The 144179-nt window shown below is 38.6% G+C and overlaps 6 protein-coding genes, 1 long non-coding RNA gene and 1 other non-coding gene across 23 annotated transcripts; 3 read left to right on the top strand and 5 right to left on the bottom strand.

The window, feature by feature from the left end:
* The first annotated feature begins 3197 nt into the window (after window positions 1-3197).
* Window positions 3198-14801, top strand: LOC104604509 (homeobox-leucine zipper protein ATHB-15-like). Of its 2 annotated transcripts, XM_010268882.3 has the most exons (19): window positions 3198-3618; window positions 3826-5176; window positions 5260-5419; window positions 5574-5674; window positions 5776-5866; window positions 6118-6213; window positions 6328-6441; window positions 6547-6630; window positions 6778-6933; window positions 7061-7135; window positions 7415-7521; window positions 7613-7805; window positions 8866-9051; window positions 9320-9400; window positions 9689-9823; window positions 10026-10351; window positions 10490-10595; window positions 12964-13113; window positions 14334-14801. In XM_010268882.3, the coding sequence occupies exons 2-19, from the start codon at window positions 4962-4964 to the stop codon at window positions 14478-14480; spliced, it is 2523 nt and encodes an 840-aa protein (XP_010267184.1). In that variant the 5' UTR covers window positions 3198-3618; window positions 3826-4961; the 3' UTR covers window positions 14481-14801. The 2 variants fall into 2 exon arrangements, with proteins under 2 accessions (XP_010267184.1, XP_010267183.1); XM_010268881.3 differs by having other exon boundaries at window positions 3198-5176.
* Window positions 14802-17701: 2900 nt separating this feature from the next.
* Window positions 17702-21302, bottom strand: LOC148790581 (uncharacterized). Its single transcript, XR_016077738.1, has 2 exons — window positions 19611-21302; window positions 17702-19497 (listed from the first exon to the last, which is right to left on the bottom strand). It is a non-coding gene; the product is annotated as an uncharacterized LOC148790581 (long non-coding RNA).
* Window positions 20072-20180, bottom strand: LOC148790582 (small nucleolar RNA Z247). The gene has a single exon (XR_016078189.1). It is a non-coding gene; the product is annotated as a small nucleolar RNA Z247 (small nucleolar RNA).
* Window positions 21303-30157: 8855 nt separating the features above from the next.
* LOC104604507 (uncharacterized) lies at window positions 30158-34191 on the bottom strand. Of its 2 annotated transcripts, none has more exons than XM_010268880.2 (3): window positions 33807-34191; window positions 30890-33593; window positions 30158-30617 (listed from the first exon to the last, which is right to left on the bottom strand). In XM_010268880.2, the coding sequence occupies exons 2-3, from the start codon at window positions 33444-33446 to the stop codon at window positions 30244-30246; spliced, it is 2931 nt and encodes a 976-aa protein (XP_010267182.1). In that variant the 5' UTR covers window positions 33447-33593; window positions 33807-34191; the 3' UTR covers window positions 30158-30243. The 2 variants fall into 2 exon arrangements, with proteins under 2 accessions (XP_010267182.1, XP_088745512.1); XM_088889386.1 differs by lacking the exon at window positions 33807-34191 and adding an exon at window positions 33672-33716.
* Window positions 34192-48897: 14706 nt separating this feature from the next.
* On the bottom strand, window positions 48898-49461 carry LOC104604505 (uncharacterized). The gene has a single exon (XM_010268878.3). It carries the CDS (start codon window positions 49459-49461, stop codon window positions 48898-48900), a length of 564 nt encoding a protein of 187 aa, XP_010267180.1.
* Window positions 49462-57200: 7739 nt separating this feature from the next.
* Window positions 57201-110066, top strand: LOC104604504 (cell division cycle protein 27 homolog B-like). Of its 12 annotated transcripts, none has more exons than XM_010268870.3 (17): window positions 57201-57361; window positions 58074-58146; window positions 58300-58406; window positions 60063-60109; window positions 79753-79850; window positions 82289-82599; window positions 85556-85702; window positions 93370-93408; window positions 93600-93828; window positions 102140-102369; window positions 102477-102542; window positions 103660-103779; window positions 104887-104963; window positions 106254-106373; window positions 106532-106751; window positions 106901-107182; window positions 109788-110066. In XM_010268870.3, the coding sequence occupies exons 1-17, from the start codon at window positions 57257-57259 to the stop codon at window positions 109836-109838; spliced, it is 2322 nt and encodes a 773-aa protein (XP_010267172.1). In that variant the 5' UTR covers window positions 57201-57256; the 3' UTR covers window positions 109839-110066. The 12 variants fall into 12 exon arrangements, with proteins under 12 accessions (XP_010267172.1, XP_010267174.1, XP_019054510.1 ...); XM_010268872.3 differs by lacking the exon at window positions 60063-60109 and adding an exon at window positions 58996-59036; XM_019198965.2 differs by lacking the exon at window positions 60063-60109 and having other exon boundaries at window positions 58232-58406.
* Window positions 110067-120026: 9960 nt separating this feature from the next.
* LOC104604503 (uncharacterized) lies at window positions 120027-124911 on the top strand. Of its 2 annotated transcripts, XM_010268868.2 has the most exons (7): window positions 120027-120622; window positions 122172-122210; window positions 122389-122459; window positions 122766-122830; window positions 123222-123311; window positions 123398-123490; window positions 123954-124911. In XM_010268868.2, exons 1-7 carry the CDS (start codon window positions 120216-120218, stop codon window positions 124389-124391), a joined length of 1203 nt encoding a protein of 400 aa, XP_010267170.1. In that variant the 5' UTR covers window positions 120027-120215; the 3' UTR covers window positions 124392-124911. The 2 variants fall into 2 exon arrangements, with proteins under 2 accessions (XP_010267170.1, XP_010267171.1); XM_010268869.2 differs by lacking the exons at window positions 123222-123311; window positions 123398-123490 and having other exon boundaries at window positions 120030-120622.
* On the bottom strand, window positions 124196-127885 carry LOC104604630 (uncharacterized). Of its 2 annotated transcripts, none has more exons than XM_088889785.1 (2): window positions 127540-127885; window positions 124196-127149 (listed from the first exon to the last, which is right to left on the bottom strand). In XM_088889785.1, the coding sequence occupies exon 2, from the start codon at window positions 127122-127124 to the stop codon at window positions 126231-126233; it is 894 nt and encodes a 297-aa protein (XP_088745911.1). In that variant the 5' UTR covers window positions 127125-127149; window positions 127540-127885; the 3' UTR covers window positions 124196-126230. The 2 variants fall into 2 exon arrangements, with proteins under 2 accessions (XP_088745911.1, XP_088745912.1); XM_088889786.1 differs by having other exon boundaries at window positions 124196-127146.
* Between the last annotated feature and the right edge of the window lie 16294 nt (window positions 127886-144179).

Raw genomic sequence — 144179 nt, 5'->3', positions numbered from 1 at the left:
AATACAAAATTTTTATTAAATAAACGGCTACGATACCAAACAACCTCTTAGGCGTTGGTAGGGATGTTCGCCGTACACCCTTGGCAACGAAATGAAATTGCAAGCAAAATGGTTAAACGATGTCAAATAATCGTAGCTACTATTTATCCCGATAGCTGACATATGATGGGACTGGACCAGTTTAATTTGCCAGTTGCGACAAAGCTCAACAAAATCGAAAAACCATTAGAGGACTGGAGAGTAAAATTAGAGTACGACCACGACCACAGGCACACTGCACACATGGAGATGGAGATAATGTCATTTCTATGGCAAAAGACATCACTAAACACTGGGCTGGAATCTCCTATCTGCCGTATGAACTATTCTGGACAGAACACAGAACAAATTCAGGCAAGCGTCCACATTTCAGGTCAATTGTTCTTGCCGAAAAATAGGGTCAATGCGGAAAATGTTAAAAGGGAAAGATTACAATCCTGATTCCAGGCTGAATACATGAGTGATTCTTTCTGCCCCATCACATCGCATTTGGAAAACTGAATTCCGGATAATTTGTTGGGTTACAGAGGTGCAGACAGGGATTAAAAGTCCGAATTGATTTGCGTGTCTCACGTTTTGAGCTTCTTACCACTAAAACATTTAAACCAAGTTAATTAAATGGATGGTTGAGAAGTTGAGATTGTTTTAATGGCGGATGTGCAAAGCGCAATCTCAACTCAAGCCACAGAAGCGGCAAGGCAACGAAGCAAGATAGATTCTGTCACAGTCAGAGCTCAGAGCTTTAAGCATCAGATGCAGGGATGGTGTTGCCAAATATAAAAGGTTGGAGTCTTTTCAGAGGGCGTGATGATTAGGGGTGCAAGGACGGATATGCCATTATTAGAAGGATTGCAGGACAGATATGTCTTTCTGACCTCCCTTCCTAACTAGTACTCGCTACTCAGTACTCAAGTCCCTCGTCCCTCGTCCCTCGTCCCTCCCCACCTTCACCCTTGGCTCAACTCGATCGACTCAATGGCTAAATCAGTAAATCCCAAACTGACCTGTTCATGGGCCGGGCTCGGGGCCAAATAGCTAACGGCTTTGGCCCCCCTTTTCTCTCTTTCCTTTACTCCCAACCCAAGAGTCCAAATCGAAAGCAACACCAACACAGTGGCCATGTCGTGTCACAGCAAAGGGGGACGATAGACATAGACCCTGGCTCTCTCTCGTTTGCGATTGCGTTGACGACGGGATCACGACTGCCCAGGAGAATGTCTTTTAGGCCCGAACTCTGACACGCCGAAAGCGACGCGTGGCTATTTTTATGGTGGTCCCCAATCTTTCTCTCTATCTCCCCCTCTTTTTTCTCTACTATCTGCCCTTTTTTTGGCGCAATTTTTTATTTGTTATAAAATTATTAAAAAAAAAAAAGAAAAGGGTGGGGGTGGGGAATGCGGAATGCCGGACTGGGGACAGGAGGAGACTGGGGAGTGGGGAATGGTGAGGCGCATGTTCAAAAGACCTCTGGGGAGTTTTCACGCGTATGGGGCCACACGAGTGGTCCCACTTCTGTGGACCATAACATGTGAAGGCTCCCGTCCCACGGAAGCCAAAGTCTTATTGGACACGTGTTCAGCAACGGTTGATCCAAGGAATAACAAAATTTTCTTTATAGAAGCGCGAATGCCGGAGCTTGTGTTGTGTTGTGCCACCTCTCTTTTTCTCTTTTTCTCTTTACCCTTTTTTGTGTTATCTATCTCTCCTCTGATCCTCTCCTCCGGTGGCCACCCACTATCGCCGTCGTTGACACGAACCCTAATAATTGAAGCATCGGCTGATTTTTGGCTTCAGGACCTTTGTCTTCTCCGTTCCACCTAAAGTTGACAAAGCAATATCTGCATATGGTGCAGGAAACGCGTTTTCCACAGATAAAATCCTGAATTCAGAAATCATTGTTGCCAAAAAAGAAAGAAATGTTACCGGAGAAGGCAACAACTCATCAAAAGTTCCTCCATTTGAAGAACAAAAATTGTTGGTTGATTGATTGTTTCTTTTAGGTTGGTTGCAATCCAACTCCTCCTGAGTCCTGAGTCCTGAGTCCTGATCCCCCCCTGGGTTAATTCGATTAAAGGAAGTAAAGTTGTTTTCAGAACCCGTCCCCCAAGCATAGAAAGAAAAGCAAAATGCGCCTGTGCTGTGCAAATCCCAGTCGCTTTTGTAACGGATCAACCACTGTCTGCCATTCCAACCAAATCCCAGTGCAAATTCTAGACATTGCTTTCTAGGGCTACGACGTGTGAACCGAAACTTGGGGTTACTGACTACAAAATGGTTGCATTATTGGTAGGTGAAGAAGGATTTAATTGGAAGAGCCAAACCAAAGCTGTTTGCTGGAACGTACCATCATCTAAATGTCTATCCCCATTGTAAACGCAGCGACCCTCCCGAGTCCTGCTCGCTCAATGCGCATTACCCATGAGTCCTCGATTCGAATCATGGACAATTTGTTTAATTGTTGTTGTTTACCCAAATCCAAATTGGACGAATCTACCACCACTCACTTTGGTCTGCCATTGCCCACTTTGACTGACGGTGCTGGCTGGCATCCGAGCGACCTGGTTGGTGGTGGTGTACAGTGTACTGTTCCAGGCACAAACCCCAATCGAGCCACTCCCCCCTCACCCCAGCCCCCAGCCCCCCCCCCCCCCCCCCCCCCCTTTTCTCTTTTTTGCTCTGGACGATGCGAGCCCAATCGCAACCTGACGCACCAACTCCTCACTCCTCAAGACTATTCTTGTCAATTGAAGAATATATATATATATTTTTTTTGTAAGCAACGAGTCTATGCAACTCCAAATTGACGAAAAGACCCTTACTCTATTATAGTAGTTGATTTGTTTAGAGTAAAAACAAATAAAAAGTGCAAGCGATAAGCCCCTATCCTGTCCCTCCACCTAAAACTAAAAAAGAAAGCCAGGGCACAAAGATGAAAGACAACCGCTCACACTTCACCATCTCTTTCTCTCTCATCGGTCCTACCCCCTACTCACTCACTTTCCCATCATCATCATCATCTCATCTCATGTATGCATGTAATACATGCAGCATGCATGATGTTTATGTATATGCATGTATGATGATGATGGTATACGGAGATGCGATCATGACGAAGCCGCTGATGTTATAAAGCTTCTGTCTAGAAATAAGGAGAAACCGAGGCGCATGCAAAACCCTCATAATTCTGTCCTCTCTGACCCACGCAACCTATCCCATGCCTGGTGTTTTTTTAAGTTTCGGATTCCAACATTACGCATGAACCCTCTCCCTTCCCCCATGCCTTTACTTTTCTTTTAATTTACCACCTCCGCCATCGCCTTGTCTGGCATTCTGATTGTCTGGTTGATTGGGTATTTTGGGGATGATATTACGAGTAGGCAATTCGGCGATTCGGCTCCACTCGAACTCGATGCATTTAATGCAATTACCTTGATTTCCCGGGGGCAGTTTATTAACGACGAAGGTCATTTTCGTCCAATAATACCGTTTATAAGGTCTGCTCCATTTTTTTTTCTTGCACAGCGGAGAGAGCTAAGCCGAAGTTGTCGAACCACTGTAAGCAAACAGCAAGAGATGAAGGTGAGGGTTTCTGTCTAATATCTTTGGTTCTGTCCATGCTTTTCCTGCTGAAATTCCGAAGGAAAAGGAGAGATAGAGCTTTAGGGAATCGCCATGGCTGAAATCTTTTATTAAGTCATGAATTTTCAGTTCGTTTCAGCAGGGAGGTCCAACACATAAAATCGGTCTTCCTAGTATTTATTCCTTGGCTGTTGTATTATTGTGCAGGGAAAGCCTTCCTTTTCGTATTTTTAGGTCCTAGGAATTTAGGATGTTTCAAAGATTAGGAACCATATACTGAAGTCGACGGAGGAACCCCTCGAAAAGATGAAGATCGCTTCTGCGGGTTCCCTCTCTTAGAAGAGTGTGAACAAGATCGTGAAACCGCTCGTACGAGCAAGGTTCCGTCGTTGATGCTGCTTTCGTGTCTGTTCTTTCTGTTTGCCTGAAGGAACAACGAAAGGAAGCTCGGATCTTGAGAAATCTCTGGTTCCAATTCTTATTTGAAGTTTTAAATGTCAAGAAAGTAGCGTTTCTGAACGCATTCTGCGGGGACAACCAAGTTCAGCTCGGTTCTGGGGTCACGAAGGGAATCGGAGCATCGACGCATTCGAATTGTGTCGACCCGTCGGAAAAGAACTAACTTCGATCTCGAGGAATATCTGGTGTGAAAGTTCCTCCACTTCCCTCTTCCCTCTTGTTTATTTTGATTTTCTCGTTAGCTTCGGAAGACGGGAAGGAAAAAAAAGATATTAGACGGAATGCTTTTTTCGACTTTGTTCTAACGAGGTTTAAAAGAGGAAGAGGATAGCGTATTATACAGTTTCGGGCTTGAGCGGTTGAGCCTGCGAGTCTCAACTTCTTCGGTGGATATAAAAGCCTCAGAGCCTAACACGGTTGTGAGAGGCTGGAGAGGAGTTCGTTTGAGGTGGTTTACCGCTCCGATCTCGAAAGATCTATGTTTTCTTGTGTTCACCGCTGCCTCATAGTGAAGAAAGAAGGACAACGACGTTTTAGTTTGGGGAACACCAACTGTATTTCTTATTTATTTTTGTTTCCCTTCGCCCGAGCGCTTCGAGATTGTTAGAGAAGAAGACTTGGAAGTTAGAGACTCTTTGAAGCATTTCCTTCTTCAATGTTTCCTTTGACTTCTGGAGGAGAGGTAAGTATTAAGCCGAGTGAGAACTTTGTATCAATGCCAGAGGAGCTTAAACTGCCAACCCCACCTCTTGCTTGCTGATTATTTGAATCTTGAGAGCGGTCGAGAATTGCTTCTTGTGATCTCAGAGTCTCAATTCTTGCTAGTCGAGCACCTCAAACTAGTGGTTTGCTTCTGCTATTTTATCATCTTTAATTGTGAAGTTATGATGGCTGTTACGGCGTCCTGCAAGGATGGTAAAGGTGGAATGGAAAATGGAAAGTATGTCCGTTACACACCTGAGCAGGTCGAAGCGCTTGAAAGGCTCTATCATGAATGTCCAAAACCTAGTTCCATTCGTCGGCAACAGCTGATCCGAGAGTGCCCGATTCTCTCCAACATTGAGCCTAAGCAGATAAAAGTCTGGTTCCAGAATCGAAGGTATTATGAATTCTGCTTCTGAATTTTATGTCCATTACCAATTTATTAGTTTACATATAATACAAACTGTTTTTCTTCTTCAGATGTAGAGAGAAGCAAAGAAAGGAGGCTTCGCGCCTCCAAGCTGTAAATAGGAAGCTGACGGCTATGAACAAGCTCTTAATGGAGGAGAACGACAGGTTGCAGAAGCAGGTTTCGCAGCTGGTGTATGAGAATGGTTACTTCCGCCAACAGACTCAGAGTGTAAGGAGTTGTATTGTTATACTTTCTTCTTTGTTTTTTGGTACTTGTTGTTCTTCATTCTATTTTAACGTTTATTAATTTGTAGCTTGTGAGCATGTTAAATTCATCCTTGTTTCCTGAAGTTGGGTTTTGAGTTTGATTTTTTGTCTTGCAGACGGCCCTTGCCACCACGGATACGAGTTGTGAATCAGTGGTGACCAGCGGCCAACACCATTTAACGCCTCAGCATCCGCCAAGGGACGCTAGTCCTGCAGGGTTAGTGAAATACTGTAAATTTTGATAGGTCCTCTATTCTCGTGCTTTGTGACGACCTTGTTGTTGTGTGGCTTCTAAGGTTTTGTTTGTATTTTCCCTAGACTTTTGTCCATTGCGGAGGAGACATTAACAGAGTTTCTTTCGAAGGCCACTGGAACTGCCGTGGAGTGGGTCCAAATGCCTGGGATGAAGGTTGCCTCTCTCTCTCTCTCTCTCTCTCTCTCTCTCTCTTTCTTGTCTATTTGTCAATGTGCCAATACTCAATTCTCCCTATTGGATAACAAACATAGTTTTAAAATGAACGTAGCTTCCCTATGCTTTTTGGTGTTTTACATAATACGTCTTCAAATTTTTGAAAAATCTAGGTGCTCTTAACTTCTTCTGGCATACACGATCACTTAAATATCTTGTTCCTTGCTAATTGTTTTTGTTTTTCTGTGCAGCCTGGTCCGGATTCCATTGGAATCGTTGCTATTTCTCATGGTTGCACTGGTGTGGCAGCACGAGCCTGTGGCCTGGTGGGCCTTGAGCCTACCAGGGTGAGTTCTTTTTTCAACATTGTATTTTTTCATTTATTCCTCAATTGTTGCAATTCTCCTTAATTGTCAGTGGTTTTACTAATGAGAACGGTTTAATTCAATATGCTCCTTCAGGTTGCAGAAATCCTCAAAGATCGGCCTTCATGGTTCCGTGATTGCCGAGCTGTGGATGTCCTCAATGTGCTGCCCACTGGAAATGGTGGAACCATTGAGCTGCTCTATATGCAGGTAGGTGTTAATTGTTGGTGTAATACTCAAACACATGCATATGTTTCTTAGTTATGGTCCGTATCATAAACTTATGTTAACTTATTTGTTTTTCATTTGGTTTAGCTGTATGCACCAACAACTTTGGCTCCTGCTCGTGACTTCTGGTTGTTGCGCTACACTTCTGTTTTGGAGGATGGTAGTCTTGTGGTATGTAGCTCCTGGATGGCCTTCATTGGGATTGCAAAAAAAACCTGCAACCTTATAGCAGCATGTCTTCACTTTCTGTTTTCTCTTTCTGATTCTTTTTTTTTTGGAGCTATTCTGATGATTACATATGTACTATGAAATGGTCAGGTCTGTGAAAGATCACTTAGCAACACTCAGGGTGGTCCAAGCATGCCTACAGTGCAAAATTTTGTGAGGGGAGAAATGCTACCAAGTGGGTATTTGATAAGACCATGTGAAGGGGGTGGATCAATAATACATATTGTTGATCATATGGATTTAGAGGTACATGAATTATCTGCTGTATTTTTGCTACAAGTTTTGTGATTGTGTTTTTCCCTTTTTGGGTTAAGAGATATGTATGTTCTACGAGTTAGCTGTTCATTACTTAGAATTTCATTTTGCGAACCAGCCATGGAGTGTACCTGAAGTGTTGCGCCCACTTTATGAATCATCAACTGTGCTTGCTCAAAAGACAACAATGGCGGTATGCCTATCACTTCCATTGTTTTTTTTTAATCTTTATATAGGTTCAGTAACTGGACTGAAAAAACCAATTACTGGACATGTTGATTTGAAAAATCAAATTTGACCGTCCATTGTAACTTTTTTTTTCTCCTAAAAGGAACAAGTCACATCCTAATAGAGCAAATTTTTTCCGTTATCCAAAATTGCTAGGCAATGTTTGGTTAAGATGGTAGGTAGAGGTGGTAACGACTCAATATTAATATTTTATGTTTCTATTATTTTTTGCTGTTTCTATTAGGCTTTACGCCACCTGAGGCAAATTGCTCAAGAAGTTTCTCAGTCAACTGTCACTGGTTGGGGTAGAAGGCCAGCAGCTCTACGAGCGCTTAGCCAGAGACTTAGCAGGTCTGTATACTTAAATTAACTTTAAGATCAGCTAATTGTACTGGTTTGCAAATGTTTCAATATTATAAACTTGATAAAATTTGTTTTGCAGGGGTTTCAACGAAGCTCTTAATGGTTTTACTGATGAGGGATGGTCCATGATGGGAAATGATGGCATGGATGATGTAACCATCCTTGTAAACTCCTCGCCTAGCAAAGTAATGGGTGTCAACCTTACCTTTGGTAGTGGATTTCCAGCTATGAACAATTCTGTCCTATGTGCAAAGGCATCCATGCTCTTACAGGTCAGAATTGTGGCTATTTACACTTTTGCTGTATTTGTTTGTGAACTTTTTTTGGGGTGATAATAACATTGGGTGGTTTGCATGCATATTTTTGGCAATTCTGCTGGATTAAACATAAATTTTTATTAATTATTAAATTTTGTTTATATGGTATCGACCTAGGAAGTTTGTTATTCTTTATTGGGTGTTAATTCTTGATAGATATTTCTGCTTTTTTCCCCTGGCTTATGGTTTCGTTTTTATTAAAAATACACAACTTAAATTGTATTTCATGATGTTTTAATATTTTACATTTGATTTAAATAAATGCTTAAGTGTACTCTTTATTGTTTTCCTATTTCAATTATATTTACTTTTGGTAGATATTCAATGCATAGTTTGAATCTCTTCCACTTTCAAGATTTTCTTCCCATTGTTACCATTGTTTAAGTGGGTCCCACCTTTGTAAGTAAATCCTGAGCATTCTACTTGAAATGCAGCTACTATTGGATGGAAAACCTTTAGTGAAAAGTTGAATGAAGAAACTTTAGGCTCAGTTTGGGAAGAGTGCAAATACAAGGTTTAAAAATACTGGATACAAGGTTATGCACTCAACATTTTTGTTTTTGCAGTCTGCCCAAATGGAGCCTTTGGTACTGATAAAGCAATTGGAAAACCTCTTCTCCCATTTTTTCTGCTTGAAACCAAAACTGGGTTTGCAATTTTAATATTTAAAGCATAAGCATAACCCATTGGAATATTTGAAAAATACAAGGACAATCCTGGGGAGTTGATATTCCAATGGAAAATGCATAACCCATTGGAATATTTGAAAAATACAAGGACAATCCTGGGGAGTTGATATTCCAATGGAAAATTCATTTGATTTGTTAAGCAATTGGAAAACCTCTTCTCCCATTTTTTCTGCTTGAACCAAAACTGGGTTTGCAATTTTAATATTTAAAGCATAAGCATAACCCATTGGAATATTTGAAAAATATAAGGACAATCCTGGGAAGTTGATATTCCAATGGAAAATTCACTTGATTTGTTCTGCTTGTCCTTCATTGTTTCATTGCAGAATGTGCCTCCCGCGATACTTCTCAGATTCCTGCGAGAGCACCGATCAGAATGGGCTGACAGTAATATTGATGCTTATTCAGCTGCTTCACTGAAAGCTGGCCCTTGTAGCTTACCAGGATCTCGTCTTGGAAGTTTTGGTGGCCAGGTTATTCTTCCATTGGCTCACACAATTGAGCATGAAGAGGCAAGTAATTTGCTTTGTCAGGATACTGTACACTAACACCTGTTTTTTTAATGATTTTGATGTTACCTTGTATTAAATGTTGTTTTCCCAATGCAGTCTCCTGATTATTGTCAGGATTCTGTACACTAACAGCCATTTTCTTTGTCAGGATACTGTACATTAACACCTGTTTTTACTGATTTTGATGTTACCTTGTATTCAATATTGTTTTCCCAATGCAGTCTCTTGATTGTTGTGCATCTGACGTTATTGTTCTTGTTGTGTGCAGTTCTTGGAGGTAATTAAATTGGAAAGTATTGGACATTGTCAGGAGGATCCAATGATGCCGAGAGACATGTTTCTTTTGCAAGTAAGCATTCTTTACTCTCCTTTTAATTCATGTGAATCTCTCATCTAAGAACCACTGGAGAAAAGCAACCAAAAATACTTCGGAAGAAACTGCTCATAGTTTTGCAACCATAAAATATAAAGGAATGTGAAGAACTATGAAACCACAATGTAAAGAAAATCTGAGTTTTATGTGTGTGTTTGAGGGAGAGAAAGCTTCTTTGTTATTTGGCTAATTGCATTAAAGTAACTTTTTTCTTGTTATCAGTTTAAAACTGATTCTTTCATTTTTGCATTATTACTGCTGCAGCTATGCAGTGGTGTTGATGAGAATGCTGTTGGCACTTGCGCTGAACTCATTTTTGCTCCCATTGATGCCTCTTTTGCTGATGATGCGCCCCTTCTACCTTCTGGTTTCCGGATTATTCCTCTTGACACAGGGGTGGTATGTCTTTAAGTAACTGGCTTATGACAGCCTTTTTTTCCCATTTAACTTCTTCAAGCATATATGCAATCAGAACATTTTGATCATTAAAATTAGATGAGTTGTCTCTTGTATGCTTTTATTATGGAATTAGAGACATTATGTCATCTTTCTATGACTGTCCCTTTTTTGAGTTTGAATTGCATTTGTCAACACCATGCAGGATGCTTCAAGTCCAAATCGCACACTAGACCTTGCTTCTGCTCTTGAGGTTGGGACTGCTGGTAATCGAATATCTGGTGATTATTCTGGCAACACTGGAAACATGAGATCTGTGATGACAATAGCATTTCAATTTGCATTTGAGAGTCACTTGCAAGAAAATGTAGCATCCATGGCTCGACAATATGTTCGCAGCATTATATCTTCTGTTCAGAGAGTGGCTCTGGCACTTTCACCTTCTCGTCTAAGTTCTCATTCTGGGCTTCGGCCTCCACCAGGCACTCCTGAAGCACACACCCTTGCTCGTTGGATCTGCCATAGCTATAGGTCTGTTACATGAACTCATCATCATCAAAACATCCATAGTTGCAGTTGTTGGCATGTCTGCATTATGCTCAAATCGGAAATTGCTTTCATTTCTTGTTGTATTCAGTCATGTAAATCGATTGTCTACACTGTTGACAGGAACTTTTTGGGTGTGGAACTACTAAAACCCAGCAGTGAAGGAAGTGAATCCATTCTTAAAACTCTTTGGCATCACCAGGATGCTATCATGTGTTGCTCTTTGAAGGTGAGTGCTTGAATCTCTATTTCTCCACTTCAACATAGTTGTCTAAGAATAATTTCATTTGTTCTGTGACTACAGTAATTTCTTTCTTGTACATCATTGTTTTTGACTATTCAATTTTCATACAAGTTTGGTTGCCTTATAGACATGATCTTGCGTGTATTGAGATTTATTGTCTGCTCTGATTTGAGAGATGGATCTCTTTGCACTCGGTAACAATGATGTGCTTTATTGCATTTCAAAAGACAAGTTTTCACCCTGTCTCCCCCCACCCTGAGAAAAGGTTTTGTGGATGCATTTTGGACTGAAGGTGTAGCATAAAGATTAATGTCATAAGGATGATATAACTACTGATGAGCTTGAAAGATTAGATATATATAGAAAAGATGACCAAATTGAAGATATAAACATGAGCATAGTTTTCAAGGTGCCAAGGTGAGGGTAGGCAACAGGGGGTGCCTTGTCGCCTAGGCGATGAATTTTTTCAAGTAAAACTCATGTATCCTACAGTAGTTTCCTAGGTTCCATAACAAAAGGAATTAGTATATAAACATGAAAAATGGATATTTTAGTTTAGTAATGTCTGTTTTATAATTATAATCTCAAAAAATTAAGAATATAAAAGCATTTTATAACACAATTTACAAAACTACTTAGCGATTAATTTGGCACAGGTTGTCTTATGGCTCAACTCCACTGGAATATGCTACTTAGAATTCTCACACAAATTTTGAAATATGATTGTGGCATTTATAAATATTATAACAAGATGTTACAAATTATAGGACTGCAATTCTCAAACGAAGTCTTCAAATAGAAGAAATTAAATAGGTTCCTAACTGCCAAGTAAAAGGACATTTACAAGCTAGCAGTTTTACTAAATTAGGGCCTTAACATAGAGCACCCCAAATCACTGTTGCATGGACACAGGAATCAGAATCTAATTTGTGATGACTCGAGTCAGCAAGATGAAAAAACAAGGAGTCATAAACATGTCTAGAGACAAGTACAAACTATTGAACACCATATTTTCTTGACTTTTAACATTATAAACCTATAGAATTTTTAAAAGGTTGTCTTTGTCACTTAATACCCTTTCATAGGGAAAATGGCAATCAATTTGTGCAATTACTTTTCATTTATGTCAAATAAGCAAGGGAGAAAAAAAAATCACATAAAAGTGTCACTCAAGAATCTCGGGAAGGTTAGAGTCTAATGTGTTTCTTACGCAGACACTTCATCCATTTGTGACGAGTGATCTATGTTTTCTAACTCTTGTACCCTTTTTAATTTCTACAATCTCATATTACAAATATAGAATTGCAGTATATCAAGCAATCTATTTTAGGAGGAATATGTAATATGTGTAGGAAATATCACACAGCTGGTATCTAATTATTTAGAAGAAATGAAGAATGCATCATGGAAGCAGACTAAAAAATATGGTGTCTCAAGTAGAACATGAAAGAAAATGTGCAATGTGAATTGAGGTGTGACACCTGATATGCGTTCTAGAATGTAAGGTTTACTTGAAAAGTGCCTGGGAGATAGTCAACACGGTAAGGATGTATTGCCACTGTGCTGAGTTGCTGTTGTTAAGTTGTACTGTGGGAAATGTTGGACAAAGGATCAGACACCATAATGCAATAAAGAAATAAAAGCATGAAAACATGGTTTTTGTGGCTCAGCTGTGTGCCTATGTCCATTACTAAATTCTTCAAAATTACAGTTAGGTGTGCGATGTAGATGATCTAGTTCGTAATCCTAAATGTTTGATGAAACTTTTCTCTTACCCTAGGAAATACCTAAAATGAGGTTTCCACTTGAACTGGAAGCCATATGAGATGGCTTTTGAAGTTCTATGTTCAGGAGTCCATGATAGAATTTGATGCACAAGCACGATAAATCAAACATTGTAAACTTACAAAAGTGACAAATGTGCATGCGATTTTCAGCATCTGTCCTCATGAAATCTTCTGGAGCATAAAATGGCTAGACAAAGTCTGGGAAGCTCTGAGATTCCATAATATTGCTTTTGCCAGTAAGGAATTCCACAAATCTGCAATATTAGCATGGATTTAAATGACTATATATGGGAATCGGAAATTTATCAAATATATAAGGGTATATATTGGTAAATAGGAAATCAAGAGTAATGCAAAACATGGATGATCTTGGTCCTCTTTTATTCCATTGCTTCTGCTCTCGAATGTAAAGACAGTATTTTGGTTAGCCATTGTTAGAATGTAAAGATGCATCACTAGATGTTTCAGAGTTTCAAATCTGCCATTGTTTATAACTGTGCTCTTTTTTTCTCTATTACCTTGACATTAAAGTTTATTTTATGATGTAATTTTTGCATTTTTTGTAGGCACTGCCAGTTTTTACCTTTGCAAATCAGGTAGGTCTGGACATGCTCGAGACAACCTTAGTTGCATTGCAAGACATTACTCTGGAGAAGATATTTGATGATCATGGACGAAAGACGCTCTGCTCAGAGTTCCCACAGATAATGCAGCAGGTTTTGTACTGCCCTTTGAACACTAAGCTTATTATTTTTTCTGTTGTTGTTCTTGAAGGGATTGTTTTAGAATTACATGTAGTTAGATGTTTCATTTTTCTTTGGACTTGGTTTGGTAAGAGTACAAATACACATATCTACAGTGCAAATACATACAAAATCGTACAAAATACAAGGTTTTGCAGTCTACATATTTGTATTTATACTCTTTCCAAACTGAGCCTTAATATAGTTTAACAGCATAAGTTCATCATATAAAGGATTCATTGCTGGGATTTTATTAAGAAGCTAAAAAAGACTTTCTTCTTGAAATCCTTAGTCAATCTCACTTTGTTCTTGAGGACCCTATTTTAGAGAAGTGCGTCCAGATGCTGCTGAAAACCAGTATGAAGTGACTTTGAATTCCCTTTACTACCAAGAGGGGATATATTTCATCATCACCAACTTGAACCAAATGGCTTGGTTTTTCTGATGCATTATTTGGTGTTCTTTAATGTTGTGGAATCTTCTTATTTCACTTTATTATCTTTTTTTTTTTTCATCTTCACCAACTTGAACCAAATGCCTTCTTTTTTCTGATGCATTTTTGGCGTTCTTTAATGTTGTGGAATCTTCTTGTTTCACTTTATTATTATTATTATTTTTGCAAACTAGACCTTCCCAATTTCCTACTTTTTTTTCTTACAAAATAGGATATTTCTAATTTTTTAACTTGTCTTTTGTTATTTCCTCGATTGCTCAACATCCTATGCTTCTTCATAGGATGTTTTATTACTTCTTTTGGAAATTCGTCAATAATGTTCATGGTATTGGTTGGTAATTTGAGTCTTACAAGGCACATTTCTCCTTGCATCTCCAATTCTGTGTACCTCCACTTCAATCTCTTTTTGTGGTTATCTCAGATCAACAAGCCATAACAACCAACCATTTGGGGTTTACACATCCTGCCCCACGTGTCATCAGTGCACAAAATCCCAGAGCAATATCTTCTGTCAAATTGTCGCCTTTAGATAATTCTTCAGTCCTTGCTACTTCCATACTGTTCTGTTTGGACTATGGCCCACCAACTGGATAACTTGGGTCAAATATATTATTGCATTTTTCTGTAGTGGTTGACCTTATGTGTGGTAGAGAATAATATATAGAATTCAAGTAAATGTGGGCAATCTATTTTCTCAGCATAGTTGTTCACTGTTCTATTCTATTTCGATTCATTGCAGGGGTTTGCATGCCTCCAAGGTGGTATTTGCCTATCAAGCATGGGCAGGCCAGTCTCCTACGAAAGAGCCGTAGCCTGGAAGGTGTTGAATGAAGAGGAAAACGCTCACTGCATATGCTTTTTGTTTGTTAACTGGTCTTTTGTCTGAGGTTCAACGTCCCAATCAGAGCATCGGACAGGAAGAACGAGTAAAAGAAAACAGAACTTCTTTTACTTTTCCTTTTGTTATCATCTCTCCCGCTTTTCCTTTCTGGAATGGAGACACTGGAATGCCTCGGTAATGTTTAGTGAACCTCGGAGGTTAATTCTGGGCCCTACTTTTGTTATCATAGATTTTGAGATTGTGCTTGAATCTATTGGGTCATGTGCCTCTCTGCTTCGCTGCCTGTTCTGTGACTCGAGGTTCATCTGGGTGAAACCCGGATGGTTAGACATACGTATATGCTCACTCGTTGGCCAAATTCTGTGATGTGGCAATCTCTCTCCTGCTTTGAGTGCGCTATAGTGTTTGCTGATTCCCGGGCCAAACCTCTCCCATATTCCTGTCATCTTTTGTAGCCCAACATTTCATTTGCGAGGTCATATATCTGAGCAGCTACATTAAAAGTTCAATCTGGTTGGATGAATGGAGCTTACGTGAAATGGAGGGATTGGAACAACAATGGGAGATTCCTAGAGGTTGGCTTACTCCAGCAACCCAACGGATTGAACATTCATATTGTACCTTTCTGGTACTTGGGCTGTGCTTTGTTATCTGGGTTGCATAGCCGTAGGGTTCCCGTATACAAGTTGTCCATGCACGATTGTCACAAGTTCTTTGATCAATCCAAACTTGGGTCGATGCTTTTACATTTCAGACGTAATTCCATATTTTCATTTTCAACCGACGTTTACTGGACTAGGAAATATCTAGTGTATTTATAACGTTGAAGATATAGTTTTCAGTTCTCACAAGATTGTGTTAGACACTTGACACCGTTCTTAAATCTTTTCACTTTTTTTCCAACCTTTGAGGCACGGGATCACTTATTTCCCTTAACATTTTGGATATAAATATAATTCCAAGGTTTAATATCACTTGATTTCATCATTAATAAAGTTTCTCCTTTCGCCATAAAAACGTCGCCGACCTCCCCGAGTCTTGAAGAATGTTTTTGACCTCTAGTCCTCTACCATCTTGGTCTGAGGTGAAATCCGTTACGCCTGATGGTATTTGGCTTTTGGGTTAAAACCCAAACCAGGCAGGCCCTTTGCCATGTATTTAGGTTTCCACCTTAACGTTTTTTCGTCCAGTTGAAGGTGGTGTCGCATCGATACATCTAGGGCTGGTGTTTAGCTTTCATTCCATTGTGCAGTGATAAAGCATGAATAACTCGAGGTCGTGGTTCGTTCCAGGCTTCGGATTCCTTGGCTGGAGCCTGGATCCATGGCGCATGATGGGGTCCCTTTCAGTCGAGTGAGAGGTGATCCAAGCCTCACGGGTGCAAAGCTAAAACTTCGTTGAGTATTGCCAAATGCTAACCCCAATCACAGAACGCTTGGCAGGATAGTTATTTTGTCATATTGGGGCAAGGGCCTGGCCAGGCAGGGCCCTGATGGGAACTAAACCAGAGTTGAGATCATTACGTTGCAGAATTCAAAGTTCAGATGGCAGAACAGACCGACACTGTGGAATCTACCCGCTCCAGACCTTGCATTCCGCGCTGGCACGGACGTTAATTGATGGGCATAGTCTTGTAATAGCACCTCCTGGCTCCGGCAGCGTGCTTGGCAGCTGGTGTTTTGTGTTCTAGCTCAGGTGTTCTTTGTTGAGATGCGTGGTAACCAGTGGCAATGGCATTGATGCTTGCCGAGCTGGTTCCCTCGTTTAATCTTAAACAGGAAAAGGAAAATTGCCAATCCCATGGAAGAGAAATTAGGGTTATATAGCAGTCTCTTCTCTCTTGTGTGGTTGTTAATTTTTGCCAAGAGGATCTTGTAACATTCATTTGTAACACTCTGGAATAATATATATCTCAAGTGAAAAGTAGGGGTCAGGATCAGGTTCAGACCAACCAAGAACTAACCGTGCATCGTAATCATCTCATTTTAATGTAAGCGATAAATCTAATTATAGTTCTTAAAAGGGTGTTAACTTGGTAGAATCTCAAACTAGCAACAACAAAGAAAAGTGGGTAGTTGATTTCAGTAATGGCTTAGCATCATTTCTAGTCCTGTGGTAGTATAGAGTTTTGAATGGTTGTTCCGTGGACAGTCTGTCCTAAGCTAGGACTCCTTAGTCCTTACCATGATGCATTTGCATTATAGACCAGTCCCAGAAAGGATACATCCATTGAATGATTCATCAGAGAATTTAATTCCATCACCATTACTCTATATGACTCAAGGCATATTGTACCAGTGCCTTCATATACAGCTCAAAAGCCCATAACACAGTCAGAACGTTTACTTAATTAACATGATTTCTTAGACCTTTAATTAATCTAAGTTCTTCATTGCCCAGATACTCAAAGATACCTGGGGAAATTTAGTTTCAGTGGTGCAAAAGGCAAATGCAAGATACCCGTGAGGTTAGGTGAGGGAAGGGATCTTGAAAGCCGACACCACAAAACCTATAATATATTATTGTGAAAGAGAAAAATCATAGTTCTACTTCTACCAAATTCATGAATAATAGGGAAAAATGTTAAGTTTGACTCTCAGAAGTTGTAGTTATTAACATGCCCGTAGAAAAGAAATGCTTTTGCAGTAATACTCGCATGTTTTATAATTGTCCCTCTATTTCTGTTAGCCTTGTCTTTGTACCATAATTACTTCACTTTGTACCCTTTGCATGAAAATTCAAATTTACGGTCCTTGATTAAGCATTGGAAATATATGGGTAAAATCTTCTCAATTAATTGCTACATCTAGAGTTCCAATTAGTATAATAGTACTGCCTTTTGTTTCCTTCTGTTACAGCAGAAGTTATTGGATCAATCACCCTCTATCAATTTCAATTTAAGCTTGTCCATCCCGATCAGGGAATGTATGTGTAGTCAAATTCAAATATAACTCTATGTGGTTATAGCAATTCAAACATTCACTTTGACCCCCAGCATATGTTGACACTTAAGTCACTTCATGAAGAATAACCAGTAATCCCAAGCTAATATGTTCTTTGTTTTCACTTCAGTGGTAGACACAGCTCACAAGTTGGTGTCTTTGGCAGCCTACCATTGGATAGAATGTTTCTAAATTTGGACCGGAATTTTGTAACTGGCTAACAAATGAACAAAATATATAAAAGTTGTTTAGGCTGAACTAGGAACAGTGCCAAATAGTGAAAGTCACAATAGTAGGTAGTGAGATAATGAACTGGATCGGTGATGAACCAACTGTCCCTAGTATATTTATATTAACGGCGTTGTGTATGTACAAGGAGTTTTCTCCTATCATGGAAACTTCAGGGATAAGAAGATAAGAATTACATGAGAGAGCTACATGATAAGAATTACATGAGAGAGCTATATGATAAAAGCTCCATGTGCATATCGATCAAGCACATGGAGCTTGTTATGTAGAGCTGTAAATTGTTCGCCACCAAGGGGCTTGGTGAGAATGTCAACAATCTGATCGTCGGAGGAGATGAACTGGACCCGAAGACGTCGAGTAAGCATCAAATCACGAAGAAAGTGGAAGTCAAGTTCGACATGGCGAGTATGTGCCTGAAATGCAGGATTGGCCGCGAGATAAGTGGCTTCGATTTTATCACACCAAATGGTGGGGGGTTCAGGGAGGATGATACCGAGATCCCAGAGAAGAGATGCTAGCCAAAGTACTTCGATGGCCACCATGGCACATGCTCAAAACTTAGACTCCGTGTTGGAGAATGTGACAGTGGCCTATTTACGAGAACTCCACGCAACCAAATTGTTCCCCAAGTAGATAGCAAAACCATCGGTGGAACAACGATCATCGGGACAGCCAAGCCATTCAGCATCTGATTACACTTGAAGTGCAGAGACAAAGCCTTGGAATAAACACAAGCCATGAGAGATGGTATGTTTGAGATAGCAGAGTATCCATTTAACTGCAACCCAATGCACCTGTGGGAGATTGTAAGAACTAAGAGACCTCACTGATGGCAAAAGAGATGCCAGGACGGGTGATAGCAACATAATGCAGGGCCCAACAATACTTCTGTATTTAGTAGGGTTAGAGAGAGGTTGGCTGTCAAATTTGGACAGCTTAGTGCTAGAAGCCATTGGAGAAGAAACCGACTTAGAAGTATCCATGTGAGTTCGGTGTAACAGATCACATATGTACCATTGTTGGCTTAGGGTGAGTCCATTAGAATGCCGGAGAAGTTCAATACCTAAAAAATAATTAATAGGACCAAGGTCCTTGAGAGAGAAATGACGTGATAAGTGCATGATGCACTCACAAATAGCCGCATTAGAGGATCCGACCATCAAGACATCATCAACGTAGACCAATAGATAGAGAGTCACGGAGCCAGAGGAATAAACAAAGAGAGTAGTGTCTATATTTGAAGTTCGCAAGCCCATTTTTAAAAGTTGATCCGTAAGGCTTGAATACCAAGCATGGGGAGCTTGTCGATATAAGGCTTTGTGGAGCTTGCATACATGGTTAGGCTTGGAGGGTCCTTGATGCCTTTTGGTTGTCAAACAAAAATATCTTCATGAAGCACACCATTCAGGAAGAGTAGAGTGTGGATCGTGACGGGTTTGACTACCGTGTTGAAGGTGGTGGTGAAGTCAACTCCAGGAACTTGCGTGAAGCCTTGAGCAACAAGGCAAGCCTTGTAACGGTCGATGGTAACATTAGGCCTGCGTTTGATTTATAAATCCATTTGGTGTCGACAACATTCATATCAGCAAAATGAGGTACAAGAGTCCAAGTGCCTTGTGAAATGAGTGCATTGTACCCTTTTGTCTATGGTGTCATGCCAATGAGCAGAGCGAGACGCTTCAGAATAGCAAGTAGGTCCGGTATTGTCATCATTTAATTGAGCAAGCAAGCTCTATGGCAATGGATACTTGGTTATGAGATGCAAGCGGGGGTCTGGGGGCAGTGCTGCATCCATAGAACGGGTCACCGTGGAATGATGTCGAGCAGGATGTTGTACAATTGGTGTGGCATCAAGAATATCTTTGAGATTCCTGGACAAATAATAAATTCTTGGATAGGTTTGGCACATGAAAAATATCATTTAGAGTAAAGTGATGAGAGGCAAAATTATTAGCAGATGAACCAACATGTCTAATCACCAAACCTGAGCCGTTATCAACTTTCACTTGATCGGACCCTCCATATTAAGATCGATTTTGGAGATTCTCAACGTCGGGTGCTATGTGATGAGTGGATCCGTGTACCAAGTTGGGTCAAATGAGGAAGTAGAACCACTGTTGTAGGCTATTGGTTCTGCTTCTTCATCCTTGAAGTTTAAATCATATCGACGGCAACGCTTGACTGTACCATGTTCTGGTTTGTTGCACAACTGATAAACCATTGGATTGTCGTGCCCCCTGCCTCTGTTATTGGTGCGTCTATCAGAGGGATCACACCCCTTGCCTCAGCCACGGTTGTTATTGGGAGTACTATACTGCTGATTATTACTGGAACCTTTCCCTTTGAGATTGGCGTCATTCACTGAGGGAGAATTGGAATCCACTACAGTGGTGTTTTGTTCCAACCAGCTTTCATGACCAAGAAGAATTCCTAACACATCATCAACATCAAGGTTCTCTAGATCGAACCTATTAGTAATAGCGGTAACAACGAATTCATATTCAGATCCAAGACTGGCGAGAATATAGAGAATCAAATCATTGGCATTGATAGGTCCAGCTACTGCAACAAGCTATCAACAATTGACCTAGCTTTTCTAACATACTCAGAAACAATCATACCTCCTTTCTTTAAACTCTGCAACTGTCTCCTATATCAGAGTAGCTTTGAATGAGAATAGTTTGCAAAAGACTTTGTGAGAGCATTCCACACTTTACAAGAGGAGCGATACCCAACAACTTGTGCAAAGGCACCCTCGGTTAGTGACGCAATAATCCATGAGAGCACAGGTTGGTCTTTCTCGAACCAGTCTGAGCATGCCAGATTCAGAATTCTAACCTCGTTCCCATTTGAGTCTGATATTTCTTTTGGAGGAGGGGAAATTGAGCCATCAACATAACCCATCGGCCGATTCTGTAAAGAACTGGGAGTAGCTGAGCTTTACAGAGCAGGTAGTTGTCATTGCTTAGCTTAATCGGGAGATAGTGTGCACCACTGATGTGGGAGGTGTTCGAACCCGAAGTGTGATCAGAGGTTGCCATTAGGGAGGTCATTGCTTTAATACCAATACCAACTGAAGGTCACAACAATAGGTAATGAGATAATGAACTGGATCAGTGATGAACCCACCGTCCCTAGTATATTTACATTAACATAATTGTATGTACAAGTTCTTGTATCATGAGAAATTGAGGGATAAAAAGATAAGAAGAGTTACATGATAAGATTTATATGAGAGAGTAGAGTTCTGGTGGGAAATTAATGTAACTAAGAGACAGGTGGAAGCTACTCTAATAAAAACAATGGTCTGAGCAGCTGAGTTAGGATCTCCAAACCCACTTCCTGTTGGGAATTGGAACAATGGAATCCGTTTATGATTATATACTCCCCTTATAACTGGCTCGTCAATAACAAGTTGTTGGCACGTCTCCATCCATCCTCATCCATGGGTTGCACTTGACGAAATACCCAACGAGACGTCCACCATAAGATGTACCAGAACATCACCATATCCTGAATCTATCATGTCCTACAGCTGCAAGGTCATATTTGATTAAGTTTCACTACAGAATTGAATCACTAACTTCAAGTCTCTTTCAGTCCGAGTCCTGCCAAAAGCTAAACTCTTTATCAAGCTTTGTTTGTTGGACATACAATAGAATTTGAGAGAGATGTTTTAACTGAACTCTCTCCCTATCCGTCAAATCTTCTCTGAACCCCACACTCCAGTTGGTGATGTAGAACCTCCATAGTCCATCCTATTTAAGTGTAAAGTTCAACTTGATCATTCCCACCTATTCCACTGGTGATCCATCTTTCAATTTCAATCAAAGCCCAGGTCGCGCTGTCGTTCATGGTATGAAATCTCATGTCATTCCTGTCCATGAGGTCAGTTTGGAAACAGTACAAATACACACTAAATAATATAAAATACAAGACTTTGCACTACTAAGCCTAAGTGTATAGTACATGCATACAAAAAATGACACTTAGAGTTTTATCTCTCTGCTTGCCTTACAGATGTTTACACATACAAAATGTCTTCATAGGAAAATAGGAATTTTCTTTATCTATCTTCATCTAATCTGATCGTCTTATCGAAGCTATATGGGGTTGGTTACCGCCATTCTGTTTAAGTGTTATATTCATCTTTAAATTGTAGATGCTTAAATCATTTCTAATTACTTCTCTCCAAGTCCTTTTTGGTCTGTTCCTAGCTCTTTTCACCCTTTCAACTATCTAGAACAGATCACTTCTTCCATCATTTTACCACGTTCCGTTCCTATCTTTTATAGTTTTACCACTCATATCCATGTATGCATAGGTATTTCCGCCGCATTCATTTTTTGGACATGTTTAAAAAAATTTAAAATATAAAAAAGTAAAGGAAATTATAATTTTAGGCCACTTATGTTGAAACAGGACTAAATGATGAATTAAGATTTATGTTGCCAAGGTTTTTAAAACTAAACCAGACAATGAATCGGTCAGGGGTCTGATTTTTAGGTCGAATGGTTCGATCATTTGAACTGAATGAACGGTCTGCTCTGACAAAAAAATAAAAAAGGCCAAAAACTGTTGAACGGTTCAAACAGTTTAAATGACTGGATCAGCGATTTACTGACCAAATCAATGTTAACGGTTTTGGGATAAAATGGAACCAATCACCTAACCAATTCCCAGTTTTTCCAATCCAACCATCCGATCCGATCCAGTTTTGAAAACCTTGTATGTTGCCAATCCATATAATTTGATATAAGGGTTAGATGATGATTATGATACAGAGGAATTATTTTGTTGATATATTTATTCATCAAAAGAAAATTATTTTGTTATCACCTGTGTGGCATATGCATTTTAAGTGGATTGAGGCATCTAAGAGACAAATATCAATATAGTGATTATGTACTCAGGGTGCTCAGAGAATGTGCCTACCAGACCCATCTCTGTACTGTACAAGTACACTGAGTAAGCATATATATATATATATATATATAAAATTGTTTTGCTTGTTGACACCTGTCATGAAAAATGTAAGAAAAATCTTTATATAATGCATGTAAACAAGGTTGAGAGGATTTTATGGGACAGGTACCACATTACATATAATGTACTTATTGTTCAGTGTGTGCTCTCCGAGACTGCCTACTAGATTCAAACATTCAGTCTCTCCTACAGAGACAGAGTACATGGGTTCCTCTCAGAGGCCCACTTACAACAAAAAGGCCCTTTGACAATTTGGAAAATTGTCTCAACCAAACTTCCCAACCAGATCCAGAATGCCTTTCTCTTCAATACTTCCCTCTGTTTAATTTTTCTAATGAACAATACCATGAAATTATCGAAGGGATGGATGCACGTGTATCATATCCCAGTCTGAAACAGGCCAAGTGTCCCAAAGTAGAGAAACATACAAGCAAAATGTTTGTTATTAGGTCTACACAGTGGCGTGGAGATGTGTATCTGTTAAGAGCTTTTTACCTGTCAAGTCTTGATCAAAATCTTCTTTCAAAGTGAAGAAAAATGAGCTATAGAATAGAAGAAGGAAGCCAAAGCGCTTTTGCATGGTCTACTATAGTATAATCAATCTCTTTGAAGCTTTAAAGAAGAAAACACCATCAATCAAGTCTCTCTGCCGGCCAAATTGCTTACCTGGGTTTTGCTTCTAACAATGTCAAACTGTTCATATATTCACTTATTTTACAGTAAAGGTATGTATATACTCACTTTAGTCTCCCCTTTGCCAAAGGAATCTTCTATCAACGTACGCTCAAACAGTTCTCAGTGTGCAAAAGAGAAAAGAGTTCTTCTCACTGCCATCATTGCTTAGAAGAAATGGACGAAAAGGAACTAAACATCATCATTAGAACAGAGCAGAGGTGGATCACGAGTTGGGACTTGGGAGGAACCCCATCTCCAAATTCTTCTCCTTTTGCCTTCAGTGGACTGCAATTTCAGCCCTAACCATATAGCCCAATCAAGATAAATGCAAAGACTTGCATGAATTAATTAAACCTTCTTCAAACTCTTCCCCCCTTTTGATTTGGTTTATTAACTTATGCTTTTTTTTTCCTAGAAATTTAATCAAAGAAAAGAAATGCAACCCAAATCCTCCATTAAAGGTTTACTGTCTAACTGGTTATGTGAGAAACCCAGAAAATTCAGCACTATGATTAACAAGTAGTTCTCCACCAGGGAGCTCACCACCGGGCAGTTCGCCATCAAGTAGCTTATCACCAAGGCACGTCACCACCGGGTCAAACAATGAGGTACTTAGCCAAAAAATTTATACATCACAAAAAATGGTACGTGACCAGAAACGGTTACATCAATTGGCACCGTCTGTGGGAACATGCTACAAAAAGCTAAATTCTCATCCTACAAAAGCTAAGTTCTCATCTTACCAAAGCTAAGTCCTCACTTTTTAGAAATTGAAGCTATCGCTTTATAGTTTACATTTTTTATGAACTCAAAGACTATGCAAGGAGCTAACAGACTAAGTAGCTCTACCAACCTTACTTTCAATTCAGATAATGCCTCATCAGTCCTCTCCGCAAGGTCCCCCCTACAAAGATGAGCTCTTCGTGGCTTCCGCGGGAGTTGACGGCCAACAGACTACATAGTCGCCCTTACCGGTCGAGCCTTCCAAGGCTCCCGTGTGAGTTGGCGACCTAAAGTTAGTAGTGCTGCCCCCGAAGGTCAAGCTCCTAGTAGCTTCTTGTAGGAGTGGGCGACCGGCATTACGAAGCTGATGCAGCACAATCAAAAAAGAGTAGACTATGAGTCACTCCCAAAGCCTACGGGCCACATTATTGCTTAAGACCCGGTCGCCTCTCCGGCACGGGCAAAGTCAAAAAAAGAGTAGACTACGAGTCACTCCCAAAGCCTATGGGCCACATTACCGCTTAAGACCCGGTCGCCTCTCCGGCACGGGCAAAATCAAAAAAAGAGTAGACTACAAGTCACTCCCAAATCCTATGGGCCACATTATTGCTCAAGACCCGGTCGCCTCTCCGACACGGGCAAAGTCAAAAAAGAGTAGACTACGAGTCACTCCCAAAGCCTACGGGCCACATTATTGCTCAAGACCCGGTCGCCTCTTCGACATGGGCAAAGTAAAAAAAGAGTAGACTACAAGTCACTCCCAAAGCCTACGGGCCACATTATTGCTCAAGACCCGGTCGTCTCTCCGGCGCAGGCAAAGTCAAAAAAGAGTAGACTATGAGTCACTCCCAAAGCCTACGGGCCACACTATTGCTAAATATCCAGTCGCTTCCTCAGCAGGACCAAAATCAGCAAAAGTGAACTATAAGTTGCCCTAGAGCCTAAGGGTTACACTACTGAACTGGCAGAGACCCCCTCGCCTTAGTGGCAGCTCGCCACATACAGGCAGCTCCCGAAGCCTAAGGAATTGGATCAGCACCTACTAGCTCGTCGACTTACGGGCCAAAAGAAATCTACTCCCTTCGCTGAGTTACTCTCAGCTCGGGAGTGGGGGGCAATTGATGAGGGCAGATTTGGCCCTCCAGTGAAATTTCGACACGTGGCACCTCGTGACAACTAGGCAAACACCCAGGCAAACAACTTACCAAGTTGGTGTCCCACCCGGGCACCGGTCTAGCTGGCCTGGCGCGACCTGCACGCGGCCTACGGGCGGCCTGCGTGCAACCTGGCGCAGCCTGCGCGACCTGGCCGGATCAGCCTGGCACATGATCCGACCTGGTCGACCTAGCAACCTATAGGACGCCCATTGAGAACCATTAACGGCATACCCCGTGAGCTCGGTAGCTCGCCAAGGAGTTCGGTAGCTCACCAAAGAGCTCACCAAGGAGCTAGGCAGCTCTCCAAGGAGCTCGCCACCAAGGAGCCAGGCAGCTCGGCATAGCTCCCCCGGGCTTCTCGCCACTTGTAGGGTAGCTCGGCACATAAGAGTAGTTTGGCGTATCGTAGGAAGATCTCCTGCCTGACAACCTGGCCCAGACACCGACCCACCGACTGACACAGGCGCCGACCTGGCAACCTGACCCGGACACAGACCCGCCGACTAACACAGGCGCCGACCTGACAACCTGGCCCAGACACCGATCCACCGACTCACACAGGCGCCGACCTAACAACCTGGCCCAGGCGCCGACCTGGCCGCCTGACACAAGCGCCAGCCTGACAACCTCGAGGAGTTCATCACCGTACCCCGGTTCTGACGGGATATGACGAGTCTTACCATTTGAAGGCTTTTCACCCACCTAACCCACAAGGACACCACTATATAAGGACTCCGACCCCCAAAGCCAAAGGAGAGGAAAAAGGATGGTAACCCCTGCTCTCTAGCTCTCTCATTTCTCTCCAAGCTCTCTGTAATCAGAATGCTAACTTAGAAATCGGAGAGTCCCTGCCGGGAAAATACCCCCGGGTCCTCTGATTCAGTTCTCGTAGGTCCCTCAGCTCCCGCCGCCTACAAAGGAGAGGAAATCACCTCACGCGGAGGGTAGTCGGGTTGCGCTGCACCAGGGAGCTCCACCATCATCTGAGTTGCAGGCCGCCTAGGAGTAAGTCAAGTGACGAGTCCACCAGGCAGTTCGCCACCAGGGAGTCGCCACCAGGCAGTTCGCCACCAGGCAGTTCGCCACCAGGCAGTTTGCCACCAGGCAGTTCGCCACCAGGGAGTTTACCACCAGGCAGTTCGCCACCAAGCAGCTCGCCACCAGGCAATTCACCACCAGGCAGTTTGTCACCAAGTAGCTCTCCACCAGGGAGCTCGCCATCGGGCAATTTGCCACCAAGTAGCTCATCACCAAGGCACATCACCACCAGGTCAAACAACGAGGTACTTAACCAAAAAATTTATACATCACAAAAAATGGTACGTGACCAGAAACGATTACATCAGGTGTCACATAAGAAAACAAGTAACAAAAATACTCATTTTGCGATGTAAGTACACTCTTGACAATCTTGTAGATTCTAATCCTGTTCCTATTTAATTTTCTTTTTTTTTTTTCTGGAAATATCCAAGTCTCCTTTGAGTGATCACTAAGCTTTTTCTGAGAAAGGCTGCAATAGATGATAACTCTTCAATTTCAAGTTGCATGTAAAAGGCCATTCATTGGCTGTCTAATCTCTCCTTCCAACTTTCGATTTAAGCAGTGGATTTTATCATTCGCAATAAGCAAACAAATATCATTGGACCATCACATCCATGAATAGTACATTAAATGTATCATGTAGAGAGCACTACTGACCCAGCCATCGATCACAACTCTCCTTAGTGGGTAGGCTAACACTGTACACATTGTAAATTCTTTGATCAATGTTAGCTCTCTAAAGAAGATCAGAGGACCTTGTTTGAAATCGATGCCTTCTTTTGTCTAATAGGATGGCAGAAATATAGCTGAAACATTTTTTTTTTCACATTCATTCCTTTCTGTTTATGCATGTTAGACAACTGGTGAAAAAACTTTTGATCATCAACATGGGCTGTTTACTTTGTTGTGATTTAACTTCTAAAAATTGGACCTAATAATTGGTTTAGAAAAACATTTATATTCGAAAAAAAAACTATGGAAGTGTTTTCATGCTACTCAAAAATGAAAACAGAAACATGTTTTTGAACTTCAAGTTTTCAGGAGCATATTTTCCTTTGGTGGTTTGATATTATGATAGAATATACAATATTTAGATAGAGATTCTGACTGAATAATAGGCATTTGTTCATTAGAAGATTGAGACCCTGAATATGGTTCACATCTTTGATTACCCATCTGTGGTTGTGATGCCAAATTCTCTACCTTAATCAACTTAAGATCTCTATATATGCAAAAGAGATCCTCCTCCGTGGGTAACATGTTAAGAAGTACTTTTATCAAAATCCAACTGAGAGCATGAAATATGATTATTCAACAATCTTTATGGTGAACGGTGATGGTAAATTGCTATAATTGGTTCAAAGTGACAATATATAGCAATTTGTCTTGTTGTTGATGAATCAATGTCCAGGTTTCTTGAAATGCCATAACAAGGCTGGCCTACCCCCACTCCCTTATGAAAAATTAATGGAGCGGGCGATATGGCTTTAGTGGCATGCTACAAAGAAGGGGCCTCATCATAATAGCAATGAGATGCCCTCTTAAGTAGCCACGTGTTCAGATTAAGAAGATGGGGAGCCACGATTGGGTGGGTCATAGATATATAGGTCCCATTGTAAACAATAGTTAGACCAAAATTCAGTATATCTAATGATTCCAAGAGTCCTGCTATATATGGTACCTTTGCCTAAAAAATTGATACCCAATTAAATCTGTATCTTCATTCAAATTCACTTGAGAATTTGAGGTTTTGATTGGTCAAAGTGTTCTGGTGAAGGCAGCCTCATTGCAACCTGTCTCAGCTCTGCCTACCAATACTGAGTATATGGGGCAACCATACATGATGTATTTTGTTTGAGACCCACCATCCATGTGGTGAATTCAGGTTGGGTCTTTTATTTGATTCAAGAGGCCAGGTTCGATAATCCAATTGATCCAAATGAATGGGACCCATGCCAACTTAATGTATGCATGCCTTTGTGCTGGCTTTCTTATTTGAGTTAGGATACCAAATCAGATTGATTTGTTACTTGTTAGTAATAGAGATTTATATATATGAGTTAAGTCTGAGCTAAAGAGGAAATAAATGGAGGAGAGAGAGGAAATTAAACATATCTGGTTGTCCGGACGAGAAGCCAAGTATACCGGCTTTATATAGTAATATAATTAAGGATAAGATATTTTCCATTTTTTTCTCTTGGTTTCAATTTGCAGCCATTCCTAGCTTTTGATATGAAAAATAAATTCTAATGTAGATATTTGATTAGGTGAGTTTCAAAGTGAGGCAATTGTATCAGTCTTTTCTCTGCTATTACAAGTTTACAACTTTCAAATAAATGCTCTTAACCTCAATTCAATATTCAGTCATTCAGTGTATGTCAATATCTAATGCAGAGGAATCATCTAGTCCTTCCCAACAATCTCTATCCCACCCCCATATTCTACAATCCAGGAATATAATGGAGTTCACAGTCTTACTAAAGTTGGTTGTAGTCTTTGTAGAGTACATACTTGGTCTTTTAGCCCTTGTTTCATTGAATCTACCATCCATATGAAGATGTAATCATTTTTCTCATTGATGACTGAAATTTTCTTAGGGCGTCAAAAGGGGGTAAGAAGTCTAAAAGAACTTGGAGAAGACTACAAATAGAGATAGATCGAAACAATTAACATAGATGAAATTTGAACCATCAACATTTAAATTCAAGTTGAGTGTTTTCCATTAGATTTATATCATATTTGTATATTGAATACCATTATTAAAATCAAACAAAAAAAAAAAAATCCGCACAACACCTAGATCCCCCCAACATATGGATGAAGGTGGCACTTAATCCCAGGTCTCCACTTCAACCACATAGAAACTTTACCAGCAGGTTAACTGCGAACTGGCACCGTCAGTTTTGATCTTTTCATGCGTATGCATTTAACTCGTTGGTCCCTGGATTCATCTATTGCTCCAGGAGGATTATGATGATTTGTATCCCCACATGATCTTTAATTAATTCCTCATGTTTTTTTTTTTCAAAAGAAAAACTATATGGGATCAGTTATATCAATCCTGTTTCCTCACTCACATTCTGATATATGTCATATCCATTGCATTTAAATAATTTCTTTTTACTTCCACCCAGTTATTTTTAGTTGTCCCAAGCCCCTTCAATTTGTAACAGGTCACTATTTTCTAGCAGGTGGTGGGTGGTCTTTTATCCACATGATCAAACCATATCTAATAACTCTTATGAACAAACAAGTTATGAACCAATTATTAATCGGTTCTGTAAAATAGACCTAGAACCAAACCAATTATTAGTCAGGATAATCAAGTCTAATACAACTATATCACATCTACAATTATTAAATACCAATGATAATAAGAACTTGGAACGCTATTTTTGACTGTTTATATGTTGATATAACAAGTGTTTAACAAAAATTTATATCCTATACACAGTTTATGAAGTTTAGCTTTTAAACATAAAATATGGAAAAAAAAAATAGTACAAGAAAACCAGGTGACCATTATATCAACAAACTGTGCTGTAGAGTTAATTGTTAAGTTTGGGGCTGCATTCCTCTTCCTTGAGGATGTGAAATACCTTGAAAATTTTCCCTTGACTTTATATCTCTCATGGACCAAAGCTTAAAAGGCTTAGTCCAAGATGGAAATGAGCCACACAGAACATCTCCATGCGCGCATCAAAAGAGAAAATCTAATGATAAAAAACGACTCCTGATTAATCAGATCTGCAACCTTTCCCCACTGGTATGGAATAGAATCATATCAATGAAATCATCGAAATGAATATTTTTCCTTTTTGGGATCTGAATATCCCAACAGACTTCGACCTTTTTTTTCCCCTCTCTCTCTCTGTAAGCCAGCCTCCTGCTTCTCTTTTAGAGTTAATTTTCAGAACTTATGGTCATGATAATAAACACAAAGACAGCATTGAGCAACACTCATTTAACATCTTTATATTTATAAAGCACAAGTAAAACCGTAAAAGAACATGAAATTATATGTATCCAAGATTATCACATAGTGGCAGAAAATTTGGGCACTGAAACACAGGAACAGGCTCTGATGGCAGATTCTAGCATTTTCAATCCGTGGCTGGTGCTTGGTCTCGCTAAGGGGTCCCTCGCGGTGCACCGCAGAGCTACGTACATTGTTTCCACGATCTCGTTCCGATGATTCGATGCGTACTCCTTGATTGCAGGATCGACCCACGTGTCCAGATGGCATTCTGAGTAGCAGTAACGGGCCCACTCCACGGTGCCCTCTTGCAGATGCAGACCCACCTCCGCGTCGATCGAGCTCGAGCTCTTTCCTGTCAGGAATTCGATCAAGAGGACTCCAAAGCTGTATACGTCGCTCTTCTCGTTGATATCCATCTTCTCCCGTGTTTCTGCAACAGAGAGTACGTTAATACGTATGGCACACAGGTGCATGGCAATCAACATGAATATCGTAGATACTCTTGTAATTTCCTACAATAAAACTTGTATCGATAAACAGACTAAAATTAGACGGATATTATTAATCTTCGTTCTTTCGCGTGGCAAAGGGAGTATTTTCTAATATTAAATACTTTTTTAATAAAGCACTTTTTGAATTACAGTTGGGTCCCGCCATTTGAAATGAGCACTCGTTAGCACGTGAGTTCGTTTGGACACGTACCTGGTGCTACGTAGCCTGAAGTGAGGAAACCTTTGAGATTGTCACCCACGAGGACGAACCCTGGAAGACTTAGACGGAGACGAGGCTCCTCTTTTCCGTCGATGATCACTTCCTCTGGCGACAGATTTCCTACCAGAACACTCGGAGAGCATCGGTAATGTAGAAACTGAAGAGTCTTCATTATCCGAATGACTATTTTCCGGCGACATTCCCAACTTAAACCACTTAAAATATCTCTCAAGGTTTTCCCTTCAATGAACTCAAAAATGATAAATCCAATTCCACCCTTTTCCGACCTACATATCCCGATCATTTTAATCACGTTTGGATGTCGGAGTCTTCCTAATTCCACATTTTGCATCCATAAATTCGACGAAGGGGAGTGATCGCCATCCATCTCTTTTACGACAAACTGCACATCGTCTGCAGCAGATTTCCCGATATACAGTGTGCCGGTACTCCCCCTCGATATGACGTTCTCTTCTTTTGTCGACGACAAGACATCGTCTATGGTGACTGACCTCGAAGCTCTAGAATCAAATATCTGCAAATCCCAGATACCATTACTGTATTCGCCGTCGACCTTTTCGAGCTGTAGATTTTCATTTCGACGTCGAAGCAAGACCACGACGGACAGCAAAAGAACCAAAACAACTAGGACGACCAGAAGAGTAGTGACGAGGAACCACCAAACATGCCATTTTATGGTTTCGCATGGCGGCAAACCACTTACAATATCACCACCACAAAGATTATTGCCGAGGACGGCGCTCGAGTTGATAGCGAGGAATGCTCCTGTCGAAGGTAAACTACCGTACAAATGGTTGTGAGAGACGTTTACTTGAACAAGTGATTCCACATTTCCCAAATTCTCCGGTATTTTGCCATATAGCTGGTTTTCCGACAAGTTGAGTTCAGCGAGAACCGGCATTTCCGCGAGACTAGCCGGAATACGACCGGTTAGTTGATTTTGGCTGAGGTCCAAATACACCAACTTTTTGCATGCAGACAACTCGTCTGGGATGGAACCGGTAATCTGGTTTTCACTTAGCTTCAACTGCATTAGGTCCGATAGGTTTCCGTAGCTCGGCGGTATTGTACCTAAAAAGCGGTTTTTAGACAGGTCAAGGTTCTCAAGCTTCTCACTACCAAAGGACTGCGGCAAGTTTCCGTCAAATCTGTTTCTCGCTAAATTCAGCATCTGAAGTGAAGGCATATCCCACCTCCTCCCATCGATCCTGCCAGAAAGATTGTTGCCTGATACATCGAGATAGTAAACAAGTGGCAATTTCGTAAACTCTGGCGGCAATTCACCGGAGAATCGGTTGTTCTGCAGACGAACTCGCTGTAAGCTTCTGCAGTAGCTTAAGCTCTTTGGTATTCCGCCTTCAAGGAAGTTGGAGAAGAGGATGAGCTTAAAGAGTCGTCCAGAATTGCATAAACTGTCTGGAATTTTCCCTGTGAGTTTATTCGTCGAAAGATCTACGATAGTCAGATTGTTTTGTTTTCCGAGGTTTTGGGGAATCTTTCCTGATAACCCGTTGGACCAGAGCTGAAGAACTTGGAGACGAGGCAGAGAAGCAATGGCCTCTGGAATTGTTCCAGTAAAATTATTGGCGAAGAGATGAAGAATTTCCAAGTTTTGTAGCTGAATTACAAGTTCAGGAATGGGTCCAGTGAGAGAATTGTCGCTTAAATCGAGAGAAACAAGCTTTCTGAGATTAAATATAGATGGAGGAATCGAGCCGGTAAGATTGTTTTGATAAAGGAAAAGGTACCGAAGATCACTGAGATTCCCTAGTGAAGACGGGATTTTTCCTGTGAGATTATTGTAGACAAGATCAAGATGATTCAAAGAAGTTAAGTCACCAATTTCTTTCGGTATCTCACCCGAAAGATTGTTGTATCCCAAGTAAATCCACTTCAAACTCCTCATTTGGCCCAGTTCCCTCGGAGCTTCACCAACTAACCTGTTTGATGCTAATGTCAAGTACTCTAACTTTTGGAGGTTTGAAATCGAAGTTGGAATTTTTCCTGTTAAGACATTCCCTCCGATATCAACAACTTTAAGGCCGGTAAATAATCCGATGTCAACCGAAATTTCACCAGAGATAATGTTGTTAGATAAATCCAAAGTCTCAAGGCCGGAGGTTGAACCACGAGGCATTGAACCAGTGAAGTTATTGCTGCTGAGATTAAGATAGCGAAGGGACAAACAGGAAAATGTTTCATTAGGAAGTTCTCCGAAGAACTCATTGTTGGAGAGATTGATACTTTCGATAAACGGTAGACGGAAAAGATAGGGAGAGAGTTCGCCGGAGATGTTCTTTCCGGAGAGTTCAATTCCGGAAACGTGAGAGGAGTTTAAGCAGGTAATCCCGTACCAGTCGCATAAAGCAACAGAGGAGTTCCATCTAGAGAGAAACCTAAACGGATCGTTGATACAGCTTTTGAATGATAAAAGGAGTTCAACTTCATCTCCATTTGCTGCTCCTGTAAAGCCGATAAACAATAAGAAAATAACCGAAACACATGCTTCGGCCTCTCCTTTCCCCATCTTTTTTTCTTTGCAAGAGCGTTGTTCTGCACTTGGAGACCTATATGTAATCTATGATTGAATCTCACAAATTTGAGCAGATTACTTTAACTGGGAAAGAAATTGGAAATGCCTGATCCGATTGTTCTGCAGTCCTACCATACAAACCTGAAATCAAAGAAAGAATGCGATTGAGTAGAAGAATCAAATTAAACGTCTATCTTCTACAAAAGTTCAGAAACTTACCGCACTTCAGTAAACAAGAAACACGATAACAGAAAGATAAATTTTTGGCCTGAGAAGATCTTACTTGTCCGCTTATCTTTTTATAGAGAAAATTAAAGAAAAAGAAGAAATTTGGTAAATGATCTGATTACGTACCTAAATCGCATCATTTCTCTCCCAAGAATCGAAAACATTTTAAATTATGTTTACAGAGAATCTTGATGGAAAGAGTGGCTTTAATCAAGCAGGAGTTAGGACGAGAAGAAAAGGCAATAAACTATCACTATGAAAAGAATACAAGGAGAGTTGCAGGGAAGAGGGAGGTGAAGTGTGAGTGAGAAAAGAGTATAAGAGAGGAGATATAAATAGGGAAGAACAGAAAGCTGGAGAAAATGGTCGTGATTTTGAGTGCAATTACGAAAATGCACCTTGACTTTCTTTTGAAGAGTTTGAACGGAAACGATTGAAACTTGAAGAGGAGTAATCGGGATCAGATGTCGCAAAAGCCTCTGATTCTGTCGGTTTTATACGAAATTCTCTTTGACTGAGACGATGGCGACAATTTTTCTTCAAAGAACTGATTTCTTTCGGAAAAGAAAAGGTAATACGATTGCACCAGGGCGGGCCTTGCTGCCTAAATAGCAATGTTTTCAACCCGCCGTTGATCTGGCCGGTCGAACCGTTTGAACTTATCATTCAGTTTGGATTTGGAATCCAGTTCAGTCAAGCAGACAGTAAGAAAGCATTGGAAAGTAGAAATCAAATGCATGCAAACTTTCAGAGCTAGTGTGCAAACCGTTAAAAAGTAGAAACCAAATGTGTTTATTTTTTTTCCTTTCATTGCGTTTTCTTAAAACACGGCATTGTATCTTTTTGCGATTTTTTAGGAGATGTTTATACACGGTGCATTTTAGTTCTATTGTAAAAATAGCGTCACGTAAGAATCACGTCGGTCATCATAGCAGAAAACGCTTTGATTTCAAAGGAAAAAAAAAAAAGGTCAAAATCAAAACGGTATTTATCTGAAATTAGCCATTTTTTTTAAAACGGCTAACCAAACCAGCATATGCTGATGTATTTTCCGTTTTTAGTTTTCTCAAAATCTGATGCAATTCCGATGCGGCGCCGTCTATGAAATCAAACACCACCAAAAACATTGATTAATGTTAGTTCAGTTTCAATTTTTATTTTACAAAATTTTGGTTTTTTTTTTTATTTGGTTTCGTTAAACCTATAAAAAATCAATCGATAATCAGAGCGACATATATGTTAATCGACTTATTCGGTTCAACTTCGATTTAGAAAATTGATAGAATCGGTTTGGTTTCCAAAATGTGCTCAAATATGAAGAGGGATAATAAAATTAAAATTTAAAAAGTACAGAAATTTGGGTGGAGTTTGGAAGGCAGTGTTGCATTTTATTGTATTTGTTTTAATTTTAGTTAGGTATGATGTTGGAGTTTTGACTTAATTTTTCAAAAATCCTAGTTGGTATAATGTTTCTTTTGGTAATATTTGGAATTTTGACTTATTTGCATACAGTTGTTGGAGGAAGCTTCAAAAAGTTTAGTTGGATAGAATTAAATGCAAACATCTCTGGACGTAATGTGCATAGAGGGGTTGAAGGATGTTGTTGTTTTTTTCAATGGAGGTTGTTCCCATTGCAGATATCATTTAAGGCACATACAGTCCTGCAATAAACCTGTAATAAATGTAATTTGGGTAGGCTCAGATTAATTTGAATAGGCTGAACCCGATACCCAATCCAATGTAAAATTTTCAAGGCCTATTTAGAGTTTAAATCGGGTACCTGACTTACACGGTTACGCCCCCTGCCAAATTAACATCTCACTTTTTGAAAATTCAATTCAAAACATTAAGTACGAGCTGAGTAGTGAGACTTAAAACATCATGCATGATTTCAAACACTATAATGATTATTAATTGAAAACCAGAAATTGATTCATGAAATTTGCCACACCAGCTAAGGAAAGTCTAATTTGCAAATTATAAGAAGAATATTGATTCATAGAACTATTTCAATAACTAAACAAACTGATTTGTGATAGTTCACAGTTTTTACACCAAGGCTTCGTTCATTTTTTTTTTGTAAGTTATTTATCTGGGTAAATACATTTATTTAAGTAAGTATTCTACAAAAAAGACTTATTGGATAAGTGCATTATTCATGTTTTTTTATTTTTCATGTAAATAATGCAATAACTATTTAGCCATAAAAACCCAATATTAAAAGGGCCTTTTTGTCCCATTCAAGTATTAACAACTCCCCCACACCCACCCCCCACGTGGAAAATTTATTTACCCACTTAGGAGTGTAAGTGATATTCCAGGAAAATAAATTTTTTCTGGTCCCCACATAAATCTGAAGAAAGAACATGGGATTCTTGGTCAATGGGAATCAAAATCCCATTGACCAATTTTCCCCACTCTCAAAATCCATAAAAAGGATGCCCTCTAAATATGGCATGAATATGATCTCAAGACGCCTCTAGTTGGACTTGAACAACGAGAAATTCAATATGTAATAGGTTTGGATTACGATGCCAAAAAGATATAATACCGAGAAAGTTAACAGCCAATCAAAAGGTATCATTCAAAAGGTGATTAACCAAGTGGTATTCATCAAAATTCACGGGGTGCTTTGATTGGCCTAAATTCCTCTAATACCATGTCTTTCTGGTATCATAGATTTTCCCGCATAACATGGGAAAGGTATATGATTTCAATGCCTTCGCAGCCGATACAAGTAATCTTGCATCTGTTTTGTGTTTGTGCTCCATTTGGCAAAAAAGTTTCCCGGTCCATAAATGATATGCAATTGCATTAATTAATAATGGTTTCAAATATGTGATATTTTAGTTAATTTCATATAATATTGGTTCCAAATATATGTTGTGAAACCAAAGCCTTAGAGGGTTTTTTGCCAATATGTATGATTTTGTTTTCTGACTTGTTTTTGTTTTATAAAACAAAGTCATACATATTGAAGAACGCCCGTGTATTTCTAATGTTTTCTACTACATATTAAATCAAAATTTTAAACAATAACATTAAATACATTGCATGGTTTATTTACTTTCCATTGATTAACAACTAAGGTGTACTTATCATTAATGATTTTAATAATGTTAAAGATTCAATTATAATGTATCACTTGATCATTGGGGTAAGTTTTTGGGAGAATGACCGATCAACCCAGGGTCAGAATTTATAGGCTTAAAGTACTGTTGGGGTAGGTGTCAGCTCGGAATTGATGTCAATTCAAGGGTGGGCGTTGGTGCATAGAGTGTGAATTGTTGATCTTTTGAATATTTATAGCTCTATAATAAAAATCAGAAGTATGCACTGGGCAAATCCATACTTCTCCATAAGTTTTTTGCTTCACCATGCATTTCGTCCACTATAGCTTTTGCCAAGTTAAAAAAGAAAACAAGATTTAGTTATGGGTATTTTATTTTTTCAGTTTTTCTAATACTACAAATTATAAATAAAATTGCTAGGGATATAGAGCTATATAAGGAGCAAACTAGCATTGTAATGATTTGAGTCACATGATAATTGATGGGGGTTTTGATTTGTGGGAATTAATATGAGCATTGTTCATTTGATGATTTTATTTTGAAAAAATATATTAAATCATTCATATTGTAAAACACCCCTAACTGATTAAATGTTCCAATTTGATAGCCATTGGCAATGACGTATAAATTCACCTTTAAACAAAAATGATATTTACAAAACATGCAGTAGTGTAATGAATGGATGAAGTTTTGGAATTAGTGCCATTAATTAATGCTGATCTGAAGCTTGATGTCATATGGGTACATTCTTCAAATAATCACTTCACAGAGATATACACTACCATAATTCTTATCATATTATTATTATGTTGTATCCATGGATATAGACACACCATCTAATATTTATCACTCAAACTGGTCACGGTTCACCTCTTTGTATTTGGACCATAAACCCTAATTTCATCAAAATGCTGATCAGCTTAAGGCCATGTCAATGGCCATGACAGGTTCAGGTGTATTGGCCACTTTAAATCATGAAATGACTAAGAATGATGGAACAAAAAAAAAAAATCAAAGTTAGGAAGAAGGGAGGGGCTTATTGGGAAAGAGACGAGACGGGATGAAACAAGTCTGTTGCATGTAAAAGGAAAAGGCGATGTTCTTGGGGCCTTTTGCTTGCTTGGAGCTTTTAATGATGATCTTTCGGTCACACGGTGGTTGACAGGTGCGGCAAAGAAGAATGAGAAGACAGTGTGGGACTATTCCTGTTAACCAACAAAGAAAAGAAAAAAAGCCGGATGTCTTTACGTTACTGCTCGTGCACCCCTTTACGGAACCCACCCATCTCTTTGTCCAAGGAATATACAGAGTGTGGTCCTTGTCGCATCCAGGGGCCAGGGCTCCCCCAAAGCATTTCCTACGGCCTATTCCTATATATTAACCATACCAAGCAACAACATGTTCTCAGCTGCTGCGTGATTATTCTTCCATTCCATTACATATTCCTCTTGATTTTTATATGAAGAAATCCTAAATTTAAATCCCTTAAATCTGTAAAAAAAAAAAAAAAAAGCATTGAATCAGAGGCATAATGTAGGTTATGCTTCTTCTTAGGTTAGGTGGTCATTGAGAGGCTTGGTCAAAATAGGCACATAAATTAAAACTCTGCTTTTGCACAATTATTACAGGTGGTAGCGGATTTAGCAAGCTTGCTTCTCCATCATGACCTCTAAATGTATGGTCCTATGTCATCTATGCAATTTAGATTTGCCAATTTTAAGACTCCAATGTGTACACATATTTGAGCTTTTATCAGCTGCTATGACGATCATAGTCGTCATCATCACTTAAGACTTGTCCCAATTATATGTGGTTGACTGTATCGATCCTGGTTTTGCCATTCTGTTCTGTTTAGTGCCACTGCCACATCAATTGTGATGATCATCACAGTGAATTCTTGCAAACCACCTTCATTGGGTGTCGGAGGGGTGGGGGGTTTGGGGGAGCCCTACTACGTCCCTTATTCAATTCAATTCTGGAGTAGTTATGTCCTTAGGCAACTGTCCAAAAAGATGGGGCCTACTTTTATCCTTAAACAAAAATTAGATAAGGTATTCTACTAATTAAGCAACTCTACCTGTGTGGTTTTTCTTTTTTATGAAATTGATAAATTCTTCATTTAGGATTTTGTTTTCTTATAAACTGATTTCGCCAAAGCCTACTAAACAAGTCTACAAAATATTGGGTGGAATTCCACATTGCTTTTTGAGATTTTTTTATTTTTTATTTTTTTGTAGATTTAAGAGATCTCCTAATTGGACTGAGATGATGACCAGGGAAAAGGGCTACGCAATGAGAGCAAGCCCAAACCCCATAACCGTAAAACCCAGCCCAAGTAAAGGTGGGATTTGATAAGACGTGGCCGGTAAGCTAGCTAGCATCTTCAGATTTTTGTTTTGGTAAGAAACACCTACAGTCTACAGATCAAAGTTCATCAAAAATCAAATTGCATGACTGAATGATAGCAAGGTTTTGGGGCTGAACTCAAACGATGAATTGAGTTAAGGAATTTTGTAGGAAAATATCCCTTTTTGGATCCCCAATCATACTGCCACTATGGAAGATTGCCATGTCCTTTATACTGCAGACAACCCTTTTCAAGCATCCAGAATAAACCATTTTATATACCCGTACTCTTTAAATTAAAAAAAGAACCCTTTGTTCACTTAATTCTTTTTAGGAATCAAACGCAGCATCACGGAAAGCTACAACAACATAAGGCGGGTTTGAGGTCTAAGGTGAACTACGGGATTGAACAAATCACCTCTTTACATCCCTAACGAATGAAATTTGGTTATCCATCAAGCGATGAAGCCTAATTGTTTAATTAGGCTACTTGTTTTGTTTCATACAAATAACTTCGATTATACAAATTATGTATTTTAATTGATAGACAACCCCAGTTATTTCTGTTCGTTCCTTCCTTGGTTTATCCCATCTTGATTCAGTCCAGCTTAGATTATATAACCAGAAGAGTCTATTACAGATGGATCACGTCCAATCCAATGCGGTGAATATTTTGAACCAGTCCAATTCAATGCCTGAATCATCTAATCTGTTCGAATTGATTTCAACCCAAACTTAATCCATTCACATCTGTATTTTTATCTTCTATCAATGGACTGGATATTGATTCAATTGGATCCAATCCAATATAAATTCATTATGAATGAACTAGGTCCAATCCAATCTAAAAGTATACTTTCGATCATTAAGTCTGGATTAATCCAATTTAATGTCTTATTGATTCGTCTAATCTGTCCAAATTAATTTTCATTTAGATGAATTCATTGGCATTCCCTAGGTATAATAATTGATGGCTGAATGACATTATAATTCATGAAAACAGCCCTTAACACGGTCATAAAGTGCAGATGATCGGACTCCAAATAAGGACCCACACCTTACACCCCCCGAAGTTAAATGAGGAAAAGTTGAATGGGCCAATATTCACTGCAACTAAACGGTTGGGGATTGCCCAGCACTCGCAGCTGGGTGAAACAGGTTGGCTGATCAATGAATGGTACATCAAACTTGAGGGTCCCGGGATTGAAGGAAAATGTTTCACAACAGGCATTATAACGAGGGGCGGGGCGGTCAATCCTCCTTTAGACTCCAGTCTCCATCTGCCTCGTTGCAATCCGAAACTGTACCACATCTGAAGGAAGGCTCGGTTTGGTCGGTCGCAAAGGAATTGGGAGTTGGGACCATTTAACACTCAGTGGACAAGGGAAGGGCCCTTCAGTAGACCGAGAGGGCCACCACCAACTGATGACCAACAGCAACAGGTTGTAGGGTTGTAGCCAAGTCATTCGGTAGAGCAGACAGTCTGGCATTAGCCCAGCCGGCCTATCACCTATGTCCAAGTATGCTAGTAACATGCTGCTCCATGCCCAATCTAACCAGAATTTTCAGCATCACCAGACTTTTTTACTGTGTTTGGTTTGCACAAATGAATCAATTTTATTTCTTTGAAGAATGACGTATAATAGGACAACTAATTATTTATGACCAACCCCTGTTCAAAAAGTTGACTATAGAAGGAACCGTCATTTTCTACAATTATTATTTACTCTTCAGAAAATTCATTTTCCACGTTATGACCAACCTTTGTTTTCTTGCCGTGAGTTCATGAAGCAAAATAATAAAATTAGCTAGTTGGTTTGAAAATAATTTGGTTATATATGTTTGTTTTCAAAACCGAAACCAAACCATGTTTTTGAATTCTTAATTTAAAGAATATATCTTCATCTGATTATTTAATATCATGCTCCATAAATTATATGATTTCTAAACTACAAAATTCATGGGTTAAGTTTTTAATTGTTTATTTGAAGCAAAATCAACTTCCTTTGGGAAACCAAATAAAAAGTTCAACAAGATTTTTTTTTTTTTTTGGCTGATGTAGACTCTAATCAATTGCTCTATTTTGAAACCATGACCATATGCCAGAGTGAAATTGCTCAAGCTTTTGGGGTCGGACAAGTTGGTCATTAAACCTATGGAATGACTGAATGGGCCAAAGCCTCTACTGTTCAATCCTTAGTTCCATCATAACAAATGTTTATATATATATATATATATATATATATATATATATATATATATATTTTTTTTTTTATAGTAAAGAAAAAAATAATAAAATAAAAGGAAAATTCCATCAACTTGAATATTAATTACGGCCCAACAACGTACAGGCATCACGAGAAAACTCGATCTACACCTGACCAAGCCCAATAACAATACCATCATGAGAAAGCTCGATCCACACCTGAGACATCCAGCCCACCCAAAGCCTCAACCAAATAACAATGGAGAACCTAAACATGATTTACAAAACATCCCACCACAAAGTCGACATTTACAACCGGCCGGCCAAAAATAAAATAGTGTGGAAACAAGATTGATAGATTTTTAACGTGTAAATCATAATAAGGTGGTGGTTTTTGGGGTGTTCGGTTTAGTGGCATTGTGTTGATATTGAGTTTTGGTTTGATTGATAGAAATTTGTGAGAAATATGTATTGTCAAATCGTATACGAGTGTTAGCTAAATTAGAAAAATGTCTGTATGTGAGAAATAATAAATTTGAGTTTAAGGCTGCATTTGGAATCGGTATAAATCAAGATCTATGTAATAAGTTTATAACGGTTTGGTTTTGTTGGCATTTGGATGGAGTGGATCAATGTAAAACTCATCTCAAGTATAAAGTTTTATATCGATTTACACTTTTTTATCACGGTTTTCAAAATATAGCGTCACCTATTATATGGTTCAGTGTAAAATATTTACACCGGATCCAAACGAAGCCTTAGGCTCAGTTTGGAGAAAATACAAATACAAATATGTATAGTACAAATACATATAAAATAATACAAAATATAAGATTCTACACTCTACATATCTATATTTATACTCCTTCCAAACTGAGCCTTAGGTAGAAATGGAAATTTGTATTAATAAACTCAAAATGTTTTCAAAACATTTCAAGTGAAAGTTTTTCTCTCTCACAAATCTGTATTAATCAACCTAAACCGCAACCCCACTATAACAAGCAACTCACTTATTGTTAAGGACAAAAGTATCACGGTCTCTAGCTAGCTAGATAGCTAGCTAGCTGGTACAATTAACTTAATCGGGACGGCCATACATGTGTATTAGCTTTTTGTTCAGATCAGGTGGAGTCAAAGATTTAGATGTTTTCGGTTATGCAGAGTTAGGGGTGAAGGTGATTTTTTTTCTCAAGGCCATTAATGGATTGTTTCTGGTGTTAGTAAACAAGTGGAAATAACACTAACAACAATCTTCAAGGTGGTCTAAAAACAAGTCAAGTGGAAATTGTTGTGTTTTATATTGCTTTATAACCTATAATCGCTTACTAGAAAGTAGAAACCATTCATTATACATAAAAGAAGTATTGGTCACCTGTTTCACAAAAAAGGAAATGAAAGAAACTTTTCTATTTAGGTTGGTATTGACTTCAATAGGGTCCACTTTTTTTGTTATAAAGAGAGGTGCCAAACCAACAAAAATGTATGGTTTATAGATTTTTTTTTTCATTTTTTTTGAAGGAAGAAAAGGAGAACAGGATTGAGGATATATGAGAGTAATGTCTTGGTTTTTTTCAATGTTTTCAAAATTGGAATGGATGGTAGGACTAGAAAAATTGGGAACTGATCACTTGACTGGTTCCGTTCCATCCTAGGGCAATCGAACTGTCAACCTCTTTTTGGCCATTTTTTACCTTTTTTTTTTTTTTTTTGTCATAACAGACCATCTGTTCGGCTCAAACGGTTCCCTGTCCAGATTGATTTTAAAAACCTTGTTCATACTTACAAAGATTAATATATAGTTTCTGGTTTATGTGTAAATTTGAAATATCTTAACTTCTTAATCCTTTTCATAGTGAAGAACAATGTTTCTCTCTTCTTTGGACATAGCCTATAGATCAAACCATGTAGATGTTTGTATTCTCTTGTAAAATTCCTTTTTCTTTTTTTTTTTCTTTCATTTTTGTGTGTATTTTCTTTGCAAGGATAACTTTGAAACTAATGTTGTATTTGGTTGCAATGTAAATAAATTTACACTAATGCAAAATTATGGCAATGCAAATGATTTAAGTGTAAATTCTGACCTATTTTTGTTGTAAATTTTAGCTTATTGTGTTTGATTGCAATACAAATGAAGTAAATTAAGACATAAAGCAGATTAAAGTAAAACCCAGAACAAAATTAAACGAGAATATGCATTTTTTAAATTTGCACTCTTATGCATTTGTACTATTGCAAATAGAATTGTACTACAACCAAGCACAGCCTAAAGGCATTTCTAACGTGATCACACTCAACAAATGATTGAAATATATATAGACAAATTAAAATCCATGGTGCATTCTATAGACATAACTCAAAATGTGAAATAACATGGTTAAAAATTTTTGAAATGTGAATCGATGAAAAATGAATAGACGATTGAAAATTTAATTTAGCATGGTTAAAAAATTTTCCAAATGGGTCATGATTGGACTTTGAAATGTAACCTCTTATATAAAAACCATTGCATAAATTGAGGTTCTTCTCTCACTTCTGCCATTGATCCCTTTTTCTGCTACATATTAGGGAAAGAAACACAGACCACAAGGGCAGAAAATGTGATCCACAAAGTTGCAGTTCAAGCTGGGTTCAGCCCCAAATAAAGTAATTTAAGTAAAACGGGCTGACCCAAATTTCATCTAGAACATTAACAGGATCGAGTTTAGCTATCAGATCATTCATCCCCACTGGGTTTCTTCTATATCACAATTCACTATAATAGCAGATCCCGTTTTAGACTAGAAATTTACAAAGGAAAAAAAACAAAAAACAAAAAGCAAACTAACAACTTAATCAAGAAAAGTACTATGTCTTGCTTCATGTATGTAATTGTTTGAAGAAGCTCCAGCTGCAAAGCTTGAAATATGAAGGGGTTGTCATAAATCACTAATTAATTCAAGGTGGTGCGCGCGTTCCTACTACAGACGAATCCTATGATCGCAGCTGTTGGTTCTGGCAATCTTTTGTTTTGAGAACATATTGGAACCCCTCCGTAGAGAGCTTCTCTTTGCTATATCCCTCATGGCCCATGCCAAAGAGAGCTTTGGGTTGGGTATTGTCGTACTGCTGAATTTCTGGCAGAAATCCCTGTGACAACTTACAGCTTCCTCCATTGCCGTTCCCGGAGCTCGCTTTAATCGTTCTTTCACAGCTTCTGAACACAGTCCACAAACCCATTTACCGCAATATAAATTCCTAATACGTCCCATATAATCAGGAGTGCAATCCTCGATGAGCCCACAACATTCGCATTTGACACTCTCGACTTCATTGCTTTCCTTGTGATATTTGTACATTTCAGCAGAAACATCAGAGAAAACCCTTCTGAGCGCCTGGTCACCCTGTTGAGGATCCCATACAATAGAGGGAAGGGAGGCGGAGTGGAATAAATAATAAGAAAAAGGTAGAGAAAATTAAAGAACTGATCTGATGAATTAACTGCAAGCAATCAAATTTATATAAGAAGCAAGAAAACATTATTAATTACCTGCATAGGAGAAAGGACTTTGTGTTCTTCATTAGTTAATGGTGGCTTTTGACTCATTGAAGCAAGAAGCTTTTCCTGTATGAAATTAACTAAATCTTCATTAGTTTTTCTGCGACAAAAGGAACAAGGCATGCATCGATGGACAAGTGAGGACAACTATTTATAGGGGTAGAAATTAAGTAGAATAGTTCCTAATAAACGACATAATTAATAATCCAACCCTTAATTTCATGCATGGGGTCAGTAAATCAGCCCCTTTTGGTTTTAAGGGTTAGGTCGGGAAAGGATGGATATTTTGAACTGGACTAGATTCATTGCCAGAAGTGGGGGTTTTATATATTGAAGAGATTCGATCAACAAAAGAGAGATAAGGTAGGTGTATGGTTTAGGGAAATAGATGTGTTGCCTTACTTTGCCATTAATGAACATCAACAGACTGCACAACTTGAAAGATGTGGAAGACATGTGCCAATGTTTTCCTATAAATCCAAGGCACTAATTAAAATGAACTATGTGTTACACACAAGGAATAGAATGTCACAATTGTGTGCTTGTGGTAGCACGTGACGACTCACGGGTTGCAATATCATGAAATCATCAACGTCGTCTGGTAAAAACCCATTAGATTAGAGTAGCCATGCTACCTGCAGTTATAGCTACTGGGTCATAAATTAATGGGTGTGTGTGCATGCATGCATTCTGATAGAGCCGAATATGTTATCAAACATTAATTGTTTTAGGCTGCATTTGGCATTCTAAGGACTTTCTTTTATGCAAAACTCAGCCTTAAATGCTTATGGACTGGCCCAAGTGATGGTTATCCAATGTGGCAGAATTTTGTAGTAGCCTAGCAATGGAGTTTAATTATATATATATATATATATATATATATATATGTCATCTAATCAAAGCCTTTTCAAGTAGTGAACCAGAATAGTGGTTTTGGCAGAGGTATTGAGGAGTTCGGTCCGGCGCACATAGTTTTGTGAAGTACAGAGTATCACTATCACAACACTGGTCACGGGTTCTACCTTCCTTCCCAATCAACCAACCCGCCTATTTTGGTAGTGATATCTGAGGGTGAAGTGGTGGAGAGAGAGAGAGATTTTAAGTGGTGCCACGAACACATACACTCCCAAAAATGTTAAACCATGGACAGATATAGATTGAAAAGCTTGAGGGTGGAGTAGTACTAGATGGCTTTGATTTATTTTCCGGTAACTTGATATATGGAACCATGAAACCTGTGTAATAACAATTGACAACACTACTGCAATATTATAGGATTTACCGTTTACGTGTCATCTGATCCCGGTGTGAAGCCAGGTTATCCGTGGGAAGACTTAAGAGAAGAGTTGGCTCAGCCACTATAAGCTGATGAAAGGTGACCAGTACTCCCAAATTAACAAGGCAACAACCAGACCCACCGTTCATTTTAATTAATAGCCCTCTCGTCTTTTTCGTACGGGACAATGATCAAAGCTCAAACCCTTCTAAGCAGTAACTTCCAAAGTTTAAAGGCAGCCGCCTCTCGTGAATACTATTGAGGAAGAGTAATTAAAAAAAGAAGAAAGTATTGTGGGATTAGCGCAGCAGAAGATTTGTCCAGTTTGCATGTAATGAAGAAGTTACCAAACAAATCATATAATGTCACTGTAGTTGCTTATGGCACCGTAGGCTTGGCTCGGTTTTGTTTACAGTACATATTTCATTTCCTTTGCACCGGTGTAAATGCATTGAATTATTGCAAACAAACTGACTTGTAAATTCTGGTTTACTTTTTTGCCTTAGGCTTAACGGTATAACTCCTTTGTAAGACTTAAATTAGGAAGGCTCCATTTGAAAAGAGTACAAATATGTAGAGCACAAAATCTTCTATTTTGTATTATTTTGTGCGGATTTATATTGTACATATTTATATTCGTACTCCCTTCAAACTGAGCCAAAGTAAAATTATATTGTGCCTTTTCACTTTTGCTACATAAGAGTCATCTCACAGGGCTAAGACCCAAAACCCAGGCCTTTGATTTATTGCTGTGGCTGCACCAAGACATTAGTTCATCTAATTCAAGGTGGGGTCGCATCAATATATCAAAGGCTTTACGACAATGTGGTAGCCAAATGGTTTACCTTGTAGCAAAAGGAATGGAGGTAGGAGGAGTTTCATTTGTTTGGGAGTAAAGTAGCAAGATGCTGTCGTCCTACTTTTTTTATATGAAAAAGAATTGGAGGAGGAAGAATTTTTCATCAGAAAATTTGTATTGCTAGCAAGTGTAAATGAGACAAAAAGTACAAGTTTTGCATCAGATAAGAGCACAAACCATAATTAATTATAAACAAACAGATGCAAGACTGAACCAGGTGCAAAATTTGTGTCCCGTTCAGGTTTATACTGCAAACAAACATAGCCTGGATAGTTTTGAGAAGGCACATGAAACGATCAAGGTAAATTCAATACATGGCGGGTTGCAATCAAATAACTGTGTTAAAAGCATATATAGTAATTTCTTAACTCCAGCCAACTGCACGCATACTTGCAATGATTTGCTCAAACAATTTGGTTGGAGATTTCCAATCCTACTGGACCTTCCTGCCCACATAACACCTTAAGGCTATGCTACATTCTCCAACCTAAGAGGCTTTGTATACTTCGCAGGATTTGGGTAATGGGCCAGGCCCGTAATTAGTGTTAGTGCCCTAAAATCTATATCTATATCTATACTACTTATAAAAGAGTGAATGTCTCTTCATTCTGGAATTTTCATTGGATATTTTTTATCCCTTTTGTCTAAACATACAATGGGCATAAAGAGAGTATATATGTCATTTACTCTCATTTTAGAAACTACCCACTTATGTTTAGAAACTATCCACTTATAACTAACTGTTCATGAATGATGAATGTAGATGATTCAAGTGCAAAACTCTTTTCCGGTGAGCTTGTGTGTGTGGAATTGGAATCTATCACCCCCAAAGAAACGAAGAATTGGGACAGGAGATATAGTTCATAGAAAAAACTAAAATCATGGCGGATCCTGAATGAGGTCAAGGTGGAAAAAAGGGCAACGTATGCCTAATCATCCAGACTCCAGAGAGCACCCATTTGATCGATTGTCTGGATTTTCCATGTTTAAATGTGATAAAAAAAAAAAAGTACTTTCTTTAGGTACTCTATAGGCCAAAAACTGAACAGAAGATCTTCCACACACCAAAGAATTTCTATATAGCACTGATCAACATTCAACAATAGCATGGCCAAGCCCATTTGCTTAAATTTAAAAGAAACATCATTTAAATAATTCAGAATCTGTCCTCTGTTGCAAGTAGGTCCAATTATCCATTAAAACACAGGAAAAGGCCTTCTCCAAGCACAGAAACTAGAGCCAAGCCGATGCAAGGCCTGTTAAAGATATGAGAAAATTGTTGCGTTAGTTCCATTATATTGAAGCCTTTTTATTTACATGCATGGATAAGGGAAATAAAATCGAAAAAAACACATGAACCATGAGATTAATTTCCTTACAGTACTTTCACTAAAGGCATAGATCGATGGATTTCCTTGGAGTCATTAACTCAAGATACATATATGCGCATGCAGTGGGAGGTGAAAGGATCATAAACTATTGCCATAAATACATAGTTAAGTTAGTACATCGAATTGATCATATATATCAAGGGAAAACAACCCCGTGGGAAGCCTTGTTATAGTAATTAATTACCAAATATACAAAATTGTTGTCGTATTGATAACTAGAGCTGGCTGCAGCTGGTATGTTCTTTCATTTGTTTCCCTTCTTGGTGAGGAGGATTGCAAATCTAGGATCGATCAGAGAAGTTGGACCAACCCAGGAAAAATCCCGAAGGGAAACTGAAAGGCTGATAAAAAAAAAAAAAAGAGAGAAAATAGAGTATCTCAAAGTACAGGAGCTTGGAGTAGTCAAAGAGAAACGATAAAGAAAACCTAGAAATATTTAAAGGATTAGGGTCGTCCATGGTCATTTGGACCGCTTCCCAGAGCAACATGGACAGTTTTGCCTTCCCATAACTCAGTTGACTGTTATTGTCTGCTCATTCACCCATCTCCTTTGTAATTGCAGGAATGCAACTGGAGCTTCTAAGGATTCCACTCCTCTTCTTACTAGCTTTGTCTCTAGAACTGATAGAGTTGGCCCTAACTCCTCTGCCTTCCAACATCGTGCTCTTTCTGAAGATCTCTCTCATGGCGTCAGCTTGGTATAGAACTGGGTAGCTCCTTCCAATTCTATTAAACCTCACACAAGCCTTCATATGGGCATCCAAGGCCTCTTCTCCTTTTCCTCCATTCTTCTGGACTTCTTCCTTCACTGCCTCGGAGCACAGCCCACATATCCATTTCCCGCAGAACTTATCACGTACCCGCTGAATGTACTGAGGCGTGCACTCTTCCGACATTCCGCAGCACGCACACTTGGCGTCTTCGATTTCAGAAATGGGTGGGAGCTTTACATCAATGGCCGCTTTGCTCAATTCGAAGGAGAGGTCAGAAACTGTCCTTTGAAGGCTTTCGTTTGAGAGCCTGCTGGTGCTGGGTGGCTTGCAGAAGTTGTTGCTCCTTGAGTAGGAACCAACGAACGTTTCTCCGTGGGGTGCCATGACGAGCAATTCTTAATTATGACAACTGAAGCAATTCCCACTTCGGAATGAGTTTGAGCGCTGAAGCAGATCGAACTGAAGCTTGAACGTCGCTTGGAAGTAGTTCTTAGTTCTTAGTGATTGAAAACCAGAAGCCAAGTGAACAGTTTGAAGGTTATCTCATGCGAAAATAAGGTAAACCCTTTGCACTAATTTATAGCTGTTGAGTTCTCTCGAGTTCCAAAGAGTTAATGCGTATGGACAATGGAAACTCTCGTGCCTGTAATTAATGCAAAAAAAACTGAATACTCTCGACTTTTCATGAAGATGAATAGAAGAAGGTGGCTTTAATTTGCTTCTTTTTCATCCTTTTTAAATATCACAAAAAATTATGTACAATTGAGAAAACAGGAGTTACAGGACTAGTAACAACTTATCTTTAACATCACAAATAGAAAAAAAAAAAAACAGGAAAAATAAATATAAAGGAAAGAGAAAAACAGGGATATAAAGAAATCAACTGGGCACGTTCACATGGGACTTAAAATGTTACTAGATGGCTTAAAAAAATGATACTAGATCATTGGGATATCCTTTGTAATTGAATACCCAATCCAATCTAATCTGATATCTGATAATATTTAAACATTTACATTTATGCTTATATCTATTAGTACAGTAGGTTTGTGTTAGAGAATAAAAGCCTATTCAAGGATCTCATTTAATAACTTTAGTTTTTAGGTTTGTGTTAGAGAATGAAAGCCTATTTAAGGACCTCATCTAATAGCTTTAGTTTTTGAGCCTCTACTTGTCCATGTTTCAAGTCTGATGGACTTCCTGGGGGAGAATAAAAAACATATTCATACATTTATGTCTCATGAAAATTATTTTCAAGGAATTATAATATCAAGTTCATTTTTAGTTTAATTTATTAATGACTTTCAATATTTGAATAATTAGAGTTTAATCTGAATCTAATGGATAAGATCCAATGCCAATTCAAATATTGCCCTATATAGATTTCCATAAAACATCAATATGTTAGAGCCAAATTATGCAACCATGAACAGCATTCATGGGGCGTTCCTTTTTGGGATTTTGAGAGGGGGGACAATCCCAGTGACCAAGAAATCTACCTTCTTTTTTCAGATTTATGTAGGGATCAAGGATAATTTATTTTCCTATGTATCTCAAAGATGGGGTAAATAACTTTTCCACATGTAGGAAAGCTATCAACACTTGAATGAGACAAAAATACTCCGACTTTTATGACTAAATGTAACTAAATGAAAAAATAATAATAATTTAATTAGGTCCCTGAAAATGCAAGAATAATATAGAACCTATTTTCTTTTTCCTTGGATGGAAGTAACACAAGTTCTGCATTCACGTTTTGGCCTCCTCCAACCATATATATCCATATATGTGTAGCTTTCTTTATTACTTCTTTTGTAGGGATAACACGGTATGAAAAGATTGGTCCCAGTGGAGAAAGAGGGATCACGAGAAAATGGGGAAAAAAAACTTAATATACATTTTGTTAATTCACAGATATCTTGGTGTTTTGTGATTATTTACATTTTTTTTTTCTGGTGGAGAAAGAGGACAACAAGGAGGTGTGACTTGCTTTCATGGTGCCCTTTAGATTTCATTCCGTATATGGAGTTGGTGAGCTAGCAACCGAACCCTATCTGCCTTTCAAATGGCAATGGCATTTTATGGCTTCGTGCAGGTTAATTAGGGCTCTAATCGAGTTAGAATTCGGATTTGGATCTGGCTAATCCAAATTCAATCTGATTATCGAAATGTTAGGTCCAAATCTAATCCAAAGCCCAATATGTTATATTCGAATGGGGTTTGGATTTAATACTAGTCTAGGCTTATTATTCTTAAATTGAATAAATAAAAAAATTTAAAAAAAAAACTTACTTTTAACTTGTACACATATAATAAATTCATGTAAATATAAAATATTAATTTTATTACTCTTAAATTGTATATAATGTTATATATGGATGCATTATATGCACACATAAAATTTGATTGGACTCAGATTTTAATCAAATCAGATGGGTTAAATCTGCATTCAATCTGATTACAATTTGGATGCCAGTTCTAACATCCAAAACCTAGATTAAAAGATTGGGTATATGTCGAATTAGATTTCAGAGTTTTGGACTCCATTAACAGCCCTAGTGCAGGCGAAACTTAGTCTCTACCAGATTGGGTTGGATCATGATTGGATTAGAATGATTTTAGGTAGGTTCATGATTGAGCCAAATTCATACAAAATCTAATCTGTTGACATCCCTACACACCGGCTACCTTGATTATACATAAAATGCAATAAGAAGGAATGGTATCGTTTGAAAAATGGCATTGGACAAAAGAACTAAATAAATTGTACTCTCTAACTTTTCTTGAATCTAGGAATCACAATGGGGCAGGGACCATATTCCCCATCCTGACCCTAACTTCGAAACAAATCCCTCACACCAATTTGGAAACAAATTCCCAATGGAGATGGGTTCCTTGTCAGGACCCAAATCCTCTAAATTTTTAAATTAAAAGTTTTTAGAAAATAGATTGCTTAAAATAAGGGATTTTTTTAATATATATATATATATATAATCAAAGTCGAGACAGGTGAGGAATTCACTCCGTATTCTTGTCCTCATCCCTAATAAGGTATCACTATCAATCCCCATCCCTGACCTGATAGGGTTGGGGAAGCTGAGTACCTGGTGGGGATGGGGAACCTTGAGTTCCTAGTGGGGATGGGGAACCTACATCCTGTACTTGTATTTCATTTAACTTAAAAAAAAAGTTGAATAATTAATAATCATAAGTGTACAATATGAATCAAGAGGGTTTTCTTATTCAAAAAGGCCCTACAAGAATTATTGCATCATTTTTCTCCTGCATTTGGTAGAGGTGTAAATTCAAATTTTACACCATGGAAAAATGTGAAACCAGTTTAGTGATGGATGGAAATTGGGACTGGTTGATTTTGAAAATTTACACTGATCATGTTTGGTTTTCTATGATGTAAATTTTCAAACTGGGTCTTGACAGAAGTTAGGTCTCGACAGAAAAAGGTGAACAAGCAATGCTTACGCTGATAGGCATGAGCGAGCAATGACCATAGATATCGATGAGCTATGTTCTCACATCTCCGCACCCCCACAACATCATCTTCCCTTTTCTTACCTTCAACTTCAAGACCCGACGACGATTGCCACCAATCTTCCATTGCTTTAAATGCAGCTGTAGTAATGAAGAATCAAAATCTTATTCAACTCATTTCCTTCCTCCCAAATTTTCTTATTCTCGTCTCCCACCTCTCCCATTCCTTCACGCTCTCTCTTCTAATCCGAGTATGGGTTCTCTTACCGCTGCGCCAGTAGGATTTTGCACTAATAAACTGCTCTTATTGAGCCCAGATCTTGAAGGAGTAATCATAGCTTGAAGGATTTGCACTGATAGGCTGGAGTTTCATCTCCAGCCTAGATCTTGAAGGATTTACACCGGTTTAGTGATGGTGCTTCAATGCGTACACTGGCAAGATTTGTGCTGATACGCCGTTCGCCACTACCGGAATTCTGATACGCCAGAACTGGGTCTCGACGGAACTCTGATACGCCGGAGCTGGAGAAGATTGCAGGATTTGCGTTATCACCGCTGGGAGTTCTGTGTTCTTTAGAGAACACAATGAACAAGGCAGGTCGTAGGTAGGAGAAGAAGGAATAGAAGAAGAAGGGGAAGAAAGGAGAGAGGGAGATAGAGAGAGAGAGAAAGAGGCCGGAGAGGGAGCGGAAAAGGGATTCGGCCAGAGGTGGGGGAAGCCGTTGTTGCCCTGATTCACTCTCTTCTTCGATCGAACAAAGACATGCAGCGGGAGGCGCGAGGTAACTGTTGGATAGAGGAAGAGGAATGTAAAGTTTTACATTGATTTTATCGATGTAAACTTTCTACTGATTTTCAGTGAATATACTGACAATAATGGACTTTTACACCGATTGATGAGGTATATTAACACATCTACCAAATGCCTGCAAAATCAAACTAGGTGTAAAGTTTACCCCAGTTCAATTTTACACCTCTACCAAACGCAGCCTAAGTGAAAGGGTGATTATCTTAAATTTATTAATTGGCCATAATTAAAAGGAGGAAAAATACAAGGGAAAACATAACCCACCTTGCCCCAAAACCCAAATACACAAACTCACCTTCTCTACCTAACCATAAAGAAAAATAAAAGAACAATACATTAAAAAAATTACTATATCATTTTCTAATTCAAAGACCATTTTTGCATGAAATCAAATTGATGAAAAATATACCATTTTTGTATCACTAGCAAATGATCAGTTACGAATCTCTCGTTTTGAGTTGGAAGGAGAGGCAAAATTGATTGTGAAGCGGCTTTTGGTGAATCCACCATGAAAAATTCGGACTATTGGCAGAGATTACAAACAGCTTATGCAATCTTTTGAGCTTATTAGAGCATGTCGCAGCAAGACATGGTATAGTAATCTCAATCATATGTATATGAAGTATATTCCTCCTGACTTCGTTACAAAAAGAATTAGAATAAGGTTTGTAACTGAATTTTATATGTGATGAGATGGAAGTTGCCTATTTGGCTTAAAATTAAAGAAAAATACTTTATAGAAAAAGAAAACATTTTTTTATTTTGGTCTTGTTCGTTTTTCGGTAAATTACTTATCCAGGTAACCCAGATAAGTGCATTTACCCATGTTCTTTTATTTTTCATGTAAATAAGACAATGATCATTTTATCCATAAAATTTCATTATTAAAAGGGGCATTTTTGTGTCATTCAAGTGTTAGCAACTTTCCCTCTAGGTGAAAAAATTATTTACCCATCTAGGAGATGGGTCTCACTTACTCCGGTAAGTGATACTCAAGAAAATAAATCCCATTGACCAACTTTCCCCCTCTCAAAATCCAAAAACAGAACGCCCCCTTTATGTGCAAAAAAAATGGAATCACATAAATCATCTCAAAATAATTTACCCATGACATTGATAGTTGATACTTGATAGATAATAGGGTATCCACAGCCTTAACCAAGGCGGTGCTTAGTTTGATAAAATTAAATAAATAATTGAGAAACGGAGAAAGTTGTAGGAACATAGTCTAATGCAGATGATAGATTACTGGCGCTCTCCACTTGTAGGGCTGTCAATGAACCCTAAAAGTCTAATACCTAATTCGACTCTTAATTTGATTAATCTATCGTCAGACCTGATTATTGTTAATAGAGGTGTCAATTGGACGGATTTGGTCCAACCTGATCCAATCTAATGTGAGTTCATTTATGAATGGATTGGACCGAATCCAATCCAAATCCAATCCAATCCATTAAAATGTAAATGGATTGGATTGGATCCAATCCAAACTGAATGAAATATCAAAAATTATATAAAAGCACTTTTGTAAAAGTACTTTGATAAAAATATTTTCATAAAGTGCTTTTACAAAAGCACTTTATTGAAAGTACTTTAGAAAGGTGCTTCCATAGACTTTTATAAAAGTGCTTTTGTGGAAGTGCTTTTGTAAAAGTACTTTTGTGGAAGTGCTTTTGTAAAAGTACTTTTATAGAAGTGCTTTTATAAAAGTGCTTTCATAAAAGTGCTTTTATAAAAGTGCTTTCGTAAAGTGCTTTCATAAAAGTACTTTCATAGAAGTGTTTTTATATAAGTGCTTTCATAAAAGTACCTTTGTAAAAATGCTTTCATAAAAGTGATTTTCTAAAAGTGCTTCCATAAAAGTGATTTCGTAAAAGTGTTTTTATAAAAGTGCTTTTGCAAAAGTACTTTCATAAAAGTTTTTTGTAAAAATGCTTTCAGTTTTGGTTTAGGTCTAATTCAAACCAATAAGAATATGGACCAATTTATTTTGAATCAACCCAATCCAATAATTATAATAGACTGTCCAAATCCGATTTAATATGGTTTGAATCGGATTAAATCTAAACCAAAACCAGTCAATTAACACCCCTAATTGTTAGTAATAATGCAAATAGTGATATGTGATTGCAATTCAAGGTGAGTAAAATGTAGGTAGAGAGTAGTGGTCAGGAAATCCCGTTATGAGCTTAATTGCAGCTTGGGCCTGAACTCTCAAATATTAATTTAGTTCAGGCCCGGGTTGAGCAGATTACACTTGGACTTGATTTTGTTCATGATGATGTATTTGCCATGTGCATTTAAACATTCCATAATCTAAAAATATACCCTTTACATTAATTTTTAGACCATCTTTTTCGTCATTGACAACAATTATGTTGCATGTTCTTCACCAACGACAAGTGTTTGCAACTAACTACCCCTTTTTTGAACAATATAAAAATAGAAAAAAAATATTCTTCAATGATAAGATGATACTATTGCTTTTTCAGTAGTGACAATCTTTGAGTGTTTTTTTTTTTTTTACCACCGGTTGAAACCACCTATGTTTTTTTCTGAGACCTCCACTCTTGGAAATTGGGTATTAGTGAGTCTCATGAAAAGGAACGATTTCCAAGTGACTCATTTACTGGGTGAGTAATACCCTCATAAAACTTGGATATATATATATATATATATATATATATATATATATATCACTTATCCATGCACACAAAAACTTATAATATGTGATAGATTTATATTGTCCCTTTAATATATTTTTTGATAAAACAATCATTTTACAACTTTACATAGAGAATGAAAGGATATTGGAAAATGCACTTATCCAACTTTACATGGGAAAACACTTTTATGGATAAATGCATTATCCAAATAAATGACTTATCGAGATATGAACAAGGCTTTCAAGTTTTTTGAGCCTAGGAATGCATAGTAACAATGCTCATTTTCGTCATTTTATTATCTCACCTCTTCAAATTCAGATCATCCAGATTCTTATACTATTAATTTAAAAATACCCCCATATCCAATTTCGATAAGATCCATTTACAACCCTATCTAAAATTGAAAGAAATAAAAGAATCGCCCCAATTTCAATCAGATGGCACCTGCTACCTTGTTTTTGAATGGATCATTTACTAAAACACCCCATATAATTTCATGAATTTATTAAAACCTATCCTATTTGCATTTTAGGGGGCATTTTTTGTTTGGATTTTGAGGAGGGGGGGGGGGGAGTTGGTTCCCATCTCCTACGTGGATAAATAACCTGAGAAATAAAAAAATATGGGTAAATACACTTACACGGATAAGTATTTTCCAAGAAAAACTTACTCAGGTAATTGCATTTATTCGGATAAATAACTTATCAAATGAATCTTAATAAAACATTCCATAGGTTTGCAATTAATCGACCTTTAAGATTTTGAAAGTGATAAAGATAATTTTGGAATAAATAATCATGGGCCAATGCCTTTAGGATTCTCCATTCAGTCATGTTACTATTTTTAAGAAGCCGCAGAACAAACACTTCTGAGTCAAAGTCGATTAATAGGTTGCAAATTATACGAATGTTTTTAGTAAAATAAGAACCACAGGATAAGTTAAGTAAAATGAAACTGTAGAAGACACATCTGCGCCCCACAAACGCTTCATATGCACATCTCAGCGTGCATTAGGAATATCCCCGAAATTGTCAGGAGATGTTCTCAATACACGTTTGTGGTGCCCCCTCCGTGAAGTGCATATCTGAATTCACAATAGGGTGTCAGTAAATGACCCTAATACCCTTTTCGAATTAAATGCCCGAATCGAGAGCCCACATGTCGACTGTTTTGAACTTTGAAGCTCTCCCTCCCTCCCTCCGTCTTCTCTGAAGCCATGGAGACCCTACTTATCGACTGTGTACAGAGCAGTCTTCGACATTTCATGCTTCGGAACGCTATTTTCCTCTGTGAGCGCCTCTGTGCAGATTTTCCATCGGAGGTCAGTACATTAATCTTTTTCCCCCTTAGTTATGCTATTCTTCGTCAAGATCGCTAGATACTTTACTTGCCAACTTTTGTTTGGATGATATTGTTATGGTTTTCAATAGCTTTCGAAGGTTTTTGGTTGTCAATCATTTTTTTTTTGTGAGCTTAGTTTTGCTGATAACTTGTTTTCATCAAACAATCGCTTGTTTATCTGCAAATTATACTATGTTATTCTTACTCTTTCAATTTCCTGATCGCAAAAAGAGATAATAATATTCGGGATAACAGTTCTATCGGAAACTTGACAGATAATGTGGTTTTAGTAAGACCTGTTTTACGTGTATAGAGAGAAATTTATTTTTTTTACTTCCTTTTTTAAAAAGTAGTTCGAAATTTGAGTTTGCATTTGTTAATTAATACTATATATATTATTTATTTTTATTTTTTTGCATTCTTTTGGAAAATTTTGAAAAATTTAAACATTTTCTTCCTTGCTTCTTGGGCACAAAAAGCCCCTTGCGCTTTTAAAACACTGCCTTGGATTCAAAAGATAATGACTCGACTCACTTTCTATGCTTGATAACGATTGCAAATTTACACATCTCTCTGTAATTTGAGTATGTTATTTTTCCATGCTTTCTAATTACTTCCTTTGCTGATTCTCTTCATTTTTACTTTCTCTAGATCTCTTACTTTGTTTTAACTTGACTGCAAATTGAATGCAGTTGAATTCACAACTATTGGCTATTTGTTACTTGCACAACAATCAAGCTTACTGTGCGTACCACATTTTGAAAGGTATTTACTACAAATACCACATATTTATTTTGCATGTTTCTATCTAGTCTGTTATATCATATTTTTCAACTTTTTCCCTTTTCAGCACTGTTCTATATTCAAAAGTTTATGGCCATTTATAACTCTCATCTTGTTTGGCCTCAAAATATGAAGGGACACAAATGGCTCAATCCCGCTACTTGTTTGCAATTTCATGCGTTCAGATGGATCTTCTTACTGAAGCTGAAGCAGCATTATGCCCTACTGAGCCTAATGCAGAGGTATGCAACTTCTTGTAAGTTATCAGTTTCAAATATTACTAGAATGATCTGAAGCAGCATTATCCCACACTAAGGAGCTTACTGCTGATGTTTCCCACGTACTGTAAATTATCAGTTTCAGATAATATTAAAAGGGATCTCGTAGGGGTGTCTTTGCTGGTTTACAATATGCTTCATCTTATACATAATAGAATTTATTGTTCAACACTCATTTGAAATGCACATGACAATGGAGTGAATGGACAGCTGAATGACATTCAGTTTTTCTGGGTTAAACAGTTTTGGTTCATGCCTTTAGTATTGGCTGAAGATTTTCTTTTGGTCTCGCTTCATCTGAGTTTGGGTCTTGACCACTTATATTTGTTGAGGAAATCACAAACTCTAACAACTATTCTGAATTGTCTGTTCAAATGGATTCCTATATCATCAAATAATAGGCTTGATGGTTTGAAATGGGTGATGCGAAACAGAGAAAATCTGGTTTAGGGAGAAATTGATTTGAGACTAACTTATTATCAGAATTTGTCTTTTTTTCTTTCTTTTTTTCTTTTTTTCCCTTTCTATTTGACAGCTTTTGCACTGCTTGTAGGCTCTTCTGTTGTATCACCCCATCTCAGAATTCTTGAAATGGTGGGCCCATCTCTCTCTTTATTTTTCTCTTAATAAAGTTGATTTCCTTTTGCCATATGGTCTATTTGAGGTGGCTCCATGCAGAGGCTTACTATATGATTTTCGAGTATGAATAATTGGGTATGTTTTAATATAAATGAGAAAATGAAGTATAGTGTGTCTCATTTGATGCTAAATTAAGAGGGGGAAACGAAATTATGAGATATTGGTACTTGGTTCCCCTCCTGTCTTCATGGTTCATCATATTTAGTGCCCACTATTTTTTCCTTCTTTTTTTATTTGGTGGGGGGTGGGGGGTGGGGGGGAGGGAGGGCATTAGTAAGCGAAATTTGATAGGTATTCCTTAATTGGTACTTTAGTCGGCAAACTGTGATTGTACTGGATTGGTGGCTTATTTAAGCACTTTGTGGGAAGGATCATAAAATCTTCTTTGGTATTACATGTGTGAAGATCTAAGAAGTCTGAGATATTGGCTTTCCTTTAAATGCTTAAAGGGTCTATTATATTGGGCACAAGGAAACTAGAAGTTGGGGACTCTTGGAATTTAATTGATTGGGCCTTTAGAGAAAAGGAGACCACTGGAGACTCTATAGGTGTGTGCAGCTCCAAGAAGGATTAGATATTGGCCTTCCTTTAAGGGCTTATGGGCTTTATGAAGTTGTCCACAAGGAACCTAGAAGTTGGAGACTCTTGCAGTTGAATTGACTCGAGTCTTCAGAGAAAAGAAAGCCAGTGGAGATTCACTCATTATTGAGGGAATTAGGGGCATCAGTTTCATCATGACTGTCTTTCTCTCTTCCATTGAGGTTGGTTAGTGATTTACCTTTTCCGTTGAGCATAGTTCTGGATTTTAGTTGCATTCTGATGTTATATGGCTGTGTAGTTTTGGTTAATTCCCTCTTTCCCACTTTATGTTCTTCATATCTTCTCTTTCTTCTCCTAATAAGGCATTAAGGTTACTTCTTCTAAAAATTGAGAAAGCAAAAGAAAATAATGGTGGCACATTTATTGCCTTTTCCTGTGCAGGTTCCAAATGGTGCAGCTGGTCATTACCTTCTTGGGCTTATATATAGGTAGTTCACTTTGTCTTTGTTCTAAAACTCAAGTTACCTATTTCCTGTTTTTTCCCGAACCCTGTATCTATCTGTTTATAAAGTAAGGTTTCCTTATGCTCCATGTAGAGGCAGAATTAGCTAGGTTATGCCAATTCTGGACAATATCATCTCTGGAGTTAAAGACAATGTTGGACTAATGACCAATGACCTGGTCAGAAACTCAGAATTCTTGTTCCTCTCAACCTTTAACCTGCCATACTACACAAATTGTTGACTTGGTTAATTACCCATCTACCCAAATGGTTGAATCAGTGAGCTATTAGGCATGTTCATCTGGGTGACCAGGTTTTTGTACTATTTTATTATTTTGTTTTTTCTTGTCAACGATGTCATGGGTTGACCTGTGGACTGGGTGGTTGTTGAACTGGTAACCCTTCCACCTGGAGGGAAAGCTGGTTCAGCCTTTGGGCCAGGTTTCAAGACATTGGTCAAAGATAGGTAATGCTTTTGCCCAATGAGCTTCCTTATCATAACATTTTCTGTCATTGTCTCCTTAGGATCGGGTTCTTCTTTGAAAGTTATACAGTTTGTCTCCTCCCAAACTGTCCAAAAGACTTCTGCCCTAGCACATTTTAATATGAGGTGCATATGCCTTCAAACAGGAGCATGTAACAAGCTGGGCTCTCAGGTTCAACAACATGGACATGTGGACTGGGTGTCCAGCCTCACTAACAAGCTTTCTTGGGCATGGGTGGGTGAGCTCCTTTTTATAATACTAGAATCATGATTGAGTTCCTATGAGCATGACAGCCAGGCTTGTGCTTAGTTAAAGCTAGTGAATTGGGGCCTTTATATCATGGGGATTGATAGAGCAGATTGACTATACACAACTGGGAATGGAACTCCTCACAAAAACCAGTCAGTTGAACCTTTATCTTGTTGCACGGATGCTACTATTGTGGCTGGGTATCCTATGAGGTTTTAACCTAATGATAAATTTGGCTGTCCTTTTTGGGTGAACTTCATCAAACTTGTACTGTTGTCCTTGTAGGTTTTCAAGACTGCTATTCAGTCTTGATCACTAAGAGATTTCAGGTTCGATGAGAAGAGAAGGTGAAGAAGATGTAGAAGGAAGAGTGATGGAAGAGCAATAGAACACAGATTTTGAGGAGAAGAACAGAATGTCAATATTCTGCCGCCGCCACTTTAAGTTAATATATATAGGTTATGCTAGTTACATGAAAGGACATATCTGCCCTTGGTGTTTACATCATAACTGCTAACAAATAACAACCAATATAAAACTGAAACTAGAAATAACAGAACAGCAAAATAACCACAACTGTGACTAGATACATTCTACCCTACGGACAAAGTGGGACCACAGCTGTGGGGCCCACATCAATGTTCTCTACACTCCCCCTCAAGTTGGGAGTATATGTTCATCATTCCCAACTTGGATAGATCCGCCTCTAGCTTCTTTCTTGATACAGCTTTAGTAAGAATGTCGGCTAGTTGCATACTGGATGTGATGTAAGGGAGGCATACTTCTTGAGATGAGACCCTCTCTCGCACAAAATGGCGGTCAACTTCAATGTGTTTGGTTCTGTCATGCTGTACTGGATTATGTGCTATATTAATGGCGGCTTGATTATAACAGTACAACATCAGGGGCTTCTCATACTCAATACCCAACTCCTCAAGTAGAGATCTTAGCCATAGGATTTCAGCCACTCCATTGGCCATGGACCTGTATTCTGCTTCAGCACTTGACCAGGAGATCACACTTTGTTTCTTACTTCTCCAGGAGACAAGGTTTCCTCCCACAAGGGCACAATATCCCGAGGTAGACCTTCTGTCATCAACACTCCCAGCCCAATCTGCATCAGTATAAACCTCCACCTTCATGTGATTGTTGTTCTTGAAAAGTATACCCCTACCTAGGCATCTCTTTAAGTAGGCTAAGATTCTTTCTGCCGCAAGAAGATGTGTGGTTCTAGGAGAATGCATGTACTGGCTGACAACACTAATAGCATAAGTAATATCTGGCCGAGTGAGGCAGAGATATAGGAGCTTTCCTACCAATTGCTGGAACATAACTTTGTCTTCAAGAAGCTCCTCACTCTCGGCACTAATCCTGTGATTCTGTTCAATTGGTGTATCTGCAGGCTTGACACCTAACTTTCCAGTTTCTGCCAACAGGTCTAGGACATATTTCCTCTGAGATATAAAGATCCCCTGTTTGGATCTAGCAACCTCAATACCCAAAAAATACCGGAGTACACCAAGGTCCTTCACCTCAAATTCTTGGTGAAGAAGCTGTTTAAGAGACTCAATCTCATGGCTATCATTCCCTGTGACCACAATATCATCAACATATACTGCCAACAGTGTCAAAGAGGACTCCACCCTCTTGATGAATAGGGTATGATCTGACTTGGCCTGTACATATCCAAACTTCACAAGTGCTAGTTTGAATCTATCGAACCAAGCCCTAGGTGACTATTTCAAACCATACAAAGCCTTGTTGAGCCGGCAGACCTTCTTACTTACTTCTGCATCATAGAATCCAGGAGGCAAACGCATGTAAACTTCTTCCTACAGATCTCCATTCAAAAAGGCATTTTTCACGTCCATTTGGTATAAAGGCCAAGTGTGACTTGCTGCAAGGGACAAGAGAACTCGAATAGTAGTCATCTTGGCTACCGGTGCAAATGTCTCCAAGTAATATCTGCCATAAGTTTGTGTAAACCCTCTTGTAACTAACCGAGCTTTATACCTCTCAATAGATCCATCTGCATTATGCTTCACCGTAAATACCCATCTGCATCCAACTGGTTTCTTTTCTTTTGGCAAATCAACTACCTCCCAGGTGTTGTTCTTCAACAGAGCATCCATCTCAACTTGCATTGCATCTTTCCATTTAGGGACAGATAGGGCTTCTTGCACTGTTCTTGGAATAGGGACATTGGAAATGAAGCTAAGGTAGGACCTGTAGGTAGGAGATAGGCGATCATAGGATAAAAAATGGGAAATACAGTGGACTGTGGATGTGGTACAATGTCGTTTCCCTTTACGGACTGCAATTGGAAGGTCAAGATCATCTGTAGGGGAAGTCTCTGTGGGCTCTAGGACTGAAGTATCTGGACCTGGAGCTGCAGATGAGATTGGAGCTGGTCTGGACTGCTGATGATCAGGATCAACCTGCCTGCACCGCTTGTGATAAACCCTCAACTCCTGATCCCTCTGACCACCCTCACCATTGCAGTTCCCATCACCTAATGGAATAGGTAAAGGAACTGCCCCACTCTCACTACTCTCCCCTGAAGACAAGAACTCAAGCACCCACTCTCACTACTCTCCCCTTGAGGGGCAACCCGAGGATAATAGGGTGTCCCCTCAAAGAAAGTGACATCCATGGAGACAAACTTCCTCCCGGAGACAGGATCATAACAGCAATAACCCTTTTGAGTTTGTGCATAACCAAGGAATATGCATTTGGAGGCTTTGGGTTCGAACTTGGAGGGATGGGGTCCGAGAAGCTGAACAAAGCAAGTGCAACCGAATGTCTAAAGGGGAATAGAAAACAAGTCCTCACGTGGGTGTAGAAGCAAAAAAGGAGATCGCATATCAAGGACCTTGGAAGGGACCCGATTAATAAGGTATACCGCCGTGAGGATAGCGTCCCCCCAGAAGCAAATAAGGACATTGGAAGTAAACATGAGGCTTCTAGCCACTTCCAAAATGTGCCTATTCTTCCTCTCGGCAACTCCATTCTGCTGAGGTGTATGAGGGCAAGAGCTCTGGTGGATAACCCCATGATGAAGAAGATAAGATGTCAATGATTTAGCAAAGTATTCCTTTGCGTTATCAAATCGAAGAACTTTGATCTTGGCATCAAACTGGGTTAGGATCATTTGGTGAAAATTTTGGGTCAGGGAAGGTACCTCATCTCGTGAATGCATGAGATAAACCCAAGAAAAGCGAGTCTGGTCATCAACAAATAACAAAAAATATCTGTACCCACCCATGGAAGGGATATGATAAGGCCCCCAAACGTCAGTATGCACAATATCAAAAGAATTATCACTCCTTTTATTACTCAATAAATAAGGCTTTCTACAATGCTTAGCAAACTCACAACTTTCACACTGTAGCTGAGACAACTCAATAGACTCAAATAAAGTAGGAAACAGACTCTGTAAAGATCGAAAAGACAAATGATCTAATCGGTTATGCCAAAGCATAACTGGACTCACATTCTTAGAAACAAAAGACAACTTCTCTACTGACTCTCCCTGACGGAACCGCTCCCCGAGCAGATAGATCCCATTCGTCTCACGGCCAGTCCCAATCACCTTCTGCGTCTCTAAGTCCTAAAAAACACATCGGTCAGGGAAGAAGGTTACTGAGCAGTTCATATGCTTGGTAATACTACTGACTGAAAGAAGGTTAGTATCAAGCTTAGGCACATGCAAAACAGATGATAGGGAGATAGTATCTGAAAGCTTCATGTCACCCTTCCCAGAAATAGGAACCAGGGAGCCATCAGCAATAGATACCTTATCCCTACCAGAAGACAAATGGTAAGTAGTAAACAGTGAAGGCAAGCTAGTCATGTGATCAGATGCACCTGAGTCTATTACCCAACAAGGTTCAATAGTACTTGGAGCTGAGGCATGATAGGCTGAAGCTCGAGTACCTGAATGGGCGAAGGCAGATGTGACAGGGGCTGATGGAGGCTGCGGTGGCTGAGCTGAATTTCCAACCTCCTTTTCTAGCTGTATTAGGGCAGCTCGAACTGCAGCTAAGTTCTCCAAAGATGTTCCTTTTGTGCCAGATGAGGATGCTGAATCAGTGTTCATGGCTACATGAGCAGTGCCCTTCTTGTTTCTTAACTTCGCAGGAACCAAGTGGGGATGCAGTTTCCAACATGTCTCTTTTGTATGTTTGGGTTTCTTACAATGTTCACATACTACATCCTTCTTGTCTTCCTTCCTCCTGTCCTTCTCTGAATCACCCCCTGATTTGGGTGTAGCCACTACCAAGGCTGATATGGGTTGCATCATAACCTTCCTTCTGGTTTCTTCACTGTGTACAAATGAGTAAGCCTGAGAGAGAGTCACACTGTCTCTAGTCAAAATCTGCTGCCTCACAATATCATATTCTGAGTTCAGTCCCGCCAGGAACTCAAACACTCTGTTTGTCTCGATGTGCTTTCTATGGGTCTGAGCATCTTTGGGACTCTCCCACTCAAGAGTCTCTAAGTGATCAATCTCATGCCACATGGACTTCAAGGTAGAGAAGTAGACCGATACCGGTTTCTCTCCTTGTTTAAGGGTGTTCACTTCACATTTCAATTCATATGCTCTGGCAACATTAAGAGGTTGGGAGTAAGTTTCTTTCATAACATCCCATATCTCCTTAGCTGTCTTTGCCCACAAATAATTCCGGCTAATATGAGGCTGCATAGAATTACACAGCCATGTCATAACCAAGTAGTTTTCTTGCATCCACTTGGTATATGTCCGGTCTCCCTTGGAAGGTTCTTTCATATCTCCCAGGAGGTACCCTAATTTACCTCTTCCACCAATAGCCATCATGGCTGATTGGGCCCATTCCAAATAGTTTGATCCATCAAACTTTACGGTCGTAATCTGACCACCCATCTCAGAAATACCACCATAACTGATGTTCCCAAGACTGCCTTCTGCCTGAATTTTAGACTCCATTTCTGTCAAGTCTCAAAACAGTACTTGAATCACCAATCACAATCAAAACAGTATAGGCCTGATCTGTATTCTCAGTGTATGTGCACAAAACCGAAGTAATTCTGATCTGAAACCAACTAGCCAACACAGCAGTAGCTGTCCGTAGATCTCTAACCCCCTTAGAACTCTGAGAACAGCTTTAAAACAAAACTGATATGCTAGGGAAAGTTAGGGTTTTAATCAGTCCTGAAAGGAAGCAATTCAGTCGCACAGTCCAAACTATATAGATGAGCTTTCAGTAGGGTTTTAATCAGTCCTGAAAGGAAGCAATTCAGTCGCACAGTCCAAACTGTATAGATGAGCTTGCAGTAGGGTTAATAAGAAATCCTAGAATCTGATCGAACCTACCAATCAACTTAAGAGTAGCTCTAGGTAGATCACAGGGTTCAGTCAACCACTAGGGCTTGCCGCAGATCACTTTCAAACCCTAGAGTAGAGAGAAACACAGTTCGGTCCAGGGTTTGATGTAAAACCCTAGGAAATCGAAGAGAGAAAGAGCTAGAATGGTTCAGCCTTCCCCTCCAGATAGGTCCAACCTATCTTCTCTGATAGAACTTCTAGTAAAAAGTAACAACTTAAAAGGAAAAAATAGTTCGCTGCCTTCTAGGGTTACCTGAACCCTAGTCTTCTCTGATCCTTCCTGACCACCAACACTCTGCAACCCTAGCAAGTTTCCAACAGCTGCTAGTACCTCTGGCGATCTTCAAGAATCAGTCTGCGAACTCCTCCTTTTTAGCTTTCATTCCTAGGAGATTCTCATGTGGTCGGCTGGTATTGGACTCACATGAAAAACCCTAACTTGGCTCTGATACCATGTAGGTTTTCAAGACTGCTATTCAGTCTTGATCACTAAGAGATTTCAGGTTCGATGAGAAGAGAAGGTGAAAAAGATGTAGAAGGAAGAGTAATGGAAGAGCAATAGGACACAGATTTTGAGGAGAACAGAATGTCAATATTCTGCCGCCGCCACTTTAAGTTAATATATATAGGTTATGCTAGTTACATGAAAGGACATATCATAACTGCTAACAAATAACAACCAATATAAAACTGAAACTAGAAATAACAGAACAGCAAAATAACCACAGCTGTGACTAGATACATTCTACCCTACGGACAGAGTGGGACCACAGCTGTGGGGCCCACACCAATGTTCTCTACAGTCCTTTTCTCTTTCTTTTTTCTTTTTGATTCATGATGATATTAAAAAAATATCCTTTCACAACAATGGAATCATCATCTTTTCATACTTTACTTTTTTTGGTTGTTCTATTCTCAGTTTCTCTTTCTCACAACTATATGTGATTTGGAAGGAGGTAGCACAGATTTACTCTTTGGGTATAAAAGTGAGGTTCCTCTTTGGGTAAAGGCGTAAAGACTTTGGATTGCTTCCAGAATTACTCAGTCACTGACATTACAAGGACATGGAAGGGGGTAGCACAATCCTCTAGGGCAAAAGAAAAAGTAAGATTGGTGTGTAGAGATAGTTGTTAGTTGTTAGTGTGTGTGTGGTCCCACTAATATCTTTATTTTTATTTCATGGTAGTTATGGTAATTAGGCTAGACATATTTGTGTTATATTTAGTTCTCTTTCAGCAGGGGTATTTGTGTAACTCCACTAATGTTAAGTTACAAGCATATAAATACCTGATGGGCGGCAAGTTAAGTCAACCGCACCATTTTTATTCTTTTCTTCTTCTTTTTCTGTTCGTGATCTTCTTTTCTCTTCTTTTTCTACTAAACTTATATTAGAGAAACAAACAGTTTCTGGTTTCTTTTATCCAAGTTGGTACCAGATCTCATGTGAGCCTAATCCAGTCGGCTGCATGAGAACTTTCTAGGACTGGAAGCTGTGCATCATCACCTGATTCTTGGAGGTTGCTGGAGTCTTGAGTTGCTGCCCAAGTGGGTTGCATGACCCTTGGAGAGTGCCTGGTGACCAGGAAGGATCAGAAAAAATAGGTAAGTCCAAGTTTAGGGTTTAAACTGGAGATTGAAGGTGGTGGTGATCAGTTTCTTTTTGAGAAAGAACTTCATTTTATTGAGACCGACCTTGAATAAGAGCGGTTTAAACCACTATGGAAGCAGTGGTTGACATATTTATGTCCTCCCTGTTCGTTTCTCTAGGGTTTATGACAGATGTCTATTTTCCCTGTTCTATATTCTCTAGAGTTTTCCAAACCCTACGTTCAGTTCTTTGCTCCCAGACTTGTTTTTTGACTGTGGATGATTTCTGGGTGATTATAGTGAACTGTGATTGGTTTCTAGGTGATGATTCTTGGCTGTGAAGTGATTTCTTGGTGGTGATTCTTGACTGTGAATGATTTCTGGATGATAATTCTTCATTGTGAGTGATTTCTGGGTGGCTGATTTCAATCAGCTAAGGTTTTCTGCTTAACGAAAGGGCAGTTCAGGGGTTTACTTCTTGAAATAGTGACCTGTTAATATCTCATATATAATGGAGAAGGCTGGAAGTGAATTAAAGACTCAAGGGGAAGGTTTTTAGGTTCTGGAAGCATGACTGAAAGTTCTTTTCAGATTACTACTGTTAGGTTTGATGGAACCAATTACTTGGAATGGGCCCAATCAGCTATGATGGCCATTAGAGGTAGAGGCAAACTAGGCTGTGATTGGGGATATAAGGAAGCCAGCCAAGGAAGACACATCACATGCCAAATGGATTCAAGGGAACTATTTGGTGATGACATGGCTATGCAATTCAATGCAACCTCACATTAGCCGAAATTATTTATGGGCAAAAACAACCAAGGAGATTTGGGATAATATGAAAGAGACATACAACCCCAACCCCTTAATGTTGCTAGGGCTTATGAGCTGAAGTGTGAAGTGAATAATCTCAAGTAAGGGGAGAAACCAGTCTCCGTTTACCTTGTTACTTTGAAATCTCTGTGGCATGAAATTGACCACTTGGAAACAATTGAATGTGAAAGTTAGAGAGATGCAACAACTTATAGCAAGCTGATTGAAACAAACAGAGTGTTTGAGTTCCTAGTCGGTCTAAATTCAGAATTTGACATTGTAAGACAACAACTACTTATCAGGGAGAGTGTGACATTGTCTCAGGCCTATTCACTAGTGCACAGTGAAGAAAGTAGGAGAAATGTGATGTTACAGTTTCAGCCTATGGAATCAGCCTTAGCAGCAACAAAACCAAAATTTGGGGGAGATAAGGAAAGGGAAATGAAGAAGGAATATAAAAGGGAGATATTTTGTGATCATTGTAAGAAGCCGAAACATACTAGGGACACTTGTTGGAAGTTGTATCCTCATCTTATTCCAGTTAGACTCAGAAATAAGAAGGGAAATGCTAATGTGGCAGTTACTACTGATAATGCATCGTCTTCCAGCACAAGGACCACATCCCTAGATGCCCTAGCTGTTGTTCAAGTTGTCTTGACACAGTTGAAGAGTGAATATGGTACTTTTGGACTTTCATCTCAGTCACTAGCTACTATATCTGCTACTCCCACTTCAGCCTTTGCTCACTCAAGTACAAGAGATACAACATATCATGCACCAGTTCTAGGTTACACTAGACCTTTTTGGGTAATAGATTTCAGTGCTTTTGATCATATGACTAGTTTGTCTACCTTGTTTACTACCTACTGTCTATCCTCTGGTAGAGACAAAGTATCTATTGCCGATGGCTCTATTGTGCCTATCTCAGGCAAGGGAGACATTAGATTGTTTGATGCCATCTCCTTGTCCTCAGTTCTACATGTTCCTAAGCTTAGTCCTAACCTGCTTTTAGTTAATAGTATTACTAAGAATTAAAATTGTTCAATGACCTTTTTCCTTGATTGGCCGTGAGACGAATGGAGCCTATCTGCTTGAGCATCCACAGGGGAAGAATATTGAAGTCGGGAAGTTATTTGTTTCTTAGTCAGTGAATCGGATTATGATTTGGCATAATAGGTTGGGTCATTTGTCTTTTGGGTCTTTGAAATTTGTTTGAGTTAGTCCAAGTTTCTAGTTTGAGGTGTGAAAGTTGTGAACTTGCAAAACATTGTAGATCAACTTATTCTTTGGGCAATAAAAGAAGCAATGTTCCTTTTGAAATTGTGCATACAGATGTTTGCGGACCATACTACTACTATGGGGGGGGGGGTACAAATACTTCTTGTTGTTTGTTGATGATTGTACTCGTTTCTCGTGGATTTACTTTATGCACTCTCGAGATGAGGTCCCTACTCTAACTTAGGCTTTCCATCAGATGGTATTGACCCAATTTGAAGTCAGGATCAAAATCCTCAGATTTGATAATGCTAAGGAGTATTTTGCAAAATCCTTGGCTTCATATCTCCTTGATTATGGGGTCATCTATCAGAGCACTTGTTCTCGTACACCTCAACAAAATGGGGTTGTTGAGAGAAAAAAATGACATATTTTGGAGGTAGCCAGAAGCATCATGATGGACTCTAATGCTCCCATACGGTTTTGGGGGGTGCTATCCGTACAACTGTATACTTCATTAACAGAATTCCTTTACAGGTTTTAGACATGAGAACACCATTTAACCTCTTGTATCCAAACAAGGATTTGTTTACTATCCCTCTTAAAACCTTTGGATGTACTTGTCTTGTTCAAATTCTTGGACCTCATTGCCCCAAATTTGATTCCAAAGCTGCCAAATGTATCTTCCTTACAAAATCAAAAGGGGTATTGTTATTATGAGCCTGCTTCTGGTAGATGGTTTGTATCTATGGATGTGACATACTTTGAGGATGTGCCCTATTATCATAGGGTTTTTCCTTAGGAGGAGAGTAGTGAGGTGGGTAATTCAGCCCCAAAAGTTCCGTTACCTATTCTAGTCACTGAAGGGGAGAGTGGTGAAGAGGGTTGTCAAAAGTGCAGGGAATTGAGGATGTTTCACAAATGGTGGAGGCAGGTTGATTTTGGTTCTCAACAGTCCATGCCGATCCTGGTTCCTTCTACAACTCCAGATCCAGGTACTACCTTCACTACTAAGCCCACTGAGCCCACTGTTACAAATGATATACCTAACCCTGTTGAGCCTCAACCTCTTCCTTCATATGACCTTAGTCTCCCAATTGTAGTTCGTAAAGGGAAGCACCATTGTACTTCATCCATTTCTCATTGTATCTCCTAGTTTCTCCCTTATGATGGACTTTCACAATCCTATAGATCTTTCCTGGCCTCTATTGCTGCTATTCCTATTCCTAGAACAATGCAGAAAGCTTTATTGGTACTTGAGTGGAAAGATGCAATGAAAATAGAAATGGATGTTCTTATTAAAAACAATATATGGGAGTTGATTGACCAGCCTAAGGGGAAGAAACCTGTTGGGTGCAGATGGGTGTTTATAGTGAAATATAATACTGATGGCTCCATAGAAAGATATAAGGTCAGATTGGTTGCAAAGGGATTCACACAAACATATGGCATAGATTATTTGGAGAAGTTTTCACCAATAGCCAAGATGAATACTATTAGAATCTTATTATCTATTGCTGCAAATTCTCATGGCTATTGGTTCAGATGGATGCTTAGAATGCATTCCTCAATGGAGATCTACAAGAGGAGGTGTACATGGAATTGCCCCTTGGTTTTTATAGTGCAGAGGTAGGAAAGAAGGTTTGCCGACTGAGGAAGGCTTTATATGAATTCAAGCAGTCCCTAAGAGCTTGTTTTGATAGATTTAGACCGACTTTAGAAAAATTTGGCTATGTTCAAGCTCAATCAGATCACATTCTCTTCTTTAAGAAAATAGACTCCTCTTTGACTTGCTGTCTATGTTGATGATATTGTAGTAACAGGAAGTAAAATTGGTGAGATTGACTACCTTAAGCAACTTCTTCACCAAGAGTTTGAAGTAAAAGATTTGGGAGAACTACGTTATTTCTTGGGTATTGAGGTAGCTATATCTAAGCATGGCATCTTTGTCTCCCAAAGAAAGCATATTTTTGATTTGTTGGAAGAAATTAGGAAGTTAGGAGTTAAACCAGCCGACACACCCATTGAGCTAAACCATAAGATAAGTGCAGAAAGTGGAGAGCCTCTTGAAGATAGAGTTATGTATCAGCGGTTGGTTGGGAAACTTTTTTATCTTTGCCTAACATGACTAGACATTTCTTATGTTGTCAGTGTTGTTAGCAATGACATGCGTTCTTCCAAAACCACCCACCTTCTTGTAGTGGAAAGGATACTTGCTTTTTTGAAGAGATGCCTAGGGAGAGGTATACTCTTCAAGAATAATGGTCACATGAAAATAGAAGCATACATAGATGCTGATTGGGCTGGTTGCATTGATGACAGGAGATCTACATCTACCTCCGGGTATTGTGCTTTTGTAGGGGGGAATCTTGTTTCCTAGAGGAGTAAGAAACAGAATATTGTTGCTCGCTCCAGTGCTGAAGCTGAATACATATCTATGGCTAATGGAGTGGCAGAAGTGTTATGGCTGCAATCTTTACTTGATGAGCTGGGTGTTGAATATGAGAAGCCTTTGATGTTGATTGCGATAATCAGACTGCAATTAATATTGTTCACAATCCGATATAACATGACAAAACTAAACACATTGAAGTGGACCGCCACTTTATCCGAGAGAGTTGCATGTTGCATCTCAAGAAGTGATCCATTTTCCAAGTTAGGGTCGAATGAGCATAGCTTGGGAATCGAAGAATTAAAAGAAATAATCAAGCAGTGCTTAGTGGAGATGCACGTGGCACCCATGGCGGAAAGTTCGTTGAAAAGTCATAGGGAAAACCGACAATCCCCAGGTCTTGAGTAGTGTAGGAGCCAGGAAGATTTAATAAGGGCTCAGAAGCCAATCTGGACCATCCAACCCCGGATAGGGGTAACTCACAGGTGTTAGGTAGTGGGTGTGGGCCCAGAGCAAATAGTGAACCCAGGACCCTCCTCCGAAGGGACGATCTAAGTCTTCCAAACCAAAGTAAACCCGGTTGGTTCAGTTAGCCTCCAAAGAGAATCAGAAACAATTGGGACAAAAATGTTTGTATGCAGGCTCCTTCATTGGTGGCATCGAATGGTGGTGCCGGTGTATGAATCGTCCATCTTCAACCTTCTAGCCCTCAGCATGTGCCTGCTTCAACTCTCACGGAGGAAAAGTCGTTTGGAAGTGCATCACCTTGCGTTGGCGAGGTTGAAGAAACATTAGTTGAAGCTGCTCCAATTGCGATGGTGGATTCCAACGATCAATTTGAAGAAAGGGGGGAGGATTCTCATCTTCTTAATTCACAGGAGGGGGGGGGGAGTGAATTCGAATTGAGAGAAGTCGGTGACAGTCCAATGCAGTTGAGTAATAACAAAGGGAAGATACCTGATTCACTGTTTTAGGGAGGTAAGTCATCAAACTTATCTGTTTTCTCTTCTTGGGTTTCGTCGAAACTCTTGGGATTGGATAAATTTTTGGGAGTTTCAATGGAGGGGATGGAGGATGAAACAATTAAATACTTGGAGGGGATTGAACAATGAATTCTTTTGGAGAGAGGGAAAATGACGGCAAAGTAAGGAAGTAAGAACTCAAAGAGGAGTAGAGAGATGATGAGGCTGACTTGGGGATGAAATGATAAGGCTGGTGGCAATGAGGGGACGGTGAGGGGGGGAAGAAAGCTTAAGTTTAAGGGTGTTTTTGTTCTGATCTGTTTTTTCTCATGGACCTAAAAATATTATCGTGGAATATAAGAGGTTTGAGGTCGGGAAGGAGAAGAATTGCGTGTGTGCTTCTTTGAAGAGGTCAGGTTCGAAGATTATCCTGCTTCAAGAAACTAAATTGGACTGTTTAGATGCTGCAACTGTAAGAAGTATCTCGGGGGAGGGAGAGGTCAGATGGAAAGCAAAGTTGGCAGTGGGTAGTGTAGGAGGGTTGTTAAGTCTTTGGGATCCTTTTGTCTGCAGTTTAATCTCTTCTCATGTTAGGAATTTCTTAGTTTCTTTAATTCTGAAACTTGTTGATGGAAATATCTGCCAAGTCACAAATGTTTATGGCCCTACAGATGGAAATCTCCGGGAGGATTTTTGGGAAGAATTGGTTGAAGTGAGGGGTAATCTGTCTTATCCATGGGTTATTGGTGGTGATTTTAATGTTAATCTGGCTGCTGCAAAAAAAAAACTGGGGTAGGAGGTCAAGAGCAATGCTCCAATTTGCTGATTACATCAACAGATTTGAGCTGATGGACTTCCCTCTTCAGGGTAATAGATTTACTTGGACTAATAATCAAGATAATCCCATCCTTGTGAGATTGGACAGGTTCTTGGTATCCTCAAACTGGGATGAGCTTTTTCCTGATTTTAGGCAGATTGCCCTCCCTAGACCAATTTCAGACCATTGTCCAATTCAATTGGTCTGTGGCTTTAGAGGGAAGATCAGTGCACCCTTCAAACTAGAGAATGCCTGGTTTGAAGATGATAAGCTTATCCCCTTGTTGAAGACTGTTTGGAACGATTTGCAGGTGGTGGGTACTAGTTCTTTCATTTTGGCAAAAAACTTGGTGCCATTAAAAAGTGGTTAAAAATTTGGAAAGTGGAGAATAATCTGAATTCTGAAACTGAAAAGAGAGCTTTGTTGAGTCTCATTAAGGAGATTGATTCAGCAGAAGAGGTAGGTCCTTTATCTGAGGAAAGCAAATTGAAGAGATCTCATGCAAAAATCAAGTATGATAAATTGGCAGTGAAAGAAGAAATCAAGTGGAGGCAAAGAGCTAAAGTGGTCTGGCTAAAAGAGGGGGATAAAAACACTAATTTTTTTTCATAAAATGGCAAATTCCAAAGCAAGAGTTTCTTCAATCAGTAAGCTGGAATGAGAACGTAGGTTGGGGGAATCTGATGCAGATATGAAGGTAGTGGCAACTAATTTTTATAAAAACCTTTATAAAGAGATATGGCCCTTCAGACCCTTTCCTAGAGACCTTCCTTTTAAGTAGTTGAGTGATGATCGGATTTCTTTCATTGAGAGACCCTTTACGGAGGAGGAAATTAAAGCTGCCATTACTATGTTGGCGGCTGATAAGTTGCCAGGGCCGGATGGTCTTACTAACCTCTTTTATGTCAAATGTTGGGATTTTGTGAACCAAGATATTTTGAATGTATTTCAGGCGTTTTATGATAATGCTACCCTTCAAAGAAGTTTAAATACTACCTTTATCACCCTCATTCCAAAAATTGAAGGGGTGGTTAATGTTAAAGATTTCAGGCCAATCAGTCTCTTGCACAATTTTTATAAGATCTTAGCTAAAGTATTAGCCGAGAGAATGAAAGGGGTGTTAGGGAATGTAATTTCATACAATAAAAGTGCTTTTGTCCTGGGGGAGGCAAATGCTTGATTCTGTTCTTATTGCTAATGAGCTGATTCACTCAAGAAGAGAGGGTACCCTTGGTTTGAATTGCAAACTGGACATTGAGAAAGCCTATGACCATGTTAATTGGAGGTGTATTGATTTGGTGTTGCAGCATATGAAGTTTGGGCAGAAATGGAGAAACTGGATAAAAGTTTGTATATCCACTCCCAAATTCTCAGTTTTGATTAATGGTCTGTCAGCAGGGTTTTTTGACAGCTCTAGAGGTCTAAGACAAGGTGATCCCTTATCCCCCTTGCTCTTTATTTGTGTTATGGAAATTCTCACTTTGTTTTGTGAAAAGGCTGCTGAATCTGGTGATTGGGAAGGCTTTGCATTCTCTCCTGAGGGGGAAAAGATCAATATTCTCCAATTTGCAGATGATACCTTATGCTTTGTGGATGCTTCTCCCTCCCAGTTAGATATTGTCCTTGGGATATTATCCTGGTTTGAAGTGATCTCTGGGCTGAAAGTCAACTGGAACAAAAACCAAATCATTCCAGTGGGCCATGTATTCAACATAGTTGATTGTGCGGAGGTTCTGGCTTGTCAGATTGAATTCCTCCAAGTGAAATACCTGGGGCTGCCCTTGGGGGCAAATCGTCTTGCCTTCTCGATTTGGGATCTAGTTATTGAAAGAATGGAAAGGAAATTGGCTTCCTAGAAGGCAAGATATCTCTCTTTTGGGGGTAGGATTATTCTGATAAAGAGCACACTTTCCAATTTACCTACTTACTTCCTTTCTCTCTTCCCCATCCCTAACAAAGTGGCTAAAAGATTGGAGCATATTCAGAGATGTTTTCTTTGGAGGGGTTGGGATGAGGATAAAAAGGTTCACCTTGTAAGTTGGGACCAAGTATGTCTTCCTAGGTCCAAAGGTGGTTTAGGCATTAGGAAGTTGAGTTTTAATTCTGCCCTCCTTAGGAGCAAGTGGATTTGGAGGTTCTCGGTTGAAAGAAAGGCCTGGTGGAGATCCCTCATAGCTGATAAATATGGGGTGGAGTGGGGAAACTAGAGATCTAGGGATCCTCCCCCAAGTTGGGGTAGTTCCCCTTGGAAAGCTATCATGAAAAATTTATCTATTTTCTTGGAAGGGATTTCAATCAAGATTGGTAAAGGGGATAGAACAAAATTTTGGAAGGATCCTTGGTGTTTGGATGGGACTCTAGCTGAGTCTTTCCCTCTACTTTTTCAGTGTGCTTCTAACCAAGAAGCCTCCGTGGCTGACTACTGCTGTTCGACTGGTGGTTCTCTTACTTGGACTCCCATCATTAGGAGGAATTTTTTTTTTTTTGGAAAAAGGTAAGGTAATTTATTCAGAATAAAGAGAAAATTACAACAAGGCCCAGACCACTAATTCTGCCTAGGCCCAAAACAGATTACAAGTTCATCCATGATTTAGTGCAAAACAAAAGAGATACATTCTGGTTTTTAAGTTCTTCATTCACCGACACCTAGGAACAAATCTTGCCCACCGCTCTTTGCACTACTTATTTTGGGCTTTTGAGCTGACCACAGAAGATTTTGTTATTTCTTTCAGTCCAAATTGGCCAAAGCACAACTTGCGGAATGGTATTCCAAACAAGTTTTCCTTTCTTACTGAGACCCTCAATTCTCCAACACATTAGCAGCTCCTTCACAGATTTTGGCATAGACTAGCTAATCTCCAAAACCTTGAAAAAATGTCCCCAAATTGAAGAGGAAACCGGACAATGGATACACAAGTTTTCTGTAGATTCTGCAAGGTTTCCATACAGAACACAGGAGGGATCCAGAATCTGAATACCACGTCTTTCCAAGTTAATCTTAGTTAAACATTTATCAAGAGCCATTGTCCAGACCAGGAAATTGATCTTGGAGGAACTAGTTGGATTCCAAATCTGCTTGGCAGGGAATTACTCCTGACCTGAACTGCATAACTTAAGAAATAGGGATTTAACTGAGAAGCTACCATCTGCATTCCACTTCCAAGACCATTCATCTTCTAAACTCAAATCAATCCTCTGATTTTGAAGGAGCCCCAACAGCACCGCATACTCTTCCACTTCCCAATCCAACAAACTTCTCCTACACAGAGGAGTTCAAATGGTGGAATCACCAGAGATGCTTATGTTATTAGCAACTGAAGAGTCTTGATTCATTGCAATTTGGAACAAACGGGGAAAGGCTTCAGCCAACGAACCCTCTAAACACCAGGGATCCTTCCAAAACTTGATTTTGTCCCCCTTGCCAACCATAAGTCTGATCCCATTCAGGAAGAGAGGGATGTACTTTGAGATGCCTGCCCAAAGAGATTTTTCCCCAATTGGATAAGGTTCCTTAGTTCTCCAATCACCCCATACCACGTCATACTTTGCCTCAATAAGACTTCTCCACCATGCATTCCTCTCAGAAGCAAATCTCCATAACCATTTACTGAGAAGAGCATAATTAAGTTCTTTCAATTTCCTAATTCCCAACCCACCAACTTCCTTAGGAAGGCACACTTGCTCCCACTTTACAATGTGAATCTTCTTTTCATCCTCCCAACCCCTCCATAAGAAGTTCCTTTGGAGCTTTTCCAACCTATTTACAATTTTGTTTGGGATGGGAAAAAGAGATAGGAAATAAGTGGGGAGGTTGGAGAGGGTGCTCTTAATCAATGTAACCCTACCACCAAAAGATAGGTATTTTTCCTTCCAAAAGGCTAGCTTCTTCTCCATTCTCTCAATGATTGAGCACCAGATTGAGGAGGAAGAGTATTCGGCCCCGACAGGTAGACCCAAGTACTTTACCGGGAGGAAATCAATTTGGCAAGCCATCACTTTTGCACAATCTTCTAAATTTGAAACATGGCCCACTGGGATGATCTTACTTTTACTCAAGTTGACTTTGAGACTAGACACCACTTCAAACCAGCTCAGAATCCCAAGCATTGAATCCAATTGAGTCAAAGAAGCATCCACAAAACATAGGGTATCATCTGCAAATTAAAGGATATTGACTTTCTCCTTTCCAGGGGAGATTGCAAACCCATTCCATAAGCCAGAATCTGCAGCCTTCTTGCTAAAAAGTGTGAGGATTTCCATAACACAAATGAACAACAAAGGGGACAGAGGATCTCCCTGCCTCAGACCCCTAGAGCTACCAAAAAACCCCGTGGATTGCTCATTAATTAGGATTGAAAATTCTGGGTTCTTAATACATACTCTGATCCAGTTTCTCCACTTCTGTCCAAAATTCATGCTATCCAACACATGATCCAGACAATTCTAGTTGATGAAGTCATATGCTTTCTCAATATCAAGTTTACAAATTACACCCGGGGTGCCCTCTCTTCTTCTAGAATCAATTAACTCGTTGGCAATTAAAATTGAGTCTACCATCTGCCTCCCAAGCACAAAAGCACTCTGATTATTTGAGATTATACTGCCTAACACCCCTTTCATTCTTTCTGCTAAGACTTTAGCCAAAATTTTGTAAAAACTGTGCAGTAAGGTAATTGGCCTAAAGTCCTTAATGTTCACAACCCCCTCAATTTTTGGAATGAGGCTTATAAATGTGACATTCAAACTTCTTTGCAAAGAGGCATTAGCATGAAACTCCTAGAACACCTTCATCAAATCCTCTTTCACAAAATTCCAGCATTTCAGATAGAAAAGGTTGGTGAGACCATCCGGCCCAGGCGGTTTATTTCCTAATTTATTAATTGCTGCACTGGTTTCCTATTCTGTAAAAGATCTTTCAAGCCATAATTTCTGATTTTCATTCAGCTGCCTGAAAGGAAGATTAGAAGGGAAGGGTCTTTACATCCAGTTTTCCTTGTAGAGCTTTTTATAAAAGGAGGTTGCAACTGATTTGATCTCTGAATCTGAATCCCCGCTCCTATCTTCCCATACCAACTTATTAATAGATGAAACTCTAGCTCGGGCATTTGCCATTTTGTGAAAGAAATGTGTATTTTTATCACCCTCCTTTAACCAAGTGGTCTTAGCTCTTTGTCTCCACTTTATTTCCTCTTTCACAACCAATTTGTCAATGCTGTTTTTTGCTTGAGATCTTTTCAGCCTCAACTCTTCAGAAATTGGACCCATTTCTTCAGCTCTGTCAATCTCTTCAATGATACCCAATAAAGCTAGGAGGTCTGCCAGCCCATTTGTTGATCTTCTTTCCCATAACTGTGACTGAAATATTTGAAGTCAGCCACTTAAATCTTCTCAAAGTTCCCCTGTACGGCCAGGCTGCCGTCTATGGTCAGGAGTGCAAATGGGCTTGCTGACGCCCTAGTAAAATAAGGGGTCACAAGGCGTCCATTTTACTCGGCTTCTTTGTAATCTATTTTTGTGTATTTGGGGATGACATTTTTGCAATCAAATTGTACTAAATTCTTTTATAATCAGTTTAATAAAGCAACTTTTTGCTGATAAAAAATGTGATTTGGATAGATGCTTCCTGAATTTTAGTACTTTGTGAAACAAGATATCAGTTGTTATTACTTATTATGCACTTGTATGTTATTTTGATTACATTATAAATGCTTCAGCTTTGTGTCCATTGTTATTTGTCTGTTTAGGTACACAGATAGAAGGAAAAGTGCAGTTGATCACTTTAAGCGGGCATTGTCAATGGACCCCTTACTATGGGCTGCATATGAGGAACTTTGTGTATTAGGTCAGTGCAAAGCATGCCCAAAATTCTATAGTTTTTTTCTCTGTCAGTTACTGAGATTGTTAGTAGGCTATGTATCCAAATGCTGTACTGTTCATTTTTAAGGATAAGCTGTCTGTCTGAAATTCTGATAGCTTTCTTCTTGTTTCATTTGTTAAATTTCAATGATGGGAAAACCTCAATTTAATTGGAGCCATTCTGTTCAGAATTGGAATGAGGGGTTAAAACTTTTCCTTTTCTTCCTTTGGTAAGTCACAGATCAAGGTCAAGGCCAATCTTGTCATTTGTTTCTTTGGGTTTTGGTTTTCGAGAGGTCTTAGGGATTGTGTCCTTAGAGGTTGTTTAACTCATTGATACTAATGTAGGGTGTCTTTCTTGACCCTAATAAGATAGTCTGCAGAATATGGGTCTTTGTTCACCTTGGACAGTTCTCTTGTGCCTCTTTGTTGAAGGCTCTTGTTAAATCCCATAAACCCTCACAGAGTTTTCGATTAAAAGCAACTTGATGAGGATGCACATCCTGAAAAATAATGGCTTTCTCTTAGGAGGTGTATCATCAGAAAATTGATAGTTGTATGGTATTTTTTTATTTTTTAGTTTTTATGAGCAACCAAATAAGATATTTTATTAATATGTCAAAGAATGTATGATAGTGATACGACATACAATATACAGAAATACTTAGGCTAGGCCCCAGACTACTGCCTACCTATCTCACTGCATTTTCCTTCCCTTAGCCAATAAACCCCCTAAACAACTGATTTTTGTGCATTCCTTGCCTAGTTAAAGTATCTGCCAGACCATTTTCTGATCTCTCAACCGATTGGATATTAGCTACCATTTCCTCACATAAGCTCCATTCCTTCCTCATATGATTTCTAAGCTCCCATGGACCTTCTCACTTGTTTCTAATCCAACCCACAACCACCTTCGAATCATCTTCCAAGACTAGGTTGCTATAGTTATGGTTCATTGCTATCTTTAGGCATTGGAGTTCCGCCAACAATTCTTCTCTTGTGGAGTTCCCCATGCCAATAGGCGCCAAGAAGAAGCTAGTGACATCTCCATTATCATCCCTGAACACATCCCCTATACCAGAATTTCCAGAGTTGCTGAGTCTGCAACCATCAAAATTTAGTTTAATTTGACCAGTCATAGATAGAATCCATATCATGGAAACAAAGCCTTCAATGAAGAAGAGTTTTTAACCAGTTGCCACTAAGAATATCATCAAGAGAGAAATGCCTAAAGACATCCAATGATTTCATCCAGTGAGCAACTTTTATTGATACTTGTTATGTCCTTCAGAGGAGAAGCATACTTGGACTCTATCACCCCATATGTGCTATTTATATAGAGCAAATTGTGAATTCACTTATAATTTACTAATCCTCTGTTGATTTGTTGCTAGTTTTGGGGACATCTCATTTATCATTTTGGCACCAGGTGGACTCTCCCACAAGACATAGCCACTCTATTTTGGTCATTACTCTTCTCCTTTGGACGTCTACAAGAGCAGCTATTTTATGGACTGTTTGTGAGGAAGAAAATGCTAAATTTCTTTATTTTTTATGGTAAATGGTAATCATTAGAAGCTGGGATTGGAAGTATTTCTGCAAGGGTTATTCATTGGGTTAAATCAATGGAGGATATCTCAATGTTCACCATAGATGATATGCTTTATGAATGGAATGCGGTGGCAAATAGTACCAAATTTTTATGGCTCTATTTTTGGAATAACAGGTGCTTTAGGTATTGGTGGCTCCTTCAAAGGTCATAGGGATGATACACTAGCAGTTTTGTCAGGCCCAATTGGTACTGGAAACTCAGTTACTGAGATCTTGGCTCTACTTGAAGGATTGGAACTGGCAACTCACCAGAATAAAGAAATTTGGCTGTTGAAGGAGATTAAAATACAGCCATTATTAGGATGGTCGATGGAAGTTCTGGTCCTTGTCATATTCATTAGTGTGCTTGCCCAATTCCATCAGTGCAGCCTTTTCCTAGGTCGTATGGTCTGCTAAATCTCTGGCAGATTCACTTGCTAAGGAAGGTGTTAATGGACAAAATCTACTTTGTAGAGCATACCATTAGAGTGGTTTGCTCTATTGGGCAGGAGTAGCCCACTGATCCAGGGGTGGGGGAGGGAGAAGGAAAGGGTTAGCTCAATTCTTGATGAAAAAACTAAATATGTTATTTGCATTCAGGCATCTGCACTTCTGTTCTTTTCCTTTTGAATAAATTCCAAGAGTTGCTGATAAAAAGGTATTTGTATATAGAATTCAGTGTAATAGTTGTGTTAGTTATCCTCTCTTTATATGATCTGATAATTGTCTTTCTAGAGCTTAAGGAATCTGTTTTCCATTTTCGGTGTCCTTTTATGCTTATTTTTCATGTATTCTTTTCATGCTGTAGTCAAGGCATTGCTATTTACATTTCAGGTGCTGCAGAAGAAGCAAATGGAGTGTTTAGTGAAGCAGCAGCTCTTTGCATTTGGCAGCAACTTTTGAACCCTGGATCAAATACCCCAAACTTGCAAATTACCAATGAGGATCATGTTGTAGTTTTGAATAAGACCTTGGGATCAGAAGAAATGAGCCCTAGGCAATTGAAAAGCATGCAAGGGAACATCTTTAGAGATACACCTGGAAATCATGTAGCAGTTTTTTCTGGTGGACCTTCTAGTCAACCTTCAAGTGGTGGTTCTTCTAACATATCTCTTTATGGTACTCCTTCACCAATGCCAGCACAGGTTGAATAGTCATATTTCACTCTCATTTTCTACTCTGTTATTTCATAACATATTTATAGAAGATGGTTTTTCTTTTCAAATTGATCCATCTATTTCCTGCCAACCAGTAGTTATATATGACAATTTATACATGAAACATTGTTCATAGCACCATCTCGTTGTTGTTATGGTTTACAACCATCAATTTTGTAAACTTTATCTATGCACTCTTTTAGAACGTACTGGGGATCTACTCAATTCAACTTTGGTTCTTCACTATCTTAAAGCTGTCCATTTAGAGTGACTGTCTATGACTGCTTATGTCAAATTTATTTTGGCAAGTAAAAGATATAGTTAATTGGCTTCTTGTACAGTACTGTACTACTGTTTTTCTGAAGCAGCTGAACACCAGGAAAACCCTAGAAAAAAAGGTGTGGCAACAATAGTAAAGTAATAGTAGAAGAGATAGAGATGGAAAGGAAGGGGAAACAAAAGGAAACTCGATGCTCTGGTTATACTAATTTTATTGTGTTCTTGTCACCATTAACATTGCCACATAAAAGTAATTAATAAACTTAACCCTTTTCTTTTGCTACTACCCAAGCTATTATTAGGTGCAAGACTAATACAATTGAAGTATTATATTTAAAAATAGCCAGTGTGACCTTCTTTGGACCTATTATAAAATTAAAAGGAAGAAAAATATTACCATACCAAGAAAAGCAAAGTAGAACCAAATCCCCCTAAAACTTCTCTGAAATTCATGAATTTCAAAATAAAACCCTTGGCAAAAATTTGAACTTTTGACTTTTGACCAGAAATATGCTGCCCTGGCATGTGAAACCTGACTTCCTTTGATCTGATTTGATCATTATGCAACTTTAGGGATAATCTTTTTATTGTGTCATGAATAAGGTGAGAAAGAGAAGAGATAACAAGGAGATAGAAGAGAAAAGAAAATATTGGGGCTACAATACCACATCCACATGCCTATGTCGCTATCTTCTGAGAGAGACTTTTATGTTAATATTAGAACTACTTAAAATTATAAAAAAGACTCCAATGAGGCTGATATTACTTTATGTTTTCCCAAATAAAAGAGGCTGATTTTACATTAGAATCTTTGAATATAAATTTTTCCTAAAATAACCCCATTCCTCGTGAAAATTACAAACTTTTTGGTAAATATGAACATTACAATATCAATACTCCAACACTCCCCCTTAAGTTAGCACTAGTTAGCTTGCTTGGAAACAAATGGTCTAACCTTAGTAGCAGTATGACCAACTGATCTTTCAGAGGTTCCCTCTCAAACAAGGCAACTCGAAGATTCCAGCATGGCAGCACGTCAGCAACTAAATATTACACTACATCAACAGGGATCTGATCAACTTGATTGCACTCAAGGAGACACATTTGGCTCTCATTCACAGCAAAATAAATCTTTAATTGATTAGATTATATTCATGGTATGGTTCTTACCTAAGACATGACTAATCCTCAAATCCACCTCTTGGCATATTCCTAGTCACAAAAATATACTACCAACTTAATAGAGGTCAACCCACAACAATGAAAATATGAAGAACACTCTACTAGGGAATGGCACAAAAACAACTAAATGTAAATTGCCCTTAGACAAGAAAAAAGACTCCTTTTGACAAAAAAAGAACTGTAGTCTTTAAAGTATTTCATCAAATATGTATGTCACACAGTGAACTTTAATACTGGAAACATGGATGATTCAGTGAACATATATAATGCAACATGTTTTGCGTAGGACCCTCAACAAAAGCAATATTTTCATAACCAAAGAACAATTTCTTCCTATCCTTTAGGATTCAGATATGAAGTTTCACCTTCTTTCCTTATGAACTGGAACTACTTCAAGTGGATATTCTTAGATTTGTTTTAAAATCCATTTGTGGTATACATCTTCCAGGCAAAAAATTGGTAGAACTTCCTGGTTTGCATGCGTCAAGTCTGTCCAGTGGTTCATGGAGGGAGCTTTTGATCTGGAGTATGAAAAAGGTCCTCTTTAGTGAGATGGGCTTATTTTACATTTCAAATACAGGGTATGCCCTTCATGTTGTAGCCATGTACCATAAAAAAAGAGAGTAATGAACTCATTTCTTTATTTATATCAGAAATTTTGCTAAAGCATAAAGTTAGGAAAATAGATACTGAGATTCTGAGAACGTATTGATAAGAAAATAATACAAAGAACTTTGAGGGCTCAAATACAAGGTAAAACAAAATGTGATTAAAGATGATTTCCGATATACAATCTTCCCAATTGGCTAATATAGGGATCCATGGAAACATATTGTTCATCCTGCAAATGAACCCTTTACAAGTGGAAACTACTAGAATTATACAAGTATAACTTTGAGGGGCCAATGAGAACTGGTAACCCACTGTTCATTCATTCTTGATATGCAGAGTCCTTTGAGGACTTGTCTGATGGCTTCAGAAAAGGGTCAAATCACTATGGCTCTTTTTTGGTTAGGAAGAACAGAACAAAAGAGAAACACAACCATTAACTCAATTGCCACATGGAAATGTAGCAACCTGAGGAGTATGTGGACTTTATTTTGGGCTGCCAACTCACCTCCAACATGTCAAAAAAATGTACAATAAGGGTTATAAATAAGCTATATCAAAGGCTTGGAGCAACAACTATGATCCATCTCCTCCTACTAACATTTGTATCTTATGTATTATATTTGTTCCTATCACATTCTGGTACTTTTAAATGCTACCATGTCTGTATAAATGCACTTTTTTATTTTATGCATAAATTGTTTCTCAGATCTTCTTTTAATGGCACTATCGTTCTAAATATATCATGCTTCTTTTTTAAGTTATGCACCTATTTATTAGAAGGCACTACATCTCATGGAATGATCAAGTATCCAAATTTTTTTTTCTGATGGAAGATGATCTCTAACTCCCTTGCTCCCTTGCTTCCTTGCAGTTATATGGTGTGGCTCCACCACCTTTGTGCAGAAATGTTCAGCCAAACCTGAATATATTGGGCGGTGAAAGCTCTCCAAAGTCAAAAATAAATACCACTTTGCAAGGCTCTCGAAGAAAGCTTCTTGATGAAGGGAAACTACGGAAGGTTGTAGACTTCTTTTTGTTTCTCTTTCTTATCTTTGCAATCTTATTTAATTTGTATTGCAACTGTTATAATTGTTTGAAGGCTGAGTATGATATTTTGCTAATATAAGGTCATAGGATCAATCCCAAGCCTCACTTCTTGTGTCAATGGGCAAATTTGCACCTGAGTACTTTTAGTTAATCAAGAACCCTTATTACCTAGCTTTGTCATCAAATACAACTATCATGTTCTACTATTGTTATCAAGGCCCATATATTCTGTTAAATTGGAAGTGATCTGTTCCAAGTTGAAGGGTCTAGAAGGGCTAGGGGCAGACTAAAAAGAACATGGGTTGAAGTAGTAAGTGTTGTAAGGCTTATTTATTAGCTACAGTTACAGTTTCAGTTACTTGTTTTTTTCTTCTTCTTTCAATTTTTCTTATTATTTTATTTCTAGGATATGCTGCCAGGGGCACACTTGTAAATTCAGACTCTTTTATGAAGTTAATATAAATAGAAAACTAGTGGCTGCCAGTAGTGACTTTTTTCCTCTCAATCGTACCTCTCTCTCCCTCTCTCTCTCTCTCCCAATCCCCATGAATCACCACATGGTATCAGAGCAGGTTCTCTGGGTTGAAAAAGACCTACGATCCCTCCTGCCCTGTTCTTAAAAGTGTTTGGACGTGGCTGTTTCTGCAGAAACCCTAGCAGGTTTCTTGCGGCTGGTTCTGCAGAAACTCTAGCAGTTTCTGGCGGCTGGTTCTGCAGAAACCCTAGCAGTGTCTGGCGGCAGTTTTTTTTGGGAAACCCTAGTAGTTTCTGGCGGCAGCTTTGTGATTCCTTCTTCCTGGCTGTAACAGCAAGAAAACCCTAGTCGGAGAAGGTGATGCTGGTGCAAACTCCTCTGTTCGATGCTGTGAAGTCAAGTTCATATTAGCACCTTCGTACAAGTGCTGAACAGGTGTGTTTTTTTGTTTCACTGTGTTTCAGCCTTCTTTGGCCAATGGTGCATAGGGTTCATGCCTTGATTATAGAGCTATTTGTTTGGATGTTGGATGGTTAGAGTGTGTGAACTACAGCCAGACTGATTGTAATGTCTGTATTGGTTGTGCTGAACCGATTACCGGACTGGTTTATTGTTCTGTTTGGACGTTGTGTTGACTGAACCCCTTGTTCTCAGCAGTATTCCCTGTGTTCTCAACAATATTTAGTGTTCTTTTGCTCACTTTCTAGGAGTAAAACCTGAGTTGTTCACATTCTGATTGTGGCGGTTGTGTTGTTGGATGATATTTGGACTGTTTTTCAGTAGTATTCAATGGCAAGTCATGAATTAACCTCATCAGGGGCTACACAACCCGTAGCATAGCGGGGTTGGGAGGTGAAAACATGGTTTTTCCCATGCCAATTACCCCTTTAAACGGGCTGAACTACCTGGAGTGGGCTAAGAGTGTAAAACTCTATGTAACGGCAAAGGGTAAAGCTGGTTACATCAATGGAAGGGTGAAGGAACCCAAGGGTGAGACGGCTGAACATGATAGGTGGGACCAAGAAAACAGTATGGTGATGTCTTGGCTCCTCGCAGCCATGGAACCTGATGTGAAAAAGAATTTCATGTGGACAGACACCGCCAGTGAGATCTGGGAACAGGCCAAAACTACCTATTCTGAGTAAAGGCATTACGCCAAGGTTTGCCAGTTGCAAGCTGAATTCTCAACCTGTAAACAGGGAAACCGTAGCTTGTCTTCATACTATTCAGCCCTTACCTCCATATGGAAGGAGTTGGACCATTATCAGGCCATAGAGTGGAAGCACGGTGATGATGCTAAGGCCTACAGGAAGCTGGTCTCTCAGCAATGGGTGTTTGTTTTTTTGTTGGGACTGAACCCTGCATATGAACCGTTGAGGGTGCAGATCCTAGGAAGCAAAGAGTTGCCAACGGTTCACGAGGTATACTCCCTTGTCCAATCTGAAGAAAGCAGGCGGAATGTGATGGTTACAGTTGAGGGGGAGCAACAAGTTGCCTTGGCTGCAATGAATAATAGCTCAACAGGAAAGAAAAGTGACCCTAAGAAGGCAGATGATATAGATAAGCTATTATGTACCCATTGTAGGCGTTCTCGACATACTCGTGACACTTGTTGGGACATCCACGGGAAACCCAAGTGGGCAGCAAAGAATCAAGAACAGGGTAAAGGTCATTTGAAGAAAATGAGCACAACACATGTGGCAACCCAAGACACTCAAGCTGCCGGTAGCACCCAGGACCACCCTAATAAGTCTGACCCCAAGGAGGATATAATGAATTCATTCAGAGAGCACTTGGAATCTTATGGTAGGGCCTTGCGACAAATGGACAGCTCAGTCACTGGTACTCCCTCTACTTCATTTGCATCTACTTCAGGTAATATGGCTTCTGCATTCCATGTCACTCCCACGGATTCCCCTTGGATCATTGACTCAGGGGCTTCCAACCACATGACCGGTAAGCCTAACTTATTCCAGTCTTATAGCCTTTTGTCAGGAAGGGATAGAGTGAGACTTGCAGATAGTTCTTTTTCTTCCATTGCAGGCCAAGGATCCATATCCCTTCCCATGGCCTTAACCTGAATTGTGTATTGCATGTCCCTCAGCTTCCCATAAACTTGCTTTCAATTAGTAGCATTACAAGCTCCTTGAATTGTAGTGTGACCTTTTTTGCTGACTCATGTGTTTTTCAGGATCTAACTTCTGGGAGGACGATTGGTAGAGGAAGCCTAGTGGATGGTCTCTACATTCTCGACAACAAAGCTGGTCTCTTGGTTTCATCCTCAGAGTCGCATAGTCAGTCAAATAAGAGTCAAATCTTCTTGTGGCATAGTCGTTTAGGTCATGTTTCTTTCAACATAATAAAATGTTTGTTTCCAATTTTATTTAAGTCATGTTCAGTGTCAGAGTTCATGTGTCAAACGTGTTAGTTGAGCAAACAATGTAGAACAACTTTTCACTCAAGCAATAAAAGATCAATTGTTCATTTTCATGTTGTGTATTCTGATGTATGGGGGCCTACCAATGTAATCTCTGAGGGCGGATATAAGTACTTTATTACATTGATCGATGATTACTCTCGCTATACATGGGTGATTCCTATGCGTAGCAGAGACGAGGTTCCGAAGATAGTGAAAGACTTCCAGAGGATGGTGTTTACACAGTTCCATGTTGAAATACAGATCTTCCAATCTGATAATGCGAAGGAGTACTTCCATAAGGAGCTCAATGAGTTCTTCGCCTCCCACGGATCTATTCATAGGAGCTCAAGCGCCAGAACACCACAACAAAATGGTGTTGCAGAAAGGAAAAACAGACATCTTCTTGAGGTAGCTTGCGGGATGATGTTACACATGAATGTCCCAAAGAGGTTTTGGGTGGATGCTATACTTGCAGTTGCGTATGTCTTCAACCGCATGCCCTCCAGAGTACTGAACTACATGGCCCCTCATCAGTTGTTATACCCTCAGTCTCCTTTATTTTCCATCCCCATGAGAGTCTTTGGTTGTCGGGCCTTTGTCCATGATTTGTCTCCATCCCGAGATAAGTTAGACCCTCGGTCCATTCCTTGTGTTTTTCTGGGGTACCCCTCCTCTCAAAAAGGGTATCGGTGCTTTGACCCAGTTAGTCGTAAAGGGTATCGGTGCTTTGAATCCGAGCCATTCTTCCCTCCTCCTCAGAGGGAGAGTCGTAGTGTGGAAGAGGAGAAGCAGGTTCAAGTATCTCTTCTTTCTATTTCGGACCTTACTCCCTTCCGTGTCTTCCAACGTACACGTCGGAGAGATCAGCGGGGTGATAGAAATGTGGAGCAGCCAAACACTGAGCAACCGACATCATCAGACTCCCAGGAGGTAAGTCCATCCCCTCACCCTACTCCTACTGTGGATGACCTTGACATCCCTATTGCCCAACGAAAGGGAGTCAGGTCCTACACTACCAAACACCCCATTACCCACTTTGTCTCCTATGACCACATTTCTCCCTCGTACCAAGCCTTCTTATCGGTAGTTGATTGCATCCCTACTCCCAAAAATGTTACAGAAGCCTTAAAATGCCCTGAATGGGTAGATGCCATGAAGGAGGAGATTAATGCCCTCCACAAAAATTAGACTTGGGAATTGGTGGATCCTCCAGAGGGGAAAGACCCCGTGGGGTACAGATGGGTGTACACAGTTAAGCACAAGGCAGATGGAACAGTTGAAAGGTACAAAGCAAGACTAGTACCCAAAGGGTACACACAAGTACATGGGGTTGACTATGATGAGACTTTTGCCCCGGTGGCTAAGATGAACTCGATTAGGGTTCTCCTGTCCTTAGCTGCTAATTTTGACTGGGAACTGCATCAACTGGACATAAAGAATGCTTTCCTGAATGGTGACTTAGAAGAAGAGGTATACATGGTTCAGCCTCCTGGATTCTGTGCCAAGGGGAGTGAAAATAAGGTGTGCAAGCTACGGAAGTCTCTCTATGGCTTAAAACAGTCTCCCAGAGCCTGGTTCAGTAAGTTTCACATGGCAGTTCAAGAGATGGGGTTCAAACAATGTCAGTCAAATCATACACTCTTTGTGAAGAGATGTCAGGAGCAGGTTGCTGTATTGATAGTGTATGTAGAGGATGTCATCATTATAGGAAGTTGGAGCTTAGAGATACAGAACTTGAAACAATTCCTTGCATCAAAATTTGAAGTGAAAGATCTAGGACTCCTGAAGTATTTCCTTGGGATCGAAGTTGCTCGCTCAGAAAAGGGTATCTTTGTCTTCCAAAGGAAATACACCCTTGATCTATTACGGGATACAGGTAAATTAGGTGTAAGGCCGGCAAATACTCCTATGGATGTGGACCACAAGCTAGGTGACTGTGTTGGTGAACCTCTGAAAGATGTGAAGCAGTTCCAAAAGTTAGTGGTAAAGCTGATTTATCTGTCCATGACCCGTCCAGACATTGCCTACTCCGTTGGAGTCCTGAGCCAGTTTATGCACTCTCCTAAGAAGCCACACATGGAGGCAGCAAAGAGAGTTCTTAGATACTTGAAGAAATATCCAGGAACATGCCTACTATTCAGTAAACACAATCACCTAAAGGTGGAAGTCTTTACAGATGCTGATTGGGCAGGAGCTGTGGATGATAGAAAGTCCACTGGTGGGTATTGCACATTTGTAGGAGGAAATCTGGTGACCTGGAAGAGCAAGAAGCAAAGTGTGGTAGCAAGGTCAAGTGCTGAAGCTGAATATAGTATGGCACATAGGGTGGCTGAAGTCCTTTGGCTAAAGAACCTTCTAGGGGAGCTTGGAGTTGTTGTTCACAGCCCTATGTCCCTTTACTGTGACAACAAGGATGCAATAAACATCGCTAGCAATCCAGTCCTACATGAGAGGACCAAGCATATTGAGGTGGACAAACACTTCATAAGGGAGAAACTGGAAAAAAGGGAAATTTGCATCCCTTATATCAACTCCAAGGAACAACTTGCTGATGTCCTTACAAAGGGGCTTCCGTGCTCGCAGCACAATGAGTTATGTGACAAGCTGGGCATGATAGACATCTTCAGCCCAACTTGAGGGGGAGTGTTGTAAGGCTTATTTAATAGCTACAGTTACAGTTACAGTTACTTGTTTTTTTCTTCTTCTTTCCTTTTTTCTTATTATTTTATTTCTAGGATATGCCGCCAGGGGCATACTTGTAATTTCAGACTCTTTTATGAAGTAAATATAAATAGAAAACTGGCGACTGCCAGTAGTGACTTTTTTCCTCTCAATCGCACCTCTCTCTCCCTCTCTCCCTCTCTCTCTCATTCTTTCTCTCTCCCAATCCCCACGAATCACCACAGTAAGAAATGGTTTAAGCGCTCATAATTTAACAATGGATATGACACGAAACAGAACAGAATAGCGAAACAGGATTCATGTAGCTAACCACATATAATTGGGATAAGGCTTAGATGAAGACAATGAGTCTTGAGATCCACCTATTCTGTTCCACCCTCAACTACTTTAGTCTATTGTGCGTACACCTAACTTTCTTCCCATGTTTTTATTTTTAGTTCTGTTTTTGGTAGTTTTTTATGTGTTCATTTTCACTGAGATATGTGAAGAGTCAACCTTATCATTATATATCTGCCTGTACTTGATCATGTAAGAGCAGCATTGTAGTTACCCATGTTTTCTTCTTTATTCACTTGATAACACTAGTTGAGTGAGGCATGGGCTCATCTTTCTCCTCTAAAGCTCTTCCCTCTCCCTTATGGTATCAGAACCTTATCTGGTCAAAAGACCTCAGCTTTCTGCCTTGTTCTCTTCCAACTGATTGAAGAATATGTGTCGACGCCACCATGTTATAGCAGTGATTTTAGTGTAAGATCAATAGTCCATGAGAAGAGGGAGGTTCCACCATGTGGTAGAAGGCCTTTTACAGGAGTTCACTAATATATATAACATTAACTACTTTTCTGTGAAACAGATTACATTTTATAAGAGCTTTTTGGTAAAAAATTCCATGTGTTTTCAAGGCTATAGTGTTTCAAGGGATGAACCATGAAGGGCAAGTATCATAACATTTTTCATAGTGTATTTTGGGGGGTATAGGAAGTCGTTTCACTGTAATAGGAGCAGATTTGAAGTTTGCACATTTTTTCTACGTATACATTTATCGCCTAGCATAGATACTGCTAGAATGCAGGATGAAACCGTGATAGCGGCAGTAGAGATGTTTACTGGTAACTATCGAATTTATATTTTCTGATGGTATCCCAGAAAGGTATGCTATAACTGGTTACCATTTTCGAAGTGTTGTAGTGATCCTGGTATCAACCCCAGACGTGGCACAAGTGTTTCTACAATTGGTTGGGGTGAGAGGTAGTTTTTGGCAGTATATTGATCATTAGTGGAGTTTGACACTGTAAGATTTTACATGGTTAACGAGCTAAATATCATCTAGAAGAAATAAGTGTTTAGTCCATACAAATGCACTTTTCTTTTTCATATTTTTCTTTGTTTTTTGTTTTTATTTATAGACTTAGGGCATATTAAATTTTACTGGCCAGACACAAATACTTGGAATTATTTTTACTTAAAATTGTATGAAAATGAAATAAATCCACATAATTTGATAAGTATGTGGTCTACAGCCAATCCATTTCCATATTTTTGCATGAAAGGGAACTAGTTATTCATATCTATTTTTCTGAAGGTTTTGATGTCTAAGATGGTTTAAGCAGTACTTCAGTAACTTTCTTGGCTTCTTTGCTACTTAATTGTACATGTTTTGTACGGTTGTTTGGTGAGTTATATGCATTTTTGTCTTTTATTGTTTTGTAAAAAAAATGAAATAATGTCTCTTCTGGTTCCATATCATTCCTTAGTTTCCAGTATTTCATAAGATTTCACGACATGTTCCACTCTTGAAAGGACTGAAGTTCAAGTTGAGATTAAAGCTTGGAAAACATACTACGGATCAGTGACTTTCTTCCTCATTCTTTTAAGTTCCCACCAGTTCTTTGGTGGTTTTCATTTTCCTCATAGAGTGCCTGGCTTCTCTATCCTTGCTTTTCCATAAGCATAAAATTTTGTATGCCCTGAAGTTACTACTCTTTGTTCTTTTACCTAGCAGTCAGTTTAGTAGCTTGTTTGCATCCTTGTCTTATTATCTGTTGGTTCGACCCTGATGCAGAAATTCTGTCTATCTTCCGCTTATTTTGGTTTATCTCAGGTGCATGTTCGTCTCTTGTGATTTCCAGAGAATTTATTTACCTGTTTCCACTTACTAGGCTTATTGGTCATTCCTGTGATCTTTAATCATATTAAATTTGTTAATATTTTTATATATTACTGGGAGCACATGGCATACTAGTGCATAAGTTTGTTGAAACTGAAACCATTTATCTTGATGTTTTCTTGCAGGTTTCAGGGAGGTTATTTTCTGATTCTGAGCCTAGACGAAGTACAAGACTTGCTGGAGAAGCGGCAAACACAAACTCAAATTCCTTACAAGTTGGAACTAATGGGTCTGGTCATTCTTCTACCAGATATTTTGGAGGGCTTTCTTCATCATCTAAGTTGATTTCAGCAGCTATTCGTTCAGGCACATTTTGTAAGGGACAGCCCAGTGCCAGTGAAAGTTTTGATGAAGGTGTTAAACTTGGCTATGATTTTCTCACCACGAGAAAGCTCTATTTTTTATTCTAGATTATATTAATTTATCAATTATGTGAATGTTTACATCCAACCAACACCTTTGCGCCACTTTGCTGGCCTACTTGCATCAATTATCAGTGCACAGTGCTAACACCCCTAACTTTATGTACATATTTAGCATTTTCTCATTTGAGGACCTTATAGGGTTGTGAACATTGTCCATGGTGGTACTAGCATTGCTTTTCTGAATTTGTTTTTGTTGATTATTATTTCATCGATGGGTGCTAATAAGTATTATCAAGCAGCCCTAAAGGATGCACGAAAAGAAATAAATGTGCAAATTTATTCTTCCAGTCATTCATGCATACTTCAATTACCTTACTTGAATAAATTAAACCAGCAAATAGTTGTTTTCTGATTTAAAAAGGTAGAAAAGAAGGAGAAAGAAAGGTCACGAATAGAAGGGGAAGGGAGAGAGGAAGAGAAGTAGGAAAGAAAGGGTTCGGCTGAATTATGTTTCTAGCCGCCCACTAAGATGTATTTATATTGTAATCTATCACAATGACTAATTACCATAATACCCTTACTTAAAACAAATGAAAGAAAGACAAACAAGGCCCAACCGACCTAATTATTCTAAATAAAAAATAAAATAAACAGCAGGTATAAAATGTGGGGTTGGAACCCCACAAACACTAACAACTTATCAACTCCCCCTCAAGTTGGGAGTAGATATTTGTCATACCCAACTTGCGTAAATTTGTCTCCAACCTGAATTTTGTGATTGCTTTAGTAAAGAGATCAGCTAGCTGCATGTCAGAGGTAACATAGGGAAGACACACTTCTTGAGATGCAACACGCTCTCGGATAAAATGTCTGTCCACCTCGATATGTTTAGTCCTATCATGCTGTATTGGGTTATGGGCAATGTTAATTGCTGCTTGATTATCACAATACAACATCAAAGGTTTATCATAGTCAATTCCAAGTTCATCCAGCAAAGATTTCAGCCATAACACTTCTACAACACCATTGGCCATGGACCTGTATTCAGCTTCAACATTGGAGCAAGCAACAACATTTTGTTTCTTGCTTCTCCAAGAAACAAGGTTCCCCCCTACAAATGCACAATACCCCGAGGTAGATCTTCTGTCATCAATTTATCCAGCCCAATCAGCATTTGTATACACTTCTATCTTCATGTGTCCATTGTTCTTGAAAAGTATGGCTCTCCCTGGGCATCTCTTCAAGTAAGCAAGTATCCTTTCCACCGCAAGAGGGTGAGTAGTCCTAGGAGAATGCATGTATTGATTGACATCACTGACAGCATATGAAATGTCTGGTTGTGTTAGGTAGAGATAAAGAAGTTTCCCAACCAACTTTTGATACATAGCCCTGTCCTCAAAGGTTCTCCACCTTCTGCACTTATTTATGGTTCAACTCAATGGGTGTGTCAGCAGGCTTTACTCCTAACTTTCCAGTTTCATCCAATAAGTCAAGGACATACTTTCTTTGAGAGATGAAGATGCCATGCTTAGATCGAGCCACCTCAATTCGTAGGAAATAATGCAGTTCTCCCAAGTCTTTTACTTCAAATTCTTTGTGAAGATTCTACTTAAGAGCATCTATCTCATTAATATCATTTTTAGTCACCACAATATCATCCACATAGACAGCAAGTATGGTAAAAGAAAAGTCTGTCTTCTTAAAGAAGAGAGTGTGATCTGATTGAGCCTACATGTAGCCGAACTTTTCTAATGCCAATCTAAACCTGTCAAACCAAGCTCTTGGAGACTGTTTCAGCCTATACAAAGCATTCTTGACGTCCATCTGAAAAAGTGGCCAAGAGAAGTTCACAACCTTAGATAGTAGGACTCTAATTGTGTTCATCTTTGCAACTGGTGCAAAGATCTCCATATAGTCTATGCCATAAATTTGTGTGAAGCCCTTTGCAACCAATCTGGCCTTGTATCTCTCTACAGAGCCATCAACATTATATTTTACTGTAAACACCCATTTGCATCCAACAAGTTTCTTCCTCTCAGACTGGTCAACTAGTTCTCAAGTATTGTTCTTAATAAGTGCATCCATCTCTATTTGCATTGCTTCCTTCCATTCAGGTATCAGAAGAGCCTCTTGCACTGTTCTGGGTATAGGAATGGTAGCAATAGATGCCATAAATGATCTGTAGGATTATGAGAGACGACCATAAGAGAGAAACTGGGAGATACAATGAGCAGTGGATGAAGTACAATGACGCTTCCCTTTACAAATTACAATTGGGAGATCAAGGTCATCCGAAGGAAGGGACTAAGGCTCAACAGTGTTAGGTGAAGTATCTGCAATAGTGGGCTCAACAATGGGTGTAATGCTTGGATCTGAAGCTGTAGGAGGTGTTGGGATCTGCCTGGACTGTTGTGAACGCGAACCAACCTGCCTCCACTGTCTGTGATACACTCTCAACTCCCTGCACTTTTGACAACCCTCTTCACGGCACTCCCCCTCAACAACTAGTATAGGTAATGGAACTTCTAGGGCTGAAATTCCTTCCTCACGACTCTCCCCCTGAGGAGAGGCCCTATGATAGTAGGGCATTTCCTCAAAAAAGGTGACATCCATGGACACATAACGCCTTCCCGAAACAGGATCATAACAGCAATACCCCTTTTGATTTTGTGCATACCCAAGGAAAATACATTTTTCAGCTTTGGGATCAAATTTGGAGCGATGAGGTCCCAGGTTTTGAACAAAGCAAGTACACCCAAAGGTTTTAAGGGGAATAGTGAACAAGTCCTTGTTTGGATACAAAAGGTTGAATGGTGTTTTCATGTCCAAAACCCGTGAGGGAATTCAGTTAATAAGGTAAATAGCAGTACGGATTACATCCCCCCAGAAGCGTATGGGAACATTAGAGTTGGGCATAATGCTTCTAGCTACTTCCAAAATATGTATATTTTTTCTCTCAGCAACCCCATTCTGCTGAGGTGTACGAGGACAAGTGCTCTGATGAATAACTCCATGGTCTAGAAGATTTGATGCCAGGGGTTTTGCAAAATACTCCTTGGCATTATCAGATCTGAGAATTTTGATCTTGATCTCAAATTGGGTCAATACCATCTGATGGAAAGCTTGGGTCAGTGATGGAAACTCATCTTGAGAGTGCATGAGGTATATCCACAAGAAACGGGTATAATCATCAACAAATAACAAGTATCTGTACCCCCCCATGGTAGGAGTATGATATGGCCCCCAAACATCAATATGCATAATTTCAAATGGAATATTGTTTCTTTTATTGCTCAAAGAATAAGTTGACCTACAATGTTTTGCAAGTTCGCAGCTTTCACACTTCAAACTAGACATTTGGACTGACTCAAACAAACTTGGAAACAGACTCTTCAAAGACCCAAAGGACAAATGACCTAATTTGTTATGCCAAAGCATAACCTGACCCAAAGACTGAGAAACAAACAATCTCCCAACTTCACTTTCCTTCCCCTGTGGATGCTCAAGCAGGTAGACTCCATTCGTCTCACGGCCAATCCCAATCACCTTCCTCGTTTCCAGATTTTGAAAGACACAACGATTGGGAAAAAAAGTCATTGAACAGTTTTGATTCTTAGTAATACTACTAACTGAAAGCAAGTTAGCACTAAGCTTAGGGACATGCAAATTTGAGGACAAGGAGTTGGCATCCGAAAACCTGATGTCTCCCTTGCCAGAAATAGGAACAAGAGAGCCATCAACAATAGACACTTTGTCTTTGCCTGAGGATAAACAGTAGGTGGTAAACAAGGTGGATAAACTAGTCATATGGTCAGAAGCACCTGAATCTATTACCCAGAAGGGTCTAGTATTACCTGGGGCTGAAGTGTGATATGCTTGGGCTTCTTGCAATGATCACAAAACATCTCCCTTTTATCTTCCTTCTTTATTTCCTTTTCTTGATCTTTCCCAAATTTCTGTTTTGTTGCTGCTAGGGCTGATTCCATGGGTTGAACTTGTAACATCACTTTTCTTCTACTCTCTTCACTGTGCACTAGTGAATAAGCCTGAGACAAGGTCACACTATCCCTAGTAAGAAGTTGCTGTCTTACTATGTCAAATTCTGAATTCAGACCTGCTAGGAATTCAAAAACTCTGTTTGTTTCAACCAGCTTGCTATAGGTAGTCGCATCTCTCTCTCTCCCATTCAATGGTTTCCAAATGGTCAATTTCATGCCACAAAGATTTCAAAGTAGCAAAGTAAACGGAGACTGGCTTCTCCCCCTGCTTGAGATTTTTCACTTCACACTTCAATTCATAAGCCCTAGCAACATTAAGAGGTTGGGAGTAGGTCTCTTTCATATTATCCCAGATTTCCTTAGCCGTTTTGGCCCATAAATAATTTCGGCTAATGTGGGGCTGCATTGAATTACACAGCCATGTCATCACCAAATAGTTCTCTTGAACCCATTTGGCAAGTGATGTGTCGTCGTTTGCTGGTTTCTTTATATCCCCCATTACATAGCCTAATTTACCTCTACCCCCAATTGCCATCATGGCTGATTGTGCCCACTCCAAGTAATTTGTTCCATCGAACCTAACAGTTGTAATTTGAAAAGAACTTTCAGTCATACTTCCAGCCCCTAAAAAACTTTTCCCTGGAGTATTGAATTCACTTCCAACTTTCTCCATTTTAAAGAGGATGTTAACAGTCACTACCAGAAATCAATTTCAGATTATTGGTAACTCCCAAGAAACACTCCTCAGTCAACAAGAACACCCAGGAGCCAAAAAACCAGATTACTGTAGCTACTCAAGAACCAGTCAGTCACAGAAAAATGGGAGCAATGGTTGACCGTGGGATTTCACAAAAAAAACTCAGAGAAACTAGCAGATATATCAGAAAACTGCTGAATTAAGGTTGATCTCTCTCAGAAAACTAACAGCAATAATTGACTTAAATCAGAACTGTCAAAAAAAAACTCCTTTCAAGGTCGATCTCTTTCAAGAAACCCTAAAGAATGGAAAAGGAGACAGAATTCTATTAACCACTGCTTCCAGAAGGTTAAAAACTGTTCCCTTTAAGGTTGATCTCAATAAAGATGAGTTCTTTCTCAGAAAGAATTTGATCGCCACCTTTAACCTTCAGATTAAACCCTAATCTTTGGCTTACCTGACTTCTCTGACTCTTCCTGGTCACCGGGCACTCTCCAAAGGTCTTGTAACCCCTTGGGCACAATTCGAATCTCCAATGATCCTCCAAGAATCAGGCGAAGATGCAATACTTCAGATTCAATAACTTCTCATGCTGCCGACTGGATTAGGCTCACATGAGAGCCCTAAACTTCTCTAGTTTTGGCTCTAATACCAACTTGAATAAATTAAACCAGCAAATAGTTGTTTTCTGATTTAAAAAGGTAGGAAAGAAAGAGAAAGAAGGCTCACGAATAGAAGAGGAAGGGAGAGAGGAAGTGAAGAAGTAGGAAAGAAAGGGTTTGGCTGAGTTATGTTTCTAGCCGCCCACTAAGATGTATTTATATTGTAATCTATTACAATGACTAATTACCGTAATACCCTTACTTAAAACAAATGAAAGAAAGACAAACAAGGCCCAGCCGACCTAATTATTCTAAATAAAAAATAAAATAAACAGCAGGTATAAAATGTGGGGTTGGAACCCCACAAGCACTAACAGCTTATCAGCTATCTCTACAACCTTCAGAAGAAAGTGTGAATGGACAAACATGTTGCATATATTATGTGCACACACACACACACATTCAACTCAACTCAAGTCCGTCATAATCCCAACTATTTGGGGTCAGCCACATGAATCCCATCCCTCCACTGTGATCTATTAAGAACCATGTTTTCTGTCAAATTGTAAGTCCTTAATCATTTTTTGCCACTTTAATCCACATTTTCTTTGGTCTTCCCAGGCTCTTTTAGAGCCTTCTACTTGCATCAATTCACATCTCAAGTGCAGTCATTGGTTGTCTATACATGTAACTAAACCATCTCAGTCAACCATAGTTGTCAAGGTGATGCCTAGGCAACTCAGAACCTGTTGATAGGGCTGTTAGTGGATCAGGCAGACCTGAACTGAATTGACTCAATTATTGGATCTGAGTCTGTATTATATGTCCTGATGTATAAAGACCTGAACTGATGTATAAACATATTACAAAGATACCCCCATTTTAATACCTTTTTTCTCATGATATGCTTGTAATATTATCAGATTATGATGTCAAAATGTGCCAATTTAACAAATAAGTAGGTTTATTGTCAATTTACAGGTTAAATGTATAGCTTCCAATTATAATTGGATCTTGTTGGGTCAAACCCAACAGTCCTGATTACAGATCCGAACTGGTTCTGCACATTTCCTTATCAGATTGGGTCCAGATCTACCCTGATGCACACTAGACCTGACCCTTTGACAGCACTTTTTTTGGGAGGTTGCCTTGCCCAAGCACCATTTTGTTTTTGTAGAAGGTGCTTTATTATATTTTATATTTTTACTTTGTTAGTTTTTAATATTATAATAGTCATTCTTGCATTAAATTATTCATTTTGTGGGTTTATAATATTTTGATATACTAGTTTCTTTTAGTGCATTTGTGGACCTGTATTCCTAAGTGCACACATACATACATACATACATACATACATACATACATACATACATACATACATACATACATGGTAGACTGGATACAGATCTAGGCTTTGTGGCACTTTTTTAGCACAAAGTGGCCACTTGAAACCCATGTTCTCACTCTTGTCAGCCCAAGATTTTACCATTAAACCAAATAATGGGGGGTGTGTGTGTAAAATTATTGGATGACACGCTTGTATATTATAAACAAGCTTTAAATCTCAAAGTTTTGAATTCCTTCGAGACAAGGTCCAGTTCTCATAGCTCCTCTTATAATAGGATGCTGAAAAGGGAACATGGTTTCAGCATCTTAAGTAGTAAGATTTAAGCTAGTTCCATTCTACCCATTGTGGAGGCCTTGGTCTTGCTTGAGAAGACTTTACCAGTGGATAAGTAGAAAGAAATAGGAATTGAGATACCAAATCATTGTAACATGACCTAATTACTTGCATCTTTTCATACCTCATTAGGATGGAGACAGAATAGTTCTTGGAGGCTCTTGATCTCCTAGAGGCCTAATTGTTGTGACATCTTTGATATCGTGGCCACACTATAATTTGCCATTATTGGGTCTATGGAAGGAGAAGAAGAGGAGAATCTTCAATGTTTCAAGATTGGTCAAGAATTTACATGGAAGTTGGGTTTCTTCTCATGGATTTGGCATTAGTAATAATAGTCTTGAATGGACAAAATAACAGTTGATTCTGTAAGAAATTTAGGGTCCATTTGGTTCATGGGAATAAGGGTCTGGAATTGGACATTCCGATTCCAACCTTTTGGTTGGGCGGAATTGGAATCTGATGGCATTCCCCCATTTGAGGGAATGGACATTCCCTCCCCCTTCCTTGGGAATGAGAATCCATTCTAGCCAATTCTGATTCCGATTCCAATTCCAGCCTGAACTAAACAGGCCCTTAGAGATTCCAATTCCGGAGTATTTTGATTTCGATTTCGATTCTGGTTCCAATTCCAACTGTGAACCCAACAGGCCCTTAGAGATTGCAAGAGACAAATCCAAGTTTTGTTGAGTGGGTCTAAAATCATATACGAAGAGCACAGTTAGGTTTTATGTCATTTGTCAGTCTTGGTTCTATGTTTGACCTTTCCTTTCAATTAGGATCCATATCATATATTTAATCTGAAATCCCAAGATTTATGTCATCAAATTTTAGTTTCAGGGCATTTTAAAAAATGGCAATGCTTTATGCATTACCCTGACTTGTGCATCTACCTTCCAAAAAGATGTGCCCAAATCAATTCATGAGAATGACACATGCAGGCTGATTTTGGGTGTAGCTAAACTTTCAAGTGAAGGTCGCGATTCTTGAAGTATTGTATGCGTGGCACGTTTTGGGAATCCAATTACCCCAGATTTTGCCTTTTGAGTTTATACAAAATTTGTCTTAGTATGACTTTATGTGGTTTTGGGGCTTTTGATGATTCCAACTACTATATGGCTGTTCTTGCCACACTTTATCCTGTTTGAACACAGATTACAGTTTTGATTGTTTCTTTTGTCATATTTCAAAGTAGTGTGATTATTTAAACTTGTAGTAGTATTATCTGTTCTCAAAATTATATTCTTGGTCTCTTTTCTGCTTATATGCAGCTGATGGATCATGTGGAACAATTATGGAGCTTCCACTTTAACTTATTGTAGGTAGACGATCTGAGTCCTTTGATGACAGTCGATTAGATAATACAGCAACAACTTCTTCTAGTGCATCTTTGTTCGCTGATGATGGATCTCTTGAACGAGAGAGAACAGGTCAACAGATGGGTGGGGTTCTTGCACATGGTTCAAGAGTTTCAAGTGGTATCTTGGAGCTGCTTGATCTTTTGAGAACTCTTGGAGAAGGCTACAGGCTTTCCTGTATGTACAGGTGCCAGGTATTAATGGTGATTGATAGAAATTAAGTAAACCGTAAGTACATAATCACTGCCCCTTCTTGATGATACAGATTTGAACAATTATGTAATGCTTTGATGTGGAGCAGGATGCATTGGACATTTATATGAAACTTTCACACAAGCAGTATAATACAGGATGGGTTCTTTCCCAGGTAATTTTTCTTCACTAATTGTATATCTGTATTTCTTTACCTATTCATGCTGTGTTGTGTCAATTCCCGCAGCTGTTCTATCGTCAATTTGGTTTAAAAGAAACAATAGATTTTTTCTGTAACAAAATGAAAAGTTGAGATGAATTAGTGCAGTGTGCAGTTAGTAAGCTGGTTTCTTGGGTGTCTGTAAATTTTGAGTTTAAGCACCTGAGTGTGCCTCAGTTGTTTAGCTCCCAGTCCCTATGTAGTCTGTAATCTCAGTTGATTCCTGGCTAATCCTTCTCTGGCTAGGAAACTGTTGTATCTTTTTCTCCCTTTATTAATAAATTTTTACCTTACCTTTCAAAAAAAAAGTTATGACTGAGTAATTCTTGATATGATTCAGATTACAAGAAATGATTATGATTTATGATCTCATTTCCTCATTAATATTATCTAGTGTAATGCATTAGGCTGTGTTTGGGTTGGTGGAGCAGCATAGGGGATATATTTTTCTCTGCAGCTCTAGAAGCTTTGCAGATCTTGCACTTTGGCTTCAAAAAAGTTGCTATATCCAGAAATTTGTAGATCTTGGACCATATTTTCCACCATTTTTGTAGATTTTAAAAGCTTCATGGGGTTGACTGAGGGGTTGTCATTTTGAACCCACTAATTGGGGAAGGGTGGAGTGTAGTTACATTTCTTCCTTCGAATTCAAACACATTGTTTAGAGTTTCTTAGTGAAGAAAGTTGATGAAAAGTTGCATAGTCAAGGTTTTGTTTTGTTTAAATAAATAAAATATTTACATGGAAATATGGCAAATCTTAAACAGTTCACTGGACATGATCAGATATTCCTATAATAGGGCCTAAAAATTGTATTCTTTACTTTGAAAAGCAGCATAGTTTCCTTCATGTAGAATTAATAGTTCAAAGTTGTGTTTCCAAACATTTGGAATTAATAGTCCGTTGAATAAATTCTTGGATCTTTTGATTTGTTTCCTTTCTCTATAGTGCAATGAAAAGGATTCTTATGTCACACTCTTGCTCTTGAATATTTATCCAGTCTTATAAGCATGCCAAGTGTACTATATACTTCTGACTATTTGGCACAACAACAATTGTGCACTATATGCAGGTTGGCAAAGCATATTTTGAGATGGTAGATTATTTAGAAGCTGATCAAGCCTTCACTCTTGCACGCCAAGCATCACCATATAGTTTTGAAGGAATGGATATATACTCTACAGTTCTTTTTGTGAGTTTTTTACTGTTGTAATTTTTTCAATGTAGTTACATTTGCTCTTGTATTATACCTAAATGCTCATAGAACACCCATGTTAATCTACTGCGCTCAATTTTGGTACTTGATAATGCATAAATATTTATTCAACAAATTTGTTTCCTTGTTTTGATCAGTAACAAAAAGTGTATTAATACTACAAAGGGCCCATACATTCCAGAGGTGGAATGTAGGACAATTTCATATACAACAGGATCAATGTTGACAAATTAGGTTATAAGCATTTAGGTGTGATTTTGATACCAGTCCCTCCCAGGACCAGCCAAAACGCAGTCCAACAAATTTTTAATTACTTCCTCCCTGGCTAGCATAGTTTATGGCTGTTTACTGATCTGGGAATCCATTTGAGCAAGTGGTTTATCGTGAACACTAGTAAGTAGTAACTTGGCTTCTCTTATCATATGTCTTGGGTTCCATGAACCTTGATCTTCTAATGCGATCTATCCATTCACAACCTGGCAGCACCTTCTATTGATAATTTGGTCAAGCCCATTGAACTGCTCAGTTTAAAACTTTGGTGAGGTGCTCACATTTCAGCCTTCAAAGAATTCCCTTCTCCAGCTTGTCCACAATAACTGAGTAGGAGTTCCCCTACATGATTTTTGACAGTTCCTCCAGTCCAGATCAGCCTGGATTGCCTATGCAGCAACCTTCAGAATTGAGTTTCAGTTTACCAATTTCTGGTCTTTTTCATTGCATCAGGATGGGTTGTCTTCTTGGCATGTGGCTTGCCTCCCAACCTTTGAGAATGGTGTTTATTGATATTCATTTTAATTCTTCTCTTGCCACTTGTGTTATCTATTATAGATAAGATTTCTACAAGGATGTGTAGTTCCTGGTTGCTCTGAGGCAAATAATTTGACCAAATAATTAGTTTTCCCCTTTTTATGTGTGATAGTGGTTGCTGAGAGGCAAATAATTTGACCAAATAATTGGATAAAAATGGGTTCAAACTGTCAACTGTTAATAATGAATTTCTGGAATGTGATGATGGTAGGAAACCTTTATTTGATCTAAGTACTCCTTTTTGTTTCACTGAATGGTGTCTTTCTTTTTGGGCAGCATTTGAAGGAAGAGATGAAATTGAGCTACCTTGCTCAGGAACTGATCTCAACTGATCGCCTAGCTCCACAATCTTGGTATCTCCTTCAAACATCTGTTGCTGTGAGCTCACATTCACAGATTTTCCCCATAGACATTTTACATGCAACATGTATATTTTCAATCCTAATAGTATCCTTTTCCAACCATAGGCATTGTGCTTACTTATTTCTTGAAGTAGACATCTGGGGCTACTAATAGTCCAAGTTAACCTATGTACGCACACTTCTTGATGTTTAATATATGTACGCCTCTCATGGTTTACCTATAATAATTTCATATAAGATGTCTAAAATTGTCATTTTACAGGGGATATATTTTGAGGAGAGAGCAAGAGAATTAGCAGCTAAAGTCCAGTCAGTTGTAGTCAGGTCTTAATCGGTTCAGACCCAATAAGCTTGATAATAATTGGCTGGTTCTGGGTCTATTAGTTAGAGCCTATAGGGCCTGGATCAGAACTGTATCTACCTTCACACAAGATGACAGCCCTACTGCTATCTTCAGTTGTTATTTTCACCCACATTGCCTTACTATTCCACCCAGGCCCTCATATTCAGACCTTTGATGCATGTAGTCCCAGAAATATATTCACTTTGAGCGAACTGTTGGAAACTTGGAATCATGTGATTCTTGGACTGTATTTCTTTCTGTTGTCCTTGTCTCATCTGCCTTATCCCATCCTGGTGAGGACTGCTCATTCTCTATATTACTAACAGTACCACTGCCTGCCTATTGATGCTGGGGGCATACAGTAGGGATATTTTCTCAGCACATTTGTCAGATGTAGTTGCATCTATCAGGGGTCTAGGTGGATTTCTCTTATAAAGTACTTGGGATTTTTGGTTGTTTCTTTCTGTGAACATTAATCAGCTAATTGTTAATGAGTATTATGTTGCACATTGTCTCCTACTGCACGACAACAGGGGAAAACTAGCTCTTTTAGATGTTCTTTGTGATAAAGGAGTCACTGAAGAAATCTGATGACTATGGCATCTGCCTCTTGTAGCTTCCAATGGGAAGATTTTGATAGAAAAATTCCAGCAACTAAAAATTTTCCTTAAGAATTTTAAGCTTTTAGGTTTGCACTTTCTATGTCCAGATTGTTTTCCTTATGTTTTTATTTATTTGAAATGATTAAAGAGCTCATAATTTAACAATGGAAATGGCATTAAACAGAAGTGGAATGGTGAGACAGGATTCATGTATCAGACCCCATATAATTGGGGATAAGGCTTAGATGATGATGATGATCTTTTTATTTATTTACTTATTTGATTGTTATCCTTATCTTGTTGTTGTTTTTTTGTTCTTAATGGAATGGCATACAGGTGTGCCATGGGAAACTGCTATAGCTTGCAGAAAGATCATGAAACTGCTCTGAAAAATTTCCAGCGTGCTGTTCAATTGAATTCAAAATTTGCATATGCCCACACCCTATGTGGCCATGAGTAAGAGGCCCTCCTTTTTATTTCAAACTCATAATTTAGAGTTTGAATTTCATAGATCATGATTGCTTTTCCTGATTAACTCTCTTCCAAACTATTTTCGTTTATATATTTGTAATTGATAACTGTACCCTTACCATAAATATTTCCTTTGTGAACAGGCATGTAGCTTTAGAGGACTTTGAGAATGGAATAAAGAGCTATCAGAGTGCTCTTAGAATAAATCCAAGGCACTATAACTCTTGGTATGGTCTTGGTATGATATATCTTCGCCAAGAGAAGTTTGAGTTTGCTGAGCATCATTTTCGAAGGGCTTTCCAGATCAATCCATGCTCATCTGTTATCATGTGTTATCTTGGAACAGCTTTACATGCTTTAAAGGTTGACAAAATCCTTTTAAGTTGCATGCTTTTGATTGCACAATTGGATGGCATAAAGGGAAATTCTAATTTGCTAATTAAAAATTCATTTTTACTTAAATATTATGTTCTGATGTTCAACTGAACTTCTGTGCTTCTATTATCTGGCAGAAAAGTGAGGAAGCTTTGAATATGATGGACAAGGCCATCATAGCAGATAAGAAGAATCCATTGCCCATGTATCAGAAGGCTAACATACTAGTGAGTCTTGAGAAATTTGATGAAGCTCTGAAAGTTCTAGAAGCGCTTAAAGAGTATGCACCTCAGGAAAGCAGTGTATATGCACTGATGGGTAAGATCTATAAGCAATGGAATATTTATGAGAAAGCAATGCTTCATTTTGGACTTGCGCTGGATTTAAAACCATCTGCAACTGATGTTGCTACCATTAAGGTATGCCAATCATGGTTGTCCTTTTTGTTAGTGCAATGGATATTAGTTATAGGATTATAGGAAGCACCTGTTTGTTCTCAAAATTATATACTGTGTCTGAAATATGGAAGTTGATTGATTTAAATTACTATTGTCTTTCAGATAGGGTGATTTTCTTATATTTTTTAGAGGAAATTAATGTTATTAGTAAAGAGCATCACTATTTTTTAAATTTTTAAACATGCTGATTGGTATGTAAAATTAAGGATCTAACCTGAAATTTAGTTTTTTCATTGTGAAATTCCATTACCTAGGCAACTAGGTGTTCCACTGTTGCATAGAGTCGCTTCGAAGCCTTGAGAACTATGATTAATATTGGAAAATAGATTTATGGAGCTTTTTTTTCCATTCATATGCTTAGGATTTAGGACTTTGTTTTCTTGAAACGTAGAAATAAAATTACTGGATATCAAATTCTTTACCTTTTGTTTTGGTTTTAATTAAAATACTTAAGCCAAGTGAATAATTCCCCTTCTGAGATATTGGCATTGATTATATTTGTGAATATTCTTTATTAATTCTTGGAGTTCTGAAGGGCTTCATGAAATAAACAGACTTTCTACTTTTATGACATTTCTTTACAGGCAGGATAAGATTTGGCATTCAAATAAATACAACACTGTCAATATTGAAATTGCATTATTTGATTCTGTATTTACTTTTTTGCTGTTATTTCACATACTGATACAATGCTTGCTTACTAGTCAAGTTGTTTAGAGAGCTCTAAATGATCCAGAAATTTTACACGTGACAATAGTTGGAACCAACATGATATTCATAAATTTATGGGATAAACTTCAGCTCAAAAGCTCTAGCATGTGTCTATACAAGGCTATTGGTATGCCATTTTTCAAATTTAAACATTAGAACCTTGAAGAGTCAATGTTACTCAACCTTGCTTAGTAAGTGTTCCATCCAATGCATTTGCAGTTCTTGGTAAGCCATTGAATTCCTATCAGCATATTCCTTGCCAATCATTTAATCTTTCAAGCACCTCCCTATAGGCCAAAACTACCTTCTTCTTGTTCTTTAGCCAGCTAACCACCACCTAAGAGTCGCCTTCAATAATTATCATGTCCACTTTTATTTCTTTTGCTTTCTGCACTCCAGTCAGCACAGCATGGAGTTCAGATCCTTATCCCTAACTTAAATACCCCTCCTATCCTCCTACACCTTAAGGACCTGGGTTACCCATTAGGAAGCCTTTTATGTGTACATATACACATACATGTGGGTGCAAATTTGTGAGCTTGCCTAAATGACCTAGGAATCTTCCTAATTTGGAGCTTCCAAGGAATTTCAATGTTCCTTCAACTTTCTATTCATGGAGAAAAAAATTGGCTCAAAAGATTTTGGCACATGTTCAAAATAGACCCTCTTTCACGGCCAGATTTATAGTGAAAAATTAAAAATGTGGAGAGCTACTATCAATTTGGCAAAACTCCAATAAAGGGGTAGGTATACTGTTGATTGGCTGTGGGATTGAACATATGTTCAATCCAGTAGGTCCCCTATGTGATAGACAATCTGGATTGGCCACAGGATCTCGAGTTTGGCAGAAATTGGAGTGGTCTTGCAGGGAAAATCCCTACTTGATGTGAGTAGATAACCTTTTTCTATACATATACATCTATATATTGAAATTCTGAAAATGTTTCACCATCCATTCCAAGTAATCAGCCTTGATGGATCTCTTTCTTTCCTCTGAATGAAGGGTTCATCTTCCCACTTTCTCACAGATTTGAAGAAAGAAAACCTCTCTTGATCAGTATGTTGGAGACGAAGTTTTACCCAACTAAATACTGAAAAGGGGTTTGGGTGCAAACAATTCAGCCCAAGGGTATTTATGGCTCATCTGTCCATGTCATTGACCACAGTTCATCTTGTTTCAAATTGGTACCCATTTGTACCCAGTCTTCTTCCATCATTTTATTAGTTACTACATTTGTTGGTAGATGATCTTTTGCCTTCTCTTCCCTTGTTTCAATGTCTCCCCTTCCTATGGTGGAGGATTAAAACAATATATTTAGCTGGTGGAAAGAGTATATCCTGGCCAGTCAACCTCTCTCAAGACCCCAGATAGCTGGGACCAACATTGGGTAATGGCCTTTAATAAGTATATCCTGGAGTATTGCAGTGCACATCCAACCATGTAGCATCATTAGTATGGCCTGAGTGAATTCTTCGACTGATATTGTTGTCTTTTCGTGTAATTCATTCTTACCTCATTTTTGTATATGGATTTTATTTTACCCTTTTCTCTCTCATTCAGACTGTTTGATTGTTGGAACTGTCAAATGACTCAAAACTTCTGAACTTAGTTCATTCTTGGGCATCAATTGAGGGTGTTGAAAGTCTTGATGACAATCAATGCAAGTGTTTGCTATAAATTATAATACAAAAAAAATGGTACTCAAATATGGAAAAATATGACATCAGAATCGTGGAAAATGAAAAAGCAATGTGCAGTTTGGTTTTGTTGAACTTGTTGGCATGGCTAAAATACATGAAGCTCAGAGTGCCTTTTTCTGTATAGAAGCTCATACAGTATTTGTGTTTTTGACAGTTAGCAATTGAGAAGTTGCATGTACCAGATGAGATGGTGGACAACTTGTAGCATACTTTATAGAAAAGTGCACAGAGCAAGGGGATCTTGTAACAATATCCCTACAGTTTTATAGGTGGGTATGAAGAAACGATTTCTGACATGTTGCCAGACAGGCTTGTATCATTGGTTTGAACTTTATAACAACTGCAATTTTGGTGGTCCATTTCTCCAAAAGTCGCAACATATGCTTTTCAAAATAGTGGCGTAGAGCATAACATTTCGCTTAAACCTACCTTATAGGAATTGTGCCATATTTCCTGCCACCATTGGTGTATGCCTAGGGTTTACAGTGCTCTTGTTTGCACATCATCATTTCCGGCCACCATTGGTGTATCGGGTATTTCTGTTTTCTCTAACATTTTTTTTTTTTTTGCTCTTTTTTTTCAAAATTGGTCAGGGAGTTGGTCTTAGGCCTGCTTACCAGCTGAAGCTGGTCAAAACCCCAAAAGACCCTTAAAAGTATCAGTGATCTGCCAATAAATCTGTGATCGGATTCAGTGCTTACAAAACCGTGTTCACATCATTCTCACAGCCTTTTGCAGCCGTGCATTGAGAATATATCGGTACTTATATGCTTTTTTCATGAGGAGATATTTCCATTGCAAGGTTGCAAGAGCACGGTCTTGTAAAGGCCAAATCGGATTTCAATAAATCTTGTTAGTGCTGTTCAGAAAACTGGACTGGTGAGAGATTGCTATCAGATCGATCACATGAGATTCACTTCAGCCTCCCATACATGCCTTTTTTAAGGAATGCTTCTTTCAACCCAAAATCTAAATTGTTCCAAAAATGTTTTAAGGGAGAAACAGCAATTGTACATACATTTGTACTGTTGTACTAAGCACAACCAAAAACAACAGAAACCTTGGTATTAAACATTACCAGATACCAAATGTCAAATGCTGGCAGTTGATGCCTTCGTATATTTTCAATCTCTGAAATATCAAATACTCTTGATGAATACCATTCCTCTTTATGGTAGCATCTTTCTTTATCAAAAAGCTTAAATAAGGAATTCTCGTGACGGGGGTTATAAATATTATTATTAGATACTTTTTCCTTTTTGTTTCTCAGAAGTATTTATAGTTTTATTCGATACATTTGAACGGTAACAAAAATTCTATTAGAATTGTTTGGTGGGATCCCTTCAATTGTGGGTCCTGATCCTTTAAGCATTTAACAGGTGGCAATTTATGATTCTCTTCCAACCTCAGTATATAGAAATACAAGTACAACGAAAAAAACAACTGACAAGGAACATAAATTTTATAGAATTTACATAGTTGACGATGATGAAAACATCAAACAAGAAAAATATGAATTAACACAGAAGATATTGAAAATCATAGCTTTTGGAAGAAACGAAGAAAAGAAAGAAATATAAAACAACACCAAAACAAAAAACAAAACTTGTATAGAATTACAAACAATACCGATAAAGCAGGCTTTTAGCCAAGAATTTATTAGAAAACATAGATTATTAAAAATAAGATAAATCATGTATGATGTATGGTAGGTGACTGAGGCTCTCTATAGCTTTGTTCCTCCCTTTATAATGGTTAATTGATAAAATTTAAGGTAACCGTCCCGTCACTTAAATGTCCAAGAAAAAAGGTGATTGTGAATTATGATGTTGTAATGGTAGGAAAAAGAAAAACCTTAGTTGTTCATGTTTGATAGCCTGGGCAGTCAATAGCACTCTTCTTGCATGATACATTATATCAGTTCACCCCTTGCAATGATCCATTAACTGAACTTGATAGCATTTTTAATTGTTGCAGATCAATCATTATATCCCATGCCAGCCACAACCATAACCACTCAATCACACACCCCCTATCCATCCATTCACTGTAGCAACTTAACCAATATTGCAAGGATCCTCTCTTTGACCATATTTGAAAGCCACTTCTGTCATTTTTCAATCTGGGTTACGTTAGAGATAAGTCATTAGAGGAAGAAGAAATTTCATGATAATCTGATAAACTACGTGTTCTAGTTGTTTATCTTTAATTAATGCTTTCTTTTTATGAAGAACTGGTTAAATGACCATTGTGTACCAAGCAGGGGACAACCATCATTTTTTTTTGGGACCCACTACGCATGTGATGAATTTAGTTTGCATTTTTTTTTATTTAACACAAGTAATCAAATTGCCCACCAGAAAAAGACATTAAATTAGGTTGGATTTGTAATTAGCTTTTCAATTTTGTTGGGTTTTATATGGAGTTAGTAAACTAAGTTGATTTTGGTTTTCTATTAAAAAATGTGAGGTAATACTTTAATCTAGGTTAAAATTTATTCATCCTTTTTTTTTTCTGAGTAGGAGCCCTCCTGATTGACATCAATCATGAACTCCAAAAGCTATTGATTAATTTGATGAAGCTATTAAAACTACTTTCTTTGGAAAGTATATTGGGGGCAATGTTTTGAAAAATGAAAATCGAACTGGACTAGTTGATCTGGTAATTATTTTCATTTCACCCTAAAATCTCTTTTTAGTCAAAAACTGCTGATTTGGTCAATGACCCATTAGTTCGAATGGTTGAATCATCAACTTGGACAACAGTTTTTATTGTTTTATTTTATTTATTTTTTAAATCAAAATGGGCCATCCATTCAAGCTGGGAAATTGGACCATTCGACCTGTAAACCGGTCCCCAGAACAGTTCTATATCTGCTCCGATTTCATAGCTTCCAGACTTTCTGTATAGAGCCCACCTTACAAACCAGAAGGCGTGAAAATCCTCCCAAATGGGCATTCAGTAAAGATAAGACATGCTTTTAACGCCGAAGAGATAGGATTACATACCCTTTACAATGAAGTTAAATATTGACCTCATTGTTGCACAAATCTAATCAAATTGAATTTTAATTTGCTCAAGAGGTCTCACACTTACATGCAATCTACTACTGCTTTTATATTATATATTGAACTGAAACAATTACTTCTAATTTAAGTCGCCTCTGGTCTAGTAAACGAGGATTACATGTTTCAATTATGGTGTTTGGACAGGGCCCGAGTCAGGAAGTAGCAGCCCAGTAACTTGCAATGTGGAAATTATAGTGTTATACATGAATAAGTTTGAATTTAATTAAATGAAGAAGCAAACGTGAATGACGATAGAGAGAAATTATAATTGTATCCTAATTAAATAGAAGATTAATTTGCACAACATGAATGTTTGTTGTTTTCATTGCTTTTTAAAATTGCCACATCAGTGAAAAAACATAAACGTGTTCTTTCACTGTACTTTTATTTTGAAAAAAAAAAAATTCAAATCAGATTATTTTAATTTATTTTTAGAACTCCCAAAACAAAACAGAGGAGAATATCTTTTAAAATATTAATTTTCAGCCAATCACCTCAAGTACGGAAATCATTAGATCAATTGTTTAAATATTAAGATGTTTATATTAGTACTTCTGAATGCTTCATTGATGGGACAAACAATCGTGCAGCTGGGGTCGGAAATTACTTAAATAGAAACAGATCGATAGTCTTGGGGGCAAAGGATCTGGTTTGGGTTCCCATAATTTTCGCTAAATAGGTCCCAGCTGGTAGGTCATTTGACCAAACTAAGCTCCAATAGAAGACCATAGCCATTTGGATTAGATTTTGATACATAAAATTAAATTACACACGATTGGGAACAGAAAAAGTCTCAGGAAGGAGGAGCTCTCTGAATAATACAGAAATGGTAAAAACAATGTGATTAGGCTGACTTTTGGTAGTGCTGTTGCTTAGTTGTGATCCAATCAATGGTGGTTTATAATAGTTGAAATACTTGACAGGTGGAAAGTTATGGCGTCCCCGAAGTCATGCTCCATAGAAAAAGGCCAAGAGCGAAAGGTTGTAGTCTTGTAGAGTTGGGGGATTTCTTTTGGACGTCCATTTTCAACATCGATCGGTGACGAGGATGACGATAGTGATCGATCGGTGAAAGAAAGAGCGACTATTGGATTGGTTGGTATTAAGATTTTAAGAGTTGAGACGGTGGTCACCTATCGAAAATTGTGGTTTGGCAAAGGCAATTGATTACTAGTAAGCCAATTTATTTACAGAAGAAACAACCATCAGAGTGAGAGTAGTCAATTTTAGAGACAACGATTAGAGATTAGTCAATGTTAGAGACCACGCTACGGCATTGCTGTTGTGAGAAAGAGAGAGAGAGAGAGCGCGAGGGTATCCCCTCAACCAAAAAAAAGAAAAAAGAAAAAGCTAAAGCTAATTCCCCTGCCCATGGTTTTCAAATAACCGTTGATTTGGATGGTCGGACCATTCAGTCTGGGAATCATCCAGGCAACCGATTTTGTTTTACCTCAAAATCAGTCTCTGGTCAAAAATCGTTAAATCAGTTAATGATTATTGGTCATTTTTATTTTTAATTTTTTTTTATTAAAACGAACCATCTATTCAAACTGAACGATCAAACCATCAACCCAGAAACAATTAGCCATATTAATTCGATTTCCGGATCATTTTTTAAAACCATACCCTACCCCATTAACATTTTCACACGCGTGCAGTTGAAACTTCAACAAACAGAACGCGTTATGAGTATCTTTCCTTAATACCAAAAATTGTTTATTTTTGCTTGGAGGTGTCAATAATAATAATCTTATTATTAACATTTTCTGTTTGGATGAAAAAATAAAAAAAATAAAAACTAAAACATTTTAATCCTACCGGTTTGACTATAATACCGAGAAGACAGGATATCGGAACAACTTACAGCCCATAAACAGGTATTATGATACCATGTCTTTTCATTATCATAGATTTTTCCAATCCCTAAAGATGTTTTTGGCATTTTTTGAATCTAAATACTTTATTTTTTATTTTGATGCTTAATTTAAATAGAATGGAGTAATGAGATAGGACTCATTTATCCCATATTATTGGGATAAGGCGGGAATAATGAACCGTACATTAGACTCTCATTGTTTTTACTTTTTAGCATGCCAGCCCGTTCGGGAGGGCTGAAGCTCAGCGAGTCAGCTTTTGGCTTTTCGAGTGGGCTCCTCAGTGAAGTTATATTTGCTGAAAAGTTTAGAGAGCTCAAATCTGCTTACTCATTGGAAGATGCGCACATTGAATTGGATTAGAATCCTCTTCTCACAAATTCTTCCCACATCCTTACCCATAGAAATATATTAATTGAGAATATCTCCTTTTACCACTTTAGTCTTTCGAGACTTTGATTAGCTTAGCTTCAAAGCAGCTGAATCAGCTTATTTGGATCACAATTCATCCGTCCAAAATATTTTTTTTTCTATGCATACATATATATATATATGGTCCAAATTGGTTGAGGACAAAATCATGAACACCCATCCAGGTAACCTAATATGAGTGAAGACAATAGTGTTTCATATACATAAGCCTTATGTGTTTACTCTAATAGGTTACCTAGATGGGTGTGTATGATTTGTCTCCTATCCATCCAGTTTCCTCCCAAATTTGCCCTTAATTCAAAGTTTGATAAGATGAAAATTATTTTTATGGAAAATTCCAGATTAGTATCCTGTATTTTGAGTCTAGTGTCATTTTGGTTCTTAAACTTTAAAATGCATTAATTTAGTATCTGAATTTTCGAAACGTGATAATCTAGTACCTACTGTTAATTAGCTGCTAATCAATCGTTAAGTGACAATTTAAAAAGACACAAATGTCCTTCGAGTGTCATCTAATTTCTTTATCAACTATCCAAACATTGACAAAAAAATATTAATAATCCCAAATCCTTGCCTCTTCCATTCAAGAAAGTTGGGATCACTAGAATGCCCACCTAAACGTAACTTCAAATTTCTTAAATGACAATCGAAGGGCATTTGCGTACATTTCAAATGTCACTCAACGATCGATAGGTACTGGATTATCATGTTTTGAAAGTTGAGGTGCTGAATTTTTGCATTTTAAAATTTAAAGACCAAAGTGACACTGGGCACAAAGTAGAGAGTATTAATGGGGAATTTTCCCTTACTTTTTATATTCGAATGTACTTTTTACAGAAAAATAATAAAGTTGATTGAATTTGCAAAATCGGATACATTTTGAAACATATTACGAAAACAAAAAATAAATCGTTTTTAACAAAATTACCCCTTGTTAAAATAAAATAGGCAAGTGAAATGGTCTTCCTCCTCCCGGACACCGAACTGGAGCATCTCTCTCCTTTTCCATGTTCTGTTCATCGTCTACCAACGAGTAGTGGGACTTAGCATGGAATGTAGCATCAGGTTCTTTCCGGAATTTACAGTTTTATTTCAAATTAAAAGAAGATTGACTTTTGTCCTTGTTTCTTTATGCTCTCTTTCGTCCTCAAATTTGACTTTTAAGAATGGAGATGGACTTAAAAGTTTCGGTTCCATGAAAATACAGGGCTCCTAGGTTCAGTTGCCCTGTAAAATTCGTTCCTACGAGACGTACCGCAGCCTATTTCTATCAACAGAGAAGGGAAGTAGGTAAAACGATCAAATGAGCTAGAGATGCTGGGTAACCCACTTGAGCTCCCCCAAGGGACTCGGGACTCCAAATTCAAATGAAGCAGCTATTATGTGTCATGATTTTGTGCTTTGCGTAGATCAGAACGGAGCATTTTAACAACTGGGAAGAGGCTTTGGATGAGAATAACAGATTACAGAGGGTTGGCACTCGCACACAGGCTTACCACTTGAGAGTTGAGTGCTCATCCATCAGTTGTCTGCACTAGCTTTGATCGTTGCTTTAGGTACGCTTCGTTTTAATCCTTCAATCCCTTATTTTAGAGTTTAATCAGTTTTTAATGATTAAATAAAGTTTTAATGGGTTCAATGGGATGAAACGGAAGGAAGGATTAGATACATATTTGATCCATCCTAGAGGCCTTGCGACGTCTACTGTCGATGCTCTCTGGAGAGAACGATGTTACGGAGATTTGGGTCAAGAAGGTGACCATATCTGGGCCATCGGGTCGGGTTTGTATATAATATTCGGCTTTTAATTCATTTTCCAGTATTTTCTCAATCAATTTTATTAATTTTTTAGTAATTAAACAACAATTTCTCAATAATGGATTTCTTTGATATATTCATTAAACAATAATTTCACTAATTTTTAAAAATTAAGTTCAAATTCAGTAAATTTGGAAAATTAATTGTTGTCAATTATTTTTCAGTAATTATAACAATTTCAGTAATTTGTGAAAATAATTGGTTATTGATATTTTCAATCATTTTAGAAAATTAAATTGAAAAATTATTTTGATATTATTTTCAAAATACTTAATTAAAATTTTAAATTAATGACAAATTAATAATTACTAATATTTACTGAAATTTTTCAATAATTACTTAAAATAATTAGTTAGCCAATTAACTATCAATATTTACTAAAACATTATTTATTGACATTTTCAGATATTTAATGAAAATTTTTAGTAATTGTTTAGTGGAAATTAATTTTGATAAATATCAATTTATATTTGACATTTTCACTAATTTAGGAAAACTAAATCGAAGAAAGTATAATTTTATTTTAATATTAGTTTCAATAAATATCAAATTATTTTGATATCTTTAGTAATTTTATGTAATTTTGGAAAATTAAATTGAAATTTATCATTTTGTTTGGATATTTGTTTCAATAAATATAAATTTATTCCGATATTTTCATAATTTTGTTATTGATATTTCATCAAAAATACCAATGAGAATTTGATGTTTTCAATAATAATTAGTTATTGATATTTTTTGTAATTTTGGAAAATTAAATGCAATTTCATTAATTTTGGAAGAATATTTTCAATAAATATCAATTTTTAGTTAATTTCAACACTTAAACATTAATTTTCAATTTTTTTTCAATAAATCTATTGATATCTGTAATTACTTAGTGTACCAATAATTAATGAAAAGATTGATAATTACTGATACTTATTGAAAACCTTCATTAATTACTAAAAAATAATGACTTAGGTAGTTAGTTATTGATATTTATCGGAGAAGAATTACGAATAAATAATTACTGAAATTAATTATTAAAAATATAATTCTAATAGGATGTTCAAAACATTCTATTAAAAAATCAAAAACAAAGATGATTAACTAATATTTCTATGTTTATATTTTTTTTTCCGTTAGATTGGAATCTGGTGAGGGGCCCTCTTATTGACCCTGAGTTGTTGTGTTTTTTTCATTGTAGTGCCTAATCGGGTCAAGAAGAAAACATTTGTCGGTCTTATTTTCATGTTATCCAAATCTCTCTTACCCGCCGTTTTAGTTATTATTGATCATTAATAATGACATTTTGAATTTAATATTTTATTTAAATGCTTTTTTGTATTTTTTGAAAACTTTCTTGATTAATTGTTCAATTGTTTATAATTATTGAATGAATATTACAAAAATATTAACATTAATTTCTGAAATTTACAAACATTTCCTGAAAATTATTTATTACAATATTAGATAATTATTGAATAACTTTTTTTTTGGAAAATAAAACACAAATTAGTATAATTTTGGAAAATTTATTGATTAATTATTGAAAATTGGTTAATTATTAAAATTGCTAAAATACTAAAACTATTGAAAATTTATTTAAAACACAACAAATTATTGGAAAATCAACGGTGAAACAGAAATGGTTGCCTCAATGGTTTAGAGGCTAAATAGTCCGATCAACTGGTTCAAACAGATGGCCCATTCCAATTTAAAATTTTTAAAAAATAAAAGATAGTTAAAATAAAATTGGTCAAAACCATTCTTCAAATCAAACGAGTCAACGACTCAACCGTCTAGGTCAATAGGGTTGTTGACCAAGTCAACAATTTTTTGCCAAGATATAGGTTTAACGGTGAAACAGAAGTGGTTGCCTTGATGGTTAGTTCAACCATCCAATTCGAACGGATGACCCATTCCAATTTAAAAAACAAATAAATTAAAAAAAAAAAACGGCCAAAACCATTGTTCAGGTCGAATGGGTAGACAATTTGATCGCAACGGTTTTTTGGCCAAGATACGGGTTAAGGGTGAAGGGAAACCGGTTGCCTTGACAATTTTTAGGCAGAAAGGTCTAACCGTTTGGGTTAATAACGGTTCAAAAACCATAATATTCATCATAATTATAATAAAAATTTCAAATTATAAAAAATAGTTATCAATTTGTAAATGGATGTCCACTTCAAATAGTTCAATGATTATACAGTTTGGATCAAAGGTCCATAGATCAAAACCAAGTATATGTTATAAGATAATGGACCAAGTAATAATTAAACAAAAAATGTGACCAGTTTATGATCTTTAGTAGGGGAGGAGCAAATTTTTTTTTTCTAGAGGGGCTAGAACCAAATTAAATGGAGGGGGACGGGAAAATAAACATGGATGGAACTTTGGAGTTTGGAGGGCTAATTATTAGGTGGGGGTGGGGGGAGAGGGGAAATTTACATGGAGATTTTGCCTATAATTTTTCTATTATTTGACGATGCACGGGTCCCAACTAGTTAATATCTATGTTTAATAAATTTCTATAATTAACTTGTATTCACTTTCTCCCCTCATAAATAGGCCATTAAATTTTCCCAAGCCTCTTTATTCTTTACTATTTTCAATTTGTGTTAAAAAGACAACAATGCACAACCACTCCACACTTCAATTACAAGGCTCTTTAGTTCCATTGTAGTTACTAGAATTTATCAATTTATAAATATTAACAATAACTATATTGATTTACTATGAATAAGAATGATTATGCAAATCTTCAATTCCCTCTACACAGCTTAGGGTTTTTTTTTTTGGTCGGTTCTTCTTTTGGTAACCAAACAGAATAGATTCTGGGTTGTCTGTGACGATTATAAATAAATTAATAAATAATCCGATGTTTTAGTCAGGTCAATTGATATCAACCAAACACGTCTTCAAGAAAATAAGTACACACACGATTTAAATTTAAACGATTCCAATCCAAGAGTTTTATTTCCATCAAAAACATCAGAAACACGATTTACATTTTAGTATTATTATAGTATAGATGGACTTGGACCACCACCAGGTCCACCACCTAAGCCGAGCTGTTTAAGTAAATGGCTGCACTTCTCGGTCTCTCTGGGCCTGGGCCCCTCTTTCTATTGAAGTCCAAACTAACCATGGTTAATTTCTAACCCATTTCGTAGTCGCTAACTAAAACGTTACGTTCGCATCTGCATTCCATCATTTCCGACTTTTCCCACTCTTCCAGTCTTCCTTCTCCGTTGTCCCTTGCCTTCTTTCTATTATATATGTCTGCTATGTATAGCATAAAAGTATAAGCAAAACACCACACGAAAGCTAGCGGGCTGAGGAGTGAGTGAGGACCTTCCTCTCTCGCTCGCTCGCTCGCTCGCTCGCTCTCTCGTATCGATTGCCATGGAAGGGGTTCAGATGGAGGAGCTGACCTCTGGGGCCAGCGGGCGCTTAATACCTGTCTTCAGGGATCTTCGAAGAATTGTGCTTTCGTGGCGCTCCCTCAGGCGTTTCTTCATCTTCATTCAGTCTTTCTTTCTCTGGTTTCTTTTGCTTTTGCCTCGGAATCGCTTTTCTTCGTCGTCCTCGCCTTCTTCTTCTTCTTCTCCCTCCAAGTCGTCGAGGCGGGTATTGGTTTTCAGGAGAGATGTAGAGGACGCTTTGAGGCGGAGAGCGTTGGCTGAAGGACTGGAAATGTTTTCTGAGGCCGAAGATGAAAATGTTTGCCGTTGGAGTACTTCTATGTTCTTTGGAGCGAGCAGGAACGCTTTGTTCTCGAGGTCGTGGTTTCCTGTCTCCGGGGAAGTGAAGTAAGGTTTCGAAGTTCCATTCAACTGATTTTCCATTTCTCTTCATTTTCCGTTTTTTTGCTTTCCATTCAACAGGTTGGTTAATTGCGTTTTTCTGTTAAATACTGTTAAGTAATTTGCTCCGATTTCGATCATGGTTTGAATGAATTCTTTAATTTAGACTGATGGCTGTTGCATTTTTAAGCATTCTACGTTTACTTTGTTTTCTGTTGGGCTTGTTTCTTTGCATCGTTAGAACGATCTAAGGCCTTCTTTTAGAGGGGGATGGAGGATGTTAGTTATAGTTTTGGTTGATTTGTCGAGTTTGTCATTTTCTGGTTGCTGAACTGATTTACTCTTCTTTTGGCACGCCATGGCATGGGCGTCCTTTGGCTCTGTTGTTCTCTATCTTGTTGAATTAGTATCTCACTACCACTTCTGATCCATTCTCGTCTTGTTTATGGATGGAATTGTTTCTCAATTCTTTATTGCTTCAAAGTGGAGAAGTATCGATTTTTAAGAGTTTGTTGTGGATTTTTGTATAGAGCTGAAATAGTTTTTTTTTTCCTCAGCTGTTTTAGCAGCCTGTATATGCCTTTTGGGGTACCTCGCCCCTTTTCAGTAATACAAATCTCATACCATTTATCAAAAAATAAATAAAGTAGACCCTGCAATTTTGCTGCTTTAAGACGCAGTTATGACCTTAAATGCTCATTAAGTTTTGAGATAAAAATTTAGGGCAATTTGGACGTTGCTACTTTAAGAGGCAGTCATGACCTGAAATGCTTATTAAGTTCTGATATAAAAATTCAGGACAAGTCGATATTTTAGTCTGCACCAGCCTTGCTTTACAATTTTCTAATAATATTAGATGCTCATTCGCATCTCTTCTTCATGCTAATCTTTTGTGCGTGTGTGTGTGTGTGTGTTTTTGTCATGTTTATATTTTCCTTGAAAAATTATCCTGCGTTGCCATGCCATCCATGACAAGGATTCTCCAACAACATACATATCAATGCGGATGGATCTATTTCTTTCCCAAATCACAATACAAGTACCTAGAAAGTATCTGAGTGCAGTAGCATCTATACAAGTTTATTTTCTTTGAACTCCTTGCAGATATTATCTAGCGTTAACCATCTCAAATACTAACAATAAATACGTGGGAGATGGGAAGGTGGTTCTCCTAGCTCTTCGTTGTAATTTTTTAGTTCTATATAACCATTTGGTGCTGTTTCTGTAAATGGATTCAAAGTGATTCATTGTCTTCAATCTCTCTTTTTTCTGTATATATCAAATTGTTCCTGTCTTGATTATTTCAGTTCTTTTCCCCAAATACTAGATAATTTTTTCATTAACTTGTGCTCCATCTTAGTACACCCTCTACTTTCCAAATGCTATTGTAGTGGAGCAGGATTTACATCAGGAATAAAGGGCTTCGATCACCGCTTGGTTCTACAATATGATCATCTAATACTTTGTTAGTGTGGTTAACTTTGAATATGAGCTTTTGCATTCATTTTTTTATTCTCCATGGCATGTTGTTAAGTACGTTCCTCTGTATTTTCAGGGGTATTATGATCATTATACATGGTCTCAATGAGCACGGGTTAGTACTATAACTATATTTCTAATTGTCATTGCCACTGTTGATTTCTCTTATTCATTTTCTACTGTCTATGCTTTTGAACATACAAATTTGACTTTTCTAGGATGGATAGGTCAACAGATTTTTATTTTACATGTTGCAAACAGCATTTTGATTTACTTTTAGTGGTTATACACAGTGGAAGATATGCTCATTTTGCAAAGCAACTTACTTCATGCAACTTTGGGGTCTATGCAATGGATTGGATAGGTGAGTGCTGAATTTTGTTTCAGCACTTCTATTATTATTTGTATGGAGTCACAAGATAGAAAACCAATTTATTTGGTTGCCTTATTCCATCTTGTAACTCTTGTAAATACTATTTAATGCTATAGCATAGTATCTTATTCATATATGAGTAACCAGAATGGAAAAAGCACATTCGTATATTATCATAATTATGCATGCTTGACATTGATGATTCTTTTTCATTGCTTTACTTCTTACTGGCCATTTGAGTTTGCAAGGTTGCATTATGAAATGATCACTTGTTTTCCTTTTTGTAATTTTCTTTAGGCCATGGTGGAAGCGATGGGTTGCATGGATATGTACCTTCACTTGATCATGTTGTTGCAGATACTGTAAGTGCTAAAATGTTTCTTCCTTTATGGTGTTAGCATAAATAGTGTCAAAGAGACCACTAAGTTTTGTTGAGGCGAATCTCATATCTATATGCAACTTGCAACCACATTGATATTTACTTGAGAAGGGCTAGATTTTTTCTTGTCAGACTCTTTCTTGGTGAGAAGGTGTTATTGCCTGGTGCAATGGTAAAATCTCAGGATAACAAGTGTGAGAAAATGTATTTAAGTCTGAGAACAGACACCTTGTGCCAAAAAGAATGCCAAAGGTTAGGGGCATATCCAATCTATCCTTCCCAGGACTCTGGATGGTTGGGACTGTTATTTGGTAATGCCTTAATGGCCTTTTCTTTCTTCGCTTCTGAAGAAACATGTACATCTCATTTGATAGGGTGCTTTTTTGGAGAAAATTAGATTGGACAATCCTGGAATACCATGCTTTCTTTTTGGCCATTCAACTGGTGGAGCTGTTGTTTTGAAGGTAAATTCAGAAGCCTGACATAGTGGTCCAATTTTAGTGGGATTCAGGAAATAAACTTTCTAATTGTTGCACATCACATGTTATAGGCGGCTTCATATCCTCGCATTGAGAGCATGCTAGAGGGAATTGTACTGACTTCACCAGCATTACGCGTTAAGCCAGCACATCCAATTGTTGGAGTAATTCTCTTTTTATCACATTGATGACATAACGAATGATAGTTATGGTTGTGTTGAAAGGTTATATATATATATATATATATATATATATATCTCAAAGTTGGACTGCTTTTTCCAACTTCAACACAACATTCTTTTGGTGGGTGCTGGGAAGGAACAAACAATTGTATGGTGATTAATTGGAGGCATCTTCCATGAGAAAACCTTCGCTGTTGGCTGTCCATATTTGACAAGCTCTGCTGTCTACAAGGCCTTCTCTACGTGAAATGTTAGTCTATACAGTCATGCTTTCATCATTGTTATTGTTACATGAAGTTCATATAGTTTAACTTGTCAGGCAGGGATACTTCTGTAGACAGCAGATGCTGTTGACAACAGAGCCAAATTTTTTTCCATCTTCCATAACATCGCTGGCATTAAGTTTATTTTCTGTTCATGACCGATTTGTTATGTCCTTATGTAGGTCGTTGCTCCTTTACTTTCTCTTGTGGCTCCCAAGTTACAATTCAAAGGTGCCAACAAGAGAGGCATTCCAGTTTCAAGGGACCCTGCTGCTATGGTAGCAAAGTACACAGATCCACTAGTCTATACTGGACCCATTAGAGTACGAACAGGGCATGAAATCCTACGCATCTCCTCTTACCTGTTGCGAAATATGAAGTCCATCACTGTTCCATTCCTGGTTCTCCATGGAACTGCTGATAGGGTAACTGATCCTCTTGCCTCACAGGACCTGTATAACAATGCAGCATCAGAGTTCAAGGACATAAAGCTCTATGATGGTTTCCTACATGACCTTCTCTTTGAGCCAGAGCGTGAAGAGATTGCAGGAGACATCATCAACTGGATGGAAAAGAGGTTACAGGCACAACCAAATCTGAGAAAGGATAATTTCTGGTGAATAGAAAGCATCACAAGATGGCATCATTGTTTTCTCATTGCTTGGGGTGATCATTGTACTGAAAGTCGAGTCAAATTCGTCTGACCTTTAGCGGCCAACATATTGGATGGGGATGTAGGGATTGAGTCTTGTATACTAAATAATATATTTGGAATAGAAATTGAAGTAGAGTAAGGGTCCATTTGGTTTGCGGGAATAGGGGTTTCCAATCAGAATCAGAATGGTTCAATTGTTTGGTTGGGCAGAATTAGAACTCCATTACCATTCCTGGTGGAATGGCACTCTCCTATTTGAGGGAATGGTCATTCCCTCCCCTTCTCCTGAGAATGAGAATCCATTCCAACCAAACAGATGAGGGGAATAGACCGTTCCGATTCTGATTCGAACTGTAAATTAAATGGACCCTTAAAGACTTTCCAACTATTATGTTATTGTTCCTTGTTGTCCATGAGGAAGTTTTAGTCAAGTGCTCATTATAGTAGAGAGCTAGAATATGAGAAAAGATCAACAATTTTTCTTCCTTCTCGTTGCATGAAAAATTACTGTTCGGTGAAAAAGAAAATCACGTGAGGCAAAATTACTATCAAGCACATGCTTTGGCCAAAATGGTTTTCCCTTGGTTTTTAGACCTGGTTGTTCTGAAAAAGATGTCGCCGTTTAGTACACGGCCATCATGTGACAACCGCCTTAGGAAATATGCTGGACTAAGCATTTGTATCTTTTTGTTTTGCTGTTAAAAGTTAAAACACTGCTTTCAGCCCACCATCACTTTTATGGGATTTGTCAATTTAGTGGTGGACATCATGGCATTCCCAACAAATATCAACCATAGTAGTAGTTATTCAAAGCTCATCTGAGGTTCATACCCACTGAGCACTGAGTACTAACCACTAATTTAACGAGAGAGAGAGAGATTGTTCTGGTACGTCTTTACCAGATAGTTCAAACAAATTTGGATTTTGGAGCTACCCAGTGACTGCCAAGACCATTGGGTCATGGCAAATGCTTCAGACAAAATTATGCCTCCTAGCAATGTAGGTTGTTAGAATAAGCTAGTAAGCTAGTCCATGAAGTTAGGGGCGCATGTAAATCAAACGATTGAATTGTTTGAAGGTATCACTACCACCAGCTATAACAGCTTGTGTAGGTGTTCAGATTGAATCCGGGATTTGATTTCGTCCTCACAAAAATGTACGGACCATCCTAACACTACTTCACACACCAAGTACACACCCTAACAAAAAAGATAAGGTATGACAAGACAAGCTACCTTATGGGCAGCCATATTAGCCGTTTTAGTAAATATAATATGAACTGAAACAGAATTGAGATGATTCTTCAATTCTGCCAACAGTAGTTTGCTAATATTCAATAGTGCATCACCTTCTATAATCAGAACGTAAACAGAGAGCTCCAAAGCGAATTGGATACCATCGAAGAAGGCCCAGGATTCTGTTTTAGTTTGTGAGCATTTCTGAAGGAGTACTACCGCTCTTGAGAAGAGGTGGGTTATCATTCTCCCCATCTTGCTCCAAGTTCTACATGATAAACTCAAGAAATGCTTCTGCACGGGACGATACTAATTGGACATCACTAAAATCTCATCTCAATGCTATGAAAATCAAAATTAACATGAAAAATAGATTGTTTCAAGTAAAATAGATCATGCTACAAATGCAAATGGTAATCTCTAGATGGATTCTTTGTAGAGAAAATATTAAAAGCAAATATACCATACTTTACACTTGATTAAAGGATAGAAGACAAAATGCGCCATTATTTCCAACTGCATGACTTTATTTTCAGGTTGCTCAAGTATCTTTAGAGAGAGCGGTGACATCAATCCTCTGAAACTACACCAGCATCTTGTGTATTGTTTGAAGGTCCTCTCACATCCAATGTGCTAAATTCATGTTCAAATAGTACATTATGATTTTCTCCTTCAGCAGTGGGGTGACTTTCTCTGCCTTCTGCAGTGCTATTACTTAGAGTTTCCATCTCATCATTTTTGCTGGTTGTTTGAGATCTAAATGCCTCTCTTTCCACAACCATATTTTCTGTTGGCATCTCTATGTTATTTTCTTCATTGCCAAACCCCTCAGCTATTGGACTTGGGCTTTCATTGGCATTTCGGAGCTCATGGCCATTTTCTGGAACCCCATTTTCATCATGAAATCCATTGATCCCATGTGGTGCAACTTCCTCTGCACTCTCTTTAGAGTCCCCATCTTCATCATTTTCCTTGCCTGAACCCACTCCTTCATCTCCATCTCTTACTTGAGTATCACTTACATTATCTTCAATGTCCTGTGGATCCTTATATTGTGCTTCTGGGTTCTCTTGATCGCCTTTCTTGTCATGATTAGTGATGCTTTCTTGTGAACCTTCATTTCTTTTGTGGGGAGACTCTTCTTCATCGTTCTCATCCAACTCATCATCTCCACCCCCACCATCTTTCTTTTCATCTTCTCCAGTGGGATTTCCATCACCAGAATCTATCTGAACTCCATCACTACTAGGCCCAGAATTCCCTTTACTCCCCAAAATTATCCTTTTATGATCACTGCTGAGGTTCTCTTTTACACTTCCATCATACTCTTCCCTCTTGTCTTGCGAGTATATTATCTGATAGAACAACCAAATGCAAACTGCCAAAACCAGGGCAACCTGAAAAGCCTGATTGACCTTGAGCCCTCTGGGTCTTTGGTTCCGGCCACTGTATTGGTAAAACATGACAATTTGTTTCCACTTTCCACTTCTTATCCAACCATTAGAGACAGCATAATTAAAATCGACATATAAAAAAAAAACAGAAAAAAAGAAAAGCAAAAGGAAGCCAAAGAAAAGGCCAAGTCAATCTAGATTAGAGAAAATTCAGTGTTATTGACACAGAACCATAATCTAGCACAACAATTAAATATAAGAAATGCCAGAGAAATATCAAATAAGTTGATCAATTCTTGATTTAAGGTTTCCTTTGAGAGGCTTAAACATGTATATCACAACAGAATTTACAAACTGCCTAAATTAGGAAATGTAAGTACAACCACTCTGAGTCAAGATCAGCGAGATATATATAGTCTATAAGCCGATCAACAAGATTAAACGATTAAGAAATATGAAATAGACAGAATAAGAAATCGACTACCTTTTCTAATGGCTGCAAAGGGAGAGAGATCAGTGAGCCAAGTTTATCAGGACAGGAGAAACTGAGAAAGGAATAACGAGTTCGATGCGGGTACAGAGATATCTCACGAAGAGAAAAGAATATCAGTCGTCGCCTGCATTAATTGTTCGATGAATTACAAACTACGAACCTTGTGAAACCAGTCATCGCCTTTCTTTTTTGTCGTCGTCTCGACGAAGAGCCATGGGAACGGTTTTGAAGTGGATGTATGCTGAGAAAAACAAAACCACCAAAGCAACGGTTAATTTTACTGTTTCATTCCAAAGATACCCCTACATTAATTGCTCGATAAAATGCTTTCCGTACTTTAACCGTCCACTTTGGTTAGGGACATTTTGGGAATCACAACTATTTTATAATACCTATCAGTCTTCTCCATGGATCGTCTCTATATGCCTAACTGTTTTTGACTTTTTTCTTGGTTGAGTCTGAGCTCCTCAAAACGCGAGCGACAATTTCCAGGAATGTGCGATTGTGCGTCGTCACTGAGTCTGAGCTGAGTGGGAGATGTACGACACCGATCTTGGATTCAATTTTACATCTGCGAGCGAATGGTAACTGGTAAAAGATGAACAAGTGATAAACACGCCTCGGACACTGTGTTCGTGGAATGGAACGAGCTCTCTTCAATTTCTTTCAGATTTCAATCTCTATTAATTAATTGCCGAATGAACTATTGAACTGTCTACGATTGGCGTGGACAAAAACATTTTCTCTATTTTATGATCGTAAAGCTTGCTGAAATTGAAATTTTATGTTCATGTGCTCTGGGAGTGGGAGCAACTTGGAAATAAAATAAGATCTCACCAAAGTCAAAACTTGTGAGGATCGAGAACCAACGAGAGCTAAGGAGTGAAGTACATTAACATATCTGGAATTTGATCCTCTCCTCGATGATTCAGACTCAAATTTGCTAAAAAACCACCACTCCCCTTATCAACTGATAGTGTCTGGAATTGATTCAAATCAGATACAAGATTCAAATACCCAGAAACTAAGACCTTTCACCACTCCATCTAGCTATAATTAAGGTGGGTACTTGAGCTAAGCTAAGTTTGATGCCTATCCAAGCGGTAAGGGGCGTGCATTCACATCTAGATTATTAACCCGTTGCAGATTGCTCTCCAGAATTCAACACAACAGCCCAGTGTACTAAGGCCCATGATCTATACAACAGCCCAGTGTCCAATCCCCAGTCGAGGCCCACTACAAGGTAAAACGACTTAGCAAACGGAAAGACGGGGGAAACGGGCTAGGCCCTTAGTAGTAGTGAACTCGTATCTTTTGTGAACTTGGATGAGCCTCAGTAGGTTTAGGTTTGACCCATTTTTAATAGGATAAAATACTAAATTAAAGAACCGGCCCACATCGTCGTTACCCAGATTTTGCACGAGAAGGACGTCTAATTTCAACTGCCCGTTTGGGAGGAGTCTGGGACCCGGCATCTGACATTCCGAGCGGAAACCTCTAAAACTGTGTTTTGTGAAAATCCAGAAAATCAATATGAGCATTCCAAACACCAGAATTGTGACTATAACATGAAATTACTCTGAACAATTTATCCGAAACATGTGTGCTCATGTTGCTGCATAAAATGAACAGTCTGATAATTTTACCGTAACATTGGTTAATGGTGCAGTGTTGATTTTTGAAGGTTCGTCAATAGCCCCAAAATATTTGTAATTTTCCCAAAAATAAAACAACAACTTCCATGGAACTAGTACCGTTTACTCACAGTAAATGCTACATGTTCGTTTAATGGAGAACCAATTTTCTGATGGTAAACAACCTTGTTTTTGTTGAATGGGTCTAAGATGTTGGTATTCGCAGATCCTATGTTTGATTTAACAGAAAAGAAGAGAGACAGAAAATTCAGGCTTATTATTTTCTATATCAAATTACTTGTGAGTTGTGACCTCTTCCAACCTCAAAGATAACCACTCAAAGAAAACGTATGTCAAGAATGAGGAATAAAGTAAGATTTGATTTAGGTCATTGACACAAACCATGCATATACATCCAACCTCTTGAAAAGCAATTCAAGCTTTTAGATGAATTCGGATCTGCTCAAACACACCAAATTCACAGTATATCCTGACTGCATATTGAGAATATCTTCCACATTTATATTTATTATTTATAAAGAGATATTTTCATGACTTACTAAGGTCAGAAGCATTTTGTAAGAAACTGATCTCATCACCACGACCCCATTTCAGAAACGCCACCTAATCATAAATTCATAATATAGGTGGATTCAATTGACAGGACAAATCTCGTGGACACACATTGATGCCAGATGGCACTCAGGCAGGCTGACAGCTAAGAATTTTGCATGCTAAGGTAAGGGATAGTTTGAGGTGGATGAAAGAAACCTAGAGATATTAATCCAAATTTTACGTAGTGTAGTTAGGTTAAAGGTTTAGGTGGTTAACTAAGTTTTGTTTGGACACATGGAAAGAGAAATTGACATGAAAACAACACTACATACAGGTTGCTTGGAGTACGTATGTGTAGGCCTGTTCATGGACCAGGCCAGGCCGGGCTTTTACTCTTTATGATGGAAATTTGTTAAGCCCGAGCCCAAGCCCGGCCCGACCAACGGGCCTACAACTTGGGCCCGAGCCCAATCTTGATAAAAAGCCCGAAGCCCAAGCCCGAGCTCGAAGCCCGAGTTCGCGGTGACTGTAAGCTGCAATTTCAACAGTGATCAGTTCGCGTCTGAGAAAGAGAGAGAATTCATTGCCGCCGCCGGTGCCTATATTCACCGCCTCGCTGGTGACTATAAGCTGAGTTTGCGGTGTCTGAGATTTGCAAGTTGCGATTTCAACAGTGATCAGTTCACGTCTGGGAAAGAGAGAGAGAGAGAGAGAGAAAGTGAGAAGAGGAACGGTGAATGTTCGCCGCCTCGCCGGTTGTGTGGCTGCCTGAGAGTGAGGATTGAGGACTGAGGAGGATGTGAAGACTGAAGAGAATAGAGGTTCGGCTAGAAAGAAGTGAAAGAGGTGAAAGAGAAGAGGGGTTCGACTAGGGTTTTTTAACTTTAATCTATAGGTTGGGTCAGGTCGGATCAGGCTATCCTGAGCCGGACTCGAATTTATTGTGGGTCAGATTTTTTGGTCCGGGGTTAAGCCCACGGGCTCTTTTACGTGTTCAAGCCCGTCCGGGGGCCGGGCCCATCAGGCCACCCGGCCTATGAACAAGTCTACGTATGTGCATGGCCGACCACCAATAATTTCAAAGAGTTGGGATTCAAATATCTAAATCCTCTGCAAATAATTGAGCTCGTAGAGTCAAGAAGGCAAACACGGAGTAAATGTCTCTTTCATTCTCTTAGAGGGTCAATCAACAAGCTTGTATTAATTGCAATTTTTTCTTGCGATGATATAAACTGCTGCACACCAACTTGTATCAATTAATACTTGTGTCACCTCCTTTCTTGTGTTGCCCCTTTCCTTCAACTAGGGTTCAGTTAGTGTGTTTATTATCACCTCCCCCGTTTTTTCCCGATCGAACTACATCTTTTTGTTACAGTTAGTTAGCTGGCATAAGTAGTTAGAGATGTGCATCTTTTAGAGTTTAACACATGTATCTATATATAATGGAAGATTGATTAAATTTATTATAAATTATAAGTGGTGTTTTAATAAAATATTAACTATAGGGTAAATTTTAGTAAATTCATGAAATCATAAGGGGTATTTTAATAAATGACCATTTCTATTATTTCGCTTTCGCTTAATAAATCCCGTGCATCACATGGGTCTCCACTAGTTTATATATATTACAAGCTTTGATACCATAACAGAGTGGACCGGGAAAAGAATGGATTGCATTTCATTCATGAAATGTGTAATATATATAGATACATGTCTTGAACTCTAGAAGGCTTACACTTAAGGCTGCATTTGGAAACGGTGCAAATGTGTAGAGTGTAAAACGGTTCATATAAATTGTAAAGTTGGGATAGTTTTGCATTGACAAATTTACCTTCTTACCAAACAGACTTTTAGTCGTAATGGATGCAAACACGAATTCCAATAAAGCATATGTTTTTTCATCAAAAGCCCACTTGAATGCAAATTTACTTCTTTTTTATTGATGTACTTTTACATCTTATTATCAATGTAAATATGCATTGATTTGTCATTTGTCAATGCAAAAATGTAATATTGCCAAGCACAGGCAAAAGTGAACCAGAGTACAAATTTATCCTGAACCAGGATTTACACTCCATTTGCATCATTTCCAAACGCAGTCTAAGTTAATCTCTAACTAATTGTGCAGCTAGCTAACCAATTCCAACATCTTTTAGCCTTCTTCTTTTTCCTTCCTACATCCCAACTTTTCTAATAAAAAAAAAGAAAAAAGAAAAACTGGAATTTCAGAAATTATATAGAAAACCCCATGTAGAATTAATTCGGACTTGCTCCTCATAGAGCGTGCCTCACAGTGTATTGCAGTCATGCATTCAAAATATCTCTTATACTTGATGGTATCATTCATAAGAAGATATTCCCAATACATGGCTGTAATGCACTGTGAGGTTGGTGTGACAAGGTGCACTCTGTGAGGATCAAATCCAATCTCCCCCTTGTATCTATTGGAATTCTGTTGCCCTTTAAGGTTCAATTTTTTTTTACTGTTTATAAGGGTTAAACCATTAAATAACTGGTTAAACCAATCTACTGAGTTGTCCAATTTTACATGTGATTTGGGTTTGAATTTAATGAATTCATTGTACCTTTTTTTAAGTGCAAAAATTGGATGCTACACGAGGACTTTCCACTAAGTCATTCATCCTAGTACTCTCATCTAAGAGATGATCTGCCAACAAAACACGCTCAACACCCGGGTGTTGGAATGTATTTTTTTAGCTGGTAATCTAACTCCTTGCCCAAAGTATGCTTAATTTCAGAGTAAGGTTTTCAAAACTGAACTAGAAAGGAAACTGTTACGGGGACTAGTTCCCAGGTCGAATGAATGGCCCGTTCTGATTTTAAAAAATTTAAAAAAAAAAGACCAAAAACCGTTATTCAGTTCAACGGTTCAACCACCCGGATCAGCAGGTCGCTAACCAAATCAACAATTTTTAGTCAGAAAAAAAAATATATTTAAAAGGTAAAATGGAACCGATTATTTGACTGGCTTCTAGGTTTTCCAGTCCCACCGTCTAGTCCTGCCTGGTTTTGAAAACCATGCTTCAAAGTCCTAATTGAATCCAAATCCAGTGCATTAAGGTTGGTATAACGACACCCATAAATTCTTTATTGCACTACTGCAGATTGTTAAGTGATTTTTTGTTGAATCAATAAATAATATGTTCATAGCCTTTAATTCATATGATATGGGCCCTCCTTGAATCAACAAACCTTTTCCTATATATGCGTTATCTAAAACAGTTTAAACTTTAATTTGAATTATGCGTCCCAATCATGAACTTGGATCGTTCATACGAGAAGCCAAAAGCTTAATTATCAATGGGCCACGGAGGAATTAATTCATCATGAAATGCTACTAGGTACGTACTCTCTTGAATTTGAATAGTACTGGATCTTGATCACCTAACTTGACCCCATTAACAAGTTGTGAGGTCCCATGCATGGCATGAACTAAAGCAAAAGTGATGAATTATGGAAGAGAGAAGTATTTCTTTGTCCATGCACCTACTTTATCTCTTCTTCTCTTTTTTTATTACATGTGTATAATGGGTAGTACTGTTTCCAAAAGCTCTGGGACTTAGAGCCGTAGGCCGTAGATTCACACTTCCATAGAGGACAATTCAATAGGTCCCACTTAAAGAGATTATCCAGACCAAAATTCGACCTGATTGGGTGATTGTGGATAAGTATTATTCTAACATAACTGTTTTTGGAGGGTGGAAAATTCATCTATTCTATTTCCACCTCTAAAGCTATACACTGTATATCAGATATGGTAATGCTGAATTTTTTTTTTTTTTTACCATTAATGCAGAGTTTTGAATCCATCATTGACCCGGCCGACTGAATCATTCGAACTGTCATCCGGCGAAGATTCTGGATTCAGTTTTAGTAAAATTTGAAGAATAGTAAAAAAATATTGATTTGGTCAAAATTGTTCAACCCGAACAGTTGGACCATTAATCAATTATACCCGATGACCAGGTCATGGGTTGCAAACTAAATGTAAAACTTCAGATACCATAACCCTGTCCTGCTATTTGGCCTCAATCAAATCACAATTTTTAATATCTTTTATAAATAAAAAATAATAAATTATAAAGATAGGATAGGAGTCCTCTTGCCTCTTGGATCACAAAATTAAGCAATATCGATCTCCCATAAGAACTTATTATACCCCCAAGCCCCAACAACCCAATTCAACTTAAGTTTCAATTGAAAAAGGAAAAAGGAAAAAAAAAAAAAAAAAAAACTAAATTCTAATTACTTACTTTAAGACTGTCTTGTTTCATGTAAATGAAGGACATACAATATATACAATTACATTACATGGGTTTCACTCTGTGCTGTTACCGACAACCCGTCATTCTCCATTTGTTATGTGAAGAAAAAACCCATTCGCAATTACAAATGTGTTGATGATGTTAAAGGGGTAAACAAAACAATGCATATAAATCTCTTGTTGTGTAATCAATCAATCAATTCCAAGACCTCTCCCTAAATGCATGTTTTGACTTGGGTTGCTGCTCAAATGTCGGAGGGAGACGTGTGATTCTGGATCCAATAACCTGTGTGGCTACAGACAAACATTGAGTTAATTCTAACCAGATGGATGGAGACTCGTTGCTTTCCTTCATTTCATTCAATAAGATAGCTACGTGGCTAATTAAAAAGGAAAGGGATCAGTCACTGGGTGTGGGTCACTGACTTAGCCATCGCGTGGCCAAATATCCCAGCAGCAACTGAGCTCTGAGAAAGAGCATTACCGGATTATTCACCATCCGAACAAGGAAATCGGCATCATCAGATGACAGACATGGTTTTTAACCATATGCTGCCCACGTTATTTTCAGAGCCTTATTTTTTTCTTTGGACTTGAGTACAAATTTTCTCCCATGCAGTTCGTAGACAAAATTTCTTTATTAAGGTATTGGCTTGCTTGATCAGGTGCTTGTTATGGGCTTGGGGTCCATGTATTACCATCACGCCCTATGCATTTGGTTTGTTTTGTAATTTTGGTGAATTAAACCAATAGACAGTTAATTTATACAAGGATTTAACACTAAATCATTTGATCATTTGATACCATCTTATGAAACTAATTAACTTAATCCGTTAAGTTGAAATCTTTGAATGGGTTTTTATTCTCTAACACAATTTAACTGAGATTTAGGAATGATGTGTTTTCAACATATCGTTGACCCAGATGGTCGAACCAATGAGTGTATTATGAATACTGGTGTATCCATGCGTATCTGGATGCACAGATACGGGACATATGTATTGTATCAATATTTTAATTCTTGCATCTATTTTTTCAAACTTTAAATTCTCCCTTGCAAAGAATTGGACCCAAATAATAGATTTTGAAATACTTGTTCAATTGTTCTTTTCCTCCCTCACCCCCCAAAAAGTGAGGAAATAAATTAACCCCAATTCTTAGATTTTTCTTTGGTTTTTTTTTATATATGGAGCTTTTTCTTTGGATGGGTAATCCAATTCCTAGCTAAAAAGAAGAACAATTCCTCCCTCTCTCTCTCTCTCGTGACCCTCACGGCAAAATGACACCATCTTTCTAGAAGTTTTAAAGCAGTAAGGAAAGCAAGAAATGGATTCAAGAAGTGGAGATGAGTTCCTCCTTTACTTTAGCGTTTAGAATAAGTTTCGTACCAAACCCAATTAGAGAGGGTTCAATCAAGAAGAGAGTTTGTTGATAGTAAAAGCAAAGACCAGAAGTGAGCCTTCCACATGCGTTATTTAAAACATGTAACCATCAAAGTACTCGCTTGATGTTGATCCATAAGGACTTATAATAACAAAAAAGTATTCGAACCCCACTCCAGTGGAGACTAAAGCAAGTTATCTTATTCTCTCAATTCATTGGTTATTGGGTCCTTCTCGTTCACTTATTGAACAAGGCTGAAAGTTCTAGCAGCAGGTGGATCACTGCCCTTCCCCCTTCCCGATCGTACACTGAAGCTCTGTTCGTTTCATTTGCAGTACTAGTACAGGTGTAATATAATGGGAATGCAAATAAAAAGAGTGTGAATTCTGGTGTACTTGTGCTTCAATTTTTACTTTGCTTCAAGCTTTACTTCATCTACATTGCAAACAAACGAAACAAAGTAAACCTGATAATAGAAAAAAAAAAAATGTAAACCACGGGATTAGCTCTCAACTCATTTGCACTCCCATACTTCTGCCCCAGTGTAGTGTGTGGATATACAAAGAAGGAAAGGAGCAAAACTAATTACAACTATATTTTCTTCTTTCTTTTCTTTTCTTTTAGTGATTGTGGTAGTGGTGGTGGTGCAGGGTACATAAAGCTAAATTTCAAATTTCTTATGGGACCCAATAAGAGAAACTAAGCAATAATAAGACATCCACAGTTCTAGGCTGCAATGCATAGATGGCACAGACCTAACACCAAAGTCCAAACCATAGTTGGGAAGAAAGAGAAACTCAACCCACAACCGCTGCTCGAATGAAGTGCCTCGTCCACTAAAAAAAGGCACTTGAAGTTTGAATTTAATTTTATTCCCAAATACAAACTTTTCCTACCAAAGAAAGAAAATGAACCAGTATGACTAATAAGACCCTTAGATCCAAAGCAATAAAGTAGTGATTTACTACCACACTTTCCATCCTCCTCACTACAGTAATTAGCTTGGAGCTTGTTTCTTCATAAAACAAGCGGCTAGGTCTAGCGCCAGGTTCCTCAGTTTTTCGGTAGCATGCGAGGTTGACAATCAAAAGAAGAAATTTCTTTCTTTACCATAAACTAAAGATGAAAGAAAAAGATTTCGCCCTTTTGTTTGTATACTATTCTTTTCAAGTTACAACCACAGGATCTTGCGTTAATGCACCCTACGTAAGATTCCTTGGAAGTTCAGTGCTCCATAAAGCCTAAGACTCGGATCACACAAAACACCGGAATGTTCCATTGATCATGGTTTTGTGGTTAACCGGGCAGGTAGCATTGTTGGGAGCTTCATGACTGAACATCTCCTCTATAATTATACTGAAAATAAACGGTGGAAATTTTACATTGATTCGCATTTTCACCAAAAATAAGTGCAGTATTATTGGAAATTGATGCTGCTCAATCCGAGTGGTGTACGAATCGAGGAGGGCAATCAGATAGTCCTTGCCATTAGGCGGGGCCGAGCTACAAGGACGAGGCCGTGCTTCAAGACCTGTGATCAAAGAAACAGAAGTCAAAGGCCCGAGGAGTTATCCCCGAGTAAGAACTCCGAAGCTCAAATCAGTAAGAGGTGATAGGATGGTCGGGCCGAGCTATAAGGATGCCGATCCGAGCTAAGTAGCGGTGTAAGTCTCAGAAGTTGGATGCCTTACCTCGAGCATGGAGTACCTTTTTTATAGCCGAAGGTTCATGTCTTGGTCGGACTGGGCTTCCCAGGTTGTCGGGATGAGGTTAACCGCCGAGGTATTCAGGATAGAGTCCCATTCCCCAGTGGAGTCGTCTTCCTTACTCCTCTTTACTCGTAGTTGTGCTCATTCATATGACGTGTAGTTGACATGGCTGGAAGGATAAGATGGGGTTCCACAGTAATATCGTAGTTTGGTCGAGCTAGCCCGATGTTGTCGGGCTATGCCGATCCGGTCGGGTTAGGATGACATGGCAAGGCGATAGTTAGGCGGCCACGTGTCTTGCAGGGCCAGCTTAGCCATGACCCGAACACCACTCCCCCAGTTTTGAAGTCGATGAATGAAGTTTTCTAGGTTTGTTGCCCGGCTGAGGAACTTCCGAGTATGCGTATCGTCCGTGTAGTGTTGGTCATTGTCGAGGAGTCCTCCGGTCGTCGGCTGCAGAACTTAAATAAGAACCGAAATTTTGATTCCCGAACCACTCCCCCAGTTCTACTGTCGAGGAGGGAGAATGCTCAGCGAGACTATTGCGCGGCCTTGTGGCCGTAAGCCACCTAGTCCGAGGATTTGAGTGGCCTAGCTGAGGATTTGCATCGGAGGCTAGACCGGTACGGCAGGTCTCTGCGTCAAAGTTTGGGCCGGTACAGTAGCTGAACTAGCGCAATTAATGGGCGCAACCGCTGCCTGCCGAGGGTGCCACTTCGGTTTCCAAGGCTTCCTGTCATACGTTATTGGTCGCGTCAGTTGGCCTTTCGAGGCATTGTCAGTGGTGCTTCATCTACACCGTTGATCTCTCCTCGGTCTGTGCCCCTGATAGTTATAAAAGGGAGAAGGGGTCCCCCCTTCCCTATCCTCAGTATCTCTTGCAAGAGTTTGGCATCCACTGCTCGGCAGATTCGTCAGTCACATAGTTCGACAGATAGCTCAGTAGACAGCTCAGCGGATAGCTCGGTAGATAGCTCGGTGGGTAGCTCGGCAAATAGCTTGGTAACTTTCGTTTTTCAGCTTCACAAATTGCTCGATATGTCCTCTTCATCTCATCGGTCCTCTTCCTCATCCAGGTCCTCCAATAGTTTTGGTTCCAGCTCTTCTCGCGGCTCGATCTACGAGCTTGAGCTGAGAGACTTCGTGGCTGCCGAAATTGAGGAAGCCGAGACTAGTCCCTCCGGGATGGAGACGAAGCTTCCTCTTCGGGCAGGTCACCGGTTCGGTACCACACCCGGGGATATGGCTCGGATCCGAGCTACATATGCCATTCCCACGAAATACCAGATAAGGTGTCCGCTACCCGGGGAGATGGCCACTGATGCTCAACCCGGTGAGTTGTGTGTTTATGAACATAGCTTGGAGGCTGGGGTGATGTTCCCATTGAGCGAGGGGTTCGCCGAGGCACTAAACTGGTACAGGGTGTTGCCGGTGCAGCTGATGTCGAACTCCTTTAGGTTTTTGCTCAGCCTTATGTCCTATTGTGCCGTTTGTGATATTGAACTGACCCTAGGGATGGTGAGATTTATGCTCCAACTGAAACACCACCAAAAGGGGTACTATTACTTCTCCACTCGGCGGAACATTTGGTCATTGGTCGGAGCCCCTTCTTCTGTGAAGCACTAGAAGGAATCGTTCTTCTTTGTGCGAATCCATGGGGATGTTGATGCTCGTCAGGCTGATGGAAAGGGTGGCCAGTCTGTTTCCTTTTATTTTTGTTTGTCGAACTGACTTTATCTTGCCTGTTTTGCAGGTGTGAGCATGGCCTGCAAGGAAGAAATTGTTCGCCGGATGAAGGTGCTCTGACAAAGGCAGCAACTAGCCGGTGTGCAACCGGAGCCTCATCCCAAGGCAGATGAGCAGCCACGATCCGAAGACAGGACGGCTCAAGGTCGAGGAGGACGATGTTGTCGTGGTTGACCCCGAAGGGGTCCGTCGTCCCGCTGGTACGCCGGTGACTGAGGCAGGAAGCAGCTCGGGTCTACACGTACTGAGGTGGTCGGTTCACATGGACGATAATTTGGAGACACCCGGGGTTCCCAAGTAGTTGCTGTGGGGAATCATGACCATGTCCATAGCTCGGGAATCAGTCAGGGTTGGTAGCGGAGCCTTGGAGTGTGCTCTACTTCAGTCTGCTACCCAGGTAAATCCTCGTCTCTTTATTCCTTGTGTTTTGCTCTCCTTTTTGGTGTATTTATCAGATTTGTCTGCAGAATGCTTGAACGGCGGTCGCGCTGGTTGATCATCTCCGGGACGTTCGGTCATCGTACGAGCGGGAACACTCTGAGTATTTGCGGCAGAAGACCTAGGAGCTGAAGTGAGAGATTGCTGAGCTAAAGGCACAACTGGCTAAGCAGGCTGGTCTTGTCCGGGAGCTGAAGTGAGAGATTGCTGAGCTCAAGGCTGAGCGGGATAGGTTGAGGCAGGAGGCGACCGAGGAAGCCATCAAAAAGTACAAGGCATCGCAGGAGATGCAACTACACATGGACGAGTATGTCGAGGCCTCCTTTGCAGTTAGGTTCAACCTTTTCCGACGATTGGTTTACAAAGGGTGGCTCCTTGGTGATATGCACAGGCTGGTTTACGACGGGAATTGCACTCTTATGGGTGGAAGTGCGCTCTAACTCTTCCAGACGTTGTCGGAGCTCTTTAATTTCGACATCTCTATTGTTTGGGACTGTAGTGTATATGACCTCCCTTTTGGGTCGTGTGGGGTGATCCTTGACCAAGCTTGACTCGGTGACTACGAAGGGCAACATCCTTTTGTCGAGCCTTTCTTTGTCGGGGGTGCGCGCTGACTGGTATGTCTGGTTATGGTAGTCCCGTCCTCGGGAACGGGCAGTGGCGGCGGGCCTTCGGGTCGTGTCTTGCCTCATATGCTCGGACCCCTCTCCCCTTATGTCTGACCGGCACGCTTTGGGGTCCTCGGTCCGAGGATCATCCTTCGTGCGCGCCGGGGCGTGAGGGGGGACCGCCCGGTTGGGTGGTGCGGCAGACCTAGTGTTTGCATGAATTCAAAGATTTTGTCAACTTTTTCCTGGATGGCTCGGAGCTGCGCTAGATCTACTGTGGCCAAAGGTTGTGGGACTTCTTGATTCTCCTGAGACGGGGAATGGCCAGTTGCTCGTTCAAACTGGTTTTTAGGCATCTTAATTGCTTCCTTGATTGCGCGACGAGAAATGAGATTTTCGGGAAAAGCTTTCTGTACCATTCCCATAGACTGCGCCAATCTGATGTTGCTCAATCCGAAGTGGTGCACGAATCGAGGAGGGCAATCAAATAGTCCTTGTTGGCAGGGTAGGGCCGAGCTACAAGGACGAAGCCGCGCTTCAAGACCTGTGATCAATGAAACAGAAGTCAAAGGCCCGAGGAGTTATCCCTGGGTAAGAACTCCGATGCTCAAGTCAATAGGAGGTGATAGGATGGTTGGGTCGAGATATAAGGATGCCGGTCTTAGCGAAGTAGAAGTGTAGGTCTCAGAAGTTGGATGCCTTACCTCGAGCATGGAGTACCTTTTTATAGCCGAAGGTCCATGTCCTGGTCGGACTGGCCTTCCCGGGTTGTCGAGATGAGGTTAACCACCGAGGTATTTGGGATAGAGTCCCATTCCCCAGTGGAGTCATCTTCTTTATTCCTCTTTACCCGTAGTTGTGCTCATCCATATGACGTGTAGTTGACATCGCTGAAAGGATAAGATGGGGTTCCACAGTAATAGCGGAGCTTGGTCAAGTTAGTCCGACGTGGCCGGGCTAAGCCGATGTGGCCGAACTATACCGATCCAGCCGAATTAGGATGACGTGGGAGGGCGATAATTGAGCGGCCATGTGTCTTACAGGGCCAGCTCAGCCATGACTCAAACAAAAATCTATTGGATCTATATACACCTTTCTAAAATTTTTCGGATCCGTCTAGAGCCAGTCACATACGCTCAACTACTGTTGCTAATTAAGTGAATGATAAAGACCTTCAAGTGTGTGGATCACACATGCTGTACCCAATGTCGACCACATGCCGTCCCAATACACTGCTTAAATTTTAACATAACATGCATGTGAAACGATGAAATTGCTAGCAACTTAAGTGTTACGTTGTTATTGATACATGGAGTTTATAGGAATAAATAACAAATTTATAAAAAAAAATAAACAGAAAAAGAAAGAAAGTTCTTTGCTTTTGTTATTTTGTGGTTTAGAAGCCCGCCCAGAAAGGGGCAAGCCATGGCCTTTCTTTTAAGTGATGTTGATATATTGTCTTCTTTTCTCTCTCTCTTTCTCTCTCATCTTTTTAGAGTGATGATTAGAAGCACTCCCATTAAGGGGGTGTTTTATAACGTGCATGAAAAATTTGTGGGTGTTTTATAACTGCTTTGCTTCATACCCTCTGGCAATGATCAATCTACACTACATCATATTCCACAGTTGTTATGATCTGTGGATAAACCCATAATGGCATTTTATAGGCATGGTGTGGACCAAGCCATATCACACTTTTGAACATAAATGTCTAATTTTTGCATTTTATATAATAAATATATTGAAAAATGTGTCAATAAATTAATATTAATCAATAAATACTAATTTTAATAAAAATGATAGTAAAATAATTAAAAAATAAAAAAAAACATATTAAATATTTAACAAATATTATTTAATTGATAAAACATTAAAAAATTAATATTTAAATAAATAAAAAAGCGTGAAGAAGGAGCACCATCAGGCTTGTGCTAAAATTAACATTAAAAATATTATTTTATTCATAAAATATTAAAAATTAAAAAATATATATTATTTTAAAATTTAAAATTTAAAAAGAAAGAAAAGGTATGTATTGTATCAAAGTAAAGTGTGAAAATGTTGTGGACCAGCCACATCTACAAGATATATGTGTGGCCAAGATTTTGGGTTGTGGATAGGGATGGTTCATGATATATTGTGAACCAATCCCATCCACGGCCAATCAAACGACGAATTCACCCCGTGGAGTGGAGTAAAACGGTCCATCCATAAGATGAACATACATTCAAACACCACCTAAGTAACTCGTGAAAACCCTATGTTGTCTGAAAGACATTACAATTTTTTTTCTATTTTGAAGCAAATGAATTTTCTATTTTGAAGCAAATGAATGAAAAAGACAGTAGGGTTAACATATGGTAGCTTAATTTCTTAATTTATCATAATTGGTTGAGTGTTACATACATGCACAGTGCCATTTTGGATGATTTAATTCAGGACTCCATACGTACAGTAACAAATAGGATCTAGATGGGACTTGGACCAAGCAGGCTCATCATCCATAATGGAACTGATCATGTTTCTGTACCTGACTTGTTCTTCATCTTACGATGACAGTTTGCGGCCCAGTTCAAGTTCTTATCGTTTTTTAGCTGTGCATTTTCTCCTTGCTAATACCACCCAAGCTATTATCAACTTTCTTCTGATTAATCAAGATGTTTAATTGTATCAATGCAAATATATAATTAAGACTGCGTTTGGAAACGATATAAATGGAGTGTAAATCTTGGTTCAGGGTAAATTTGTATTCTATGGGTTCATTTTTGTCTGTATTTGGTAATATTATATTTATGCATTGACAAATGACAGATTAATGCATATTTACATTGATTGATAAGATGTAAAAGCATTTCAATAAAAAAGAAATAAATTTGCATTCAAGTGGACTTTTGATAAAAAAAAAAAAAAACATATACCTTATTGGAATTCATGTTTGCATCCGTTACAGCTAAAAGTCTGTTTAGTAAAAAGATAAATTTATCAATACAAACAATTGATGAAGCAGATATTTCTATACTTAAAACCACCTAGTGGGGTTGAATCCCTTGTGTGCCTCATACTCCTGCATATAACTAGCTGGAGAAATAGACTTCTCTTTATTTCTTTTAGCGAAGAGAAATTTTCATGAAACCGAAATATATAGAGATATATCTATCTAAACCTCAAGCCCTCAGTACCAGACCATCTTAAAAACATAATTGATTTGTTGAACATGATTACAAGTATATTTATGTTAAATTTAAAAATAAATTCTATGAAATATGAATATCTGATCCAATAAAAAGAAAGTAAATAGACTTTAAAGTAATTGGATTGGATGAGATTTAAATATTAATGAACGCATTGTAGTTGACCATTATATTAAAGACAAAATCTTCATTAAAGAACAATTAACAAATGTCAGAAACGTCAATTTTGGTGTCAAGAAACTGAATGTAATTGGACCAATCATGGTATGCCACATCAGCCTAACATGTGTGATTCACGTGAAGGGAGTGGACATGGTATCTTGTCATTGGCTCAGTATTATTAGTAGAATTGTAGACGATCAGCACTGTTCCCATCTTTTATTGCTTTCTTCCAAGCATTAGTTTAGAATCCGTATTTATTACGAGTAAATAAACAAATCGAAAAATTAAAAAAGGGAACCGGAAAATTATAGTGCAATGTATACATCACCCGTATTATTACATCATATACCATACATCGTAAAATCCAGATGTATTCCCCTGCCGTTAGATTTGAGATATAGGTAAGAAAAGGTAGGGGAGCTGGGAATCATCAATATTCAATACATTGGTGGGCCCCAGAAGTCGTAGATGGAATAGCCACGTATCAATTCAAGGTAGGTGAATGCAATTGATCCCCGCCAACAACCTCTTCCTGGCTGTGGCTGGCTTGCGGGTCAATCCCTCTCCTGAACCACAAAAACCCGGGGGCACCAAGAGTGGGACCTCTGACTTGGTGAGTTGTGACCATCATACAAAAACCCGCGATTACCCTCCAAAATTGTTCCACTGATCGTCATCCAACTCCTACCAAAACATTTCAATCGTCATTCTACAATTCAGGCAGTACAGTAGGCACTGTCCGTCGGCCGAGTTAAAGGGCAATTGCGGCATTTCGACCATTTCAAAATATCTCTAAAGTCTAATCATTGAAGCTGAAAAGATGAATCAAGTAATTAGACAGTAACCCAAAGGACCTTCTAGTAATCTCGGCCCAATAATTCTTCGAGAGAAAGAAAAAAACCAATAAAAGCCCAAAAAAT

The sequence above is a fragment of the Nelumbo nucifera genome, chromosome 6, assembly GCF_055504915.1.
Source record: "Nelumbo nucifera cultivar China Antique chromosome 6, China Antique-T2T, whole genome shotgun sequence".
NCBI classification, from domain to species: domain Eukaryota; kingdom Viridiplantae; phylum Streptophyta; class Magnoliopsida; order Proteales; family Nelumbonaceae; genus Nelumbo; species Nelumbo nucifera.
The sequence above is the reverse complement of the archived record's forward strand: the minus strand, read 5'-3'. Positions and strand labels throughout refer to the sequence as shown.

What these genes read in the sequence shown, in the direction of transcription:
- LOC104604509 (XM_010268882.3), top strand. Translation starts at nt 4,962, where the DNA reads ATGATGGCTGTTACGGCGTCCTGCAAGGATGGTAAAGGTGGAATGGAA. An exon ending in TGGAGGATGGTAGTCTTGTG is followed by an intron (nt 6,631 to 6,777) that starts GTATGTAGCTCC and finishes TGAAATGGTCAG; the next exon opens with GTCTGTGAAAGATCACTTAG. An exon ending in TTCCTCTTGACACAGGGGTG is followed by an intron (nt 9,824 to 10,025) that starts GTATGTCTTTAA and finishes AACACCATGCAG; the next exon opens with GATGCTTCAAGTCCAAATCG.
- LOC104604507 (XM_010268880.2), bottom strand. Translation starts at nt 33,446, where the DNA reads ATGGGGAAAGGAGAGGCCGAAGCATGTGTTTCGGTTATTTTCTTATTG. An exon ending in TTCAGGCTACGTAGCACCAG is followed by an intron (nt 30,618 to 30,889) that starts GTACGTGTCCAA and finishes TCTCTGTTGCAG; the next exon opens with AAACACGGGAGAAGATGGAT.
- LOC104604505 (XM_010268878.3), bottom strand. Translation starts at nt 49,461, where the DNA reads ATGGCACCCCACGGAGAAACGTTCGTTGGTTCCTACTCAAGGAGCAAC.
- LOC104604504 (XM_019198965.2), top strand. Translation starts at nt 57,257, where the DNA reads ATGGAGACCCTACTTATCGACTGTGTACAGAGCAGTCTTCGACATTTC. An exon ending in CGCCTAGCTCCACAATCTTG is followed by an intron (nt 104,964 to 106,253) that starts GTATCTCCTTCA and finishes AATGGCATACAG; the next exon opens with GTGTGCCATGGGAAACTGCT. An exon ending in CAGCTTTACATGCTTTAAAG is followed by an intron (nt 106,752 to 106,900) that starts GTTGACAAAATC and finishes ATTATCTGGCAG; the next exon opens with AAAAGTGAGGAAGCTTTGAA.
- LOC104604503 (XM_010268868.2), top strand. Translation starts at nt 120,216, where the DNA reads ATGGAAGGGGTTCAGATGGAGGAGCTGACCTCTGGGGCCAGCGGGCGC. An exon ending in CCTGTCTCCGGGGAAGTGAA is followed by an intron (nt 120,623 to 122,171) that starts GTAAGGTTTCGA and finishes CTGTATTTTCAG; the next exon opens with GGGTATTATGATCATTATAC. An exon ending in CAGCACATCCAATTGTTGGA is followed by an intron (nt 123,491 to 123,953) that starts GTAATTCTCTTT and finishes GTCCTTATGTAG; the next exon opens with GTCGTTGCTCCTTTACTTTC.
- LOC104604630 (XM_088889785.1), bottom strand. Translation starts at nt 127,124, where the DNA reads ATGTTTTACCAATACAGTGGCCGGAACCAAAGACCCAGAGGGCTCAAG.